The sequence below is a fragment of the Emydura macquarii genome, unplaced genomic scaffold, assembly GCF_026122565.2.
Source record: "Emydura macquarii macquarii isolate MOO-44397 ecotype Brisbane River unplaced genomic scaffold, CSIRO-AGI_Emac_v2 contig_1345, whole genome shotgun sequence".
Classification (NCBI taxonomy): domain Eukaryota; kingdom Metazoa; phylum Chordata; order Testudines; family Chelidae; genus Emydura; species Emydura macquarii.
Window position 1 is genome coordinate 112,377 of NW_027131482.1, and position 130,628 is coordinate 243,004.

The 130,628-nt window shown below is 63.9% G+C and overlaps 11 protein-coding genes and 3 long non-coding RNA genes across 18 annotated transcripts; 4 read left to right on the top strand and 10 right to left on the bottom strand.

Moving 5' to 3' along the window:
• Positions 1-20,009: 20,009 nt before the first annotated feature.
• Positions 20,010-20,975, bottom strand: LOC137154967 (uncharacterized). Its single transcript, XR_010920307.1, has 3 exons — positions 20,853-20,975; positions 20,207-20,253; positions 20,010-20,087 (listed from the first exon to the last, which is right to left on the bottom strand). It is a non-coding gene; the product is annotated as an uncharacterized lncRNA (long non-coding RNA).
• Positions 20,976-23,965: 2,990 nt separating this feature from the next.
• On the top strand, positions 23,966-28,944 carry LOC137154955 (TNF receptor-associated factor 1-like). Of its 2 annotated transcripts, none has more exons than XM_067550802.1 (7): positions 23,966-24,038; positions 25,041-25,285; positions 25,379-25,472; positions 25,889-26,134; positions 26,380-26,557; positions 27,198-27,346; positions 27,443-28,944. In XM_067550802.1, exons 2-7 carry the CDS (start codon positions 25,056-25,058, stop codon positions 27,659-27,661), a joined length of 1,116 nt encoding a protein of 371 aa, XP_067406903.1. In that variant the 5' UTR covers positions 23,966-24,038; positions 25,041-25,055; the 3' UTR covers positions 27,662-28,944. The 2 variants fall into 2 exon arrangements, with proteins under 2 accessions (XP_067406903.1, XP_067406904.1); XM_067550803.1 differs by having other exon boundaries at positions 25,379-25,448.
• Positions 28,945-29,123: 179 nt separating this feature from the next.
• Positions 29,124-36,659, bottom strand: DDAH2 (DDAH family member 2, ADMA-independent). Of its 2 annotated transcripts, none has more exons than XM_067550804.1 (7): positions 36,413-36,659; positions 32,532-33,711; positions 31,772-31,871; positions 31,368-31,441; positions 31,082-31,201; positions 30,625-30,768; positions 29,124-30,025 (listed from the first exon to the last, which is right to left on the bottom strand). In XM_067550804.1, exons 2-7 carry the CDS (start codon positions 32,829-32,831, stop codon positions 29,909-29,911), a joined length of 855 nt encoding a protein of 284 aa, XP_067406905.1. In that variant the 5' UTR covers positions 32,832-33,711; positions 36,413-36,659; the 3' UTR covers positions 29,124-29,908. The 2 variants fall into 2 exon arrangements, with proteins under 2 accessions (XP_067406905.1, XP_067406907.1); XM_067550806.1 differs by lacking the exon at positions 36,413-36,659 and adding an exon at positions 36,280-36,370.
• Positions 36,660-40,844: 4,185 nt separating this feature from the next.
• Positions 40,845-50,522, bottom strand: CLIC1 (chloride intracellular channel 1). The gene is made up of 6 exons (XM_067550816.1): positions 50,241-50,522; positions 43,712-43,821; positions 43,317-43,442; positions 42,857-42,963; positions 41,648-41,829; positions 40,845-41,053 (listed from the first exon to the last, which is right to left on the bottom strand). The coding sequence occupies exons 1-6, from the start codon at positions 50,277-50,279 to the stop codon at positions 40,892-40,894; spliced, it is 726 nt and encodes a 241-aa protein (XP_067406917.1). The 5' UTR covers positions 50,280-50,522; the 3' UTR covers positions 40,845-40,891.
• A 7,242-nt stretch (positions 50,523-57,764) lies between these two features.
• LOC137154958 (uncharacterized) lies at positions 57,765-61,135 on the top strand. The gene is made up of 3 exons (XR_010920305.1): positions 57,765-57,967; positions 58,143-58,268; positions 59,046-61,135. It is a non-coding gene; the product is annotated as an uncharacterized lncRNA (long non-coding RNA).
• Positions 61,136-61,295: 160 nt separating this feature from the next.
• On the bottom strand, positions 61,296-70,777 carry VWA7 (von Willebrand factor A domain containing 7). Its single transcript, XM_067550807.1, has 16 exons — positions 70,324-70,777; positions 69,737-70,018; positions 68,914-69,010; positions 68,297-68,419; positions 67,378-67,576; positions 66,612-66,781; positions 66,339-66,451; positions 66,116-66,232; positions 65,470-65,649; positions 65,159-65,336; positions 64,921-65,073; positions 64,720-64,812; positions 63,823-64,109; positions 63,432-63,568; positions 63,077-63,245; positions 61,296-61,888 (listed from the first exon to the last, which is right to left on the bottom strand). The coding sequence occupies exons 1-16, from the start codon at positions 70,555-70,557 to the stop codon at positions 61,508-61,510; spliced, it is 2,913 nt and encodes a 970-aa protein (XP_067406908.1). The 5' UTR covers positions 70,558-70,777; the 3' UTR covers positions 61,296-61,507.
• Positions 70,778-72,284: 1,507 nt separating this feature from the next.
• Positions 72,285-84,790, bottom strand: VARS1 (valyl-tRNA synthetase 1). Its single transcript, XM_067550808.1, has 31 exons — positions 84,722-84,790; positions 83,823-84,210; positions 83,338-83,481; positions 82,583-82,733; positions 81,988-82,151; positions 81,503-81,587; positions 80,760-80,860; positions 80,405-80,532; positions 80,040-80,204; positions 79,874-79,955; positions 79,484-79,603; positions 79,253-79,361; positions 79,020-79,108; positions 78,815-78,905; positions 78,354-78,478; positions 78,025-78,128; positions 77,178-77,336; positions 76,881-76,971; positions 76,477-76,582; positions 76,244-76,314; positions 75,953-76,078; positions 75,761-75,865; positions 75,380-75,448; positions 75,185-75,263; positions 74,385-74,512; positions 74,128-74,283; positions 73,666-73,869; positions 73,474-73,585; positions 73,215-73,390; positions 72,742-72,891; positions 72,285-72,501 (listed from the first exon to the last, which is right to left on the bottom strand). The coding sequence occupies exons 2-31, from the start codon at positions 84,180-84,182 to the stop codon at positions 72,433-72,435; spliced, it is 3,819 nt and encodes a 1,272-aa protein (XP_067406909.1). The 5' UTR covers positions 84,183-84,210; positions 84,722-84,790; the 3' UTR covers positions 72,285-72,432.
• A 1,075-nt stretch (positions 84,791-85,865) lies between these two features.
• On the bottom strand, positions 85,866-89,536 carry LOC137154969 (uncharacterized). 2 transcript variants are annotated; one of them, XM_067550817.1, is made up of 7 exons: positions 89,406-89,536; positions 88,382-88,569; positions 88,003-88,155; positions 87,534-87,854; positions 87,297-87,391; positions 86,995-87,196; positions 85,866-86,205 (listed from the first exon to the last, which is right to left on the bottom strand). In XM_067550817.1, exons 2-7 carry the CDS (start codon positions 88,557-88,559, stop codon positions 86,072-86,074), a joined length of 1,083 nt encoding a protein of 360 aa, XP_067406918.1. In that variant the 5' UTR covers positions 88,560-88,569; positions 89,406-89,536; the 3' UTR covers positions 85,866-86,071. The 2 variants fall into 2 exon arrangements, with proteins under 2 accessions (XP_067406918.1, XP_067406919.1); XM_067550818.1 differs by lacking the exon at positions 88,003-88,155.
• Positions 89,537-90,254: 718 nt separating this feature from the next.
• LSM2 (LSM2 homolog, U6 small nuclear RNA and mRNA degradation associated) lies at positions 90,255-92,805 on the bottom strand. Its single transcript, XM_067550819.1, has 5 exons — positions 92,649-92,805; positions 92,242-92,309; positions 91,970-92,000; positions 91,658-91,717; positions 90,255-91,390 (listed from the first exon to the last, which is right to left on the bottom strand). The coding sequence occupies exons 1-5, from the start codon at positions 92,649-92,651 to the stop codon at positions 91,265-91,267; spliced, it is 288 nt and encodes a 95-aa protein (XP_067406920.1). The 5' UTR covers positions 92,652-92,805; the 3' UTR covers positions 90,255-91,264.
• A 4,111-nt stretch (positions 92,806-96,916) lies between these two features.
• LOC137154971 (uncharacterized) lies at positions 96,917-98,192 on the bottom strand. The gene is made up of 3 exons (XR_010920308.1): positions 97,943-98,192; positions 97,359-97,418; positions 96,917-97,226 (listed from the first exon to the last, which is right to left on the bottom strand). It is a non-coding gene; the product is annotated as an uncharacterized lncRNA (long non-coding RNA).
• Positions 98,193-104,555: 6,363 nt separating this feature from the next.
• On the top strand, positions 104,556-109,856 carry LOC137154972 (neural proliferation differentiation and control protein 1-like). The gene is made up of 9 exons (XM_067550820.1): positions 104,556-104,655; positions 105,342-105,500; positions 105,605-105,718; positions 105,922-106,107; positions 106,234-106,300; positions 106,530-106,614; positions 106,744-106,820; positions 107,428-107,527; positions 107,823-109,856. Exons 1-9 carry the CDS (start codon positions 104,577-104,579, stop codon positions 107,889-107,891), a joined length of 936 nt encoding a protein of 311 aa, XP_067406921.1. The 5' UTR covers positions 104,556-104,576; the 3' UTR covers positions 107,892-109,856.
• Positions 109,857-112,312: 2,456 nt separating this feature from the next.
• On the top strand, positions 112,313-115,749 carry POU5F1 (POU class 5 homeobox 1). Its single transcript, XM_067550809.1, has 5 exons — positions 112,313-112,909; positions 114,183-114,294; positions 114,580-114,712; positions 115,140-115,299; positions 115,380-115,749. The coding sequence occupies exons 1-5, from the start codon at positions 112,313-112,315 to the stop codon at positions 115,650-115,652; spliced, it is 1,275 nt and encodes a 424-aa protein (XP_067406910.1). The 3' UTR covers positions 115,653-115,749.
• A 1,014-nt stretch (positions 115,750-116,763) lies between these two features.
• Positions 116,764-120,949, bottom strand: TCF19 (transcription factor 19). The gene is made up of 3 exons (XM_067550810.1): positions 120,311-120,949; positions 119,414-120,026; positions 116,764-119,055 (listed from the first exon to the last, which is right to left on the bottom strand). Exons 1-3 carry the CDS (start codon positions 120,582-120,584, stop codon positions 118,821-118,823), a joined length of 1,122 nt encoding a protein of 373 aa, XP_067406911.1. The 5' UTR covers positions 120,585-120,949; the 3' UTR covers positions 116,764-118,820.
• Positions 120,950-122,270: 1,321 nt separating this feature from the next.
• On the bottom strand, positions 122,271-128,291 carry CCHCR1 (coiled-coil alpha-helical rod protein 1). 2 transcript variants are annotated; one of them, XM_067550822.1, is made up of 17 exons: positions 128,258-128,291; positions 127,394-127,625; positions 126,715-127,267; positions 126,367-126,488; positions 126,164-126,281; positions 125,839-125,949; positions 125,569-125,712; positions 125,238-125,348; positions 125,029-125,135; positions 124,570-124,682; positions 124,080-124,158; positions 123,714-123,838; positions 123,421-123,609; positions 123,231-123,332; positions 122,969-123,120; positions 122,720-122,855; positions 122,271-122,436 (listed from the first exon to the last, which is right to left on the bottom strand). In XM_067550822.1, exons 1-17 carry the CDS (start codon positions 128,274-128,276, stop codon positions 122,348-122,350), a joined length of 2,502 nt encoding a protein of 833 aa, XP_067406923.1. In that variant the 5' UTR covers positions 128,277-128,291; the 3' UTR covers positions 122,271-122,347. The 2 variants fall into 2 exon arrangements, with proteins under 2 accessions (XP_067406923.1, XP_067406922.1); XM_067550821.1 differs by lacking the exon at positions 128,258-128,291 and adding an exon at positions 127,841-128,045.
• Between the last annotated feature and the right edge of the window lie 2,337 nt (positions 128,292-130,628).

A 130,628-nucleotide genomic window follows, 5' to 3' on the forward strand; every position in this document is an offset into this window, starting at 1 on the left:
GCCTTGCTCCCTGCAAGCGCCTGCCCCTCTGCGAGCTCTTTGTTAGCCGAGCTACCTAGCACGGGCCCTTTAACTGCTCGCACAGCCTGCACGCCCGCCCGTCACACTGCAGGACCTGCACTGCCAGCAGGGGAAGGGGGGCGGGACATGCAGGGGGTGTCTAGTCTGACCCCTGCTCACAGCAGGGCCGACCCCAGCTAAGCCAGCCCAGCCAGGCTGTGCCAAGGCAGTTAAAGGCTGCTATCAAATCCCCCCTCACTCTTCTCTTCTGCAGACTAAACCAGCCCAGTTCCCTCAGCCTTTCCTCATAAGTCTTGTGCTCCCATCCCCTCATCATTTTTGTTGCCCTCCACTGGACTCTCTCCAATTTGTCCACATCCTTCCTGTAGTGGGGGGCCCAAAACTGGACACAACACTCCAAATGCGGCCTCACCCATACACACACAGAACCCTGCCTTCAACGCTCCCATCCCTCTGTGCATTCTACGTGTAAGCCAGGTCTGAGTGTCTCAGTGACCCTCTCCCTGCTCAGCAGCTGAAAGGGGGGCACTTTATTGGCATGGGCTTTGTATCTGCACGAGTACAATTAAATATTTAGCATAACTTACCTAGGTGCTGAGCATGATGGGAAATGGTTGGCAGGGCTGGTTTTGGGCTACAAACCACTTTTGTGTTAACTGCTGGGGTAATGAAATGTGTCCTTCAGTTGTATGAACAGATGTCAGCAAAACTGTGCTTAGTCTGTTCTGATAGAATCTGCACCTAAACTAAACCGAGCTCCACAAGGGTGGCAGACAGATGTTTCAGCCTGGAAACACGGGGGGGGGGAAAGGTGGAGCAGTCTCCTATTGGGAGCACACTGGCCCTGGTAAAGGGCTGCCCCCAGGCATTGAGTGATTCTCTCTCCCCATTGTTAAAAGATAGAATTAATGACTCATCTTGGAGTCTTTTGTTTCTTGAAAGCAGGGACATTGCCTGTATGTCAGCAGAAGGTTTACCCAGGAGCTGAAATCACTAAGAGCTGAAGCAGTAGAGGATCTGGGAAACCTTGTCCGACAACTAAGAGAGCTGAGTGAGCACCAGGCTACCCTGGTGAGAGGCTGGCACCGACTGATGCCAGCCTGGGGCGGTCAGGGTCGGTGGAGAGGCTGGCACGGTCGGTGCCAGCTGGGTCAGCGATTGGCAGAGAGGTCGGCACAGTCGGTGCCAGCCCGGTGCAGTCAGCGGGAGCCAGGTGCGGTCGGAGCCAGCGGTGGGTGGGAAACAGGCGTGGTCACTGCCAGCGGTCGGGGACTCAGCGAGGCCCGAAGGCGGTAGGAGACAGCAGCAGAGGGGGCCTGGTCAAGCCCGTGTCGGACAGAAGTGGCATAGGGGGTGGAGCCACCCCCAAGAGGTGGACATTGCAACCGACACCAGTCAGTACAGGGGGAAGAAGGAAGGGAGAGGCGAAGGACGCCCCGTACTCTGGGAGAGGTTTGGTTCATTGAGTTCATGAACTCTGTTTGCACTGTTCCCCAAACCAGTGCGGTGTTATCTCTGTTTGCTATTAAAAGGTTTCTTTCTACACTCAGACTCTGTGCTTGCGAGAGGGGAAGTATTGCCCTTTGGGGGCACCCAGGGAATAGTGTGTGATTTCCCAGGTGACTGGGTGGGGGCTCGAGCCAGGTTGGTATGGTATCATTGAGAGGGACCCCTAGATATAGAACCCGGCCCTTGCTGCTGCTGACTTGGTCTGGCGGAAGGGTTACATACGTAAAAAGAAAGCACATACGGCCCACTGGAAAACATAATCCCAACTCTACATACAAAACGATGGGGTCTAAATTAGCTGTTTCCTCAAGATCTTTCTTGAGTGCTGTCACTGAGCAGATGGTTTTAGAGAACTAGCTACAATCAAAAACAAAACAAAACACCACACACTTTTACGAACCATGAGGCAAAGATAGATATTTTCTGTCTTGTAATTGCTCATCCACAAATCCAGGGCACACCCACCCCTTCTATAGTGCAAGTAATTCTGGTTGCCCCATCTCAAGAGTGATATTTTAGAACTGGAAAGGGTGCAGAGAAGGGCTACAAAAATGATCAGGCTTTAGAACAGCTTCCTTATGAGGAGAGATTAAAAACGACTGGGATTGTTCAGCTTGGAAAAGGGACAACTAAGGGGGATATGATGGAGGTCTAGAAAATCATGAATCATGGAGAAAAAGTATTATTTATCCCTTCACATAATACAAGAACCAGGGGTCACACCCTGACACTACAGGCAGCAGGTTAAAACAAAACATAAGGAACTACTTCACACAATGCAGTCAATCTGTGGAACTCCTTGCCAGGGGACGTTGTGAAGGCGTTGCCAGGGGACGTTGTGTCATCCAGAACAGCAAGTCTTGGGGTTAACATCCCTTTGAGATGCATGGGGCAGCTCCCCCCATTTCAGAGGATGGTCTCAGGCTCTCTGCAGACTCAGGCACACGGTTCTGCATTGCTTTTCACAGCTCCAATCTTTCCCTCCCAAGGACTCAAAACTTTAAACAAACACCAACACCCACTCACTCTGAGGTAATCACATGACTCCAGGAACAAGGGCCATAGTCAGGGCTGATGCTGCTTATGCCTCAATCCGGCCCTGATCAATCCCATTCCCAAACAGATTCACTCCTGATCTCTCGTTACTTGGAGAGATGCATGATTAGAACCACGGCAGGGCTGTAACTTTTTCTATACCAGGGCCCAGCCCTCAAGACCTGCCATTGAGCTGGGACCCCGCTCTCAATTAGGGCAGTACAAATGCAACTGTTTGACACCCGCTGACAACCCTCCTAGGCTGAGAACACTTGACCCGTAAGACCAGCCGTAGCGTCACACAGAGCTCACAACTACTTATGGAGACAGGAGCCCACAGCCAGGGAACCTCCTTCCAGCTGGGGGGCCCCTCTCCAGCTACTAGGCAGACACACTCGTGGGATCAAACTCAAACAGCCCCCAGACTTTGGGTCAGATGCCTAAATACCTTTGAGGATCCAGCTCTGGGAAATCAACAAACTCAGGAGCATCTGAGAACAGGGGAGCTACAAAGTGAACTGGTTTGTAACCGTCACTAGAGCATCCAGGCCTGAATCCCCAGCGGTCATTCAGAAGGGAAGCCACTCACCTGATTCACGTCGCTTTCTGTGATTCCTGACCCCTTCCTGTCTATCAGATACCCCAGCAGATGATCAGCAGCTTAATCCTCCCCAGTAGTCAAATAAACGGATTGTCATTTCCTGGGACAAATGGTGAGCTGGTCTGTGAGCTGAACCTGGGGAGAAAGAGCAGAAAGATCCTCTAAAGAACCAATGGTATAATAGAGAGACCCAAGACTTGGATTAGAGTTTGAGCAAGAGGAGAGTGCCTGGATGATACTTATCTGATCAGTAAGTGCTCAGGGAGAGTCTGTCCACAGGCCCCAGGCATGTTGCTGCAAAGGAAGTAACAGAAGGTTATTAAGCAAAGCTCAGACTTTAAAGCTAGAAGGGACCATCACGATCATCTAAGTCTGGCTTCCTGCACATTGCAGGCCACAGAACCTCCCCCACCCACTCCTGTAAGAGACTCATCTCCTGAGGAACAAGTCAAGTAACCCATGGGAAGGAGTTCTCTGTGGTGTGTCTGGATGGAACCAGGAACGAAAGGGGCGTTTCAAGGCATTGAGCAGGAAGTAATTTTATTCCCCAAATTACTAATCGTTCGGAGACGCTAGGACTGGTAGCTGCACCTCACCAGTGCTCTGATCGATGCTAACGCAGGAGAGTGACCCCAGCACTCCTCCCGATGGACTATTGTAGTCACATGGTCGGCCTTGCTGGAGCTCAGAGTGCGAACCAGAGCAGGCCTTGGCAGAACAGCAATACACCAGGTGTCAGCACCAAGTAAACACGTCCCTGCCCTGAGAGGCGGTGCAGACACGCACAGCTCTCATGTAACTACCTAAACACACCCCTAAGAGATGCTCCAGCTACACACTGACCCCGTGTGCAGATGAAGAGGGGCTGACAGGACAGTGAATGAGGAGGTTTTGTTCCAGGTGCCAGGGGAAGGCTGGTAACTGGCAATATCTAGGCCGGGTGTAATACACACCTCGCTTGTATCAATCTATAAAGCGGGAGATATAGAAAGATTTTCATTTGTTTTTAAATTGTTTTCCAGCGTTACTGAAGATGCTCTTAGCAGCTTGGCTGGATACAAGCATTAGCTGTTACCTGCAGTTTGTTGGACACCTTTGTGGGATGGTGGCATTTTTAGCACAGGGATGTGCAATTTAATACAGTGACACAGAGGGAGCAGACTGAGTTCTCATGTCCGTGTCTGCAGAGAGCCTACAACAATAGCGCTGAGATGGGAGCTCCCCATGTACCTCAGTGGGCTGGTGACACCAACACCCAGCACCCCAGGGCCCCCCCTACAGCCTCACCCTAGCCGGGGACAGTCTGCAGCCAACCAGAGGGTGGCTGAATCCAGTTTGTGCAATAATGGATTGGAGGAATAAACGAGAACGTGATTTAAGATACAAAGAACACCACCAACCTGAATCGCAGATCTGTGCCCTCTATAGGAATAACCAGATCACAGATCTGTGCCTCTGGATGAATAACCCGAGGAGCCGCTTTGGAAAGCCGGGGACAGGAGGCTGAGGAGGCTGGCAGATCCCAGTCCCAGCAAGCAGGCCCTGGGCGAGAAAATCCAGCACCAGCGACCTGCAGAAGACAGTAAAACTGACTCTGCAAAGCTCAGAGATGCGGAGCTGGACCCGCATCATCCTGTAAGGAGACAGTGGGCGAGTGTGAGCAGCCAGTAGCATGGTTGTGTGGTGCAGCCAGGGGAGGGAATGCGGCAGGGGCCAGGTCAGAAACATCAGACAACTAGGTGGGGGGAGTTTGGCAACGGCCATATTAAAGGAGACAACAGCCAGGAGGAAGAAGCAGCGAATACGCTTGCCAGGAAAGGAAAGAAATCCCACACTGTGAAGCCCTGCCCCCTCTCTCCTGCCCAACAAAGAAAGATAGGGCCAGAAAAGGGTGAAAAAATGGGTTCGTTTTCTTGGGGGGAGAATACATTTTTAAAATTACTTGGATTTTTACTAACGTAAGGTACCAGCTTGAAGGGCTGAAACCACAATCTCTTAAAACACTGCAGTCGATGTGCTGAATCCATCAGCCTCTGTCCAGGGCTTGGAGGACGGCGGCTTGTCTGCAGACAGCAGGGCCCGGGCAGTGCAGCCTGGCACCGGCCCAGCGCAGTGTGACAAACCAGGAGCGAAGGTCGATCATCTAGTAACCGAGCGAGGCTCCCCCGTTCCCAAGGCACTGAAACGCACCCCTGAGAACCTCAACACGTTAGGCCAGGTCACTGCTTGAACAAACGGCTCCGGTGCACGGCGCTGTGCGGCCCAGACTCCGCAGCGCGGCACCCGGAGCTTGCGCCGGTTCTGTCCAGCCCCGAGCACGCAGCTTGCTTTGGGAAGCAGCTGAAGAGCCGCTAGAAAAGCGGATTCAAATCACTCGTGTAAACCGCGGCTTTGCACCGGGGGATTTAAGGCACCTTGATTTCAATGCACCCCCCGCGCGCTGAGAACGGATCGTGGGGACGGCAGGGGGTGGCCACGGCAGCAGATTTGTTACAGGTCACGGTCGGATTCCCCCCGTATACACTGGTGTAACCGGACACACCAACAGTCACACTCACAATTACCTGCCGTCGGTCTCTGCCGCTGCCGCCCCCCATCCCGTGGCCTGGCCTCTCGTGCTCCCGCCTGCCCTGCTGTCTGCACCGCCCCGCCTCCGGCCGCGCTGCAGTGCTCGGCGCTGCACAGCCCATCACACGGCAGCAGACTACAAGCCCTGACCCGCGCGCCCCTGTCCCGCAGCACACGCCCGGCGTCCCCGCCCACAGCCAATCGCGGGTGATGGTCGCGCCGTTGACCAATCGTGAGGCTAGCCCAGGAACAAATGGGCGTGTCCCTGGCAAGCCGCTGATTGATTGGCTGAGAGGCGGGACCGGTGGACAGTGGGGGGAGGGGAGGCGGGCGCCCTCACCTGCACCGCAGCCTCTTGGCCGCAAGAGGGCGTCTGCTGAGCGCCGCCGTGTCACGCCTGGGGCTGGGGCTGGGGAGTGATCGGGGGCGGGGGACGTCTGGGTGCAGCTGCCTCTGGGGAGGAGCGCGGCTGCGGAGAAATCAGGGAACCCGCAGCCGGGGGCGCGGTCTGTGCTGCAGGGTTGTGGGTCTGTTCACACATCCTGGCCCTGTCACAATGACACCCCCCTCCTCCCCCCACACACACACAGGTGTCTCTGCAAGGAGGGTCCCATTAGCAGGGTGGAGATGGTTATTGGGGGGAGGGGGAAATCGCTCCCGTTTATTAACCCTTCTCCCCCCAGGTGCCAGGTGTTCTGCTTTACGCCAAAGTCCAGCACCCCCCAGCGGCTCGTTCCCCGCTGCCCCCACCCTGGACAGCGCCACTGTCTATGCCACAATTGTCTGACCCCAGCACATGCAACCCTCCCCATCTCACCCCATTTCTCCCCTCTGCCCCCCTGGTTCTAGGAATGAAGGTCCCTGGTGCCCAGGTAACGGGAAATCCATTCAAAAATGGCTGTGGTGAAACCTTATGGCAGGGAGTTCCGCGGGTGAACATCTTGTACCATTAAACAGCCCTGGAAACCCTCGTGCCTGAGCCGTGTCACCTCCATCCACGCAGCGCCCCTGGGGGGCCGGGCCCCGAACACCGAGGGCAATTCAGCTCCTCTTGGCGTCCTGCCCCAAACTTCTCGGGCTGCTGTCGCCCAGCTGCCCTGCCCGAAAGGTGGCCCCATCTCCTCGCCGGTCAAGGGATCCCTGTATAACCAGCCACCCTTGCCCCGCCCCAGAGGGAGTTGCATCTCAGCGCCGACGGAGGGACCATGGGGCAAGTTGACGCTGGCCCCGCTCCGGGGCAGGATTTGAACTCATGACCCCCAGCTCTCAGGCCAGCCTGGTAACAACACCTGTCATGAGGTGGGGAAAAGCTGAGCATGGGGGCGAAGCTAGGAGCTAATTGGGTGGTTAGGGTGGGAGAGCTGGGCACCAGGACTCCTGGGTTCTCTCCTGGCTTGGGGAGGGGAGGCGAGTGGTTAGAGCAGGGGGGTTGGGAGCCAGGACGCCTGGGTTCTCTCCCCAGCAGTGCAGGGGGGCAGGGGCTGGCACCCCAGAGCCGTGTTTTGTCACGTGGTTTCCTTCCCGGCTGTCGCTCCCCCTTTTCTGTAGCCCCTAAACGATGTCCCTCCCCAGAGGCGGACGCACCCCAAAGCTGGAGGGCACCACCCGGCTGCACCATGCGCCCCCTGTCCCGCCTCCGGCACTCGCCCTCCTGCTCTGAGCCCCCCCAGGAGCTGAGCAAACAGACCCGAGGGAGGCGCCCGGTTCCAGTGTGGACGCGAGCTGGAGGCAGAGCGGTGCACGGGAACGGCGCAGCCCTGCTCAGCGGGGCACACGTGGCCGCCAGCTGGTGAGTGTCTGTGTCCTGCCACGTGCGCATTGACCCCAAACCCGGCGAATTCCCGGGGGGGGAGTGAGGGACGTGTGCGCTGGGCATGAACAGAGCTGGCCGGAACTGCGCTGCCCAGAGAAAGGGGCGTGAAGCCCCCGACGGCCCCATCCTGACCCGAAGGGCGAAGAGACCCTGGCACCGTCCCTAGCCTGCGAATCAGCCACCCCAGAGCCCAGCCAGAGCCAGAGCCACGAGCCGCGTCCGGCCGGCACCAGCTGGTGAGTGACAAGGATCCCGGCCCCGACGCAGCAGGACGCTCGTCTTTGCTAAGTGTGACCCTGGCAGCGTCACCCCTGGGGGCTGAGGAACATAAGGAGCAAACCCGGCCAAAGGGCCAGGCCAGGGCTGGGCAGCCTGCAAAACAGGGCGTAACCCCAGCACCAGGGAGCCCATTCAGTCACCCTCAAAATCTGCCCCCTGCAGCTTCAGCTGTGTACACATTGTTGCCCTGCTGCCACTGGGAGAAGCAGAACATATCACTCGGGACTAGTACCCCTTGTGTTTACACATCGGTTTATTTAGCCTGCACCATGTAGGACCTACAATATTATTCTCAGAAGGGAGGGCTACGAGTTGCCATGGGCAGGATCCTCACTGCAGTGCCATCGAATGCCACTGTTGGGAGCTGAAAAAAAAATGGTTTGTTTACTGTTTATGATACATCATGTAGGACCTACAATATTGTTTGAGGTGAAGTGGAAGAGAGTGTGACCCGTTCTGCACCGTGAACACCCCCATCTTAATTCGAGTGGAGAAGAAGCGGGGGGTGGGGGAAGTACTGTATTCAGTCTGTTCCCCATTTTGTTTACACTTCACTCTGTTTACAATACATAATGTAGGACCTACATTACTGTTCTTGGCTTGTGCCTTATTCACATCAGCAAGAGTTGCCTCTGGAATATGCCCTCTCCCCCTCCTTGGTGTTGATTAAAGCAGCAGCAGATTTAAGTCCTGGCCCTCACGCCCTTTATTTACAGCTTGCATTGTTTACGATACATAATGTAGGACCTACCCCATAATTAGCAGGGGTAGGGAGGAGCTAAAGGATGGGGGGAGGTTTCCCTTCCCCCTATTGGTTGCCATTGGAAGCAGAGGAAAAGTTCATAGCAGGATGAGCCCCACTTAGGCTTGTTTACAACATATAATGTAGGACCTACAATATTGTCAATACAATATTGTCAGTGCCTTTGCTCCACCACGGCCACACGTGAAGCATTAAGTGGGGGGAGGGATGGGTCTCACGGCCTGAGTGTGAGAGGCTCGGGGGAAACAGGTGGGGCTGCTCGGGGCGCAGGCTGGCCAATTGGATCCCACCAGGGCCCTACGGAAAAGACCAGGCGTTACAGGTGCTGTAGGGCCTGGGGGCCAGCAACCCCCCCCCCCCACGAGCCAACTGATAGCAGGGGCGGGGGCCGGGACCAGCAGGGACCCTGCTCCTGGCAACTGGTGGTTCTGTCACCCTGCCTGTGGGAAACAATAATGTAGGTCCTACATTATGTATAGTAAACACTGGGGAGATGAAGAGGGGAGGGGGGCTGGGTGGGGAATTTCCTGCTGCTCCAGCGGAGGGAAAAGGGGGGCCCCAGGTCAGGGCGGAGGCAGCTCCTGGGCAGGGGGGGGGCCTGACTGCTGCCGGGGCCTGAAAGAGAAGAGGCGTCATGTGAGACCCATAGCAGAGCAATGGGGGGCTGGGCTGCAGGCAGTGGGGCGGGGACTGTGGGGGGGGGCTCTGCCCCGACGGTCAGTGCTGGCCAGGGGGGGCCCTGCTTCAGGGAAAGGGGGGGGGGGGGCTAGCGTAGAAGAAGCTGGTACCTGTGGGCCCAGGGGCTTCCGGTGCACATAGCAGACAGCCCCGACGCTGGCGCTGAGGAAGAGGAAGGTGAGGGCGCAGCGCCCGGCCAGCACCTTCAGCCCGGGCTGGGAGCCTGTGAGCAGAGAGAGGAGCTGACACCAGACATGCTCCTGGCGCGGAGATGCGGCCACCTCTGGGGCGGGGCAGCTGGTTATACGGGGATCCCTCGCCCGACCTGAACATGGGGCGCCACCGTTCTGTGCGGCTGGTACCGTGCTGCCCCACCCCAGAGGTGGCTGCACTGAGACAGGGCTGTGGGGCTGAATACGCACCTGGAGTGATGGGGCCATGGGGGCTGGGCGAGGGGCGCTCCAGGCAGTAGCTCCCAGTCCGGGGGGAGTCCCCAGGCAGGCGGCAGCTCCACAAACCCTCAAACCGGCTGGAGAATTTCTTGATCGTCACCTTGTCCCTCAGGACCCGAAGGGCTGCGTTGTCCGGGGGTGGTTCCCCATTGAGCAGCCAGGTGGCCCCCCGTGTTGTGGACACCGTGGGTCCCTGCGCCCCACAGGGGAGGCAGGACAGAGACACGGATGCTCCTGCTCGCGGTGGCTCATTGGGGGTCGCGTGGATGGACGCCCCAGTCTGGCAGCCTGCGATGCCGCCAAGAGAGAAATTTGGATCCGTTTACACGGCACCCGCCAGGCGGGTGTTTGGGAGAGAACCCAGGAGTTCTGGCTCCCAGCACTCCCCTCCCCCCTGCTTAACCACTAGACCCCACTCCCCTCCCAGAGAACGCAGGCGTCCCGGCCCAGAGCCCCCGGCCGGGCTGTTACCAGGTGTGATGGTCACCGAGATGTTGGGCCCAGCCTGGCTGGGGCTGGCACAGGAGAAGACGCCCGAGTCGCTCACGTCGGCGGGTCCCAGGTAGAGGACAGAGGTTCCCAGACCCGTGTGGAGCCACAGTCGCGTCTGGAATCGCTGCAGCGAGACGTGCCCGGCCCCGGCGGCCGTCGCTGTGTAGATGGTCGTTATCCCACCGCTGACACCAGCGCAGCGCGGGTAGCGCGGGAGCCACGTCCAGCTCAGCATTGGCCCCGGCAGGTTGCAGATGAGACGCAGGAGGTAGCCGGCTTCTGTTGTCACCTGGGAGCCTGCAAACCCCAGAGTCTGGTGGGTTCTGCCCAGAGAGGGGCCCCCGCGCCTGGCGCTGAGATGCGGCCACCTCTGGGGCGGGTTGGCTGGGCACCAGATGTTTGGGACAGGCAGTGATGGGGCAGTGCGAATGCAGCTGAAGCTGCAGGGGGAAGATTTTGAGGGCGTCCGAAAGGCTCCCCGGTGCTGGGAATTTTCCAGCACCCTGGGGGTCACGCCCTGTTTCGGAGGGGGGGGTGCACAAGGTGGGATCCTTAGTGGATGCACTGGGGAGAGCCTCTCCCGCTGCCCCATTGACTGCAGGCCGCCCAGCCCAGCCCCGGCCCCACGGCCAGGTTTGCTCCTTACCTTTCTGAGCCTCCAGGGGCGACGCTGCCAGGAGGGCGAGGGCCAGAGGCAGGAGGGGGGGGCGCATGGTGCAGCTGTGGAGGAGCCTCCTTCAGCCCCAGGGTGCGTCTGCCTTTGGGGAGGGCGTCCTTTGGAGGCTACATATAAGGGAGGCTACAGCCAGGAAGGAAACAACGTGACAGGACACGGCTCTTGGGCAAGAAACCCTGCCCCCCTCCACGCCACACACAGGGAAGAGACCCAAGGGGTCCTGACTTCCAGACACACACACCCCCCCCTCTCTATGCAGCCACCTCTGGGCTGGGGTGGCTGGCTACATGGGGATCCCTCGCCCAGCGCTGAGATGCGGCCACCTCTGGGTCTTTGCAGTGGGGACAGAGCCCAGCTGGACTTGTGAGGTTGGGGGGGACCCACACAAGGCATCCCAGAGGCTGACAAGCCGGGTGGGGGGGCAGGGGCTCTTTATACAGGGATTCCTGGCCTGGTGCTGAGATGCGGCCACCTCCGGGGTGGGGGGCAGCTGTTGATACAGGGACAACCCCCCAGGAGCTGGGACAAGGCCTGAGCCTCCTGCCACATTTGCTGCCGGCCTCCCAGGCCTAGCCCCACCCCTGTGAAAGGCCAGCCCCACGGCTGAGTTTGCGCTGTCCCGCCCTGAGCGCCCGAGTTTGCGCTGTCCTGCCTGAGCGCCCGTGGCCATCGCAGCCAGGAGGGCCAGAGACCAGAGCTGGGGGGGCCATGGTGGCGCTGGAGGTGGGGGGGGCGAGGGGCGTTTGGGTGCAGCTGCCTCTGGGGAGGGGCGTGGCTGCGGGCGGCTAAAGGGACGAGGAAGGTGGCTGCAGAGAAATCAGGGAACCTGCAGCGCGGGGCGTGTTTCAGCCTGTCGCCCCACATCTGTGGGGTGCGTCAGTGGGGGGGGGGCCCGCACTCCAGGGGGGGCCCTAGGGGTCTGTGCTGCAGGGTTGGGACTCTGTTCACACACCCTGGCCCTGTCACAATGACACACGCCCCCCGTCTCCCCCCACACACACACAGGTGTCTCTGCAGGGAGGGCCCCATTTTCCTGCAGGCCCGGGGGAGGAGTCCCTGTGTCTGGGGTGGGGGGGGGGAGTCGTGGGGAGGGTTTGGGGGGGAATCTCTCCAGTTTATTAAACCTTCTCCCCCCAAGTCCCAGGCGCCCCGCTTTACGCCGAAGTCCAGCACCCGCCAGTGGCTCGTTCCCCGCCGCTCCCCCAGGACAGCCCCACTGTCTATCCCACGATTGTCTGACCCCCAGCGCGTGCGTCCCCGCCCAGCTCACCCCACATCTCCCCTCCACCCCCCTGGTTCTGGGAACAAAGGCCCCTGGCCCCCAGGTAGCAGGAAATCTGTCGGAAAGCAGCCACAGCGAAACCTTGTGGCAGGGAGTTCCGCTGGTGAACGTCTTGTGCCATTAAACTGCCCTGAAAACCCTTGTGCCTGAGCCGTGTCACCTCTGTCCACGCAGCGCCCCTGGGGGGCTGGGCCCTGAATGAGGGGGGTTGATTCCAGGCAGCGATGCGGCTCCCCTTGGCTTCCTGCCCTGAACTTCTTGGGCTGCTGTTGCCCAGCCGCCGTGCCCCAGAGGTGGCTGCATCTCCGCACTGGGTGAGGGATCCCTGTATAACCAGCCCCCCCAGGCCCTGGGCCGCGCCTCAGAGGCCGTTGCATCTGGGTGCCAACGGAGGGACCATGGGTGAGTTGACGCTGGCCCTGCTCTGGGTCAGGGGCAGAATTTGAACCCACGACCCCCCAGCTCTCAGCCCAGCCTGGTAACAACACCCACAACAAGGTGCGGAAAAGCTGAGCACGGGAGTGAAGCTAGGAGCTAATTGGGTGGTTGTGCGGTGGGGGAGGAGCTGGGCACCAGGACGCCTGGGTTCTCTCCCGACTTGGGGAGGGGAGGCCAATAGTTAGAGCGGGGGTGGCTGGGAGCCAGGACGCCTGGGTTCTCTGGAAGCAGGGTGGGGTCTAGTGGTTAGAGCGGGGGGGGCTGGGAGCCAGGACGCCTGGGTTCTCTCCCCGGCGGTGCAGGGTGTAGGACAGTACAGAGTGACAAGCTGGATAATGCTCAGGCCTGAGTCACGGGGGCATGGCTCGGGCACAGCCTGTGTCTGGTAATTGGGGTGAATTCTAGTAAGTTTGTTGTTTCTCGGCTCCGCCCTTCCTGGCCTGGGGCCAGGCTGAGTCTGTCACCAGCCTGTGCGTGGCCTCGGGGGAAGAAAACATGATCTGCCTTCCCGCATGAAAATGTGCAGTGTGTGATGTGTGCGTGTGCAGTCTGCAGGTGTTAGGGAGCTGCGCCTGCGCTGGGCATGGTGACCCGCACACAGCGCACGGGCGGGAGCCAGGATTCGGCGTGTGGCTGCTCACACTCATTGTGCAGGGGGCGCGGGACCCGGCCGAGGGGCTGTGGGAGCTGCTGGCAGTGCACACAGCTGCACCTGGTGTGGGGAAAAGGGGGTAAAGGTTGTAAAGTCCCCCCCCCCCCCCACGGCTCCCTCATGGCATCGAGCAGCCAATAAAGGGCCCGTCTCCCCATCCGCCCCGGCACAGCCTGTTTGTTATTTCTAACACGGGGGGCAGGGGCTGGCGCCCCAGAGCCGTGTCCTGTCCCGTGGTTTCCTTCCTGGCTGTCGCTGCCCCTTTTCTGTAGCCCTAAACGCCGCCCCTCCCCAGAGGCAGACGCACCCCGAGGCCGGAGGAGAACCCCCCGCCCGACTGCACCATGCGTCCCCCTGTCCTGCCTCCGGCCCTCGTCCTCCTGCTGTGAGCCCCCACAGAGCTGTGCAAACAGACCCGAGGGAGGCGCCGGGTTCCAGTGTGGACACGAGCTGGAGGCAGAGCGGTGCACGGGAACGGCGCGGCCCTGCTCAGCGGGGCACACGCGGCCGCCAGCTGGTGAGTGTCTGTGTCCTGCCACGTGCACATTGACCCCAAACCCGGCGAATTCCCAGGGGGGAGCGAGGGACGTGTGCGCCGGGCGTGAACAGAGCCGGCCGGAACTGCCCTGCCCGCAGAAAGGGGCGCGAAGCCCCCGACGGCCCCGTCCTGCCTCCGAAGGGCGAAGAGACCCTGGAACCGGCCCTAGCGTGTGAATCAGCCACCCCAGAGCCCAGCCGGGCCAGCCCGGCACAGCCAGAGCCAGAGACACGTCCGACCAGCACCAGCTGGTGCGTGACAAGGATCCCGGCCCCGAGGCAGCAGGACGCGGCCAGGCCCAGGGACGGACCCGGGCCCAGCGGCGAGTGTCGCAGACGGGGGGAGACGCGGCCCCGGCGGGTCTCGCGCTGCAATCGGCGTCTTGGAGCGTCGGCTCCGCGAGCGGCACCGGCCCGGCTCCCTCCCGCCTCCCGCCCAGCCGGGGTCACCGCGCGCCCGGCACCAGCAACGCAGCCACGGGCTGGTCCTGGTATCACAGCAACTGGCAGAACTTCTCGGGTGTGACTGTGTGTGTGTGTGTGTGTGTGTGTGTGTGTGACGGTTTGTGCTATTCTCACATGCACAACACACACGGTGTGGCCTGGTCCTGCTCGTCTTTGCTAAGTGTGACCCTGGCAGCGTCGCCCCTGGGGGCTGAGGAACGTAAGGAGCAAACCTGGCCATGGGGCCGGGCCTGGCTTGGGCGTCCTGCAGCCAATGGGGCAGCAGGGGGGGCTCTCCCCGATGCAGTCACTAAGGATCCCACCTCGTGTTTCCCCCCCCCCCCGAAACAGGGCGTGACCCCAGGGTGCCGGCACATTCCCAGCGCCGGGGAGCCCGTTCAGACGCCCTCAAAATCACCCCCTGCAGCTTCAGCTGCGTTCGCGCTGCCCCGTCACTTCCTGTCCCAAATGTCTGTTCAGCTGGTACCCACCCACCGCGCCCCCAGAGGTGGCTGCATCTCAGCGCCGGGCGCGGGGGCCCCTCTCCTGGGTAGGACCCACCAGACTCTGAGGTTTGCAGGCTCCCAGGTGACAAGAGAAGCCGGTTCCATCGTGGGTCTCCCCTGCAACCTGCAGGGGCCAAGGCTGAGCTGGACGTGGCTCCCGCGCTACCCGGGCTGCGCTGGTGTTAGCGGTGGGATAACGACCATCTACACAGCGACGGCTGCCGGGGCCGGGCATGTCTCGCTGCAGCGATTCCAGACGCGGCTGCTGCTCCGCATGGGGCCGAGAACCTCCGTCCTCGAACTGCGACCTGCCCACGTGAGCGACTCGGGCGTCTTCTCCTGTGCCAGCCCCAGCCAGGCCGGACCCAACATCCCGGTGACCATCACACCCGGTAACAGCCCTGACGGGGGCTCTGGGCCGGGATGCCTGGGTTCTCTGGGAGGGGAGTGGGGTCTAGTGGCTAGAGCTGGGGTGCTGGCCTGGGACCCAGGACACCTGGGTTCTCTCTCCTGTGTGTGGGGGGGGAAGGGGCTGTTGCACAAGAGACGTGTCTTGTCATGTGGTTTCCTTCCTGGCTGCAGCTTCCCCTTTTCTGTAGCCTCCAAATGACACCGCTCCCCAGAGGTAGACGCATCCTGAGATTGGAGGGGGCCCCCCCCAGCTGCACCATGCACCCCCCCCTCCTGCCCCTGGCCCTTGCCCTCTTGGCAGCGTCACCCCAGGGGGCTCAGGAAGGTAAGGAGCAAACCTGGCCGTGGGGCCGGGCCTGGGCTGGGCGGCCTGCAGACAATGGGGCAGGAGGGGGGGGGGCTTTCCCCAGTGCAGTCACTAAGGATCCCACCTTGTACACCCTCTCCCCCCTGAAACAGGGCGTGACCCCCAGGGTGCTGGCAAATTGCCAGTCCAGGGAGCCCGTTCGGTCGCCCACAAAATCACCCCCTGCGGCTTCAGCTGCGTTCGCACTGCCCTGTCACTTCCTGTCCCAAACATCTGTTCTGCTGGTACCCAGCTGCCGCGCCCCAGAGGTGGCTGCATCTCAGGACAGGTGAGGGATTCCTGTATAACCAGCCACCCCAGAGGTGGCCGCATCTCAGCGCCAGGCGCGGGGGCCCCTCTCTGGGCAGGACCCACCAGACTCTGGGGTTTGCAGGCTCCCAGGTGATGACTGAAGCCGGTTCCCTCGTGCTTCTCATCTGCCCCCTGCCGGGGTCGAGGTTGATCTGGACGTGGCTCCCGCGCTACCCGCGCTGCGCTGGTGTCAGCGGTGGGATAACGACCATCTACATGGAGCTGGCCACCAGGGCCGGGCAGGTCTCGCTGGATCGATTCCAGACGCGGCTGCGGCTCCTCACGCCACCGAGAACCCGACCCTCCGTCCTGGAACTGCGACCTGCCCACGTGAGCGACTCGGGCGTCTTCTCCTGTGACAACCGCACCCAGGCCGGGCCCAACATCTCGGTGACCATCACATCCAGTAAGAGCCCGGACAGGGGGGGGCTGTGTGCCGAGACACCTGGGTTCTCTGGGCGGGGAGTGGGGTCTAGTGGTTAAGCAGGGGGGAGGGGGAGGGCTGGGAGCCAGGACTCCTGGGTTCTCTCCCAGCCCTGGGAGCAGAGTGCGAAACACCCGTCAGGAGGGTGCCATGTAAACGGATCCAAATCTCGCTCTTGGTGTCGTCACAGGCTGTCAGACTGGGGCGTCCATCCACGCGAACCCTGATGAACCGCTGTGGGTGGGAGCGTCCGTGTCCCTCTCCTGCCTCCCCTGTGGGGCGCAGGGACCCACGGCGTCCACAGAAGGGGGGGCCACCTGGCTGCTCAATGGGGAACCACCCCCGGACACCGCAGCCCTTCGGTTCCTGAGGGACAAGGTGACGATCGAGAATTTCTCCAGCCGGTTCGAGGGTTTGTGGAGCTGCCGCCTGCCTGGGGCTTCCCCCCGGATCGGGAGCTACTGCCTGGAGCGCGAGCCGGGGGTGCCGGGGACCCAGGAGAGCCCCTCGCCCGGGACCCAGGAGAGCCCCTCGCCCAGCCCCCATGGCCCCATCGCTCCAGGTATGTATTCAGCCCCACGGCCCTGTCTCTCTACTGCAGCCACCTCTGGGGTGGGGCAGCATGGTACCAGCCGCACAGAACGGCGGTGAGGGATCCCCGTATAACCAGCCGCCCCGCCCCAGAGGTGGCCGCATCTCCGTGCCGGGAGCGTGTCTGGTGTCAGCTCCTCTCTCTGCTCACAGGCTCCCGGCCCGGGCTGAAGGTGCTGGCCGGGCGCTGCGCCCTCACCTTCCTCTTCCTCAGCGCCAGCATCGGGGCCGTCTGCTACGTGCACCGAAAGCCCCTGGGCCCGCAGGTACCAGCTTCTGTTTTGCTAGCCGCTCCCCCCTCGTTTGGCCCCCCCACTCCTCAAGGTGGGGCCCCCCCAGGCCAGCAGACAGCCAGGGGAGAGCCCCTCCCCCGCTGCTCCTGCCCCGCTGCCTGCAGCCCAGCCCCCCCCAGCCCGCCTTGCTCTGCCGTGGGTCTCACATGACGCCTCTTTTCCTCCCCCCATTTCTTGTCTTTCAGGCCCCAGCAGGAGTCAGGCCGGCCCCTGCCCAGAAGCTGCCTCCGCCCTGACCTGGGGTCCCTCTTTTCCCTCCGCTGGAGCAGCAGGAAATTCCCCACCCAGCCCCCCTCTGCTTTTCACCTCCCTAGTGTTACATAATGTAGGACTTACAATATTGTTCCCCACAGGCAGGATGACAGAACCACCAGTTGCCACGAGCAGGGTCCCCGCTGGTCCCGGTCCCCACCCCTGGGGACGGTGCAGCTGATTGGTACAACCCGGATCCACTGTGTTTACAGTTTGGTTTGTTTGCAATACATAATGTAGGCCCTACATTATTTTTCTCAGGAGGCAGAATAGGAGAGGGACCAGTTCCCGTGGACCGTGTCCCCACTAGAGCCCCCCCACATTCTGCTGTGGGGTGACACAATCAATCCAAAACTAGCCCCTTGGGTTTATGCTTTGATTTGTTTACAATACAAAATGTAGGACCTACAATATTTTACTCGGGGGGGGGGGGGGGAATGGTTAGTAATGGAAAAGCCCCAACCTGCTGCCATTTGGAGAAGCAGAACATATCATTCGGGACTAGTACCCCTTGTGTTTACAGTTCGGTTTCTTTAGCCTGCACCGTGTAGGACCTACAATATTATTCTCAGAAGGGAGGGCTACAGGATCGTAAGGGTGCGCAAGAATATTGTAACGCGGATTCAGCTTAGCATGAGACGGCAAGACCCTAAAACTCGTAACAGGCTCATAAGTACTAACGGGCCCTTTCTGGGCCAGGCTTGGAAATACCCTTTAAGGGTTAAGAGGAACGACCTCCCCGGGGCTGGAGGGCCCGGCTGGTTTCAGCGGCAGACGTCTGACCACAAGGTGCGCCTCGGCGGCCGACTTCTGCTAAACACCGCCCCACGCAGCCAGGTCTAGACCAGCTGTGGGGCAGCTTCTGCTACCCGCGCTAAGCACATACAGCGGTTCCAGGGCGGCTTCTGCTCTGGGGTATGCGCGGCAGCTCGTTGGGATGGTCCTTCGCCAGCTCCCAGCACATTCACCGTCACCGAGTGTTAAGGCCCAGTCGCTCAGGGGATCGGATACGCGTCCTGCACTGCTGGGTGAAGCGTGTTGAGAGGAAACGAGCGTGTATCCGAGCCCCGGGAGCTCCCCTGCCTGAGACTCTCCGGGATCCGCTGAGGCGCTAGCGGACGCCTCGGGTGGGCCGGTTCCCTGGTTGCAACTCGCTTCATCGGACGACGTCTGGGTCTCCTCGCCCGCGTGCTGGGAAGCGCTTTCCTCCCGGCGTGAAAGGTTTGGGGTGTGGGCAGAGCCGCAATCCCTTCAGAGCCAGCCCCGACTCCTGGCACGGCTGGGCAGACGGGCCCCGGGCGGGCCGTGTCGCTGGCACTGTCTGGGCGTTCTTTGGCGCTTTTGCAAATACCGGCGAGCCCCCAGGCAAGCCGGGGGTCAGTGTGCTAGTGGCACCTACCACAGCTCGGGCAGTGGTGGCTCAGCGTCGCTGCAAATCCCTATAACTTCTACACTCCAATAAACTGCTCGTGGGAATATCTCCTTGTTCGACCGTTCCTCTCTATCCCTGAGGTCTAAAAAGAAGAACCCTCCGCCGCGGCGGAACACAAGGCTCCTCACCGCACTGCCATCCTGTGCCGCTGCTTGGACCCGCAAGAAAAAACTGGTCTGCTTACTGTCTATTTTGTTTATGATACATCACCGCAAACAATATTGTAGGTCCTACATGAAGTGGAAGAGAGGGTGACCCATTCTGCACCGTGAACACCCCCCATCTTAATTCGATTAGAGAAAAGCAGGGGGAAGTACTGTATTCACAGTCTGTTCCCTGTTTTGTTTACACTTCAGTCTGTTTACAACACATAATGTAGGACCTACATTATTGTTCTTGGCTTGTGCCTTATTCCCAGCAGCAAGGGCTTCAACTGGAATATGCTCCCTCCCCCCCCCTTTGTGTTGATTAAAGTAACTGCCACAGATTTAATTCCTGACCATCACCCCCTTTATTTACACCTTGCTTTGTTTACGATACATAATGTAGGACCTACCCCATGATTCTCAGGGGCAGGGAGGGGTGGGAGGATTGGGGGGGGGTTCCCCTTTCCCTGTCGGTTGCCATTGGAAGCAGAGGAAACATTCATAGAGGGATGAGCCCCACGTAGGCTTGTTTACAACATATAATGTAGGACCTACACTATTGTCAATGCCTTTGCTCCCTCACGGCCACAAACGGAGTATTAAGTGTGGGGGAGTGACGGGTCTCACTGATCCCTCACGGCCTGAGGCTGGAAGTCTCTGGGGGGGGCTGATGGCACCCCCCTGCCGGCACTCGCTAGCCCGGTCTACCGGGGCCAGGGGCCAGCTGGGCATAGAGAGTGGGGGGCTCGGTTTCCCCGCTGCCCGCGGCCCCCCCGGGCTCCTGGAAGCGCAGGGTGGAGTATTGGATCCCGTCGGGGCCCTATGGACAGAGCAGGCGTTAGTGGCGCTGGAGGGCCTGGGGGCCAGCGACCCCCCCAGCCAGCCGAAGGCAGAGCCCCCCAGCCAGCATGTGGGGCACAGCGCCCCCTGCAGAACAGCACCCTCCTGCCCCTCCAGCACAGTGCCCCCCCAGCACAACGCCCCCTACTGCCCCCCAGCACAGCGCCCCCCCAGCACAACGCCCCCTGCCCCCCCAGCACAGCACCTCTGCACTTACCTCGCCCGCGGGCTGGGGGTCGGGGACCGGGGGGCTCCGCTCGGCTCCTGCCGGCTCTGGGGGGCCGGGCCGCGCTGCTGGGAGAGGAGAGAGGCGAGGGCGGGTTACAGGCACCGATGTTTGGGCCGGATGGGAGCCAGCACCCCCCAGAGGGGATGGGGACCCCCCAGCCCCACACCCCAGCCCCACAACTCACCGACTCGCTCCTGCTCGCCTTTGGCCGTTGGCACCAGGTGGGTCTCGCTGGGGAGGGACGGGGACAAGGAGAGAATTTCCAGAGGGCAGAGACATGGGGGGGGGTCAGCCCCATAGGGAATAACCCCCCCATGGCGGCCAGCCTGTATCACCCCCTGTAGAATAGACCCAGTGATCCTATAGCCTAGCCCCCCTATATCCTCAACGACCCTATAGACCATCTCCCCCGTATCCTCTCTGGGAGCTGCCCCTATGGAATAACTCCTGTGTCCCCCACCATGCATCTGTCCCCCATAGACTAGCACATCCCGGCCTATAGCCCCTCCCTAGAGATGAGCCCTATAGCCCGACTGCCCCAGAGCATCCCCCTGCCCCCTAGACGCTCATCCCCTGCTCTGGGCCTTTCCCCTCCAGAACATCACCCGTTCCACACCTGCCCCATAGAACTAGTTCACCCTATAGCCTCGTGAGCCCCTGTGGAATTACACCCCCCCCATCTTGTTCGCACCCCCGTCAGAGAATCTCCCCCATAGCTACCCCCCCCCTTCTACCACCACCCCCCATAGATTGACTCTGCCCACACCCCCTGTCCTTGGGATTGTACAAACCCTCCCCCAACCACCCCCCACCCCACTGCCGCCCCCTACCTGACGTTCCTGGAGCACCGCCGCCGCCAGCAGACGAAGGCAAGGGTGCCCGTCAGGATCAGGACCAGAGCGACACCCACACAGCCCCAGAGCACAGGCAGGAGGGGGTCGGTCCTGGGGTCCGGGGTGCCTGAATCAGGCGACAGAATTGGGGCTGGGATCACTCACCGGATACGGAGATGCGGCCACCTCTGGGGTGGGGCGGCTGGGTAACAGCCGTGGGGAACGCCTTCACACTGCGCCAGCGCCCGTTAATCCCATGTTTAGCCCACTGTTGGCTGATTGCCTTTAACCCCAGGGGTGCTGGTGTCAGGGGGAAATATGGCGGGTGGGGGCTGGGCTGGGGGGAGCGACACACCTGACTGGGTGGGGCTGGGCGAGGGGCGCTCCAGGCAGTAGCTCCCGTTCCGGGGAAGATCCCCAGGCAGGCGGCAGCTCCACCAACCCTCGAACCGGCTGGAGAAATTCTCGATCGTCACCTTGTCCCTCAGGACCCGAAGGACTGTGGTGTACGGGGGTGGTTCCCCATTGAACAGCCAGGTGGCCCCCCGTGCTGGGGACGCCGTGGGTCCCTGCGCCCCACAGGGGAGGCAGGAGAGGGACACAGATGCTCCCACCCGCGGTGGCTTGTCGGAGGTCACGTGGATGGACACCCCGCTCTGGCAGCCTGCGACGACACCGAGGGAGAGAGATTTGGATCTGTTTATCCAGCCCCGCCCCCCCGCGCTAACCATTAGACCCCAACCCACTTCTAGCAAACCCAGGAGTCCTGGCTGCCAGCCACCCCTGCTCTAACCACTAGACCTCCCCCACTTCCAGAGAACCCAGAAATCCTGGCTGCCAGACCCCCCAGCACTCTCCTGCTCTAACAATTAGACCCCACTCCCCTCCCAGAGAACCCAGGCATCCTGGCCTGAAGTCCCCCCATCCGGGCTGTTACCGGGCTTGATGGTCACCGAGACGTTGGGCCCCGCCTGGCTGGGGCTGGCACAGGAGAAGACGCCCGAGTCGCTCACGTTGGCGGGTCGCAGTTCCAGGACAGAGGTTCCTTGATCCTTGCGGAGCCGCAGCCGCGTCTGGAATCGCTGCAGCGGGATGTGTTCGGCCCCGGCGGCCGTCGCTGTGTAGATGGTCGTTATCCCACCGCTGACACCAGCGCAGCGCGGGTAGCGCGGAAGCCACGTCCAGCTCAGCGCCGGCCCCGGCAGGTTGCAGGAGAGATTCACAGGGGAACCAGCTTCTGTTGTCACCAGGTAGCCTGCAAATCCCAGAGTCTGGTGGGGCCTGCCCAGGAGAGGAGCCCCCACGCCCGGCACTGAGATGCAGCCACCTCTGGGGCGCGGGGGGGTGGTCACCAGCTGAACAGATGTTTGGGACAGGAAGTGACGGGGCAGCGCGAATGCAGCTGAAGTCACCGGGGGAGATTTTTGAAGGCATCCGAACCAGCTCCTCAAATTTGCTGGCACCCTTGGGGTCACGCCCTGTTTCAGGGTGGGGGGAGACACGAGGTGGGATCCTTAGTTACTGCACTGGGGAGAGTATCCCTGCCCTGCCCCGCTGCCCCATTGGTTGCAGGCCGCCCAGGCCCGGCCCCATGGCCAGGTTTGCTCCTTACCTTCCTTAGACCCCAGGGACGACGCTGCCAGGACAGCGAGGGCCAGAGGCAGGAGGGGGGGGCGCATGGTGCAGCTGGTGGGGGCCCCTCCAGCCTCAGGGTGCATCTGCCTCTGGGGAGGGCGTTGTTTGGAGGCTACAGAAAAGGGGAAGCTACAGCCTGGAAGGAAACAACGTGACAGGACACGGCTATTGGGCAACAGCCGCTGACCCCCTCCACACACAGGGGAGAGACCCAAGGGGTCCTGACTTCCAGACACACAAACACCCCCACCCTCCGCTCTCTGCGGCCACTTCTGGGGTGGGGCGGCTGGTTATACAGGGATCCCTCGCCCAGCGCTGAGATGCGGCCACCTCTGGGTCTTTGCAGTGGGGACGGAGCCCAGCTGGACTCATGAAGTTGGGGCGGGGGGTCCACCAAAGGCTTCGTAGAGGCCGACAGGCCCCGGGGGGGAGGGGGAGGGATACAGGCTCTTTATACAGGGATCCCTTGCCTGGTGCTGAGATGCAGCCACCTCTGGGGTGGGGGCGGCTGTTGACAGAGGGACAGCCCTCTCCCTTCCCCCCGGAGCTGGGACAAGGCCTGAGCCTCCTGCCCCATTTGCTGCCGGCCTCCAAGTCCCGCCCCTATGAGAGGCCCGCCCCACGGCTGGGTTTGCACCGTCCCGCCCTGAGCACCCGTGGCCATCGCAGCCAGGAGGGCCAGAGACCAGAGCTGGGGGGCCATGGTGGCGCTGGGGGGATGGGGCGAGGGGCGTCTGGGTGCAGCTGCCTCTGGGGAGGGGCGCGGCTGCGGGAGGCTAATGGACGAGGAAGGCGGCTGCCGAGAAATCAGGGAACCCGCGGCGCGGGGTGTGTCAGCGGGGGGGGGGGTTCACCCCAGGGTGGCCCTGGGGGTCTGTGCTGGAGGGGTGGGGCTCTGTTCACAACCCCCCACGGACACAACACACCTGGGACACACACACACACAGAGGCAGCAGACACACACACACACACAGAGCCAGCAGGGACACACACACACACACACACAGTCAGCAGGGACACACACACACAGAGTCAGCAGGGACACACACACACACACACACACACAGTCAGCAGTGACACACACACACAGAGCCAGCAGGGACACACACACACACACACACACACACAGAGCCAGCAGGGATACACACACACACACACAGTCAGCAGGGACACATACACACACACACACACCGGTGGCTCTGCAGGGACGGCCCCATTTCCCGGCTGGCTCCGGGGGGTGTCCCCGTGTCTGGGGGGGGCGGGTGGGGGATTCCCGTGTCCCGGGGGGGTGGCCCCGTGTCTGGGGGGGGGCTTTTTTTTCCTGCCGTGACGTCACTGGAGATTCCCCGCGGGGGGAACTTTCCGCGGCGGGGCTGTACGTCACGGGGGGCGGGGCTACCGATAGCCTCGCTCCGCCCCCCCGGGACTCCTCCGGCCCCGCCCCGGTGTGGGGGCTGGGAGGGTGACAGCTGGGCCGGCGCGGGGCGTGGAGACAGACGGACGCGGCCGGGAAGCGGCACCAGACAGACGGACGGGCTGGATCGGGCGGTGAGCGACCCCCGGGCCGGGCCGGGTGCTATGTGGGGCAGGAGGCTAGGGAGGGGGCTGTATGGGGGGATGGGTGTTATGTGGGGCTGGAGCGCTGGTTGTTAGTGGGAAGGATGGGGGGTCATGGGGGGCTGGTGGGGGGGAGGAGGATGGGGGTTATGTGGGGCTGGCGGGGGGGAGGATGAGGAGATATGGGGGGTTATGTGGGGCTGGCGGGCGGGAGGGGAGGGGGATGCGGGGTTATGTGGGGCTGGCGCGGGGTGAAGGATGAAGGGTCATGAGGGTTTATGTGGGGCTGGGGAGGGGGAGGATGGGGGGTTATGTGGGGCTGGCGGGGGGAGGGGAGGGGAGAAGAAGGGGGGTTATGTGGGGCTGGCGCGGAGAGGAGGATGAGGGGTTATGGGGGGTTATGTGGGGCTGGCGGGTGGGGGAAGATGGGGGGGTCATGTGGGGCTGGGGAGGGGGAGGATGGGGGGTTATGGGGGATCGGGAAGGGCCCAGCCCCTCCCTTGGGGGGGCGGGGGGGGTGTCCGGGCCGCTCTCCCCGGGGATCCCCCGGGGCTGTCCGGGAACCTCGGGCCTGGGAAGTCCCGGGCGGCCCGTGATCGATCCGAGCCGGGCGGGGATTTATGAATGGGCTGGATTAGAAGCGTCCAGGCCCCGAGCCACCTCCCAGCCAATCAGAGCGCGGAGGCGGGACTGTGCCATCGCCACTCAGCCAATCAAGTGACGTGTACGAGGCCCTTGCATCTGAGCCAATCAGAGCCTGGGGAACGGAAAAACCTACTGCTTCTAGCCAGTGGGGGCTGAGGGAATGGCATAGACCCCTCCCATCCTGCCTCTCAGCCAATCAGGGAAAGTGATCCCCCCTCAGCCAATCAGCACTCAGGGAGTGGGCTAGATCCCTGCCTCCCAGCCAATCAGCTCTGAACAGGGGCGGGCAGGAGACCCAGCTCCCAGCCAATCAGCCACATATAACCCCTCCCCCTTTGTCCCCCGCAGGCATCCCCCGGTGAGATGAGTTTAATAATCGTCAGCCCCTGGGGCAGCACCAAGCCCATCCTGGCCCCCAGCCCCCCCCCGCAGGGGGAGGGGGAGGGGTACCCAGGGGGTCACCCCTTGGGGGGGCCCAGCCCCCACGAGGGGGCAGCCCTGTGCGACTGGGACCCGTTGCAGCCCGCGGAGGATGGGCACGGACCGGACTGTGGGTACCACCGCTGCACGGAGTGCGAGCCCGGCACTGGCAGGTAGGGGGCGCCGGGGAGCCGGGCTGATGGGGGGCAGTGGAGGGGCCACAGCTGACACCCCCCCGCTCACCTTCTCTCTCCTGGGCTTCGCAGGGCCGGGGGGCCGGGCTGTCCTCAGTGCTTCGGAGACCAGGGCAAGCGGCGCCTCAACGACCTGGATGGGGTACGTGGATTTGGGGGGGACGGGGTGAGTCCAAAGTCATCCCCCCAGCCGGGCTCAGAGGTGGGGGGCACGGGGCCTCCCATCTGGCCCCAGGGCGGGGGACCGGCTGGGTCCGGGGGGTAAGGGAGAGGGCATGGGGCCTTTCCCCTTTAGGGGGCGCCCTTTCCCCGCTGTGGGGCTTTCCCGCGCCGGCAAGTCCAGGGGTGGGCAGAAGGACATGGGGGGGGGGCTAGCAGTAGGGCAAAAAGGTAGCTCCCCCCTTGACATCAAAGCCCCATCCTCACGGGAGGTGGAGGGAGACGTGGGGACTAGTATTCTGGGGGGGTGCGGCGCTGCAGGGCGGGGGGGATCCCAGCAGGGGGCGCTCTCACCTGGCACTCGGGCCCCGAACCCCCTGCGGGGGCCCGCCTTGCTCAGCTCCGGTGCCTGGCTCCCCACAGGTGCAGCGTGGGAAGGCGGAGGACCCCGAGGCCCTGGGGCCCCCCTCCCAGCAGCGCCTCCTGCTGGAGGCGGCGCGGGGGGCGCGGGAGGCCCGGGGCCGGCTGGACCAGGTGGAGGCCCAGCAGCAGACCCTGCAGAACATCGTGGCCGTGCTGAGCCGGGAGCTGGGCCGGCGCGAGCTGGGCGTGGGCTCGGCCGACGTGCTGGGGGAAGCCATGGCCCGCATCCTGTACCTGGAGGAGAAGGTCAGTGCCTGCCCCCCCAGCTCACTGTTGACCTCTCCCCTCCGGCCCCCCCCGATCCTGGTTGACCCAAGACCCCCTAAACCTTGACCCACCATTGACTCGTGCCCCCTTTGCCCCATGACCGTAGCCCCCTTGTCCTGTCACTTCCCTTCTGATCTGTGGCACCGGGCCGGCGAGGGGCACGGCCCCCCTGCCCTCACCCCAGACCTCAGCACCCGGCCCATTCTCCCTCTGCTCCGCACCAGGTGGCCCAGCAGGACTCACTCCTGGCCCTCAAGGACGTGATGATCAGTAGCCTGGGGGCCCGGATCCAGGCCCTGGAGCAGACCTCGTACGACGGCCGCTTCCTCTGGCGGGTCCCGGACGTGGGGCGCAGAATGCAGCAAGCCCTGAGCGGACAGACGCCTGCCATCCACTCCCCCTGTGAGTGCCGTGCGAAATCCCCCCACTACCACCACATGCCCATGGCAGAGAGTTCCGCAGCCTAACACCCCGTGGGGGTCTGGGCCAGGCAGCAAATCCCTCGCAATGCACCTCACCAGACAGCCAACCCCCATCCCTGGAATATCCTCAGCATGATTGCTTGCAGTGGGGAGTTCCAGAGGTTAACAGAGGGCAGAATAGAGCATAAATCCCCCATAATGCACCTCACTGGGCATTACCACACACCCCCCAGAACACTTTGGGCCTGGTGAAGTCTAGTGGCAGGTAGTCCTTCAGGTTAAGACTGTTCCAAGTCATTAGCTCTGCAGCAGGGAACCAGGCACCAGTGGTGGGAAGTAATAAATCACCCATGATGCACCAGTCTGCCTGGAATAGCTCTAGGCACACCATCATCCTGGGGCCTGGAGTCCTGCAGGTTAACAGCATTCCCAGCTCAACGCACGTAGTGGAGCGTGGGGGAGGGAAGGAGAAATTCCCGCACAACGCACCTCACCAGGCTGTCATCCCCAGTTCAGTACTTTGGCGTGGTAATATCATGGGGCGGGGAGTTCCCAAGGCACACGTTTGTAGGTGGGAGAGGCAGGTAGCAGCCATTTCTCTCTCTCTCTCTCTCCATCAGCCTTTTACACCAGCCGCTACGGCTACAGACTCTGCCTCAAGCTTTACTTCAACGGGGACGGCACCGGGGCCGGGACCCACATCTCCCTCTTCCTGGTGGTGATGAGGGGGGAATACGATTTCCAACTCAAGTGGCCATTCCGGCACAAGGTGAGAAGGGGACGGGACTCGGGGGCCGCCGGCGCCCAGTTGTCCCCAGGCCGGGGACCGGCTCAACCCGTTTAATCCTTGCGCTCTGCCCCCCAGGTCACCTTCACGCTCCTCGATCAGATCGGTGAGCGTCACGTCTCGGCCTCGTTCCGCCCGCCCGATTCCTCCTCGTCCTTCCAGCGGCCCGTGAGCGAGACCAACGTGGCCAGCGGCCTCCCCGAATTCTTCCCCCTGCGCCAGCTGCAGGCCCCAGAAGCCACCTACATCCACGAGGACACCTTAGCCCTCCAGGCCCTGATAGACATGGGCGCCTAGGCCAGGGCTGGGGCCTCACTCCGGCCTAGAGACATAGCCAGCATCTTGGGCGCCAGTGTTGGCGTCTTTCAAGATGGCCGCCCACACCGCCCCTCCTTCGCTCAAGATGGCCGCCCAACTGCCTCTCTCCTGGCAAGCCTTCACCTAAGATGGCCACCTTCCAAGCCTTTGCCCAAGATGGCCACCCACCCCACCTCTCCTTTGCCCAAGATGGCTGCCCACCCCACCTTTACCCTGGCAAGCCTTCACTCAAGATGGCCACCCACACCCTTCCTCCTTCACCCAAGATGGCTGCCCACACTATCTCTCCCCCCGGCAAGCTTTCATCCAAGATGGCTGCCTGCCAAGCCTTCACTCAAGATGGCCGCCCCCACCCTGCTTCCCCCAAGATGTTGGCCATGAAAAATGGCACCTTCCCGCTCACCGGCGGGGAGGAGGTTTTCAAGAGAGGAAGACGACCTGGACGCCTCTCCCAAGATGGCCACTGTCTCAGGCTGAGTCCACAAGGGCAGCCCTGGACAACGGGGTGGGAGCCTGCCTGGCAGCCATCTTGGAGAGACCAAGGCAGAGGGAGACCCTTCAGTCTCTTCCAAGATGGCTTCCACAAAGTGACTCCTCCCACCCCCGACTCAAAGATGGCCACCATCGGGGGTCTCCCCCTCACGCCACGGCCTCTTCCAAGATGGCCGACCACAAAGGCCAGAGGGGGATTGTGGTGGTAGCCATCTTGGAAGCCATTTTGACACCGCTGCTGGAGACTCTCTGTCCCATGGCCACCATCTGGCAGTCCCCCTGACCCACAGAGGGTCAACGGGGAGAGGGAGGGGGAGACCCTACCACAAAGCCCCAGCCGGGGGTCGTTTGTTGACCGGCTCTTATTTTTGTAGGGCCTACAAAAAGTCCCAATGACCCTGACACGCCCAGCAGCTTGGGGCTTGGTGGGAGGCCCGTTATCCTGTGGGGACAGGGCATGAAAGGGCCAGAGAAGGGGAGTTTGGGCCGAAATCGGCCACACATGACTGGAATATTTAAGAACAGGAACATTTTTTTAACGCCATTAAAATCTATTTATTGGGTGCCGTGGAACCGATTTATCACTCGCCGCGGCTGCCATTGCGGGGGCGGGGGCACAGAGAATTTAAAGGGCAGTCTGAAGTTTTCCCTCTAGGGGGTGCTGACCGCAGGGCGGAGGGACTGGCTGGCTCGGGGGGGCCCCCCCCAATTGAGAAATGACTCAGAAGGGGCCATATTGGTTCAGTTCTTTATTGTGTCAACAAGGCTCTGAGAGGCAGTGAGAAGCTAAAGAAACATCCCCTCCCTGGGTCAAGACCCGGGCTCCAGCCTGGGGGAGAGGGGGGGCTCCTGCCCCACATCACAGGGGGCTTCTAGGAGCCCCCCACAACTACTCTAACACACACACACACACACAGCACCCCCAACGTGGGGGGGCATCACCCTCATGTAGCTAAAGGCCTGGGATCCCCATGGGCCCATCTATCCCACCGCTCCCACCATGCACCAGCTCAACGGGCCCGAAATGGCTACAGCTTAACAGGAGGAGGGGGTCGTGCTATCAGGGTGTGGCAATGGGGAGCGGATTGTGTTTGGGGGGGAGGACAGGGTTACCCCCAAAACACCAGCACCATAGATTAGTGGATGAGTGACATGGGGGCAGCAGTAGGGCTGGAGGCCTAACCACAGTGAAAGGTCCCCCCTAATTCAGGAACCTCAGGGGTCCCTGGTGCAGTGGTGTTAATTTTGGGGTCCCCCATAGCATAGGAGACTAGGGTCCCCCGGACCCCACCAGCATGGCCTGATAAATCAGGGTCCCCGCCCCCTCTCCTAGCAGGACATAGCTGGGCTCCTCCCTGAAAAGGACCAGAGTGCCCCAACAATTTGGGGGGCCCCATCCAATGGGACTTGCATGCCCTCCCGCTAAGGGGACACCCAGCCCCCACTCTCTCCTGCTCCCACGAAGGCAGGACCCCCTTATTCTCAGGGGATGCGACAGCCGACGTGGGACAGTCCAAATATCTCCCCTGCCCCTCAGCTGGGTTGAGATGGGGGGCAGTCGGGGGACCCCTTTCCAGCGGGGGGCAACGGGATAGGTGAGATGGAGGGAAAGGGCGATTGTCAGGGGCAGTGAGTTGATGGGGCCCCTTGAGGTTTGGGGGTGCAGGGCGGGGAAGCCGTGGGGCACGCAGGGCGGAGGGGGGGCTGCCCCACGGCGCCGGGGGGCTGGAGGCACTAGCGGTCGAGTTTCTTGTTGATGAGGAGGGAGCAGGAGCTGAGGCCACCCCCCAGCTTGGCCACCTCGCTGCAGGCCGCCGGGATCAGGGCGAGGTCGGGCAGCTTCTGGAAAGGCTGCGGGGAGACAGATGGACGCAGGGACAGACAGACGGGTCAGCGCGGGAGGGGGAGGGCGCAAGGCATTGTGGGTAAGGAGGAGCCATTTCTATCCCTCCCCCCCCCGCCACTCTGTTTTGCATCGACAGCGGTGCCCCCAAAAAGCCACATCACCCTCCCTGCTCCTAGCCCCGCCCCTATGCCCCGCCCCCCTACTCCAAGCTCCACCCCGATTCCATGACCTGCCCCAAGCTCCGCCCCCAAATCACCATGCCCTGTCCCTGCCCCCAGTCACCTCAAGTTTTGAACCCACAGCCCTGCCCCACTGGTGCCAGGCCCCACCCAATAAAATCTCTCTCAAAGCTCCACCCCCCTCCCAGCCCACAGCTGCAAACTGCACCCCCCAACCCCACCCAAAACCCTGTCCCGGCTCTCGCTAAAGGCCTAAGCCCTGTCCCCATCTGACCCACAGTCATAAGCCCCGCCTAGGGACCCCAAACCCCGCCCCTTCCAAGCCCCTCTGAGCCTTAAGCCCTGCCCCGGGACCTTCTATGCAACCACGCCTTTAACCCTGCCCCCAGAGGCCCGATAGATCCGCCCCTACCCCACCCCCTCACCTGCTGGCTGTTGGGGAACTCCTCCGGGCTGCGGTGCAGCAGGGCGCTGCCCTTGGGCCCCAGCCGCACGTAGACGCAGTTCCCGGCGGGGTCATCCGGCACCGTCAGCGTGTCGTAGTGGTGATCGGTCAGCTGCTCCATGGTCTGCCGGGGGGGGTAGAGGGGGTAAGAGCAGGGCCTGGTGGCACCCCTCCTCCACGCAGTCCTTGGATCAAAGCCCGGGCCCACCCAGCCTGGTATCCCACCGCTGCCACCACTGCTCAGCCCCCCTGCGCCCACCCAGCCTGGTATCCCACCGCTCCCACCACAGCTCAGCCCCCTTGGGCCCACCCAACCCAGTATCCCACCGCTCCCACCACAGCTCAGCCTCCTTGGGCCCACCCAGCCCAGTATCACACCGCTGCCACCACACCTCAGCCCCCCTGGGTCCACCCAGCCCGGCGTCAGGCCCCGTTACCCTCATGGCTTTCTTGGCAGCCTCGCTGCTCCCGATGGCGACTGTGTCCGGCCCGGCCATGCTACAGAAACTCTTCAGGTGGGAGGCGCCCGACACAGGGATGGTGGACACGGAGAAATCCTGATCCCCGGGGAAGGGTGAGAGAAAAGAAACAGGCTCGGATGCCAGCTCCGCCAGGGCCCCTCCATCCAGACCCACCGCCCCGCCCTGGGAAAAGGGAGGGTCGGGGGCTGGGAGCCCGGACTCCTGGGTTCCCCTCCCGGCTCCTGCCAAACTTCCAGCTCACCCTAAAAGCGTCCGCCACCATCTCCGCCCCTCTGTGATTGGTCCATTTGGAGAGGCCCACGAAGAACTCTCGGCCTGCAAGGAACCGGGAAAGGGCGGGACAAGACCGGTTAACCCTTCACACGCCACGGCCCACTTAGTGCCCGCTGCTCCGCCTCGCTCAGCTGCACCCCAGCTGGGGCTGACCCCTCTGATGCCCCATTCACTCCCCCAACACCACCAGCACCCCTCGGCCCAAAACCCAGCCTCCGGGTCCAGCTGGGAACTGATCAATGCCCTTAGAGTGAAGGCGGGAGGGGCTGGGGGCCATGGGGGATGGGGGTCAGGGGTCCTGCCCTGGGAAAGGAGAGAGGACTAGGGGGTTATGGGACCCTTGCTGGCTCCGGGGTGGCTGGGGGGACTCACCCGTGAAGAGCACATCGCTGCCGTCCAAGGTGGCCCCGTCATCCGTCGCCTCCACCACCCGAATCTTCAGCTCCTCCAGGACCTTCTTGATGCTGCTGATCTGGATCAGGGAGGGGGCCCCCCCAGCCCAACAACAGTGATTACCTCATTTCAGGGGAGCCCCCGATTCCCCGTCCCACTGGCCTGTCTCTTAGCAACCCCAGGAGGCTAACTACCAGGCAGGCTTCAGCGGCCTACACCCAACCTACAGAAGAGATTGTGGGGGGTCTGGAAATGGCTGCCAGCACCCCCTCGCCAGCGCCCCCCAGTTCACATCCTTGCCCTCCCCAGCCAACCCGGCTTCTCTGACCCCATCCAACGGCCCCCAGCCTTGGCTCCTGGCACTGCTACTACGAGGCAGGCTTCAGCGGCCTACACCCAACCTCCAGAAGAGATTGTGGGGAGTCCGGAAATGGCTCCTCTCCGGTGACCCCCCAGTTGACACCCTCGCCAGACCCAATGACGCATGTCCTTTATTGCCCCCAGGGGGCCCAATCACGCTATGTTTTAGGAGCAGCCCTCAAATTCGGGGCAGCTGGGTTAGTGGAGATTGCCTCGCTCGACCGATTCCTGCTGGGAGAGGCCAGGGTTGGATTAGCCGGGAGCTCCCCCCACAGCCAGGATAGAACCCAGGTGTCCTGGCTCCTAGACCCCCTACCCTAGCCCACAATAGCCCACTCCCCTCCCAGACCCAAGGGCAGAACCCAGGCATCCTGGTCACCTCTCCCCGCCGCGCCTGCTCCCAGGGCCGGGCGATCAGCGCCGTGTCACCCTGGATCACAGCGACGTCCTCCACCAGCACCGAGCGTGGCAGCGCCTCGTCGGCCGGCAACTCGATCACCTGCAGGCCCAGCTTCTGCCGCAGGATCCCGGTGTAGACCCCGTACTGCCGGTGCGCCTTGGCCAGGTCGACCGGCTCCGGCTGGCCCTCCCCGTCCCCAGCCGGGCGGGCACCCAGCGAGTCAGGGACGCAGCGCACGATGGCATGGGTGTATTTCCCAAAGGAGGAGTGGCCGGCCATGGTGGAGGGCTGGCAATCACTAGCCTAGGCGCTACCCCACTCAGGCCAATTTCCAGATCGCTTCCGTGCCCCACAAGCACCAATGAGCCGACTGAGATCACCGCCGGCCCCAGATCCGGGGTCAGTCGCTTCCCCCTCTTCCTTGGCACGGAGACGGATTTCTTCCCGCTGCCAAGTCCGGGGCCAGTTCCTCCTTCACCCCACGGCCGGCCTGGCAGCGGCTCCGTCGAACCGATCAATCCAGTCTTCCTTCGACCCAGTCACCGGATCACCAGGCCCCCCAGGAGCAGATCAGCCGATTCTCCCCCCCGGCGCCCGCTCGCCGATCAATTTCCCCTTGGCGCGTCTCCTCCCAACCGCCCATCCATTTCCACGCGGCCGGCAGCCGATCGATCTGTCGGGAGCATCAACGACCCGATCGCCCCTCCAATCCCGGGCTGCGCCGCTCGACCGGCCGATTTCTCCCCGGCTCCCACGTCTCAGATCAACGAGAAACGGCAGCAAGTTGAACCATTTCTTCCTAAACCCCGTGAATTTCTGCCGGGGCCCTGGTGCCACGCCGGCCTATCAACTCCCGTTCAGCACTGATTCGACGTTTCCCCCCAAGGTAAATTCTGCCTCCCCTACTGCAAATCCTCTGCTCAAATCCCCAGCTTTGAGCTCTGGTGGCGGGGAGCCAGGAGTCCTGGGTTCGGTCACAAGTTCTCTGCTCAGGCAACCTTCATCCCAGATCCCTGACCCCGCGGGGACACTCTTCCTCCTCGCTCGCTCCAGAAGGTGTAAAAAATCCCAGTACGTCCCAAATATTTATTGCGTCCACATGCAGAGAGACAGTAAGTCCGCCGGCTGATCTGATTTGGATTTCAAAGCGGCCAGGACCCTTGAAGAGAAAGAGAGAGACAGATGTGGGGTGAGGCTCTGTTTTACAGGCTCCATCCGTCCCCTCAAAAACACCGGGGGCCCCCCAGAACCTGACCACTCAAACGTCAGCCTGAATTCGACCAGGAGTCCCACGCATCTGTTTCTTGAACTCGATACCTGCCCCAGTGAATGTCACCCCAAAGATCCACCCCTGCGAAAGTCAGCCTGAGGTCTGTCCCCCACAAAAAAACCCCCCAAATCTGCTGCCTTAATGTTCACTCCAAATTCTATCCCTCAGCTGGCACCCCCAAATCAGTCCCCCTTAGATTCAGAAATACAGCCAGCCGTGCCCCAAACATCTGCTCTCAGGGGCTCGGAGTTCGGGCCCTCATTAATGGGACCCCCCAAAATACATCCCCCCACAAATGTCCATGATAAAAACCCAAACCTACAAACCAATCCGCCTGCATTCGGTGCACCACAGCCATCTGCCCCCGAGCTCACCCCAAATTCAGGCCCATACTAACAGGAGCCCCCCCAAACTCGGCCCTGTGCCTCAAATCCTTATCTTCCACCAGTGCCCCCCGAATTCTATCCCCCGCCCTGCGCAACCCTTGCCCCCAACACCATTCGCTGGAGAGCTTTGAGCCCAGCTCCGAGATCTCAGTAAATCCTGGGTCCTTTCCCCGGCTCTGGGCAGGGAGTGGGGGCTAGTGGTTAGAGCAGGGGGTGCTGGGAGCCAGGACGCCTGGGTTCTAATGTGGATTGCAATCTGGGGGTGGGGGGGGGCAGGGACTGTCTTTTGGGGCATATCTGTGCAGCGCCCAGAGTGACGGGGAGGGGGCCCTGCTCTCAGGTGAAGGGGGGCCAGTGGGACCGATCTTGCGAGAGGGCCTGGGGGGCACCTGGCAAGGCAGGGGCCCCCCCAATATCTGGGGGGTCTGAGAAGTGATGGAAGCCCCCCCCAGTCTCGGTCGGGGCTCTTAGATGCTACTGTGATACCGGCATCACTCAATCATCATTACCCAGGCCACTAATTCACCCTCACTTACAGCCTGGGAAATCGGAGGGGGGGACCTGTCGCCCACCATCTCCCCAGCTTTCAGGGTGCACCCCAAGGAGCCCCCCGGGACCCGCAGCTGGGGGAGTTGGGGGGGGCTGGGCGGAGGACGGAGCCGGGGCCAGGATTCGCTAAGTGCGAAAAAATGCAACAGCTGCTTCCTTTTAACTGTGTGTGAGGGGGTGGGCGGGGGACACACAGACACACCCTGAGAGAGACACACACACAACCTGAGAGATACACACACACAAACAAACACACACCCCCTGAGAGAGAGAGACAGAAGAGCACACACCCGAGAGACACCGCCCCCCGAGACAGACACACACAAACACACACAATTGTAAGAGACACACACATGCACACAGACACACCCCTGAGAGAGAGAGAGAGACACAGAAACCAACACACACCCCGAGAGACACACAACCTGAAAGATACACACAAACGCACACCCGAGACACATACACAACCTGAGACAATCTTAGACAGACACACCCCACACACACACTGCACAGCTCCACAACCCCGGCGAGAGACCTGCAAGTTGAGACAGCCATACAGACACACCCCAGCGAGCCGCACACAACCCTACCACTCAGAAGACACCCACAAACAGAACCCAGAAGAGAGAGACACACACACACACAACTCCGCTCGCCCCAGGAGATTCACACAGAACCCCACACACGCCCAAGGAACACACCCCATCACAATCACTGCCCCCCAGCCCTCACCCACACACACAGCAGGACCTGTCCCCTCCACCGGGGACACACACACACAATCTGTTTCCACCCAGCTGGAACCTGAAACCCCCTAAACTTCCAGGGCGCGGCCCGGAAAGACAGACGGACACGGACAGACGCTCCTGACCCAGGACCCCCCCGGCAGAGGAAGGGGGGGGGGATAAAGCCCGAGACACCGACCCGCTCCCACATTTTTGCAGCTGGGGAACCAAGGGGCCTTGTGGGGGGAAGGGGGGAGCTCCGGGGAGGGGACTCCCCCCCCCAGATTGTCCGAGCCGAGCTCAAGCCTTGTTATTCCTCCGCCTGGCCGCGCCCCCCCCCGCAGGGACCCCCCCAGGGAGGAGAGGCCAAAGCAACCGGGACGGTCCCACAGGACCAGACACCAGCAACCGGGGCTTCTCCGCTCCTCGGGCTCCGACCCACTCCGGGACCCAGGAGTCCGGGCTCAGCCCCTCCCCCGCTCCGACCCGACCCAGGAGTCCGGGCTCAGCCCCTCCCTTGCTCCGACCTACCCAAGGACCCAGGAGTCCGGGCTCAGCCCCTCCCCCGCTCCGACCCACCCAGGACCCAGGAGTCCGGGCTCAGCCCCTCCCCGCTCCGACCCACCCAGGACCCAGGAGTCCGGGCTCAGCCCCTCCCCGCTCCGACCCACCCAGGACCCAGGAGTCCGGGCTCAGCCCCTCCCCCGCTCCGACCCACCCAGGACCCAGGAGTCCGGGCTCAGCCCCTCACCCGCTCCGACCCGACCCAGGACTCCGGGCTCCCAGCTCCTACTCACCCCATCCTCCTCCGAGAGCCGAGGAGAGAACCCAGGAGTCCGGGGCCCGCACCACACCCTACTCCCCCCCCGGCCACATCCTCCCTATAGCTCATCCCATCCCCCATCACTCCGCCCCCCCGCTCGCTCTTACCTCCCTGCCCAGTGGCCGGGCGCAGTGGGGGGGGGGGCTGGGTTTGGGGGCCCCTCACTCCTCTGCGGGGGGCTCTCCCACCGGGGGGCACCGCCCCCGGCCCACAATCCCCCGCAGCTGTAGTGCCAAGGCAGGGGGGCGGTTTCCTCCCAGCGACCCCCCCGGATCACGGCTGCGCAAAGCGGGGGGGGCCCGGGGCGCGTCAGCCTCGCCCAGCTCGGTCCCAGCGCAGCCCAGGCGCATTGTCTGGCCCGGGGGGCGGGGGCTAGACAGGCCCCGCCCCCAGGGCCTGAAAAGGGGCGCCCGGGGGCGGGGCCTCTCTAGAGCCGGGGGTGCGTGTGACTGGTGCCCAGCTGGGAGGCAGGATCGGGCCCCGCTGGGTCAGGATCTGGACAACTGCCTAGGAGCTGGGGGTCCCTGCCCCAGGGCTTCCCCTGGCCGGCTGCCGCCCACAGGCAGGGGTGGTAGGGGGCCGCCCTTCCCAGTACGGCCCAGTCCCCCGCCCAGCTGGGCAGCAATTGGTCCACTCAGGAATTAGTTATTCCCAGGTGGGTACAGCTGGCCCGGCTCCAGCGTTCCCAGTACAACCCAAATCCTGGCTCCGGCTCTCCCAGTCCTGGGTCTCCGCCCTTGTCTCATCTAGCTGGAAATCTGATCGGGGGGGCCTGTCCCTGGCCCCCCGGCAACAAACTGAAGGTTTCCCCTAGCCAAAATCTTGTGTCCCTCCCACGGGCCCCTCGGGGCCAGAGCCCAGCGCCCAGGGCAGGTGGGAGCTCGTCGGGACACGAGACTGGGGCATTAACACTTGAACCTACTGATGGCGACTGAAGAGGGCGGGGCTTTTAATGAAGGGGTCAGCGCAGTTGGCGGGGGCTGTGGGGCGGTGGGAGAAGCTTGGGAAGGGGTGTGTGTGTGTGTGTGTCTGAGCTTGTTTGCCTCAAGGCCTGCGTTGTGTGTTTGTGCTCATTTGGCTCTCCTGCAGTCTGAATCTCATGTGGAGGGGGTGTGTCTGTGTGTCCCGGCTGGCTGGGATTGTGCATCCGTCCATCTGTCTGTCTGAGGCTTGTTTTGTCTCCCTCTCGCAGGCGCCACCTGTGTTGGGGCTGCCGGTGTGATAGTGTGTGTGTGTGTGTGTGTGTGTGTGTGTGTGTGTGTGTAGGGGGGGGACGTGGCAATGTCTGTTCCCAGCCCAGGGCCTGTGTGTTTTTGTGTGTCCCTGATTCCTGTGTAAGGGGGTGTGGGGAGGAGTTGCCGTGTGTTCCCTCTCTCCCACACACACACACACACACAATCCGCTGGTTGTGCCCCCCGCCTTGGGGGGCTGGGGCGACTCCAGCAAGGGATTATTACCCGGCCCTCGGGGCCCTGGTTAGACGGCTCACGTGGGCTGGTGTTGCACGGGGGGGGGGGGGGGCGAGTGTGAGACACGGAGCCTGTGATCCCCGGGTCCCTGGTGCGAGGCAAGTTGTGGGTCCAGTCACCACCCCCCACCGGCAGGGGGCAGACACACACACACACACACACAAACACACCCCTAAGCACCAGGCCTCAGCACAGGGTGTGTGGGCGGGGCTAGGGGGGCAGATGGGCGTCACATCAGCATGGGGGGGGCTGGATCACACCCCCGTCTAATCCCCTCCTGGGGGGGTTTCTCCAGCCCCGCCTTGGGCCCCCCCCCACCTCCACCAGTGCCCCTCACTCCCGACCCGCAGCCCGGCCCTGGGCCCCCCACCACTAGTTCAGTGGGTGTCACACCCTGGCACCCGTGGGCCCCCCCCCATAAGGGAGCCAGTTTTTTTCTCCCCTGCCACCTGTATGGGCACAGGGCCATGGGAGGACGTTGCGGGGGGGGGGGGGGTGGAGGGGCTTCCTGAACACAGCGCCCCATAGCGCCGTCCCATGCACAGCGTGGCGGGCTTGCCTGGGCCAGCTGGGGGCTGTGGGTTGGAAGTGAGGGGCCCAGGCAGAGCTGGGGGCGGGGCAGGATGTTTGGGGGGGGGGGTCGTTCCTCTTTGGGGCCGGGGGTTCCCCTGGGAGGGAATCCCCACGGCCCCCGCTGTCCCATAGAGTGATAAGTAGATGAGCAGCCCCTGCCCCCCCCCCCGGCTTCCTTCCGGCCCCCCCCCATGGAAATAGCTCAGCTCTGACTCAGCTTCCTCGGCTAATTGCCCAGGGATCCCGTGACCAGCAGGAGGGAGAAGGAAAAATAATTAGCCAGACACAGCTCCGCGGCCGCCCCTCACTGCTGACCCGCAGCCCCAGGCTCCCCCCAGCTCCAGGCTCCCCCCCCCAGCTCCACCGCTGCTCCTCACTCCCGACCCGCAGGCCCCCCCCCCAATTACAGCATAATCAAGCGGGCCAGGGCCAGGGCGAACCTCTCCCTGCCCGCTTGACGAGCACGTGTCATGTCCCCCGTAGCGCACGCTTTCCACGGGGGGTTAACTAGCGGAACGACCTGCCTCAGGAGCAAACCCGGCCCCATGGGAAAATGCAGCCTGGGGCTGAGCCCAGGCTGGCGGCAGGGCCCCGGGGAACAAACTGACCGAACGGCTGCGGGGCTGGCAGGGAAACGCCCGACCCGACCCCCCAGCCAGCAGCTGAAGCCAGCCCAGCAGGTCCACACGGCGCAGGGAGTGGAATGAACCCAGGGCCCGTTTACCAGGGCGGCTTCTCCGTCACTGACCCGAGGGGGCCGTTCCGCTAAGAGCTGCGCTAGGAATGATTCCAGGGTAGGCCCGGGCCGGCCGGAGCCGTGGTTCCCCCCCTTTTCGGCTGGAGGGCCCCAGGTATCATTTTTACAGCCCTGAAGGGCCCCCCAGGCTCCGCCAGTAGCTCCCCGGCCCAGCGCCGCAGCCGGACGGGAGGGGTTCAGCGAGCAAGCTGCCTCCTCGCCGATCTCCCGTCCCCCCGGCTGCAGCAGGGAAACCCCCCATGTCCCGGGGCCCCGCGCGCTCCCCCTGGGTAGCGGCTCCCCACTGCAGCCAGCGGGAGGGCAGCTGGGGGCCGCTTTTGGCCCCCAGGCCGGGAATCACGGGGCCAGATGGTCTCCATCAGCCTTTAAGCCGAGGCTGGCCCTGCCCCGCCCAGGGCTGGAAGTTAAATTACGGCCTTAATTGGCGGCAGCCGGGCTTTGATTAGCGACACGGGACCGGAGGAGGGGGCGAGCCAGTTCCCCCCGCCCCAGCCTTCCCGCAGCTCGGACCGCGAGGCATTCGGCGCAGGGAGGTGAGCCAAGCCAGACAGACGGCGGCCGCGGTGGACAGACGGAGCCATGACCCCGGCCCTGGGCTGGGCTCTGCTGGGCGGGCTGCTGGCCCTGCCGGCCGGTGAGTGGGACGCGGGGCCGGGCCCCGGGATCGAGTGTGGGCGACGGGAGACCCTCGATGTCATGAGCGGGTTGGGCCTCCGCTCACGGTGTCAGCGGGGGGGCTGCGGGGCGGGTGGCCACTCTCCCCCATTGCAGCCACCCGCCACAGACCCGGACGCCTGGGTTCACGCCTTCCCTCCTTGCCCCCTAGGGGAGCCCTTGCGCTGCTACACCTGCCTGTTCCCCACCATCGCGCCCGTCGACTGCCTGAAATTCGTCACCCCCTGCACCCCGACCCAGCGCTGCCTCACCACGGTCGCCATGGGCCACAGAGGTCAGTCCGTCCGTCCAGCCGTCCAGCACCCCCTGCAGACCGGGGCCGAGAGACCCCTCCCCCAGCTCTTGCTGCAGGTGCCGGTGGAACTCCCTGCTGCAGGATTTCAGCAGCGGACGGGTGGGGAGAGCCAGGCTGCCGGGCAGATGGGCTCAGGGGGCTCAGCTGGGATAGTGGGGGGGCTGTGGGGGCCGCACTCATTCCCCGTCTCACTCTCCCCCCGCAGGTGGCCTGGCGCTGGTGATCCATGAGAAGAGCTGTGGGGAGGCCAGGCTCTGCGGGGCCCGGGGGACGCGTCGGATGCTGGGGGCCAATTTCACCTACACCACGGCCTGCTGCACCAGTGACCTCTGCAACGGGGGGGCCTGCCCGGCTGGGGGGGCCCTGGGGATTGCCCTGCCCCTGGCCCTAGCCCTGCCCTGGCTGCTCTGAGACCCCCAGATCCACCCCCCACCGGCTCTCAGACCTTCCCTGTGGCCCCCCCCAGCCCTAGGACGCCCCCAGCTCCCCCTTCCCCCTCTGTGCCCCCAAGACCCTCCCCCAGGAATTGTGCTTGAGCAATAAAGAGTTAAAAGCTGCCCCCTGGGGTGAACGATGCCAGCCGATCTGCCCCCCCCCCCCGGACGCCTGGGTCCCATCCCTCTCCCTGCCCCCCCCCCCCCCCCCCCCCCGGACTCTCATGGCCTCACCAAGGGGAGTTTTAAATGTTTATTTCATTAGTCCAACTTTTCATTGCAGATCCCCCCTCCCGGAACGAGTACGCGCCCCCCCCCAAATTAGACGCCCCCCCCCCTTCCCCCGGCTTTCCAGCCCCCCTGCAGGGGCGGGGCCCCACTGGCTACTTGAGGGCCTTGGCCACCTGCTGGTAGGCCAGCTCGATCTCCTCGGCGTCGGGGCAGGTGCTGGCAAACTCCTCGCGGGCGTAGGCGTTGCGCAGGTACCGCTGGACGCCCTGCAGCGCCTCCGGGATGGTGAAGCCCCGGTACTTCTTACACACCACCTGGGGGGAGCCGGGGGGGGGGTGACTGCCGGACCCACAGCTACAGCCAGCCACGGAGATCCACGGAGCTACCGCCTGACCCACGGCCCATTCGCTAGACCCATGGCCCCATAGCTAGACCCATGGCCCCACGGCCTGACCCACAGATACAGAGATTGAGAAAAGATCGACAGGGCCCCAGCCAGACCCACGTCTCGCTGTCACCAGCCGCTTGGGGAGTCGGAGCCGAGAGCCCCCCAAGCACAGCCGGGAGAGAGAAGAGAACAAAGCCCCCCCCAGCCAGGGGGGGGGTCGGTGCAGACGGACACAGAGCGCGAGAGATGGAAGAACAGACACAGCAAAACCGGGAGAGAGAGAGAGAGAGAGAGACTGTCGGGGCCGCCCTACCTGCCTGGGGACAGCCCCCCCCACCACTAGCCCCGCCCCACTCCCCGGTGCCCCCCACTAGCCCTGCCCCATTCCCTGGTGCCTCCTGTTGGCCCCACCCCTCCCTGCAACCAGGTGTCCACCACTTGCCCCGCCCCACTCCCCGACTGGCCACACCCCCTGCTGGCCCTGCCCCCACTCCCCGGCTGGCCCGCCCCCAGCCCGCACCTGGACGATGTGCAGCTTGGGCAGCAGGTTGCAGTCGGCCAGCGTCAGCTCGTCCCCGTCCAGGAACTTGCGGCGCGAGTGACCCTCATCCTCGGCGCTCGTCTCGTCCACCTCGTCCGGCAGCGGCGCCGTCAGGTAATTGTCCAGCACCGTCAGCGCCTTCAGCAGCCCCTTCTCCAGGCCTGGGGGCGGGGCGGGGCGAGAGGGGTGTCCAATGAGAGTCATGTGCAGGGGGGGAGGCAGCCAATCAGGAGAGAGGGTGAAGGAGGTGGGTCAGAGAGAGGCGACCAATGGGAGCAGAGCAGAGATGCAGGGCAGCCAATCAGAAGGGAAGCTCATGGGGACGGCACAGACGGACAGGCAGCCAATGGGAATCCGGGGCGTGGCAGGCAGCCAATCATGGGTCATGGGGGCAGCCAATGGGAACCCAGCAGGCGACGCAGCCGGGGGGGCAGGAAAACAGTTCTCAAACCCCACCAGGGGTCAGCCCCAGGAGGTGGGGCCGGCTGCTCTCGGGATCAGGGACAGAGAGGCGACCAATCAGAAATCAAGGGAATCTGGGGTGGGGTGGGGTCAGCCAATGAGGATCAAGGCGGGATTGGAGCCAGCCAGTCGGAGGCAACGCTAATCCCAGGAAGGGCAGAGAGGCAGCCAATGGGAAGCGAGTGTGGACGGGGGCGGGCACAGGGTAAGGGAGTCAACCAATGCAAATCAAAGCAAGAGCGGGCGAGCCGATGGCTGGGAAAGGCAGCCAATGAGAACGGAGGGGAGATGGGAGCGACCAATGAGAGAAGAGAGAGGCCTCGAGCAGCGGAGCAAGCCAGTTAGAATGAGGAGGGACACAAGGGGCAGCCAATGAGAGGACAGAGCAGCAAAGAGATGGAACCAATCAGAACCAAGGGGGGAGGGGCTTGCAAAGGGACGTGACCAATCAGAACAGAGAGGGGACAGATGCCACCAAAAGAGGGAGCCAATGAGCAGCTGGAAGTCACGTGGGGCAGCCAATGAGACCGAGGAGCCTGGGGGGGGTGAGAGACAGACAGCGGGGCCGACCAATGATGAGGGGCAGCCAAGAGAACGAGCCAATGAGAACGAAAGAGAGGGAAAGACGTGGCAGAGAGACAGTCAATAGGAATTGGCGGGAGAGGGGGGGATTCTCTTTCCCCCATCCCCCACCCCAGGGATTTCCCCCCACCGCCCCCCACTCACTGGGGTCCTGCGCTGGGTTCGAGTTCTTGACGTAGGCGGAGAACTTGGCGAAGATGTCGAGTCCGGCCGTGTTGGACTCGGGGTTCCGGGCAGCTAACTTGGGGTACCTGGGGGGGTGGGGCAGTGAGAGATGCAGGCAGGCGGGGGTCCCCCCTTATTATCCACCCCCAGAAATCCCCCTCCTCATATACACCCCCCCAGACCCCTCACACCTCCCCTCCAGCACCTGCCCCCACACCCCTCCCTAGTGACCCCCACACCCAGGATAGCTGGCACCCTGCCCCCAAAAGAAATACACCCTGCCCCCATTCCAAGGAACCAGTGGGCGGAGCTACCCCGGGTGGGGGGATAATTCCTTCCCCGGGGGCCTGTGGAACTCCCTGCCACATGATGGGCCAATGGACCCATCTGGCTCAGTTGCTTCCCTCCCCTCCCGCCACACACGCTCCATGGCACGTACTTGGGGGGGCACAGGACCTCCTCCAGGAACTCCTCGATCTTGTTGGTGTCAGTGCGAACCTCGGTCCCGTACATCAGGAAGGGGAGCTGCCCACCCGGGCACAGCTTCTGAACCGTCTCAGTCCTCCTGCAAGTAGAGACGGGGGGCTGTGGGTCGGGAGTGCGGGGCACCGGCGGAGCTGTGGGAGAGCCCGGGGCCGGGCTGGCAGGGGGCTGTGGGTCAGGAGTGTGGGGCACCAACAGAGCTGGGGGGAGGGGGAGCCCAGGGCCGGGCTAGCAGGGAGCCGTGGGTCGGGAGTGAGGGGCACCGGGGGAGCTCGGGGAGGGGGAGCCCAGGACCTGGCTAGCAGGGGGCTGTGGGTCGGGAGTGTGGGGCACTGGCCATGTCTCACCCACCTTTTGGTGTCCACCGTGGTGACGTTGAAGGTGACCCCTTTGAGCCAAAGCACCATGAAGAGTCGCTGGGAGAAGGGGCAGTTCCCGATCTTGGCCCCGTCACTGCCGGCCTGGGACAGAGAACAGAGGGGGCTCAGTGACCACCCACAGCCCTCGCCCCAGGGCCCCCCACAACTCCCCCAGGCCGGGGAAAGGGGCAGGATCCTCCCGCTGCTCTAAACCACGGAATGTCTGCCTCCCACCCGGCGAGACGTGGGACTCCCGCTCTCCCCAGGGGGTCAGGGCCCCCCCATCTAGTAGAGGCTGCAATGCCGGCTGCCACCACTAGGGATCACCAGCATCATACAGCTCCCATGAAGCTTTGCATGGTAGACGCTGCAATACCAACAGTGACCACCCGATGGCGCCACCTGCTATACAGCCACCATAGGGGGTGTGGCTGCAATACCACCTGCCACCACCTGACGGCGCCCCCTGCTGTACAGCCAGGCTGCAATCCCAGCCATGACCACCCGATGGCGCTCACAGCCTGCACTAGAGGGGCCCTGCAGGGGGCTCCCCTTATGCAGCGCCCCATAGCCCCTCTCAGCCCCCCCATGGCGGTGGGCACTGGAAAGGCTGTAGGGCAGGGACGGGATCTCTACGGATGGGGGGGTCAGGCACACCCCACTGAGCGGCAGTGGGAGGAGGCAGGTGGGAGTGGGAGATTCGGGGCAAGAGGGGCACAGATCTCTGGCCGTGGGGGAGGGCGTTGGCTGGGGGGGGCAGGCGGCACCGCAAGGGTTAACGCAGCATGTGGGGTGCCCCCCAGCGCAGGGGTCACGGGGCAGCCCGCGGCCCCGGGAACAGGATCTCAGCTCCCCAGCCAGATCCTGCTGCCGGTTGCCAACACCCACCAGGCCCACAGCCGGTCGCCATGGAGATGACCGCCCACCCCGCTCCTCCTGGCAACCGCAACTACCCCCACGAATGGCGGCTGCAAGGCCCCGGCCCTCTCCGCTGGGTGACACCGGCAGCCGGATGCTGTGGGAACAAGTCACACACACACACCCGCGCACTAGGGGACAGGCGTAACAGGTTGCCATGGAGAAACAACAAGCCCCGCCCAGCGATGGGCACAGCCACAGGCGGTTGTTACAAAAACAGGACCCGCCCCTCCCGGCGACAACCATGAGAGCCGACAAACAGGCAGGGCTCAGGGGGAACCCGGACGCCTGGGTTCTCTCCCCAACTCTGGGAGGGGAGTGGGGTCTAGTGGTTAGAATGGGGGAGGTGGGCTGGGAGCCAGGATGCCTGGGTTCTAGTTTTTGGGCAACGACCTTTCTCTGGGTGAGGGATGAGACATGGGACCCGCCCCTTCTAGGGGCCCCGGCTCCAACCCAGCCCCAGGGTGTGGGCCCGGGGCCGGTATCTGACTCAGGCTGGGTTTATGGGTTTAACCTTGAGCCAGGGAGGCGGGAGGCAGCCTGGCCGAAGGGGCCGGGCGGATGTTTTAGGACTGACTCATGGCCAGCAAAGCCCCAGAAGAGGAATCGGGATACTGGCAAGGGAGTGTGTGTGTCATATACCCTATACTGCAAAGAGCTGCAGCGATTCTCCCTTTGAATATTCCCTCTGCTCTCCCCCGGGGGCCCAGCACCCAATATTCACTCTTGCCCGGGCCTCAGACAATCACAACCTTGTGCTAACGTCCCGCACCCCCTCCCCATCCCGGGGCCAGCGTCCCGCACCTCGGACCCCTACACTGCCTGACACGGGTACAAAACCAAATACAGTACAATCAAAGACAGGGCCCAGCCCTTTAAAACCAGCCCCGTTCCCCTCGCGGGTCCCTAACCCAGACAGGGAGAGAAATTCCAGCCCCCCTTTTCCTGGTGCGATGCCCCCCAGGAGGCTCTTTTAGTCACCTGCCTTCCCCCAGCTTGGAGCAAATGGTTCCTTCCTCTAACTTCAGGGCCCCCCTGCCTCAGGGGGGGCGTCATGGGGCAGGGCAGAGGCTCTGGATGGGGCGCGCCGCGATCGGGGCCCGCCCCTGGGCGGCCCCATCCTGAAGACTTTCCTGTCTACCCAGACGCACCCTACAGAGGGCACGATCCCCATTCGACAGATGGGGAAACTGAGGCACAAAGCTGTCAAGTGATTTTCCCAGGGTCCCCCTGCCCCAGGGTCGGGGATGGAACCCAGGAGTCCTGGCTCCCAGCCCACCCCCCTCCCGCCCCCGAGTCCTGTTCTGCTGTAACTAGAGTTCAAGTAACTTTGCAGGCAGGTTTTGGTGCCGGGTGCCGCGCCCCAGGAGTGGGCGAGCCCGGCCCGGGGACACCAGCCGTCAGCCCGGTTTGGGTTCGAAACAGAAAGAAAAATCTGGTCCTGGAACCCGCCCCAGGGGAAAACGACAGGAGCCAACGCAGGGGTGTAGCTAGGAATGAAACCCAGCCGCGGGAAGGAGGGAGGCACTGCTGAGGATGGGACCCAGGCGTCCTGGCTCCCTGCCCCACCCCCCAGCTCCAACTCACAGACCCCACTCCCCTCCCCCGAGCCGGAGAGAGAACCCAGGAGTCCTGGCTCCCAGCCCCCCCAGCTCCAACCCCATCCTGCAGCTGGGGACAGAACCCAGGAGTCCTAGGTCACTCCAACCACTGCACCCCGCTCCCCTCCCAGACCTAGAAATCGAACCCAGGAGTCCTGGCTCCCAGCCCCCCCAGCTGTACCCCACTAGACCCCACTCCCCTTCCCCGAGCCGGGGAGGGAACCCAGGCATCCTGTTGCGTTCCCCTGTCCCCGCCGCACCCAGATCCAGAATTGCAGGCCACCCCGGCCTGTAATGTTACAAACCTGCCACCACACCCTGTGAGACACACCCACAGACGCACCCCCACAGCCGAGGGCAGGGCCCAAAGCGAGCTGGGCGGGGGGGGGGGGGTAAAATACACAAAGCACCGAGAAGTACAGAAATCCCCCCCCCCCCCCAGCTAGAAATGGACGGAGCTGTGGGGGGGCTGGGGAGGGTGAGCGCGGGAAAGACGGGGGAGTGGACGCGAGAGACAGAAAGGCGGAGGGATGATGACAGGGACAGAAAGAAAGCAGTGTCGGAGAATGGCCGTGGGGACTGTGCTGGGGCACACAGAGGTCTGACAGTTTGGACGAAGATCTTTCAGGGGTGAGATTCTGGGGGGGGGGGGGGGCTTGGAGAACTCAATTTGGGGGGATCCCTCCCAGAGAGGGGAGGGAGGGAAAAGAGGAGGGGGAACAGGCCCCGGAGGACAGACGGACAGACCGTTTCACCGTGCCCATTTCCCACCGCAGCCTGGAGCAGGCCAGAGAGAGCCCGGACAACAACACGCCCTGAGAAAGAGGGAAGGAAAGAAAGAGAAAAGGGTCCAAGCCCGGGCTGTGTAAACAGCAGCCACCCCAGTTTGGCCAAGGGAAACTTCACTCCCCTTTCGCAGTTTGTCTACACTGAATTTTCCCCAAAATCCAACTTTCCAGACGGCCGTCAAAACCCGTCTCCCGCAATCAGCTTTTTTTTTTTCCCCCTCCAAACCGGTTTAAAAACGTTCACACCCGTCTTCGGGGACTCCGGTTTCAGAGCGGCTGACTTCAGTTTAGCGTCGAGCGGGTCCACGCTTCGAAGGGGCAGGGCCGCCGTGAGAGTGCTTGCGTGGCCGCGTTCGGGTGGCGGGGGAGAGCGTCTCCCACCGACACCGCGCCGTCCGCACGCGCATGTCTGCCAGCATAAAGTACGCCGCTCGGGGGTGTGTGTGTGTGTGTGTGTGGGGGGGGGGGGGGGGGGGCACACCCCTAAGTGATGAAAGTTTTGCTGACGTAAGCGCTACAGTAGACAAGGCCTCAATCTGGTTTCTAATCAATACAGGCCCTGTTTACATGGGGAAGTTACTTCAGTTCTTGAACCTATTTATGTCCCCTGCACCGAGACTTGATTGCGGTTCCCCGTAACCTTCCGCGGGAGAGGTTTTGGTCCATTAGCCGGGTCTGCACGGCAGGCGTTCGCGTTTGTCGCACTCGGGATAATGAAGCTGCAGCGAGATGCTCCGTGGGACAAATGAACTCGCAAGCGGCCCAGAGGGACCGGATTAGCCCCCGATGAGTTGTGCTGGTTCAGCCTGAAACCTCAAACCAGATGCCCAGACGGCCTTCCCGTCCCGCAAGGGGGACATTTCAACTTTGCAAAACTCCTCCGCCCCTTGCAATTTTGCGCCCTGGAATTGGAAACATTTGTTGAAATCGACTGGTTCACATGGGGATTTTTGGTTCCAAGAAAGCGGGTGTTTTCCGGGCAATTAAAAAAGTTTCCTGATCCTTTCCCCGGGTGTGGGCCACCCTCTCAAGGTTAGCCCCACGCGTGGGTGAGGATTTAGACAGTTGGCGAACATTTTTCAACCTCTCTTTATTGAAAACGTTGGCAAAATGAGGTCAGTCTGGACAAATCGCCTGCCTCAAAAACAACACCCGGAAAAAGTTATCCCAAAGTTTTGGTGCCACGTTTTGGAAACAAAAATATTCCGGTTTTCCGATTCTTACCCGGCTTCTCGGTTTGGGAATTGAAGCTAATCAGACCGAAAGCAGCTTAAAAACAAAAAAAGGTTGAAAAGGGGAACATCTGGATCAATTCAAACCAACCAAAACATTGGGGTTTTGAGTCACAGCTCACTGAGATTGCAACTTTCCCAGACACTTTTCCACCGTTCCCAGATAGCTGGGGGACGGGAAAGCCGGCTTCCTTCAACCCGCCTCGGCTGTGTGCGTGGAGATTTCAAATCGCTCAGAAGCACGTCAGATCGGTTTGTATCAGATGGATGTGGGACCCCCTGCAGACCAGGCCTGTACTTGTGATACCCCGAGAACTGAGATCCAGCACGTGTGTAGGGGTGAAAGCTGAAGCGAGGCACATTCAGACGGGAAATAAGGTGCAGGTTTTTCACAGGGAGGGGAACTAACCCTTGAGATGGGGCGGGGGGGGGGGGGGGATTCTCCATCTCTGGCGCTTTTTAATTCAAGACGGGTTCTTTATCTCAAAAGATCGGCCGAGTTCCTTCCCTCCAGGAAGCGCTAGGCCCCGGGTTAGACCAGATAAGCACAATGGTCCTTTTGATCTTGAAATCTTGCACATTTCCCCGGCTCTCTCTGCCTCTCCCGGGGCTTGGAATTAAATTCAAAAGTCCAAGGCAGGGTGAACGCCGATGGCCGGGGCATAAGGAAGCGAGATCGAAGGGGCAGCTCAGGCCTGGTGAAACTGGATCGCTTGAACTGTGTGTGTAGACCAGGCCCGCGGGAGACAAAGGAACACACTCTTGGAGGGAACAAAGCGACACAGAGAGGAGGTTGTGGAGATTTGCATCAGTTGCTAAGTTTAGCTTCGGTCCCTCTGACTCTCCCCGCCAGGCCGGGCCGGGGCGTGAAGTTCAGCCCGTTGGAAAGGGCTTTCGCCCGCTTTGCAGGCGTCATCCGTGCAGAGATTTGGGGGGGCGGCAGGTTTTTCAGTCCCGGGCTGGTTCGGAAAAGGTCGGGGGGGGAGACTCGCTGGGGGGCGGGGAGTCAGACAAAGCTCCCTTGGGGTGGAACGCGAGGTCGCCGGAACGGTTCAGTTTCCTTTTGGCACCGAAGGAGAGGAAACGGGGAGGCCGCAGAGTCAGTTGCCAACTGAAAACAAACCCGCCCCCCCCCGCCGCCCCCCCCCAAATGCCCTTCGAAGGCTCCTCAGCAAACAAATAAACCTCCTCTGAACGGGGCCGCCCCGGCTGCCATCTCCACACACAGCCCCCCACAATTTCACACAGCTGGGCTGGGGGGGGATTTTTTAATGGATGGTTGTTCTGCTGGCCCAGCCCGGGTCTCACTGGGGGGCTACGGTCGGGTCTGGCTGCCCCAGGGGTGCTGGGCTGGCCTCGCTGGGCCTGGCCCGGCTGGCACATGCAGGGGTCACGTCCCTTCCAAGGCCCTGCCCCAAAAGGCGCTTTTGGCTCAGCGGATGTGAGGCTCCGACGGCTCAGGGGGGCGGAAAGGCGGGACCCGGCCGGCTTCTGAAAGAGGGGCCCAGAGGGGGAGGGGGGAAGAGGGTGAAGGAGAGAAAAGAGGAAAGAAAAAGAAGGGGGGGAAGAAACTCTCTTTCTCCATCGCCCCTGCCCTGCTCCCTCCCGCAAGGGGGGGTACAAAGGGGCTGGGGGGGAAGGATCAGAGCGGGGGGGGGGGGTGTCTGTCTGTCTGTCTGTCTGTCTGTCTCCCCCTTTCCAGACTTTCACCATCATCACTTCCCACCGCAAGCGAAGGCGCCGGGAGGAGCAGGGGTCTCTTGCCCCCAGCCCATACCCCCTCCCCCGGAAGGGCGCCGCAGGTTCGCACGGGGTTCAATGCAGAGTGACTCCGGAGTTTAGCGTGTCCCCCAAATTCCGCCTTTGTGCCCCTCCCCACCCCCTACCCGCCGGGACGTGTGAGCGGGTTCTCCATGCAAGTGGCGGGGGGGGTTCAAGGTCCTTTGCCCCCCAGCTGCGGGGGGGGGGGGCGCCCCACTTACCTTGACGAACAACTCGACCTGGGGCTGCTCCTCCGCCATGGCCCCAGCTTGGCTCCCGGGGGGGCTAGAAAGAGACAAATCCCCCCCCGGTCCGCGGCGTTTCGAGGCTCCCCCAAGGGGCGGGTAACGGGGGGGCGGGGAAAGGGGGGGAATGGCCCCACTCCGGAGTCTCGCCGCGGCTAACTCGGAGCAACAGCAGCCGATCCGGAGCGGCTGGGTCGGGCTCCGGGTCCGACTCCGATTCCTCCCCCGCCAGGCAGCCCCGAGCCCTGCCCCACCCAGGAAGAGACGGAGTGAGTCAGCGGCGGGGGGGGCGGGAGCCGAGCTGGGGCGGGGCGGGTCACACCGGCACTGCCCCTCCGCCCTGCCCCACGGCCTCGCCCCCCACCTGCCCCCTTCCCTCGCCTCGATTCCCGCCCCTGCCCCGCCTTCCCCCTTCGCCCCCCTCTGTCCCCCTCTTCTGCCTCCTGCGCCCCTTTCCCGGCCGGTCTCATGTTTCATCACTTCCCCGGCAGCGCCCCGTTATCGGGGCCACCGGGAGACTCCGCGTGCTTCGGGGCAGCCACCGACAGCGCTGCCGCGGCCCAGGACTCCTGGGTTCCCTCCCCAGCTCCAGGAGGGCAGTGGGGTCTAGTGGTGGTGGTGGTGGTGTGGGGGGGGGGGGGCTGAGCCAGGACGCCTGGGTTCTTTCCCTAGCACCCGGAGGGGAGGGAGGTCTAGTGGTTAGAGCTGGGAGCCAGGACTCCTGGGTTCTCTCCCCAGCGCCGGGAGGACAGTGGGGTCTAGTGGTTAGAGCAGGGGGGAGGCTGAGCCAGGACGCCTGGGTTCTCTCCCCAGCTCCAGGAGAGCAGTGGGGTCTAGTGGTTAGAGCTGGGAGCCAGGACTCCTGGGTTCTCTCCCCAGCGCCGGGAGGGGAGTGTGGGCCTGTGGGTTGGGGCACAGAGAACGACGCCCATGTGGCTGTGGCAGGGCGGGGACACGAACCGACACAATAAACCTCTGTCTGCAGCGCTGAATGGGGAGAGTCTGGCCAGGGCCGGGCGTCACCCGGTCATTTCTGCGGCTCGCACACAGCCGGGGGGAGGGAAAATGGGGAGGGGGGCAGGGAAAGTCACCCCACACTGATAACTGAAAATGACCCCACAGAGCTGGGGCAAGGGTGGGGGGGGGTTTCAGGGCTGGCCCCACGGGCCCAGGGAGGTGCGAGGGGGCTGCGGGTCGGGAGTGAGGGGCACTCGCGGCCCCTCTCCCCAGCTCCGGGATTTCCCGTCAGAACCTGAGCTGATCACAACGACCCCCCCCCCCCCCGTCCATGGGGCCCCCCCTCGGCTCATCTCCAGGCTCGGCCCAGCCCCACGGACCCAGAGCCCGTCTCCGGCCTGCTTTCCTTCCCCCACCGCCTGCCTCGGTCTCCATCCCCCCCCCATCTATTCCTCCACCCACCCCCTATCCCCCTCTACCCCTCCCCCATCCCCCCACCCGTCTATCCATCTTCCCCCCCCCCCCGAGCTGCTCAGGCCCCCACCCTCGCCAGCTGCCGGCTCTGTCAATATTGACCTTGGCAGGGGCCCTGGACCCGTGGCTGGGATCTGGGGTGGCCCAGCCAGGCCCCTGCCCGGGGGGGGGGGCTCGTTTATCTCCCCCCCACACACACCCCAGCACGTGCTAAGGAGCGAGGGGCTGCTGTTACTCCCGCCCGGGTCACCCATTAACCCGCAAGGCCCCCCCACCTTACATTCGCTGTGTCCCAGCCCTGAGCGCTCAGGGCACAGCCCTGTATAAACAGCCATCACGCCGCACCCCAGAGGGGCCGCATCTCTGTGCCCGGCTGGGGCCCTGTATAAACAGCCGCCGCCCCCCAGCCCAGAGGGGCCGCATCTCGGGGTCAGTGACGGGCTTTGGCCCCTCTTCCTCGGCCACCCTGGGATCCTCTGTTCCGGGGGCTGCTCTAACACTGGGGGCCGTGTGGATGGCTGCAGTTCACAGGCCGGCCACGAGAGGGCAGCACATAACCAATTACAGCCATTAGCAACCCAGCTGTGCCGGTGCCCCCCCCTCCTGCCCCACAGACCCTGCCAGCCCCGTCCTGGGTCCCCCCCCACCAGCTGTGCCGGTGCCCCCCACTCCTGACCCGCAGCCCAGGGGCGATGAACAGACGGGCCCCGTTTCCTGTCTGTCTGTTTGTCTCCAGTGCACGGGGCTGGTGTCCGGGGAGCAGCTGTCGGCTCCGGGCCTGGGGCCCGTCTGTTCATCCCCCCCCGGGCATGGGGGGGGGGGGAACCAACGTGGGCCCAGCCAGGACAGCAGCTGCCACTCACCGCCTCTGGGATTCCGAGCCCCAGGAAAGGGGGGGAAAGTGACACAGAAAATCAGTGAAAAGGCAGCAGCAGGGCTGGGCTGGAGGGGGGGCCTGCGGGTCGGGAGTGGGGGGCACCAGCAGAGCTGGGGGGCAGGGAGGGGCTAGTGGGGGGCTGCGGGTCGGGAGTGGGGGGCACCGGCAGAGCTGGGGGGGCAGGGCTGGGCTGGAGGGGGGGGCTGCGGGGCTTTGCCCGGGTAACGTAGGGACCCCGCCCCGTCCTTTCCCACCCCGGGGCCAGTTGCCATCAGTGTGCTGCAGTCCCGCCACTGGCCACAGGGTGTCACTCTTCTGCCACTCAACCCCCCCTCCCACCCGGGCTCTAACCACTAGACCCCGCTGCTCCCCCCCCCCCACTTGCCCATTTCCGAGTGTCTCCCCCTGGCTCTGGGGGGGGGGGGCTTCTCTGGCTGTGGTCAGACAGAGGGTCATGCCGCCCTGGGGGGGTGATGGGTGGTGGGAGGAGGGGACGTGTGTAGGATTGGGGGGGGGAACCAGGAGGCATCTCTAGGTTGTGGGGGGATGGGCCAAAGTCCCCTCTCTGTGGGGGGTTACGGATCGCTCCCTGGTTTGGGTTGAGCCCACCTTTACAGTAGACCCTACCATAACAAGCACTACTGTAAGCCCCAACAAACCAGCCAAACCGCAACATTCCCAGGAGACCCTACCATAACACACCAGCCAAACCACAACGCTCCCCAGAGACCCTACCATAACACACCAGCCGAACCACGACACTCCCCGGAGACCCTACCATAACACACCAGCCAAACCGCAATGCTCCCGGGAGACCCTACCATAACAAACCTGTATGCCCCCACTTTTGGTATGGGAGACCCTATAATAACAAAGGCCAGCCACACTCAGTTTCCCCCCAGACACACTCCAATAACGAACTGGAGAGCAGGCGGGGGGAGGAAGGGAGGGCATTTGAATGGGGGATGTTTTGTGTGGGTCTCTTTTCCCCTCCCACCCAGAATTGGGGCGAGGGGGGGGGTCTGTCCCCAGGGGGGGGGGAGTGTTAGCCAGAGCCGCTAATCAGCTGGCCTGGAGGATTAAGTGGGCCAGGCCTGGCAGGTCACGTGGCCAGCTCCCAGCTGGGATCCCCCGGCTCAGCCGCTCCGGCTCCGACATCGGCTAGCGACGGACGGACGGACAGAGCCAGCCCCACGGAGCCAGGGACAGAACCCAGGAGTCCTGGCTCCCAGCCCCCTCCTGCTCTAACCACTAGCCCCCACTCCCCTCCCAGCGCTGGGAAGAGAACCCAGGCGTCCGGGCTACCAGCCCCCTCCTGCTCTAACCACTAGCCCCCACTCCCCTCCCAGTGCCGGGGAGAGAACCCAGAAGTCCAGGTCCCCAGCCCTGCTCTGACCCATGAGCTCCCTGGTTGCCCCCCCGCCCTTCCCTGCCCCAGAGGATCCTTCCCTGGGGCTGGCCCCACGGCTGCCCCGGCCCTTCCTCCGCAGCCTCCGGACACTCTTTGAGATCCTGGACGAGCAGCGGCACGGCGCCGTCCACGTGTCGGAGATCGAGAGCAGCTGGGGTCGGGGGGGCCCAGGCCTGAGCCCCCTGGGGGGGCCGCAGGGTGAGCATCTGCCCCCGGGGGTGTTGCCGGCCCTCCAGCAAGTGGCTGGGCCCAGCGGGGGGTATCTGAGCTTCCCCCGCCTGGTGGCTGGGCTGAGAATCGCGCTGCTCCGGGACCAGGCGACCGAGGGGCCCGGGGCGGAGCCCTCTGAGACCGGACACAACTCGGCGCAGGAGAGAAAGAGTGCCGGCCGGACGCGTGAGTGATGGGGGCAGGGCTGGGGGCCAGGACGCCTGGGTTCTCTCCCTGGTCTGGGGAGGGGAGTGGGGTCTAGTGGTTAGAGCAGAGGGGAATGGGAGCCAGGATGCCTGGGTTCTCTGTGATGTGGGGGGGGCATGGGAGGGCAGTTGTGGGGTGCTGGAGAGGGAGATGGGGGGCTGGGAAGCTAGGAGGCCATGGGGCTAGACACGCCCCCGGTCGGGTGTCCCAGGCGGGGGGGCTCAGCCAGGCAGCATACGGCCACGGACTTAGCAGAGCTGATCCTGTCTTCCCGGCCATGGAGAGCCTCAATCCTCTTAGAGCCGGGCACGTGCCAGCCCCATGGCGGGCCAGAGCCCTGGGGAGCCAGCCCCCCAGCAGGGAGGGGGTGGCATTGATTTCGGGTGGGAGACCGGCCAGCTACCGCCCCCCCCCCATCTACCCAAGCTCACCTGTGTGCGGCTCCGGGTGTTTCTCCCCCCTAGGCTGGCCCAGGGCCGGGCCGGGACCTGTTAGATTTAACTGGCTGTAAACTGCAGATTAAGGCGTCTAATCCACCCACCGGCCGGCCCCGCGCCAGCCCCATCTGCTCGCCGGCCACACTTCGCGTCCCTCCGAGTCGTCCGCCCTTCGGCCCAGGAAATCCCCTCCCCAGAGCATATACAGCCACATCTCTGCACCAGGAGAGAGACCCTGTATAACCAGCCGTCCCGCCCCAGAGGTGGCTGCATCTCCGCACCAGGAGAGAGAGACTCTGTGTAACCAGCTGCACCGCCCCAGAGGTGGCCGCATCTCTGCACCAGGAGACAGACCCTGTATAACCAGCCCCGCCGCCCCGCCCCAGAAGTGGCTGCATCTCGGCGCCCGGCAAGGGGGCTCCCTCAGTGGCTGTGTTTGCTCCAGCCCGCGGGCCGGCGTCGGCCTGCAGGAAATGTGCCAGACGAAGGTGACAGGCAGGAGACAGACCCGAATCCATCAGATTCACAGAGTGAGACTCAACTTGGCCAGCGCAGGGCCGGGCTAGCAGGGGCTGTGGGTCGGGAGTGAGGGGCCCCGGAGGAGCCGGGGGGGAGGGGTCTGACGTGGGATGCCCGGGGCCGGTTAACGCCATCGATCCGGATCGTGCCCGTGTCTCCAGCAGGACATTGCGTCCCGTCTGCTCAGGCCGGGCTGGGGAATCAATGAGGGCCTGGAATTAATTAATTAGTGCCTTTAATTACAGCAGCCCCCGGAGGGGACAGGCCTCGCGACTCCCCGGCCCCTGCTCCGGCTCACCCCCCCCCCCCCTTTCTCCTGCAGGCGAGGGGGAGCAGAGGGGCGTGACCCGATCCCGCAGCATCAACAGCGACTTGGGCCAGGCCGGGCGGCCCCGGAGCCTCCGAGCCCAGGAGCCGCGACGCCACACGATCAGCCACGGCATCGACTACCAGGCGGTGAGTTCCCCCCCCCCCCCCCCCCCCCCCCGGTGCCCCCCACTCCCGACCCACAGCCCCTGGACTACTGCTGGGAGGTCCTGCTGTCTGGGCAGGAGGGGGGCAGGGGCCGTTCCCCTCTAGGGGGCGCCGGCTCCCATCCGGCCCCAGGGCAGGGAGGGGCTGGCTCGGGGGGGGGTCCCGTCCCCTCAAGGCTGGGGGGTGTTTTCTCTCCGGCCCCGTCTCTGGCCCGCCCGGGCGGAAGCCGGGGCTCTGGGGCCTTTGTCCGGCTGGGCCGGGAAACGCCGCGTCAGCGCCCGGCGGATTAACGGGGACAATGGCAGATTCTCCCCCCCCCCCAGCCCAGAGCTGCCCCCCCAGCTGGGCTCCCCAGGCAGGGCCGGGCCGGGCCCCTCAGTCGGCGCCAGGCTGGGCCAGGGAGAGCAGTAGGCCGGGGAAAGGGTGTGAAGGGGGGGCGCGGAAGGGGGAGGACAGAGGCGGATCTGCCCCCCCGGGGTCCCCCGTGGCCCCCCCGCCGCACCATGCGGCGCTGCCCCCTGCTGTCGCTGCTCCTGCCCCCCGGTGCCGTGCAGAGGGGCTACACCATCCTCATCCTGCCGCTGGACACCGGGCTGGGCAGCTGGGAGGCCGAGAACTTCTTCCTGTGGGTGAGTGAGTGAGGGCCCCGCCCGCGGGAACCCAGGCATCCGGGCCGCCCCGCTCCGCTCTAACCACTGCACCCCACTGCCCTCCCAGAGCTGGGGAGAGAACCCAGGCGTCCGGGCTGCCCCGCTCTAACCACTGCACCCCACTGCCCTCCCAGAGCTGGGGAGAGAACCCAGGCGTCCGGGCTGCCCCGCTCTAACCACTGCACCCCACTGCCCTCCCATAGCGGGGGAGGGAACCCAGGAGTCCTGGCTACCCGCCCCCTGCTCTAACCACTAGCCTCCCCCCGGCGGGGGAGGGAACCCAGGCGTCCGGCTCCCGGCCTGACCCCCCCCCCGTGTCCCCGCAGCTGCAGCGGCGCCGGGCGGCCGAGCGCGAGCGGGACGCGCTGCTGCAGGGTCTGGAACTGGCCGAGCGGCTGCGGGGCTGGTACCGGCGCCACCTGCTGGAGGCGCAGCACCGGCAGCAGCAGGAGGGGGCGGAGCCGGTAAGTACCAACGCCCCCAAACGGGGGGGGGGCGATGGGTCAGTCCATTGTCTGGGGTGGGCGTGGATGGAGCCATAGTTATGGGAGAGGCGTGTTGGATTGGTCCATTGTTACAATGGGGGGGGGGTTGTTAGGTCCGGGCAATGGATCACTCCATTCTCAGATCGGTCCATTGTCTTCATGGGGAGTGGGGATGGCTTAATCCACTGTTATCTTGGGGACATGGATCAAACCATTGTTATTGGAACGGGGGATGGATTGATTGGTTACTATTAGGTGTGGGGCTAGATTGGTCCATTGTTATCATGGGGGTGGGTGGAAGGATCAGTTCACTGGTATTATGGGGGGAATGGATTGGTCTGTTGTTATCAATAGGATGTAATGGAGCAGTCCATTGTTATTATGGGGAGAGCAGAGCTCAATCCATTGTGTAAAGTGTGGTGGGAGTGGTTTAGTCCATTATTAATAATGGGGGGATGGATCAATCCATTATTATCATTTGGTGTGAGAGGAGAGAGAAGAGATTATTTCATTATTGCTGGACAAAGGAGTGGTTTGTTCTGGTGTCGTGGGTGGGCTGGGTCGAGGGGGGGCGGGGGAGATGTGGATCAATCCATTGTTATTATGTGGAGGGGGATTGGACCAGTCCATTGTTACTGTTGGATGGAGGGTATCGGCTTATTCCATAACTATTTAGTATGGATGGCTCATTCCATTGTTTAGTGCTGGAGGGAATGGCTCATTCTATTTCTAGTGTTGGGGGGGGGAGAGAAATGGATCATTCCATTGCTCCCAGGACAGGGGAGGAGGGCATGGCCCACTGCACTATGGTCGGATGTTGCATGGGTTGGGGACCTGGGACTGTCCCTTCCTTGCTGGCATTTTCCCCGTTGAGTCTTCCTTCTCCGCACCCACCAGGATTATTTCCCAGATTCCAGCTCCGATCAGAGCTGCCTCCTGCTGGCCAGGATCCAGGAGGTGAATCTGGGTCTGCGAAACCTGCTGAGCACCAGCCCTGGACAGGTCAGTGCAGCCCGGGCAGAGATGGGGACGGGGTGTCCTGGGCTGAGCTAGTGGGGAGGGGCCATGGGTCGGGATGGAGGGGCAGTGGGAGAGCTGGGGGAGGGGGAATGGGTAACTGTGCACGCCCTTGGATGGTACAAAAAGGGCCTGATCTGTCCTTTCCTCCCTCCTCCAGGCCGACGCGCCCCCCTGCTTCCCCTCCGGCCGCTCTGGGGCCCCCCTTTTCCAAGCGGGGAGGAAGCAGGAATTCCACCAGCAAACGGTGAATGTGCTGAAGGAGCAGAACCACCTGCTCATCAAGGTACGGCTGGGCTCCTGCGCCGCCCGACTCAGAAAAAATGGCAACAGAGACAGGTTCAAGATGGCCGACTCTCTAGGCGTCTCTGCCCCGCCTCCCCAGTGGCTTGGCTGGTTCAGAAGGAGGGCAACAAGATGGTCGCCTGATCAGTCTCTTGTAGAGTGGGAGCGGGCGAAAGGCTAGATTCAAGATGGCCGCCTGCATCGAGCTCGGCCCTGACGCCTGGTGGCCATGGTTGGGTCTGAGGGCCGGGCTCAAGACGGCGGCCTAAGATGACTTCCTTGGCCTCTTGCGGCATCGGGGGAGCAACGCGGCCCCCTGAGACATCTGCGCTGGCTCCCAGGGGTGAGGTTGGGCAACAAATGGCCACTGGAGACCTCTTGGCGGCCGTGTAGCATCATGTGTGGGCTCAAGACGGCCGCTTCAAGGGTCTTCATGACCAGTTCGTCCGAAGGCGAGGCAGGAGGCAGCGCCACACAATGGCCACCAAAATGGTCTTCCTTGAACTACTGGGCTGAGGTCCAAGATGGCCGCCTGAGATGTGAGGGCTGCTAACTGGGAGCAAGGCCGCGGGACAGGCCACACAACAACATGGCTGCCTGAGAGGCCTAGGGCTAGGGCATGGTGGGCTCAAGGTGGCTGGGAGGTTAGGGGAGAGACAGTGCCACCGGCTGCCCACCCAAGGAGTCCGCGCGCCCCACTTCCATCCGGGGCGGTGCTGGGGGGCGGGGACAGACCAATATGGCCACCTGAGGGTGATTGCTGCTCTCTCCGTGGCAGGAGGTGTCGGAGAAGAGCGACCGCATCGCCCAGCTGGAGCAGGAGAGGGCAGCCCTGTGCAAGCAGCTCCAGGAGAGCCGGGGCTACCGGCTGCCCAGCCACAAGGAGTCCACCTTCATCTGACGCATGAGGTCACTTCCTCCCGCAGACCTACCTGACGAGGTCACTTCCTCCCACAGACCTACCTGAAGAGGTCACTTTCTCCTGTAGACCAGTCGGACCCAGGTCACTTCCTTTTGAGTGAAAAGGCATAATTTTCTTCTAGGTGCCATGACATCACTTCCTGTTGTTCGCCAAAGGCCAGTGAGGTCACTTCTTTCTGCCCCACCCCCAGTGAACAACAAAGTCATTTCCTTCCAGGCCCTAACAGGAAACTCACTCGCTTCTTTCTTCTGCCCTATTATGTCATTTCCTCCTTCCTCTCAGAAGGCCCATTATGTCATTCTCCCGATGATATCACATCTTCAGACTCTGCTGACATCACTTCCTCTTCAGAGCCTTTAGGTGTCACTTCCTCTCCCTCCTCCTCATTGCAACTTCTGATGATGTCACTGACTTCTTCACTTCCTGTCCTTGCTTTCTTCACTTCCCCCAACCTCTGCCCCACTCCCCATTTTGACAGGCTTGTTTCCCAGACTGGGGGAGGGAAGCAAGAGCAAAGGATTGTGGGTAACAAAAGGGCTAACAACTGACTGTCCAAAGAGGTTTTCAATGGGGAATACCCACAGTGCTTTGCACCACTGCCAGAGTGACCCTTGGCTAGAGTGCTATGGGGACCCCACCCCACGCCGCATCCCCACAACTTCCCCTTCATCTCCCCCCCACACACACATCCCTTACTTTTACTTGAGTGTATTTCCAGGATTATCTCCCTCACCCCTCTGTGGTGTGTGGCACATTGTAGATGTCCAAGTGCCCTCTAGTGGCTGAACTCAGAACTGCACAAACGTGTGTCATTAGCCCTATAGTGCTAAAAGTTAATGGGGATTCTCCTTCCATCACCTACCTTTACCCACAGCATCCCTTTGACAAGATGGGGTGTGACCTTAAACCTCAGTGTGAGTGCCAACCCTCCGCCCCCGGGGACCATGGATTGGGGGGGGGGCCTCCTTCAAGGTATTTCATCTAACAGCTGTAAATAAATTGACTGCAATTAATACGATAAACTTGGTTGAAAGGAGAGGACAGAATTCAGATTCACCTCTTCACTCACCGTCCCGTTCCCTCCCTCCCCCCCCCCCCCGAGCCAACCACTGTCCCCTAGAGGGGAAAGGCCCCATAACCCAGTGTCACAAACCTGACGAAAAAGCCACCTCTTCTGCTGCTTTCTCCATTTTCTTTATTAACTCCAGGATAATTTAGAAAAGTAGAATTATCTTTAACAAATAATACTAATAATTAGCAAGTAAACACGACGCCAATTAAAATCATGCTCCAGCAATGCCAGAATCACCGGAAATAAAAATAATTCACAGAAGGGAAATAATTTGCCAAAATACGCGGCTCAGCCACAACTCTTCCAAACGCTGGGAGGAAAAACTTAAAAAGCATTTGGGGATGATCACTGCATTTGGTATCATCTAAAGGCAGACTAGAGACCAGATCTCCATCATGCCAGGCACTGCAGAGACCCCCCCCAGCCCCCAACCAAGATCACGCCCCCCCCCCCCGGCACCAGGTATTGCACACACCCTCCAGACTGAGACCAGGGGGTCCCAGTTGCGCTAGGTCTGTAAAAAGCCATAGGAAGTGACAATTTTGCCCTTGAAGTGCTCACAAACAGACAGACCAAGGGGGTGTCATGGGAAACTGAGGCACAGACAGGGGAAAGGGACTCGCCCAGCAGAGGCAGGAATAGAACCCAGGCGTCCTGACTGGCAGCCCTGTCTGTTACGACAAGCCCTTCTATTCTGTGCGGCCTAGGAGACCGTCCATCAGCTGGGCAGCCAGGCGGTTCCGAGTTCTAGTGCTGCCACCGGGACTGAGAGGCCCCCGACCTCCAGGAGTCCTCGCCATGCCTCACACGGTGCGTTGGTGCCGGGAAATGGAGCCAGGGGGGCATAACGTTAGTGCCCCCAAAGCTGGAGAAAATACATAATTTTTTTGCTTTACATTGTTAGTATTTTTTGGTGTCGACTCAGAAAAGCATCTCAAAGAGCCCTGGTCCCTGGTTCCCCACCCAGCGGTGTCGCTGTATGATCCCTGAATCCCCCGCCCCTCACACGCGCCCACACACACACACACAAACTGCAGTATATTGACTGGTCCCTTTTCTCCCAGCAGCCCCCTACCCCACCCCCCCAGTTTCAGAAGAGCTGATCTAGGTGCTTTACTGGTAGTCCCCCACTAGGGGGCGTCCTATAGCAAGTGCATCCCAGCCAGGCTGCAGTACCACCTGTCTCCACCAGGGAGCGCCATGCAACACCGTAGGGCCCCTCCCCACTAGGGGGCGCCCTGTAGCATCAGCGTCCCAGCCCTGGGGGGACATAAATGGCCACCGGAACGGCCAATGCCGCCATCCACCAGCAGGGGGCGACAGCCAGGCCTCCCGCAACACCAGCAGGGGGCGCCGCCACCGGGCACCAAAACTCCTCCCCCAGCTGGTTGGTCACCAGAAGCTCCGCTTCCCGGGTGCAGCAGTCCGAGGAGTAGGTGACCGCGACAGCCATCCCGTCGGCCCGGTGGGGCAGGGCCACGCTTCCGGCCAGCACCGACCGGATGCCGGCCCCGTCCCAGATCCGCAGCCCGGCTGTCCAGCGGCGCTCGCGGCAGGGGGACCCGGCTGGGCCGCAGGTGCCAGCTGCCCAGGTGACGTTGCAGGGCGGAGCTGTGCGAGTCGGTGTCTGCGGGCAGCAAAGGGCAGGGTGGCAGCGAGAACAGGGAGGGTGGGGAGCACCGGGACAGGACCCCGGAGGCTAGGGGCGCGCACGGAGATTTTTTAACACACAGCTAGGGCGATTCAATGCTAACAACTCACACAATTTGGGGGTATTTCATTTCCTCCGGTTTTTCCCTTAACGATTCACAAAGCTGGCTGGGAGTGCAATGTCCCTCATTTTTTGGGGGGATCTCACATGATCTCTTCGCCTTTCGTTCCCTGCGCTCTACAGAAACAATGCCCACAGTGGCTGGGCTGTTAATCGCCCTGGTTTTATATTAAAACATCACAACGTGGGGTGGGTTTTTTGGGCCATTTCGTTTCCACAGCTTTTCTGTTGACTGGCGCCAAAGTTGAATGGCCTTTAACTGACCTAGGGACAACTCACAACGTTGGTTAATATTTCACGTCCCTGGTATTCTATTAACGCCTCTTTGGCATTTCATTTCCTTCGTTTTACAGTGAAAACTCACAAAGTTTTTTAAACATTTTGTTTCCTTAGTTTTCTACAGGCAAATCACAAAGTTTATGGCATTTCGTTTCCCTGATTTGAAACGAATTCTTCCAAATTTGGGGAGGGGGAGAATTTAAATGTCCCTGGTTTTCTCATAATGCTGCACCAGGTTTGGGGGTATTTCATTTCCCTAATTTTGTAACAACAATTCACAAAGTCCCTAATTTGAAACCAATGATTCACCAACGAATTTGACCTGCAATTTCCCCCGTTTTTGCTTCACGACTCAGATGTTTCCAGGTATTTCAATCCTGCATTCCAAATTCTTTTCTTTCATTATTTTCCAATATTTACTTATTGCAATAATAATATTTATTGCATTATTTTATAATGATGATTCCCAGGGTGCCTTGGGAACGAATTGCCCCAGTTTCTACTCACAAAGCTCCGGCACCGGCGGCGTTCCCTGGTTTTTTTCAGTGCCTCACAAAGCTTTTTGGCATTTCTCTGGGAATTTTTCTAAAAGACCCACAACATTTGGGCCGTTTCCAGCCCTGGGTTTAATTTCAGCAACTCATGAGGTTTTGCTGGCGGCTATTTCATTTCCCTAGTTTTTGGTTTACCAGCGAAGGGCCCCTGCAGAGCCACCTCCTCGGTGCCATCTGCTGGCCGCAGCCGCCCCCACGCCCCTGGACTCACCAGAGGCCGAGGCATCACCAAGAGCTGGAGGAAAGCGAAGTTGGCGCCTCCCGCTGGGGACAGGGGGTCGGCGCGGAGGGTGACCGTCACAGCCGAAGCGGGGCTGGCGACGTCGGGCACCTGCAGCGAAATGACGCCCGTCGCCGTCTGGTTCCTGCCCAGCCACAGCCTGCGCCAGAGGAAAGGCAGCGTTGGGGGCGGTGGGGTGGATGGGGACGGGCGAGGGATGGAGGGAGGCGAAGAGGGACAGACGGATGCCAAGAGCTGGGGGAAGGAGGGACGGGCAGACAGACAGACAGAGGAGCGTGGACAGATAGAGCCCCGGCAGCCCCCCTGCCCACCCCCGGCGCGTTACCGTGGGCTGGAGGTGCTGACTGGGTAGCCGGGGTCGCTGCTCACGGCCAGCCCCAGCTCCTGGGGCGCTCCGGGGTTCCAGACCCGCCAGGCCACGGTGCCCATCTGCCCCGGGTACAGGGGCCCGCTGCTGCTCAGCTGGGGGGGGAGACAGTGGGGGGGAACTGTGGAGAGCTGGCTCTGGGGTGCGGGAATGCCACATGACACCCCCAGTGCAGACCCAGACCCCTCCCTGCAGGACAGCCCCCCCAAAGTCCCCCAGCCCCCACCCGTTGCACCGCCCCCCCAAAGCCCTCTGGCCCCCTCCCTGTGGCACGGCCCCCCCAAAGCCCTCCGGCCCCCTCCCTGCAGCACGGCGTCCTCCAGAGCCGCCCTGGATTGGCAGGACCCACCTGCAGCAGGAATCCCACGGCCGTGCTGACTTGGGGGGCTGGTCTCTGCAGGTGCCGGCCCTGGCTGTCGGACCCTCGCAGGATCAAAGCAAAGGCCCCCTGGGGCAGGGTGGGGGGCAGATCTGCCACGTACGTCCCCGTCCCATTGGCCCCTTCTCGAAGCAGCAGCTCCCCCCCCAGTCGCCGGCCCGTGACGGGGTCGGCCAGCTCCACCGCCTCCATGCGGAGCGAGTCCCCGCCCGGCCGGGTCAGCCCGGTCACGGTCAGGACCAGCGACATCGGCAGCCCTGTCGGGTCAGAACCAGAACCAAGTCCAGGCCCCCATCGAGACAATCGCCTACCTTGGCTCAGATGCGGCCACTTCTGGGGTGGGGCAGCTGGGGAACAGCCACATATAACGTTGCCCGGGGATGGCTCGCCCGGCACTGAAATGCAGCCACCTCTGGGGCAGGGTGACTGGAGAACAACCATGTATAACGCTGCCAGGGATGGCTCACCCAGCGCTGCGATGCAGCCACCTCTGGGGCAGGGTGACTGGAGAACAACCATGTATAACGCTGCCAGGGATGGCTCACCCAGCGCTGCGATGCAGCCACCTCTGGGGCAGGGTGACTGGAGAACAACCATGTATAACGCTGCCAGGGATGGCTCACCCAGCGCTGCGATGCAGCCACCTCTGGGGCAGGGTGACTGGAGAACAACCATGTATAACGCTGCCAGGGATGGCTCACCCAGCGCTGCGATGCAGCCACCTCTGGGGTGAGGTAACTGGAGAACAGCCACACAGCAGCTTGGGAGAGGAAGTGAAGAGAGATGCCCGCAGCTGAGTGAACCGAGGCTGGAATCTGGCCAGACACAGGGGTTCACACTGCAAAGGGAGCGCGCCCCTGCACATACCTCTGACGGGGCGACTCTCCAGTTTGAAGAGTCCCGGGTGGGGTCCCTCAGCCGGGACAGCGAAGTAGTAGAAGAAATCCAGAGAGCTATTACCTGGGAATGGGGGGGGCACCCGTCAGAGGAGACGCCCCCCTGAGCCAGCCCTAGAGGGGACCGGCCCCCCTGTGCCCTGTTCCCGCCCTGGTTTAACCCTTTCCTCACCTCGCACGTGCACCGAATAGTTGCCCGGCGCCTGCACCTCCAGGGTCCAGCGGCCGACGGGCGGATGGGCTGGGAGCTGGATCCGGTGGAAAGAACCGAGTCGCTGGCCCATGCCCAGGGGGCCGCTGGGGGTGTCCGAGGTCTGTGAGGTCCCTGTGGGGAGAAGGGGCAGATGGGCCGGGGCCAGGACGCACAGATCCCCCCCTCGGTTGGGTGGGGGTGTCCCCCCCCCACTCACCGGTGGGGTCCCGGAGCCGGAAGGCGGTGACGGCCCCCTGGACGGTTACGACGGCCGCATCCACCTGGCTGTCGATCCAGAAGCGGTGGGTCTCCCAGGCGCCCCTCTTCAGCCGCCCCCTCCGGGCCAGCCCCCTGGGACCCACGCTGCCCCCCTTCTGGTACTGGAACAGGGTCACCTGGAAACATGCCACCCCCCGAAATGCAGCAGGGTCAGAACCGTCCCGGGCACCTGGGTCCTCTTCCCCAGACCCCTTCAAGAGGCGAGGGTCCTGTGGTGCCGTCCCGGACGCCTGGGTCCCCTCTCCCTACCGTGGAAGCTGTGGTCTCCCCGATGACACCCGCCACCTGCCGGATGTTGGCGTTGTCGGTGAAGATGATCTGGCCTCCGGAGACGCGGGCCAGGTCTACGTAGAGGTCGAAGCGATCGGGGGCCAGCACCTCCCGCCTCACCCGCGTCCTGGAGGGGTCCTCTGTGATCAGGAAAGTCACCTGGTGGAGAAAAGCAAGGATGTTCAATGCCCCAGGGAGCTGTGAGACAGCTGCTTCGTTATTGTAGGGCCTACTCACAGTGCTGGCATGGTTTTCATTTGTTATTAAATCTTTATTAGGGTGGTTTGTTATTGTAGGGCCTACTCAAAACGCTGGCATTGTTTTGGTTTGCTATTTCATCTTTAGTAGGGCAGTTCGTTATTGTAGGGCCTACTGAAGTCCCTGGTGTTGTTTTGGTTTATTATTTAACCTTTGCTAGAGTGGTTTATGTTATGGCAGGGCCTACCAAAAGTGCTCTTGTTGTTTTGATTTATTTCCCTCTGTTTGGGTGGGTGGTTATTGTAGGGCCTACTGGAAGTCCCGATGTTGTCGTTTTGGCCAATCATTTCTCTTTGCTCTGCTGGTTGGTTACGGTAGCAGCTCTCGGGCCTCGCTGTGTTTTGGTAGGGTCTCCTAGCCTGCCCACCTTGCACCTGCGCTCCTGGATCAGGGCCTCCACGCTGGCCCGGAGGTGGGCGTCCTTCGCCGAGGCGTCTGTGAAGACGAAGATCTCGGACATGGGGGGCGAGTGCAGCAGGGCTAGCTGTGAGGGGGGGGTAGAGAGAGTTGTCAGGGGAGGCTGGGGGGAGGAGATCCGGAGGCCGAGAAGTGGGGGGAGGCTGCGGGGGGCCGGGGGCCGGCTCCGGTACCTGCAGCGCGGACAGACACATCTCGGGTTCGTCCCCCCCAGCCAGGGGGCTGATGGAATCCAGGAGCTTCAGGAACTCGTCAGCGTCGCTCGTCTTGTGCGCGGGCCCAAAGCCTGGAGGGGGGAAACCGAGGCACGGGAGTGGGGGCGTCAAAGAGTGATCGCCCCGGATCCTGCTTTGCCCCACCCCCTCCCCGAATCCCCCGGCCCCGTCTGCCCCCAGACCCCCCAACTCGCCCTCCCAGTTCCCAAAGCCATTGGATCTGGGGGTCACCGGGGTCGTGGAAGGGCACGAGCAGGTAGCAGTCGGGTTCCTCGGGGCCGCCCAGCCGGCGGCTGACGATCTCCCGGGCCTGGAGCCGGGCGGCGCTGATCTCCTCGCCCATGCTGCCCGTGGTGTCCAGCACAATGCTGAGCCCCGCGCCGGCGCTGAGGTCCAGCAGCCTGTGGGGGTTGTGGGGGGGAGAAGGACAGACAGTCATGAGCGGGAACCACGGCGCGACCCTCGGGGGCGGCCCCGGGCAGGGGTTAATGTTGCCCCATGATCCGGGGCCCGAGTGGGACGTGTGCAGGGCGACGTGGTGCGGGGACGGGGCCGACTGACGTGGGTGATGTGACCCTGTGATATGGGGATGGGGCTGACTGTGACATGCAGGGTGATATAACCCCGCGATCCAGGGCCGGGGCTGACTGTGACACACGCAGGGTGACTTGATCCGGGGACACGTCCGACTGTGACGCGCGGGGTGACATAACCCTGCGATCTGGGGCCGACTGTGACGCATGGAGTGACATGACCCTGTGATCTGGGGCCAACTGTAACGCACGCTGGGTGACGTGATCCGGGGCCGGCTGATGTGCATGGGGTGACATGACCCCGTGATCAAGGGACGTGTCTGACGGTGCCGCAATCGGGGGCTGGGGCAGAGTGTGCCATGCGCGGGTGACGCCATCCCGGGGCCGACTGACGCGGGCGGGTGACGTGATCCCCGGGACCGACTGACGCGGGCGGGTGACGTGATCCCCGGGACCGAATTCACCTCATGAATCGCTTGTCATGGGCCAGGTCCCGCCGCAGCTCGCGCAGGAAAACCAGGGAGGCCTCGCGGGCCAGGGCGGCAGCGGGGCCGTGCAGATAGTGGTGGGGCGAGAAGATGGGGGATGAGCTGTCCTTGTTGATCCCCCCTTGCGGCTCCTGCAAGCGGCTGCTGTCCAAGGGCCCCCCGTGGCTGCATTTCCCTGCCGGGGGGGGACAGGGGAGAAGGGGCCAAATTACCCTCCCTGGCCCCCTAAATCTCACCAGCTTTGGCCCCAACACCCCTGGTCTCCCCAAACCTCCCCCCATTTAAAAAATAATCACCCCCAAATCACCCCACCTAAACCTTGGGGTCACCCTTTCTGATGCACCCCAATATCCACCCCAACCCTGCTCCCCTCTCAAAGGTCCCCCAGAAATTATCAGGGTCACCTCTGCCCTCCCCATCTTTCGTCAGCTGCCTCTCCCCCCACGTCATCCATCTCATTATCATCACTCGACAGTACCCCAGAAATTATTGGGGTCACCTACTTTGCCCCCCAGTCCTTGGTCGCGAGTCGCCTGCTACCAAAATCAGTGGCATCACAGTCAATTATTGGGGTCTGGCCCTCTGTCCCCCAAACCTAGCCAGGAACCCTGTCCCCCTATCTACAAGCTTCCTACCCCCCAGACATCAGTGACACCCCTTAAAATCTTGGGGGGCCCTCCAAGAAGCCTTGGCACTCACCACTCATGCACCCCAAGACCCTGAGGGGCTCACAGCACCGCCCTTTATCCCCCCCAAATCTGGTGGCACCCACAAATTGCTGGGGTGCGTTCAATCCAGACCCTGAAGGCGTGGGAAATTGGGGGCCTTACAGGTGGGTTGGAAAAGGGGGACGTGATGGCACAGCACCCCCAAATCCGGCCCGGCGGAGCCTTACCGGGCGGTTTCTCTGGCTCGGTGCCGAAGTAGCCGCTGGTCAGCAGCCCCTGCTCCCCCACCGCCGCCGGGATGTTCCCCTCGCATGTCCAGCCGGTGCAGGTGCTGCACGTCCGGACGTCGGCTGTGGGAGAGACGGGGGGGGGGAGCACGCAGGGGAGGGGGTCCGAAGGCATGTTCAGGACGCCTGGGTTCTATCCCCAGGACCATCCCCCTCCCCTCCAGCGACCTGGGAGACGTCACCGCTCTGTGCCTCGGTTTCCCCAGGAGAAAATAGACGAAACCAGCTCCGTTAAGACAAAGCGTTTTGGGGGGGAGGTGGGCGCCCCCCCGATCTCTAGTGGCTGCCGGCCCAGAAAGAAATCTCGGGGGGGGGGAGCTAGGCGTGACCCCTCCCCAGTTCACCAGGCCCCCCGGGAACCCTCCCCCCCAGACCACGGGACGGGGTTAGGGGACACCCCCCCCGAAACCGCCCCCCACGTTTCTTCTTCGCGACCCTGCCGGGCCCAGCCGTCAGCCGGGCCCCACTGAACGCTTGGGGGGCTCCGGACACAGGGGTCCCGCCCAACGCAGCAGGGGGAGCCGAGGGCCCCAGGCCCGGGGGGGGGTCGCTGGTACCTCCTGCGGTGTGGCCGAGCTCCCGGCCGGGCTGCAGCAGGTCCGGGTGGACGTGGCGGTGTCCCAGTTCCACCCAGTTACTGTGGCTGTAGAAATCCTGCCGGGGGGGGGCGGACAGCGGAGGAGGAAGGAGGGAGGGAGGGAAAGGGACCGTCAGAAGCCAGCCCCACGGGTCAGCCCCACGGGCCCCACCCCAGGCCAGGGGCGCCGGCTGCCCTCCCGGTGCGGGGACGGGCGGACGGAGCTACGGACAGAGGGAGGGGACGGGGCGGAGAGGGAGGGACAGACGGAGGGGGACAGAGAGGGATGGGCGGACAGCCAAAGGACGGACAGAGGGACGGACAGACAGGGTCCGGGGTGGACAGAGGGCACGGACGGACGGAGAGATGAGGGCAGGGATGGATGGATGGACGGCACGGACGGATGGACAGACAGACGGACGGACGGACGACAGACGGACGGAGAGAGAGAGGGATGGATGGATGGGGCACGGACGGATAGACGGACGGCGGGCAGGACAGACAGACGGACGGACGGACAGACCGGACGGACGGAGAGGACAGGGATGGATGGATGGACAGCACGGACGGATAGACGGACGGCGGGCAGGACAGACAGACGGACGGACGGACGGACAGACCGGACGGACGGAGAGATGAGGGCAGGGATGGATGGATGGACGGCACGGACGGATAGACGGACGGCGGGCAGAGCTGGACGGACGGAGGGACGGACGGGGGAGGGACGGACGGACGGACAGACAGACAGACAGACTGACGGACGGACGGGGGCAGGGACGGACAGACCGGACGGACGGACGGACCTGCAGGCTGTGCAGCACTTGGCCCAGGCAGCGGCGGGCGGGCCGGTACTGCTCGGCGCCCAGGGCCTGCAGCAGGTCGCGCCGGGCGCTCAGGAGCCGGTTCCCGGCCGGGCGCAGCCGCTCGGCGTCGAAGTGCAGCTGCGGGTCGCTCCGGGCCGGCGCCGCGAAGTCCAGGGCGGCGTTAGCGACCGTCACCTCGGCCAGCGCCGCCCGGAACCGCCGCGCGGGGGCGCCCGGCCCGTAGTAGGCGGCGAAGAGCTGGTCCGCCAGCAGCGGCCGGCCCTGGGGGGAGCGGCGTGAGAGCGGGGGGCGGGTGGTTCGGGGGGGCGGGGGCCGCGGGGGGGCGCGGGGACCGGCTGGTTCAAGGGGGCAGGGGACCGGCTAGCTCGTGGAGGGTGGGGGGCTGGCTCCGGGGGGCCCGGCTGGCTGGGGGGAGGGGGCGGGGACCGGGTGGCTTCGGTGGGGCCCGGCTGGTTCAAGGGGGCAGGGGGCCCGGCTGGCTCGTGGAAGGTGGGGGGCGGGCAGTGGGGCCCGGCTGGCTGGGGGTGGGGTGGGGGGGGCGGGCGGTGGGTCTCCCCCCGGCTCACCTCGAGCTCCTCCCAGGCCGGGCCCCGCTCCCGCTCCCGGCCCCGGGGGGGCGGCAGGCCCCGCAGCAGCTCCAGGGCGGCGGCGAGCAGCGCCTCCTCCGTCAGGTCCTGGTGGGTGAACGAGCCCCAGGCCGCCGCCATGGCCCGGGACCAGAAGTTGGGGAAAAAGCCGAGGGCGCCGGGGGGCGCCAGGAGCAGCAGGGGCAGGGCCCAGAGCGGGCCCCACCGCGCCATGGGGCTGCGGGCAGCGAAGGGGGAAGAGGGTCAGGCGCCGGCCCGGGGAAAGCGCCCTCCCCCCCCCAGCACCTGCCTCATAGCGCTGGAGCGGGGCCAGCCCCCCCGTCTTATCTCGGCGGAGCAGGGACAGAGCGAGGCAGGGACGGTCCCGGACGCCTGGGTCCTCGTTTATCTCCCACGCAGCTGCCCAGGCAACGCCCTCAAACACACACACACACACACACACACACACCGCCCGACCCACAGGTGGGGGTCCCGGCCCCGGCTGTGTGCCTAGCCGGGCAGGAAGCCCCCAAATCCCGCCCCCAGCACAACCCTAGAGACACTAACACAACCCACCACACACACGGAGCCGAGCACCTCCTAGAGATACACAACACCACACACACAACACAGCATACCTAGCCACACACAACACCCACCCCCCCAGACACACAACACACCACACCTAGACCCACACCACACCACAGCATCCGCACACACGTCTTAGAGACTCACAACGTCGCACACACCCCAACAGCTGCACCACACACAATCCCCTGGAGACATGAAGGTAACGCAGCACAACACACACACACACACACACACACAACCTTCCCGCTACACTCCCTGGCCTTGACAACAACCCCCACGCACCCACACCTATGGCCACAACACAGCCCCCCCCCCCCCCGCCACAATCCCAGCCGGCAGGGACACGGACACACACACACACACACACACACACACAGCCCGACACACAACACACCCGACACCCGCAGAAATCCCTAGAGACTAACACAAACACCCCCACGCCCCCGGACGCCTGGGTTCCCTTTCTTCCTCCCTCAAGCTGCTCCCCCCAAATCCCAAGACCCCCCAACAACACTTCACCCACGTGAGGGGTGCCTGGCCAGGCCTGGCCTGCCCCCCCGCTCAGCCAGGGGAGCCACCCCAGAGCAGATCCCCGGCCCCCCCCAACCCCGCCGGGCTCCCCGCACCTGGCTGGCTCCGTCCTTCTCCGTCCGTCCTCTGCCGCATCTGACTCCTGCCCCCCCCCCCGCCGTGCAGCTCCCGGAACCGGCTCCAGCCACAGCCCAATCTGAGGGGGGTGGGGGGGACGACCTGGGCTCCGCCCCTCCCTGCCAGGGGGCGGGGGCTCCCTGGCTGGGGAAATCCCACCGGGGGAAACTGAGGTACAGAGCCAGGGACAGAATGCAGGAGTCCCAGCCCCCCAGCCCTAGGCCACTAGCCCCCTCGCCCTGCCCCAGACAGCTGGGTCCCCCTAGCGGCGAGAGCCCTGTGTTACCTGCCCGGATGCCTGGGTCCCACGCCCTCCCCCCACCCGCACTGCTGCTCAGCGGGTCCCGGGTCCAGAGCTGAGTCACCCCTAGGCCCTGGCAGAGGCGGGAAAGGGGGCTCCAGAGGGTGCCCAAAATGCAGCTGGCCCAGCCCCACAGTTGGGGGTCAGGGGTCCAGGTGGGGTCTTGCCTCCCTCACTCCTGGCTCCCCCATTTAACCCCCCTCCATTACAGCCCCTGCCCCCTTCCGCCCCCCGCCCAACACCCCAGCTCCACTCCCCCGCCCAGCTCCCAATGCCTCCTTGGCAGTCCATCAAGCCACCCCCCGCTGGCTGATCAGTGCCCCACACTGGTGGGCCCCCAGGGTGCATCCACCCCTCCTCTCCCCGCCCCGCCCCGCCCCAACAACTCCCCCAGGAAGCTGCAGGCAGTTTCTAAGTCAGCAAAATATTTTAATGTCTTCAAAGAAAATAGACTCCGGGGGGGGGGGGGGGGGGGGGGGGGAATCAGCAAGCGGACAGGGGTTGAGCCAGCTGTGGGGCAGCCCCCCAATGGGGCGGAGAATGGGGGGCAGCCCCAGGGTCCGTCCATCTCAGATCATTCTCCGGAAGGTCTCCATGGCCTCAGCCACCTTCTGCAACTCCGCCCGGCTCTGCTGCAGCTGCAGGGATAGGCGGGCCAGCAGTGAGGGGTGGGGACAGGGCAGCCCCTACCCAGCCCCACACCGAGCCCCTCCACCCACACACCATGGCCCCAGCACCACCCATGGCAGGCTCCCAGAAACACAGCACCCCCTAGCGCCCCAAGAAGGGATTACCCTTCCTGACCCCGGCAGGCCCTGGGGCCTGAAGCATGAGGGTGGGAGGCCCAGGCCGGGCTCCCCAGGGGCGCAGGCGGGTACCTTGGCAGCGTCGGCTTCCTGGACCTTGGGGGGCACCTTGGCGCTGTAGTCGGGGGTTTCCATCCGCTCCTGCAGCCGCTCGATCTGCTTCTGCAGCTCGGCCTGCTTCCCAGCCAGCTTGGAGACCTCCTTCTCCGCGTCGATCAGACCCTGGGGGGGAGGCACAGCGCCCCACGGTCAGCCAGCCGGCCGCCTGGGTCCCGCTCGCTGGTGCCGGTCCCCTAGGGGTGAGCCCCGTTCCTGCGCGGCCATCCCGGACGCTGGGGTCCCGCTCCCTGGCCCTGTCCTCAAGGGGCGAACCCCATCCCTGTACGGCCACGCTGGACTCCTGGGTCCAGCTCAATGGCTCCCGTCCCCTAGGGGTGAGCCCTGTCCCGGACACCTGGGTCCCATTCCCGGCTCCAGCCCCCCTAGAGGTAAGAGCTCTGTGCCGCTGTCCCGGACGCCTGGGTCCCGCCCCCAGCTCCTCTGACCTTCAGCAGCAGGTGGACAGTGCACTTCTCGGAGGCGACGGCCACGGCGCAGCCAGCGGGGGGCGCCTCGCCCGGGCCCAGCACCCGCACCTGCCCGCTGGAGGAGAGGGTGCGGATGTAGGCAGAGCAGCTGCTGGCCGCGCCGGCCGTGCCGGGGTCCAGACACTGCAGGAAACCTGGACGGGGGGAGGGGGTGAGAAGTCAGGGGGTGCCGGGGGGGAGGGGAGAATCTGCCCCCCCCCCCCCGGCTGACACCTACAGTCGGCTCTGGTCCGGGTGAGGCTGTAGTCGGCGCGCAGGGAGCGCACGGCCCGGACGATGCCCAGTGCGAACTCCACGGTGCCCTCCAGCCCCGCGTCCCGCCAGCAGAACTAGAGCGGAGAGGACAGGGTTAACAGCGCGCCCCTCATTCCCCTCCCGCCCCCCCCTCCCCGCCCCACGGCCCGGTTACCTGCTCGGTGCTGGGGTAGGGGCTGACGCAGATGCTGGGGGGGCCGCGGGGGTCGCGGCGGGGCAGGCGCTGGAACAGCTCCTCGCTGACAAAGGGCATGAAGGGGGAGAGGAGACGCAGGCCGGCCTCCAGGCAGGTGTAGAGGGTGCAGCGGGCGGCTGCCACCCCGGCCTCCCCCCCGGCGAACACCGGCTTCAGGCACTCCTGGGGGGTGGGGGCAGGTCAGAGCTGGTGCCCCCCCGGAAGGGAAAAAATCCCCACGTCCCACCCCCAGCCAGCCAGGCCCCCGCCCTGGGGCTGGACAAAAACTGGCGTCCCTGGGCGGGACGGGCCCCAGGCCCCATTCCCAGCCCTCCGACCCAGCCGCTCCCTTGCACTGGGGCTGGTGCCCCTAGAAGGGGAAAGGCCCCATGTCCTGCCCCCCACCCTGGGGCTGGCACCCCCCAGAGGGGACCCCCTCACCAGGTAGACGTCGCAGAGCTCGTAGAGCCAGAAGTTGTAGATGGCCGTGGTGACGGCCGGGAAGTCGTAGGCCCGGAAGCCGGTGTCGCTCAGCTCCACGGCCAGGCTGAGCCGGCTCAGGATCCAGCGGTCCATCAGGCTCTCGGCGCCGCTGGGCTGCAGCTGGGGGGGAAGAGACACCGGTGAATGGGGAGGATGGTGCAAGGGGGCGCTCTGCGCTGGGGGTCCGGGCACGCTGGGGGGCAGGTCCCGCTTACCTCGGGTCCCGGCGGGGGCTGGAAGCCGTCCCCCAGGCCACGGAGGGCGAACTTGGTGGCATTCCAGAGCTTGTTGCAGAAGTGCCGGTAGCCCAGGATGCGGTTCACGTCCAGGTTAATGTCGCGGCCTGGCGGGAGAGGCCAACGGCGGGGGGAGGCAAAGCGAGAATGTGGGTGATGTTTTGATGAGGCCGACGTGTGCCTCAGTTTCCCTGAGGGCTCAGCCCAGCCTGGGAAGAATTAAGGGGGGGGGGGGGGGGGGGCACCGGGGGGTGCACAGATCTCCAGGGTGGCGTGAATGAGTTGTTAAAGGGCTGGCTGAAACCGACCCATGGCAACCCACCGGCCATCTGCAGGGGGCAGAGCCAGGCCCCGAGCTGGGGAAGGCAGGGGGACGGCCAGGGTCAGAGCAGCGCTTTGGAGAGTCGCCGGCGCCCAATGCCAGAGCCTGGCACCACGTGGGAATTTTTTGCTGTGTCTTTATGGCAACCTGGGCGTGCCTCAGTTTCCCTCTGCGCTGGGGACAGCTGCCCGGTGGGTGCCAAAGGGTCCGTCTGGCCCAGGGGGGTGCATCTCTCGCTGGCAGGGGGCAAACCTGACCCAGATCAACCGAGGGGCCGGAGAGACGGGGAGAAACCCCCCGAGGCCTGGAATCTGGACCCCAAACGACAGGAGACCGGGGGAGATGGGCACCAGAACTCGAGGGCCGGGCTCGGAGTGGTGGGGCTGTCCCGGCCCAGCGAAGGGGTTGCTGCCTGGCCCCCCGGCAAGGGGTGTCTAGGGGTAAGCTGGGCACTCACCCTGCGAGGTGTACGCGCAGAGGGCGAAGCGCAGGGCGTCCGTGCCACATTCCGGGATCCCGTCAGGATAATCACTTTTCTGGGTGTGGGGGGGGAGAGGGGATCAACTCCCAGCCAATCCCGTGATCCCCCCTTCCCTGCCCGGCCCCCCCAAGCTCAACCCCACAGGTCCCCACTTCCCCCCAAGCCCCTCACCTGGCCCTGCTTGGCTCGCTCCACCTCCGCCGGCTCCAGGTTACTCTCCAAGAGCTGCGCATGCAAACCCTGCAGGGCGAGAACGGACACAGCTCGGGACGGCGATGACGGGGGAGAGGGGCCCAGGCTGCCTGAGGCTGCTGAAAGCCTGAGCCTGGCACCCAGAGCGTCGCCACCACCGCCACTGCCCCAGGAATCGCCTCGGGGCCATTCACTCTGAACCCTACTGAGGGCAGGTCCCGGCCAATCCCCCCAAGTTCACGCTGGGAGCCCCCTGCCAATCCGGGCGGTGGCTGGGCTACGTTGAAGGGGGCTGGGTAACATCTGGGAGGCTGAGGGGGGCACCCAGATGTGTCCCCCCCCCACGCCCGTAGCGCTCACCTCCAGCGTGATCCCGCTGATCACGTCCAGGGGGTCGATGACGTTGCCCAGGGATTTGCTCATTTTCCGGCCGTGGGCGTCTCGGACAATGGCGTGAAGGTAAACCTGAAAGACAGGCACGTGGGGTGGGGTCAGGGGGGGGGCGCTGTGTCGGGGGGTGGGGTACATGGGGGGCACGGCGCCCGCTCTCACCTCGCGGAAGGGCAGCTTGCCCGTCAGTTTGAGGCCCAGCATCACCATCCGCGCCACCCAGAAGAAGAGGATGTCGTGGCCGGTCTCCAGCAGGGTCCCAGGGTAGAAAACCTGCAGGTCTTCGCTCTGCCGGGACAGATGGACGGAGCGTGACGGGACGGAGCCGGACGCCTGGGTCCCGTTCCCCAGCCCGCTCCTGGCCAGCCTTCACTGCCCCCCACCCCACCAGGGCCAGGGGCCTGTGCCGCCAACCCGGATGCCTGGGTCCCGTCCCCCGCGTCTCAGACTCACTGGGTGGGGCCAGCCGAAGATGGAGAAGGGGAAGAGGCCAGAGGAGAACCAGGTGTCCAGGACGTCGTCGTCTGGGGAGGAGACGGACACGGAGAGAGACAGACGGACGGCCGTTAGCACCGGAGCCAGCGACCCACTCCAGGCAGTGCCGCAGGGCGCAGGCAGGGGGCGCTGTTATACGAGCAGCTGCCCCTCACTCCCGACCCACAGCCCCCAGCCCCCCCCAGCCGTACCTTGCCGCAGCGAGATCTTGTCCGGGGTCACCCCAAAGGCCTTGGCTGCTTTGTCCTTGGCCTCCCCTTGGCTCCGCCCACTCACCCAGTATCTGCCATCCGTGTCCTGGGAGGAGGGACCCGAGACATCAGCCCCACGGGCCCAATCGCCCAAGCATCCCGCCCTCCCCAGCATCCTGTCCCACCCTCCCCCCAGAGCTCTATCCGGCCTACTCTCCCCCGTTACAACATCCTGCTGCAGTGAGTTCCACAGGGTAACATGCATCCAAGCCAAATTCCCTTGCAACGATTCATTTCCTCCTGCCAGCCCCACTTCTGCCCTGCCCTGATAGCTTTGGGGTGGGCTCTGACATGGATTCACTCCCTCCCCCCAAGCTATTTCCTGGGGTCTCTGCCCTCCTCACCTCTCCCGGGGGCACCGAGGGGTCATCGACGGTGACGAAGTAGGCCGGGACACGGTGGCCCCACCACAGCTGCCGGGAGATGCACCAGTCCCTGGGGGGGAAGGGAGGAAGAGCGTGTTACCCAGGATAATGCCGGCTGGTGGCGGGGCAGGGAAGTGCGGCCACCACGGTGGCACCACGGCCAGTGGAGGGAGGTGGAGCGGCGCGTTAAAGTGAGGGATAAAAGCCCTACTACTGCCGCTGCCAGGGAGGGAGCGCTCCCGACCGGGGATGTGGCGGGGGGGAGGGGAGGCTCACCTGATGTTGTCCATCCACTGGAACCAGGTCTTGCAGTGGGAGGGGGGCAGGATGCGCAGGTCCCCGCGCCGCACGGCGTCGGCCGCCCCCCGGGCCAGGCCCTCGCAGCGCACGTACCACTGTGGCTTCAGCAGCGGCTCCACCACGTCCTTCGAGCGGCTGTGGGGGGGGGGGGGGGGGCGGGAGGGGTAGGGAAGAAAAATAGTCCCTGCCACTTGGAGGGTGTCCTTCCGCCTGCCCCATCACTCCCCCTCACGGGGCAGCTTCCCGCTTGTCCCACCCATATCCCTACGCCACACTGAAAACTCCCTCAGATATCCTTCCATCCCGCGTGACCCCTTCACATATATCCCTCCGCCACTGGGCCCCCCCCCCCCGAGTGCACCCTCCCTGCGCCCATGACCTGCACCTCCTTCCTGCCCACGCCCCGGTATCCTTCCACCGCCCTCCAATATCCCTCCGCCCGTTGAGCTCTCCCTCCGCCCCCCTCCTTCCCACCCACACCCCGGTATCTCTCCGCCCCATCGAGTTCCCCCTCCCAGATATCCCTCCGCCACTGAAATCCACCCTCACCTCCCCCCTCAGATACCCATCCCTCCTGATGCACAGGTATCCCTCTGCCCCCAAGAATCCCTCCACCCCCAGGTGGCTCTCACCCCCTCCATCCCCCACCGTGCACAAATAGATCTCTACACAGTCAGCCCACCCTACGCGTGTCCTTCCACCCCTCAAAATAGTCCTCCCCTTCACACATGTCCCTCCCGCTGGCAAATCACTCCCCACCCTTCGCAGATATTCTCACGCCGCCCAGGATATCCCTCCGCCTTATCAAAGAGTCCCCCCTCACCTGCACACCGGCACCACCATGGGGTGGTCCTTGACTTCCTTGAACAGCCCCTTCCGCTTCAGGGCCTCCGTCACGGCCCCCCGGGCCTCGAACCGCTTCATGCCCTGCATGGAAACGGGGGAGGAAGGGAGGGTCAGACACCTCTGGGCCCTCTGCCAGCCCGGTATCCCACCGCTGCCACCATGGATCAGACCCCTGGTATTCCCTGCCCTAGATCAGGCCTATGAGCCCCCTGCATTGATGTCCCGCTGCCGACACCACCAGTCAAGACACTAGAGCCCATCCAGCTTGGTAACGCCCCCTCTTTCCCCCCCCCGAGCCGCCCATACCAGGAAGGGGGGAGGCACGTTGACAAGGCAGCCGCTGTCATCGATGATGGTGACAGAGTCCAGGCCGTGGCGCTGCCCCACTTCGTAGTCGTTGTGGTCGTGGGCCGGGGTGATCTTCACCGCGCCTGGGGTGGGGGGGCAGAGACCCCTCAATTCGCTGCAGTCCAGGGGCCCCTCCCGCTTTACCCCCCAACCCCGTCCCCGTCCAGCCTCAGCCTCAGCCCACTCCCTGGTCTTTGACCTCCCCACAGACCCTCCCACCACCCTGGGACCCACCCACCAGCCCCATATTCACTCCAATCCCCATGGCTGCTCCCATGACTCTCAGCCCCATCCCAAATCACCCTTGTCCCCCACTTTCACTTGCTTGGCTGGGGGGCTCTTGGGGATCCAGGCCCCGCCCCCACTCACTAGGCCACACCCCCATTGGCTAGTCTTCTCCAGGCCCCGCCCCCACGCACCGGTCCCGAAGCCCATGTCCACGAAGTCGTCGCAGATGATGGGCATGTGGAGTCCGGTGAACGGGTGCAGGACGCGCTTCCCATGGAGATGCTGGGCGGGGGGAGAAAGATGAGGAGGGGGGAGTCACATGGGGGACCCCAAGCCAGCCCCCCCACACCCTCGGGGGTCACCTGGCCCCCCTCTCTCCCGCTCTGGGGCAGGTACCTGGTAGCGGGGGTCGCGGGGATGCACCGCCACGGCCGTGTCCCCCAGCATGGTCTCCACCCGGGTCGTCGCCACGACAATTTCCTCGTCTGTGGGGAGTTGGGGGGAGAGAGAGTAAGACCCCCACCTTGCCCCAGCCCCCCCGAGCCAGCCAGTCCCCACCCCAGGCCCAGATCAGAACCAGCACCCCCTGGAGAGGCCGGGCTCCATATCCCGTCCCCCCCCAGCCCTACCTGAACCCAGGACCTTGTAGGCGAAGGACACCAGCACCCCAAATTCAACCTTCTCCTGGTACCCGGGGACGGGCAGGAGGGTCCGGCCGGGCAGCTCCTTCTTATCCACCTGGGGAGGGAAAGCCAAGATGTCACCCGTCCACCGCAGGTACCTGCGGCCGGATCCCCACCCCCTGCCCCCCAGCCCGGATCAGAGCCAGGGTCCCAACTCCCCTGGGCTCCCTGCCCTACCTCGATGTCGGAGATGGCCGAGTGCAAGGTGCAGGACCAGTTGACCAGGCGTTTGCTGCGGTAGATCACCCCCTCCTCGTGCAGTCGGACGAAGGCTTCCTGGACGGCGTAGGAGAGTTTCTGTGGGGTGGGAGGAGAGGTGAAACTCCTGCCGGAGAGGGGCGGGGGAAACCGGCCCATCCCTGTGTCATAGGCCCCGCACAGCTTGCCTCGAGGGAGATCCTCCGCCCTGCTGAGCCAGTTCCACGCTGCCCCGCTAGGGGAAGGAGATCACGGGGCAGAACCGGGGAAGCTGGGGGCAGCCCCGTGGATGTCCTGACCCAGCCCTGGGGCCGGCGCCCCCCACAGGGGGGGCAGGTCCGTCCTCCCCCGGCGGAAAGCCAGACTCACCGGGTCCATCGTGAAGCAGGCCCTATCCCAGTCCATGGAGGAACCGAGCTTCTTCAGCTGGTGGTAAATCCGGTCGCCCTTCCTGCGGGCAAAGGGGGGGCAGAGGAGTCAGGGGTGCTGGGGGCTGCCGTGCCGTGGGGCAGGGCCTGACCCCCCCGTGACTCACTCGTTCTTCCATTTCCAGACCTCCTGGACGAAGGCCTCCCGGCCCAGGTCGTGCCGCGTCTGCCCTCGCTCCTTCCATAGCTTCTTCTCCACCACCACCTGCGTGGCGATGCCGGCGTGGTCACAGCCGGGGTTCCACAGCGTCGTCTCGCCCCGCATCCGGTGCCTGCCGGGACCCACCGCGGGCGTCAGCGGTGCCGGTGGGGGGGGGGGCGGGACTGTGGGTCGGGAGTGGGGGGCGCAGGTCAGGTCAGGAGTGGGGGGCGCCGCCGGAGCTGGGGGGAGCTGGGGGACGCTAGGTTGGCAGTGGGGGGCACCGGCAGATCTGGGGGGAGCCCGGGGTCAGGGGTCACGGCGGCATCTCACCAGCGGGTCAGGGCGTCCTGGATGGCGTTGGTGAGCGCGTGGCCCAGGTGCAGCGAGCCGGTAACGTTGGGCGGGGGGATGCACATCATGAAGAGTCCTTTGGGGTTCGGGTCTGACACCCGCTGCCGCTGGGGGGTGGGGAGCGAGTCAGGAGAACCCCCTGCTGCGTGTCAGGTCCCCCGCACAGCCCCCTGGAGGGCGAGTCCCTGCCAGCTCCCCTCCCCCCCTGCTGGCTGCACTTGGAACTACCCCACCATGAGTCTTATCCCCCATACTGCTCCCACCCAGAAGGGATTCCCAGCACCTCGGGGTCCCCCCCGATTCCAGCCCCACGGTCAGATCCCGCCCCACTCACCCCGTACTCAGGTTTGAAAAAGCCCTGGCTTTCCCACCACGGGTACCAGGCCGCCTCCACATACTGCGGGCTGTAAGCGTCAGGCATGGCGCCGGCCACGTCTGCGGGGGAAAGACAGAGCCCTGAGCATGGACCCCCACCCCCATGTCCTGACCCCCCCAGAACAGCAGCGATTGGGGACCGGCCACTCCCACCCCCCCGCCCTTTAACCAATCGGGCATTGGTCAGTCGGGCCGTCTGTCCAGCCCCTGAACCAACCCCCTATCTGTCCCCTGCCCCAGACCCCCACCCCACATGTAACTTCCGACTCATGGGCCAGCTACCCCTCCCCAGCCAATCACCCGAAAACCGCTGCCCCAGGTCAGCCAGCCTTAGCCAATCCCCAGCCACCATAGCCAAGCCGCAGTCAACAAGCAGTAGCCAATCAGGCGGCAGTAGCCGTCTGCTGCAGCCAATCAGCAGTAACCAGCCACCTGCACATGCCCGCCAGCTGTTAACAAAGAGCCAGTCGCTGTCGCTTCTCCCAGCACCCAACCAGATCCCAGCTTCTACCCAGCCAGCCAATCCACAACCAGCATGGAGCCATGCCCCCGTGACACCAATGGGGGCGGAGCAGAGCAGAGCTCCACCCCCATCACTGGTTCCGCCCCTCCATAGCCACCTTCCTGGGCCCTGCAGACCTGCCCCAACTTTCCCATTGCTGTGGAGGGCCCTGGGGGTCTAATGCCCACCAGCCCCGGTACCTTTCTTCTCCCCCGGGCGCGTGGGGGCGTTGTAGGTCAGAACCCCGGGGTCCTTCTTCTCCTTCTTCTCGGCCTTTACCTTTTTCTAGCCCCCGTGGGGAAAGGAGAAAAGCAGAAAGAAATGCGGCATGATGTGGCCCAGGGACAGTGGGGGGCACTCTCCCCCCAGTCACTGCTGGGCCCAGCATGCTCATTGCAGACCCCCTTGTACATCTCTCCCAAAGGCCATGGCGGGAACCCGGCATCCTGGCCAGACCCCGATCCCCCGTCCCAAACGCTTACGTGGCGTTCTGCGTGGCAGTCCCCCAGCCGCGCCGCCCTGCCCCAGAGCTGGCTGCATCTCAGCATCAGGCGAGCCGTCCCCACACAGCATTCTGCGTGGCCGTCCCGCCCCAGAGCTGGCTGCATCTCAGCATCAGGCGAGCCGTCCCCACGCGGCATTCTGCGTGGCTGTCCCGCCCCAGAGCTGGCTGCATTTCTCTCACCTCCCCTTGCTGTTGCTGGCTTTTCTCCTTCTTCTGCTGGAATTTCTCCAGCTTTTCTTTTTTCTTCGCCTCTTTCTTCAGCTGGGAGGCACTTTTGGGCAGGGCCTCACCAGGGCCAGGGAGTGACCCAGCTGCTGGCCCCATCTCTGCAGGCGCCGCAGGCTCTTAGGAAAATAATCAGGCCGGAGGGGAACCATGAGCCCAGCTAGCCCGGTGTCCCATGATTGCCACCATGAACCTGACCTATGGGGCAATCCAGCCATGTACCCCCCACTCTCACCCCTCCCCCCCAGCCATCCAGATCAGACCAGTGGAACAGCCATGCACCTAGCCTGGTATCCCCGCACTCTCCTTGACCACCCCTCAAATCAGATCAATGGGCTTATCCAGGCTGGTATCCCCCCCAGATCACACCCATAGGCCCATCCACTCTGGTATCCCACTCCTGCCACCATGAAACTGAGCCACGGGTCACTCTAGCCCAGCATCCTCTCAGTGACATCCAGTGGCAGGCAGTTCCGCAGGCTACTGTGGAGTATTGCAGGCGGAAGAAGGGTGGACGGGGTGCTCTGGGCAGATGCTGGGGATCACTTACCCTGGGTCCCCGGTCTGGCAGCCTCACCCCTGGGCGCCCGCTCGCACAGCTTCACTGGCCCCAGCACGGCCTGGAACTGGGGCTGGTTGACACAGGTCAGGAACCAGCGGATGACATTGGGGTAGGGGGCCCGGCTGGGGGAGTCCAGCACCTGGGGAAAGACCATGACAGATTGGGAGTAGGTGGAGAGAAACCATTATCGGTATGGGGGGCAATGGAGATACCATTACTGGAATAGGGGGAATAAGGAGATACCAATAGTAGCCCAGGGTGGAGAATAAGAGACAATCCTTATCAGAAGGGGGGGCACAGGGGAGATACCATTATTGGAGTGGGGAGAATATCAGGCAGTACCATTATTAAAGTTCAGAAGGGGGAAGACAATATCAGACCATACCATCATTACAATGGGAGGAAAAGAAGATACCATTATGGATATTGGAGGAGAGAGACAATATCAGGGGACACAATTATTGGAAATAAAGGTCAGGGTGGCGGGGGGAACAAGACGTGTTTCCAACCAGAACTGAACATCTGGCCCCACGCACAGATGGTGCCGCATCCCTCCCAGCCCCCTGACCTCTAGGAGGTCTTAAGGGACGCCCCACCCAATCCCTGCTCCCCAGTGTGTGGGGGTATCTTGCCCTCTCTGTCCCCCCCAACCGCCCCACCCCTCTCCCTCCCACCCAGCAGCTGGGAGAGTGGGTCGGAGAGGGGAGGGGCCCACAGGAGAGATGGGGAGCTCAGGCACCCACGTATTTGTAGGGCAGCAGCAGGGCACAGGCCACGGTCACGTCCGCCAGCGTCACGGCCTCCTCCACCAGGTACGTGCGCAGCTTCAGGTGCCCGTCCAGCACCCCCAGCACCCGGCGCAGCTCGGCCCCCGCTCGCTCCACCACCTGGGCAGGAAGAGACAGACGCGCAGGTAACGCAACACAGATGGGACCCAGGAGTCCGGGCTCCCAGACCGCCTCCCCCGGCTCTAATCTTATACATCCCTTGCCTCCAACAGATGGGGAGAGAACCCAGAAGTCCCGACTCCCAGGCCCCCTTGCCTGCTCTAACCACTAGACACCACTCCCTTCCCCCCAAGAACCGAGTCCTAGCACCCAGCCCCCTACTCTAACCACTAGTCCCCACCATTCCCCCCCCCCCCAAGAACCCAGGTGTCCTGGCTCCCACCCCCGCCTGCTCTAACCACTAGCCCCCACTCCCCCGCAGAGAACCCAGGCGTCCTGACCTGCTTGTCCTGCTTCGCCAGGCCCAGGGCGGAGAAGGTGGCGGCGCAGGCGGCGGGGGCGATCTCCCCTTCGGCATAGCTGACCCACTGCCGCACCCGGGCGGCCCCCGCCAGCCCCTGGCCCCTCAGCCGCTCCGGGGCCAGGAGATGAGCGACGGCGGCCGGGCCCCAGACCCAGGCCCCCGGCCGGCTCTCCAAGGCCGGCAGCTTGGCCGGGGGGCAGGCGGCGGGGGTCTGCGGCGGGGCCCCCGGCTGGGGCAGCTCCACCACCTCGGGCGGCGTCCGGGCATAGCGGGCGGCGATGAGGACCCGCTGGTTGTGGAAGTTGTCCGGGTGCGGGGCGAGGTACAGGGTCGGCATGGCGCGGCCGAGCGCTCCGGAGACAGACCTGGGGACGGACGGACGGACGGACAGACGGGGCAGGTGAGACACGGGGGGGGCTGGGTCAGTGGGGCGGGGCGGGGGACGGCTCAGATCCGGGCTTGGCTGATGCAACCTGACAGCAAGGACGTGTCTCCCCCCCGCACCCCACATGGGGGGAGAACTGGGGGGGGGCGAAGGGAGCTGTCTTGTGGGGGGGACAATCCAGGCAGCCCCCCACCCCCCAATGGTCCCAGGCACCCCACGGACCCCAGGCGGCTCGGGGGGGGGGGGAGGAGCAGGTGGGGGGATTAACCGGGGATGGGGGAGCCCCAGTGGGGGGGTTGGGGCGTGGCGGGGGGTGCAGCTGGGGTCGTTCGGGGGGGGCTGTGGGGCGGGGGGTGGTTATGGGGCAGGGGTGGGGTGGCTATGGAGAGAGGTTATGGGGGGGGAGGAGGAGCGGGGGTGGCTATAGGGCAGCGGGGGGGCTGGGAGGGGTGGTTGGGGGGCGGGAGGCACCGGCACCAGCCCCCCGGTACCTGCGCTCCCGGCCCCACGTGTCTCCGTCTGAGTCTGTCCGGCCCGCAGCAGGACCCGCCCTCCGGGCTGCCCGCGGCGCCGCCTGATTCCCGCGGACACCGCCCCCCACGTGTGCCCCGCCCCCGGCCGCCTCCCCCAGCCCAATCCGACCGAGACGCCCGCCCCCCCGTGCCCCGCTGGATGGACGTAGGAGGAGGGGCTAGTGGCTATTTGTGAGCAGGCACCTGCAGAGGCAGCCCCAGGCGGGGACCTCGGCCAGCTGTGAGGAGGGGGTCTTATCGAGAGCCATAGAGCGGACATGGGGCGGGTGGAGAGAGCGGCCGATCCAGGCTCCCAGCAGCGAGAAAGGGTCATGGAGAGGGAAGCCGCTAGGGAGCGACCCCTGGTGCTCGGCGTGTGTCACTGCCACTCAGAGGAGAGCGGAGATCCAGCACACCCTAGGGAACTGGGGGGGAGGGATTACTACTGAAACCTTAGGGGGTATCCAGGGCCCCCACATGGGGGGTGAAGGGTACACTTTACCGGGGCCCGGAGGCCCTAGGGGGCCTGGCCCAGGCTGCAACCCCCATGGGTGTGTGTGTGGGAGGGGGGCCACGTTACACGTTTGTACTGGACATGAAAATATGCTCGGGCCCTAGGGGCACCTGAAGGGGGGGGGAATTATTCAGGCTGGGATTGGCCCGGATGCCTGGGTTCACACACACCCCACCCTTGGTTGCAAGGGGGTATAAATCCCATGAAAATGTCCCCCCCCCCACTGCTCGGAGGGGGGAGGCTGGGTTGCAAGTCCCCCCCTCCCCCTGGCTGGTTTGGTTACTCTACCTGTTTCCTCCCCTAGCCCGGCTTCCGCCTTCGTGGAGATGTAGCACGAAGGACCCTGTGCGCGGGGAGGATTGTGCGTGGGGGGGCACTCACTCCCCCTCCAGAGCTGTCACCTCGGGGCTTTCACATCATTGCTTCCGGCTCCTCTTGGGAGCAGGAAATTTCACTCAGCCAGGAAAAGAACCCAGGAGTCCTGGCTCCCAGCCCCCCCTGCTCTAACCCACTTGACACCCCCCCCCCAACCCTTCCCCTTCCAGAGCCAGGGATAGAACCCAGGAGTCCTGAGCCCCTCCCACAGATAAAGAGCCAGAGACTCAGAGGTGTTGAAAAAGCTTCTGTATGGAATCTGGTGATGAGAAAACAAGATCGGAGGGAACCGGAGCCCCAGGACAAGGACCCCCCGGTCACAGCTCTCCGGGGCCGCCCTTGCTGGGAGAATGGGGGTGTCGGGCTGTGGTGTGGCCCCCTGGTGGCGGGACATGGCCCCTCAGGCTGCAGGGCGCCCCCTGGTGGCGGGACAGGGCCCTTCATGCTGCAGGGCGCCCCCTGGTGGCCCCCTGCTGGCGGGACGGGGCCCTCAGGCAGCCCAGCTTGTTGCGCAGCGAGTTCTTGATGACAGAGGCATTGCTGGGCTGGAACTGGGACTGACCCACGGCATAGGCTGCACGGGGAGAGAGCAGGGGGTGAGTGGCAGTAGGATTCTTCCCCCCCACCATGGAATACCCTTATGATGGACCAGTCCATGTAACCTCTCCCACCTTTTAGTCTGGATGGACCAATGCATTGTAACCTTTCCCCCCTCCAGTCTGGATGGACCAGTCCATATTAACCTCCCTCCCCCACCAAGATGGATGGATCAATCCATTGTACCCTGCCCTAACATCAGCTTGGATGGACCTGTCCATTTTAATCTCCCTCCCCCGCTGCTGGTTGGATCAGTCCACTATGCCCCCCCCACACCCAGGCTGGATGGACCAGTCTATTCTACCCTGGTAGTCTGTCAGGCTGTACCATCATCACCCCCCTACCCTCAGTGCCCACAGATTGTACCATCATCTCACACACCTTCACCCCCGCCCAGTGCCCATGGGCCAAACCATCATCACACCTACCTCCCTCCCTCAGTATTCATGGGCTGTACCATTGTTACCCCCTCAGTGCCTACTGGCTGACTGCCCCCCGGGGGCCGTACCATTGAGTGACCCTGATCCCTGGGCCATATCATCATTGCCCCGCCTGGTCCATACCACTGCCTGGCCCTGCCCCCCAGGCCATAGCATCACCTGACATCCCTCCCACCTGTGCCATACCAATATCACATCCCTCCCTGGGCCATACCATTGACCGACACCCCCGCCCCGGCCATATCATCATTGCCCCGCCCGGTCCATACCACTGTCTGACCCCGCCCCCCCAGGCCATACCACCATCGCCCGTCCCCCGGACTGACCCACGATGGCGCTGACGATGGGGGGGCTGAGGCGGCGCAGCCCGTTCTCCCCGGACAGGTTGCTCCGTGCCTGCTCCTGGCGGGAGAAGAAGATGTCGAGCAGGAGCCGGGCCAGGGCCGTCTGGCTGCGGGCGCCGGAGCAGGCCAGGGCCAGCTGGGCGGGGTAGAGGAACACGCCCCCCCCGGGCACCAGCTCCTGCATCTGGGGGAGCAGGGAGGAGAGGGGGGAGGAGACACACTCCGTTATAACAGGGAACCCTCCCCTCCCTCCCGACTGGCCCCTTCCCTGCCCCCCAGCTCACCCCATGTTTGCGAGGCAGCGTGGGGTCCTCGTACAGTCCGGGCTCTGGCCGCGCGGACCCGCCGTCCGCCTCGCCGGGCAGCTCCATGTCGCCCCCTGCAGGAGAGGGAGACACGAATGACCACTTGCCACCACATGCCTCCCAGAGGACCCAGGTGTCCGGGCTCCCAGCCACCACCCCCATTCTGACCCGCTGGACCCCACTTCACTCCCAGAGGACCCAGGCATCCGGGCTCACCAAGTCTCCGAGCCAGCACAGTGTTCTGAGCCTCCAACTTGGCGTATTGGTTCCTCAGCGCCTCCAGCTCCTGCCGCATCCTCTCGCACTCAGGCCTGGGGCAGGGCTTGGTTGGCCCCGCCCGGACGCCTGGGTCCGCAGGGCCAGGGGAGGGGGGAACACCACAACCAGAGCTGTCCACGCGGGGGCTGTCAGGGCAGGAGGAATGCCAGGTTTCTGAGGACGAGGTGCTCTGCGGGGTCGCCCAGCCCTCGTCTTCCTCCCCGGACACCTGGGTCCTTTCCGGGTCGAGCACCGAGGTGCTGACGTCATTGGCACCTCCTGAAACGAGACAGGAAAGATTCAGCGACTGAGACTTGTCGACCTCTTGGGAAATGGGACCCAGGCATCCAGCAGGGCGCTCGCCCCCCCGAGAGGTTGGAGTCAGGAGAATGGGACCCAGGCGTCCGGGACAAGGAGCAGCACCCACCTCTGTTCTGCTTCCTTCTCCCGGGGGGCCCTGCGTCCCGTCTCCACGTCGCCAGCCGGCGGTGGGGGGGGCCCTGCAGCGTCCCATCCCCCCAGCTGCCCCTGGGATGCCCCCCAGCCCTGACCTGGATCCGCTTCAACTCCTGCCTGTCCCCTGCAGAGACAGAGAGAGAGAATGGAGGAGTGGGGGGCAGACATGGAGGGATGGACAGAGGGACCGGTGGGCAGATGGAATGCATGGGGGGATGGATGTAGAGAGGTACAGAGAGACGGACAGACGGATTGGGGGGCTGGATGAAGGCATGGATGGACAGACAGGTGTGTGGGGGCACGGCTGGCCGGCGGTGGGGTGGGGTGAGGCCGCTCGCTCGCTCACTCACCGCTGAGGGCCATGATGCGGGCGCGGGACAGACCTCGGAAGAGGGGGCAGCGCGCGGCCACCTCCTGGCCCGGCCGGTAGCGGGCAGGGTCCCGGCGCGGCTCGCTCACCGCCGCCAGCTCGATGATGCTGGAGAAGCCTTCGTCCAGCCAGTCCACCAGGGCCAGGAGCGCCGGCATGGAGAGCGCCCTGGGGAGAGACCGGGTGACCCCACGCCACCCCCCTACCCCAGCACCCCCCTGCCCCGCTCCCTGCAGCACAGGCCCCCTAGCGCCGCCCTGGGGCAACGGGGCCAGCCCTGCTCACCGGGGGACAGCGCCCCCTACGTACCCAGAGCCCTTGCCCCCTGCAGTCCAGCTACGGGGTCCGTTGCATTAATGTTAAATCTTGGGGTGGGAGGGCCCCCCGTAGGCCATAGGCCCCCCTTTCTGCAGTGGGAAGGTACCTGGGTTTCTCCCGTTGCCTGCAAATTCTGCTGCTACCTCCTCTGCCTGCAGCCAGCTGCAAAGGCCGCTGGGAAGGGGGGGCAGAAAGGGGTGGGGTCCCCTCTTTTCTAATCCCCCCCCAGCAGTGGCACCAGCTGCAATCAGACCCCAGGGCTCTGCAAATGGTCTGCAAACGAGGAATGCAGGAGGGGTATGGAGGGGGGTGTCCCTATGGTTGTGTGGGGGGAGGAAGCTGCTGCATGGGGGGGGGGGGGAATTGTGGGGGGAAGGGACCAGCCCTGTCGGTGCAAAGCGCTTGCCGGATGTTTGCAGAGTGTTTGCGGGGGGGGGGGGGGGTGTTAACCCCTGGGTGCCCAAGCTGCAGGCCGGGAACCCGGGATGGGGATTCCAGGCGTGTTTATGGGTCTGCAGGGGGGGGGAATTCTGGGGTGAGCAGGGATGGAACCCAGGAGTCCTGGCTCCAAGCCTTCTCCCGCCCCCTAGACCTCACTCCTCTTCCAGGACTTGGGAGAGAACCCAGGAGTCCTGGCTCCCAGCCCCACCCACTATACCCCACTGCTCTGCATGAGGCAGACTCACCTGCCTCCCCATTGGCTAGGACAGCCTCCCCGCCCCTCTCACGCCAACCAATAGGCAGCCTGCTGTAAGAGGAGACGACCAATCTGCAACCTCCAGGGGTGGAATCTAAAGCTGCTTAAAGGGGATTCTTCTCCACAGGGGCGGGGCTTCAGGGGCCACTATGACATCACACCGGAGCTCAGAGCCTAGCCAATGAAGTCACAGCTACTCTTCAAGAGGGCAGGGCCTGATTACATCACCAGTGGGCGGAGCTTAAGTGGAGCATCTCAAGGCATTCCGGGGAAAGAGGTGGCCTTAACTGATGACATCATATTTTTAAAGGGGTGCAACTTGGAGTCTGACTATGATGTAATATTTCTTAAAGGCAAAGATCCCTTTGGATGGTTCATCTGAAAAGGGGCGGAGTTTAGTGATGTAAAACGAAGGGGGTGGGGCTTCCCTCATGACACCCTCTTGCAAAGGGGCGGAGCCGACTGTAATTGTGACGTTTAGAGGAGGCTATCTTGAGAAAGGGGCAGAGCCTGATGACAACATTTATAGTGACAAGACCCCCCCCCAGGCAATGACACAAGGTGAAAGGGGTGGAGCTATCCAGGCAGTGATGTCATAGCAAGTGTTTGATGATGCAACATTATTTAAAGGGACAGATTCCCTTCTGTGTGCAAGAGAAAACACGGCTTCTCATCTAGCACCTGCTTGCCCCTGCCCCACCCCTCCCTGCTAGGGGACCTGCACCCACCAGCTGCATCCAGGGTGCAGATGGAGAGAAGATTAGGCCAGAGCAGGGCTGAGAACCCAGGACTCCTGGGTTCTCAGCCCTGCTCTGGACCCTAGATTCCATGTGTGAGCCTCACGCAGTCACCTCATTCTGTGCCTCAGTTTCCCCTCTGTAGAACATGGATCATCCTAACTTTCCTTCTGTCCATTTACATTGGGAGTTCTCTATTTGCATCATCCCCTTAGGGAGTAACAGATGAACCCAGGCATCCGGGGCCCCTACGTGGGGGCTCAGCTTCTGCTCCGGGGGATGGGGGGAGGAGTAGGGGAAAAACAAAAAATGGACTCCAGCATCCAGGGGCCTGGCTAGCAGCTCCGTATCTATAATGGGGGGAAGGGGCAGAGATGAACCTAGGTGTCTGGGACAAAAGAGAACTGTAGACCCTACCATAAACAACAACAAAGGCTTGTAACCAGGCTCCAAACATTTATTGCCCTGGAGTCTTTGACCCACAAATCAAACATACAAAAAAACACGTAAAAAAACCTTTCATCCCCTCGGCCCAAACCCTAAAACAATCCCAGTCCCCCCCAAACAAGATTGCCCCCCTCCAGGAGAAATGGCTCCCCGGAGCCACCCTGGGGAGTGGAAATTCAAACACCCCAGGATTTTGCCAGCTGGGGAGCAAATGGGGTTAACAGCACCCCAGGATTGGAGTCCCTGCCCCCCCCAGAGATGGGGGGGGGACTAAACACCCTTTGAAACTAGGGAGAAATTAGGGTTTAAAAATAAAAAGGAGGCTTAAATTGCCATAGCCCTGGAGGTGGGGGGCTGGGGCATTTCAGACAAGAAACAAACGAACCCCCCGAGATTTTGCTGGGGGGAGGGAACGGGGGGACAACCCATTTCGCAACCACCCGGCTTTTCATCCAACCAGGTGGCCAGGGTCCTAGATCTGGGGATTGGGTGGGGGTGGCGTTGAACCCAGGCGTCCAGGCGCCTGGGAAGACCACAGCCCCCATCCAATCCTCGTCAGCAGAAGCTGAGCCCCTCCCGCGCAGGAACCCACATGCCTGGGTCCCGCCCCCCCTCAGCTCTGGAGCAGAAGCTTGAGATGAACCCAGGCATCCGGGAGCACCCCTCACTGCTTCTGCTGCAGCGCCTCCTTGCGGGCCGCGTCCTGCAGCAGCTGGGTGTCGACCTCGTCGGCCGGGAGCTGCACGTAGCGCACCACCGAGCCCCGGATGAAGCAGTTCTTGACGGACAGCTGGGGAGAAAGACAGACCGGGGTGAAGGGAGCCCCCATCTGGCTGGGGGCTTCAGGCCCCGCCTCCATCGTGCCCGTGTCTCTGCCCCCCGTCTGCGTCTCTGCCCCCTGCTGGCTGTGGGGGATGGGGGGCAGGAATCAGACCAACCCTGTGAGATTCCCCTCCCCCCAGACAACCCCAGTCCCACCGCTCCCCACTGAGTCCCCTCCCACGCACCCCGCCAGCAGGTCCCTCTCCCGCCCCACGAGTGGGGCTGGCCCCCTTACCATGTGGGGGTACTTCTCCGGATCCGTCACACTGATGTCGGTCAGCTTGATGTTCAAGTACTGGCGGGAGGGACGGACAGAGGGACGGTTAACACCCAGACGGGGGGGGGGGGGGGGGGGGGGGGGTTCTTCATTCCTCTGCCAAGAAAGCAGGGGGGCCAGGAACTGGATAGGCTCTGATCTGGCCCCAGGGCAAGGGGATTGGTTGACTTAGGGCTGGGGGAGCGGAGGGGGGCGGGAGGGGCTTTCCACCCTAGGGGCAGCAGCTGGCTGGGGGGACCCCCGCCCTGAAAAAACCCAGGTGTTACCTACCTGATCCACAGAATGGAGGGTCCCACAGATACTGCAACAGAGAAGGGAGGGGGTTAATACAGGGCAGCGGGGTCTAGTGGTTAGAGCAGGGGGGCTGGGAGCCAGGACTCCTGGGTTCTCTCCCTGGCTCTGGGAGGGGGGGCTGGTGGTTAGCGTGGGCGGGGGAGCCAGGATACCTGAGTTCTCTCCCCGGCTCGGGGGGGGGAGGGGCAGCAGGGGGGCCGGTCAGCCCGGGAGGGGGGAGCTGGGGGTGGGGGGACCCCCGTTCTCACCTCAGGTCGTTCTTCAGCTCCACCACCACGTCCTTCCCCACCAGGGACTTGAAGAAGGAGTAGAAAAGCTGCGGGGGAAAGGGGGGGGGCGGTGAGACCCCGACGGGGGGAGACACGTCGCAGCCCCCCCGCGGCGGGGACACCCCGTCATCACCAGCGGGCCCCCCCCCAGCGGCTCTCCGCCCCCCCCGCTCGGCATGTGACACCCCCCGCACCCCCAGACGGGGGGGGCTCCCCGTCCCTCTCCCCCCGACCCCCGCAGGGGGGGGGCTCCCCGTGGTCCCCCCAGGCGGCTGCTCCCCGGCCCAGGCCGACCTCCAGCGCTGGGGGAGACACGTGACCCGCGGATCGGTGCCCCCCCCATACAGGACCCCCCCCCCGGGGCGGCACTGACGTCACGCACTCACCATGCCGCCGGCCGAGGCGCGAGCCGCGTGGGGGGGAGGGGCCCGGAGCCGAGGCGCGTTCGCGGGGAAGCGGCAAGAAAAACTCCGGTCGCGGGAGGCGGGGCCTCTCCGGCGGCACGTGACACGCGGCGGGGCCGGCAGCGGCCAAACCCGGAAGTGAAGAGGGGAGAGGGGGAGGCGGCTCTTAAAGGGGCCGCGGCCTAGTACTCAAGCTCTTAAAGGGGCCGCTGCCCCCCGGCTCAGGCTGGCTCTAAAAGGGGGTCACGGCCCATTTCCCCCGCAGCCCCGCCCCCAGCTGTCCCTGCGGCTCCCCCAGCCCGCGCCCGGGGCCGCTCCCTCCACGACCCTCTCTGCTCGGGCCCCCAAGGGCCAGCCCCCCTTCCCCCGCCCAGAGACGCCGTGACCCCCAACATGGCCGCCGTGACCCCCAATGCCACAGCCTCTCACCCCCACATGGTACTCGGTGGGCGTGACCCCCAAAGCCGGGGAGAGAACCCAGGAGTCCTGGCTCCCAGCTCCTCACCCCGCTCTAACCACTAGACCCCCCCTCCCCTGCTAGAGCTGGGGAGAGAACCCAGGAGTCCTGGCTCCCAGCCCCTCACCCGGCTCTAACTACTAGACCCCCCTCCCCTCCCCTAGCCAGGGAGAGAACCCAGGAGTCCTGGCTCCCAGCCCCTCACCCGGCTCTAACTACTAGACCCCCCTCCCCTCCCCTAGCCAGGGAGAGAACCCAGGAGTCCTGGCTCCCAGCCCCCCAGCTGGGGAAAAGGGGATGCAGGAGACAGACCAAAGGGGTAGGAAGGAGGGACAGAAGGCGAGGGGGGGAAGGGGAGAGGATGAGGATGAGGATGAAGGCCGGGGAGGAGGGCTGGAGAAGGAGGGAACGAGAAAGTGAGATGCAGAGGAAAGAAAAGCGGGGGATGAGAGAGTGAAGGACAGAGAGGAGAGGGATGGACGGACACTAAGGAAAAGGAGGGTCCCTTTTATCTCGTAACTCCCCTGGGTTTCCAAAAGCTTCCTCCACACTCCCGTTCCCGTAGGGCCCCCACCCCCATCCCAGCTTGCAAACCAGGCGGGGTGCGGAGTAACAGCAGGCGCACGGAAATCCCCCCGGGGAACTCATTCACGCGTCAGTCTAGCAGCCGAAGGCCTGACCCGATCCAGCGGCCGAGAGAAAGTCAGCCTGGCGATACGGCATGAATTGTTAACGGGCAGAGTGGTTAAGCATGGGAGCCATTTCCCGAAGGTCGGGTCTGGTTTAGCCCTTTCCCTGCTCATTCGAAGGGCCGGTGATAAAGTTTTGTTCCCCAGGTGGATCCTTCTGGACGGGATCAAGCCATCCCTTCACCTTCTCTTTACTAAGCTGCATAGATGGAGCTCCTTGGGTCTATCACTATCAGGCGGGTTTTCGAACCCTTTGATCATTCTCATGGATCTTCTCTGACCCTTCTTCAACTGATCAACATCCTCCTTAATTTATGGGCACTGGAGCCAGGCACAGGATCCCAGCAGCGGTCATACCAGGGCCGAATTATAATTAGCATGATCATTCTTATCTTCATTAGCACAGCACCAGAAGCTGCAGCCACAGACCAGGCATGCTTAATGCTAGGCGCTGCACGGGTCCCAGTGCCAACGCGCTCTTCCTCAGCCTTCTTCTCTGCTGCAGGTAACAAGGAAAGCTCATTTAAGGGCAGCAGGGGAAGCGTAAGTGCAAATCGACCAAGTTTTTTGCATTGGAATTTCCTTGGCTTTGTATTTTTATGGCGTGTTCACGGGGGTGAAATGAACCAGGTGAAAATATACACGTGAGCTCATCTCCTCAGCCTTTCTCCACGGCCACACTCTCCTCCTCCTGTTTTCAATGGCTCACACCTCGCACGGTTCCTGCGCTCGTATAAACAATTTTAATGAGGAAAGCCAGGCTGATCAAGAGCCGGATGGGAAGGTGGGGAAAAATTCCGGCATCGCCTTAAATGGCTTGAGCAATATCGCTCCTGGGAAAGATGACGCCAGACGCCCACACCTGTGCCAGTCAAGACCGGATCTACCAGTCCTGGCGGTGATTGTGAAACCTCCACTTTTCTGTGTCCCCTATTCAACTCAGATGCTTGTCAAACAGTTAGGAGAAAAGTGCTCTTTTCTAAAACCTATAACCACAAGATAGGTGAAGGGAAGGCTGAATGCTGCTGCAATTTCTAAGGTTTTAAAAAAAATCCAATAATAAGAAAATCTTTCTAAAACTGAGTATGTTTTATACCCCAATGCTTGACTAATAGTTAAGAGAAAAATACTCATTGCTGAAACCTTCGTTGACTAAAAAACAGGTGAAGGGACGACTGAACGTTATTGCTATTTTTCAGGTTAAAAAATAAATCCAGTATTCAGAAAAGCTGTCACAAAATTAATATGCATTATACTCAAACGCTTGGGTGACAGTTAGGAGAAAAATGCTTATTTCTAAAAAGTTCTCTAACTAACCCAGTGGTTTTCAACCTTTTTTCATTTGCGGACCCCTAAAAAATTTCAGATGGAGGTGCAACCCCCTTTGGAAATTTTAAACCTAGTCGGCGGACCCTGCCAGCAGTCCGTGGACCACAGATTGAAAACAACTGTGCTACGGTAAACACAACCTTTCGCAGACCCCTTAGACATAGTCTGTGGACCTGCCCAGTGGTCCGCAGACCGCAAGTTGAAAACCACTGAACTGAACAATGGGTGAAAAGAAGAATGAGTGTGGTTGCTATTTCTAAGATTTAAAAAGTCCAATATTAAGAAAAGCTAAAAAAAAAATAATACTCAAATGTCTGGCTAACAGCTAGGAGAAAAATGTTTTTTTCTAAAATGTTTGGCTCTTTCTAGTATAAAAAACAGGTGACAGGGACAGTGATTTTTTTTCTTATTACAATTTTTATGGTTCAATTAAAAAAGCCTGTTAAAAATGAATGCTTCTTCTCACATGCTTTGGTTAAACCATGCTGTGATGAATGGCTTCTAATGGGCTAATGATTTGATGGGAAGGGGAAGCTGGAAATCGCGGTGGCGTGTGTTGCAGGGAATGGTGGAGTGGGGAGAAAGAGAGAGACTCACCAACCCTCTCACACAGGTTTAAAGCTCCTGTAAGCACCGGGTGGCAAAGCTGTCAGGGTTTGGGGCTCTCGGTCACGTATTAGCAGCTCCACGCTGCAAACATTTCGCAGCACGACCGTGGTCTCCCTTTCATGACAACCCAACGTCCGGGAGGCTGAGCCATCGGAAAGCAACCAGGCAGCCTAGCGAAAAGAATGGTGGACTGAGATGCCGAAAACTTGCACGCTCCTCTGGGCTCCGTGCCTCAGTTTCCCCCCAGAGGAGAATGACGTTTCCCTCCTGGATGACCCTGGCGGCCTGGCCACAGGATTGTCTCAGTCTCAGCTGCCTGAGGCTAACTAGGAAACCCCAACTAGCAAAAAGCACCAGGATCGATTTTCTAAGGGGCCCTCTAACGACATAACTCACATGGACCCTCCAGCCATTACGCTGGGGGACGAGAGACACCCCCCGGTCTCCCTGCCCCGGCCCCGTCACCCAGCTATTCTGCCCCCTTCACAAGCACTGAGTCCAGGGGCTTCAGACAAAGAATTTCAGTGGGGACAACTGAATAACCTTGGCCAGGCCCTGCAATTAACAAACTCACAGTAGCGGTTAGGTAACAGGGCAGGTGCCCAGGATTGAAAAGGAATGCCCGGATTGGTGGGAAAAATGGACCAATCAGCAAGGCTCGTTTAGAGCCAATCAGAGTGAGGAATCCTGACCAATCAGGAACAACGGGGTTTTCCCGCCTAGCCGAAGAGTCAGTTCCCAACCAGGTCCTCCTGGTGGCAATATAAGAAGGGCCAGGAGAGGGCTGTACTGCGGAGATAATCCCTGGGTGGTCTGCTGGCGAGGTGACCTCAGCAGCTGAGAGCTGATGACTGTGGTTGAATCACTGAGGCTGGGGAATCACCAAGCGTCTGCTCCCAGGGCCATTGGATTCTGGAACGACCTATCAGCACCTAGCGCAGGGGTCGGCCACCAGCGGCCCGCGCGCCAGACGTGGCCTGTGCTCCATGCTCACCGCCGACGCCGGCACAGGGGCTCCAGACCCACTGCCAACACTGGGAGCGTTAAGGTGGCTGACCCCTGACCCAACCCTCGGAGCAGCAGGGACGAAGCAGGTCGCTGAGAACAGAGCCGGCTCCATCCTGGCGACGTCCTCCTCAAAGCACCAAGCGGGAGCTGCTGAGCGCTAAGAGCTGCGTTGGGTTAAAGCAACGTGCACCTGGGCGGGTTGCCAACTCTCCGTACATTTATGGACAGTCAGTAAAAAAATAGTGTACATTTTAACACTGTCTGTAAATCAGTAAATAAATGGCTGGAAACTGGGTAGAAATAAAACACTGTATTTTTACGTGGATTGTCGTCATTCAGTCACTTCTTGTATCATAAAACCACACCGACCATGACTTCGTCAGTGTTCTGTCTTCTGTTGTTCCACACGCCCAAAGAACCCGACTGATCAATTAACTGCGGCTGAAACAATCGCGTCCTTCCAAATTCCTGTGTGCCGGTAACAAAGAAAAATCAACTTCAGAGCTTCACGTCGGTAAAGACTAAAATGCCAGGCTGGCAGCCCTGCAGGCTGACGAAGACCCTGTGCGCTGACTAAGCCTGAACATAAAAATCACTCACCGTACGGCCGTTACCAGCAGATGGCTCCAGGCCGGCCCGATGGACTCTGCGTGTAGACACCTTGGGAAAAATGGCCACATATTGACACCGCACGCTCTCGGGATTCTGGGGCTCATTTTCCATTTTGCTTTAACATTGGCACGTCGACCTTTGCGTATTTGTTAATAAGCCAAAGCCAGTCGGAGATTCGTGGACTGGAATGGGATTTGCACGCTTTCCTTTTACACTGATTCTTGCTGCGGGGTTTGGGCTTAAAATGAAGAAATTAAACGGGGACACTGGAATAACCTCGGCCAGGCCAGCAATTAATAAATCAACAGCAGCTATTAGGAAACCCCGCCACGCAGGTGTCATGCCATAGTCCCAACCTCAGTCATCTTCTGGGAGTTCAGAGTGGATGGGGAGAGAACCCAGGAGTCCTGGCTCCCAGCCCCCCTGCTCTAACCCCTAGACCCCACTCTGCTCCCAGAGCTGGGGAGAGAACCCAGGAGTCCTGGCTCCCAGCCCCCGTGCTCTAACCGCTAGACCCCACTCCACTCCCAGAGCTGGGGAGAGAACCCAGGAGTCCTGACTCCCAGCCTCACCTGCTCTAACCACTAGACACCATTCCTCTCCAGCTCGCCAGTCCCCTCCTCTGTTTTCCAGGGTGGAGTCCAAGTATTCGGTCAAAACCACGCAAGGGACGTGCCAGTGCCCCGTCACCTGACCCTGCTGCAGCAATTTCTGCTTTGAGGGTTGGTCCCAATGTCCCTCAGCAGGACAGCCGCTTCCTCTGGTGTCGGCTCCAGCCACCTCCAACTGTCATCCGAATCGCGGCTGCCTTGGTGCTGCCCGCTGTCCAGTCACTGCCCCAGTCCAGCTCTCCTTTCCTGCCCTACAAAGCCCAGGGTCACCCGAGGAAATTAACAGGCAGCCATTTTGACACAGACCCGAGGAAGTCCGCATGCACACAGCGCGCAGCCAACATGTGGAACTCACCGCCAGGGGATGCCAGGGTGTACAAAAGGATCCCGGTGTACACAAAAGAACTGTTTACATTGCTGGAGAACAGATCCGTTGATCAGCCAAGATGATCTGGGCTGCAACCCCAAACCTCTGACTGCCAGCAGATAGAGACGGGTTATGCCATAACCGCCATCTTGCTCACACTCCCCTTGAAGTGCTGATACTCGCCCCTGGCCCCTATCAGATGCAGGACACCGAGCAAGGCGAAGCATGGTTGGGCCCTGTCAGGTGGCTCGTATATTCCTAGGGCATCTGGGACCCCTACCCAATTCTCTGTCATGTCCAGTGAAACCCAGGCTCCCTTATCCGACCCCTCTGGCCTGTGCTTGTGCTGAGGGTGAGCCCCACACCCCAGGTGTATTTCATGTCATCCCTTTGGCCTGTCCTCTCCCAAAAAGGGGAGCAGGGTTTTATAGTCCCCCTAGTGCCAATCTGAGCTGGATTTCAACCAAAGTGCCCCCAAATGCTCTCACAAGCTATATGCAAATGAGGCCTGGCCCAGCCAGCAGCTTCCCTCCTTCACCAGCAGGTGGCGGCAGCGAGCTCTGGGCACAGCCTCCTGGAGGGCCCTACGTGTCCTCGGTCATACAGCCCAAGGGACCCTGTGCCCCGGTTTCAGTCAGACCCACTGACTCCTACCAGGAGGGTCTGAGGGGGTGGAGACACCGTCCGAGGATCAGGGCCCCCTAGAGGCTGGCTCCCATATGGGAAGACTTGGGGGACGGAGACGCCCCCAGAAAGCAGGCCCCGCCCAGATCCTAGCTCATGCCAGGGGGGGCAGGGAGAGAGAGTCAGACACCCCCCCCCAGAGAGGCCAGGCTCCCCCCAAATCCCAGATCACATGCGAGGGGCAGGGATGGGGAGTCAGACCCCCCCCAGATGGGCAGGCCCCCCCAGATCACATTGCACACACAGGGAGCATGAAGAGGGCCTCCAATCCCCCCAAGACTGGCAGGCCCCACCCAGCTCCCATAAAGGGGGCAGGGAGGCAGGCTCAAATCTGCTGCACCCCCCAATTCCATCTCCCCCAAATTTCCCCCCCCCCCAGCTTGCCCACTGGAAAGAATCACTCCCCTCCCCCCGCCCTACCCCCAGCTCCCCGGGTGAGGGGCGTGTGCCGGGATCAACGGGCAGGCTCCCAACTTTTCCAACTGCTCGGGGGCGGTTGTGAAAGCTCAGCGCGGCTTCTCCCCACCCCGTGACTTCACCCCAATGTGATCGGGCCGGTCCAGGCAGTGGAGGGCGGGGAGGCGGGTATATAAACTCGGGGTCCGATGCCAAGGAGGGGGAGGCAGCAGGGCGACGCCGGAGCCTGGTAAGGATCTCTGGCGGAGGTGGAGGAATGCAGGGGGGGCAAGGCCATGGGGCCAGGGGGCAAGACCATATTTAATCCGGCTCGGTGTAAACATCTCCTGCCGAGGAGCAATGGATGGGGTGCACCGGCTGGGGCGGGGGCTCTCCCCTGGGAAGCAGGGACTTTGACAAAGATGGGGGGGTCCCGGAGGATAATATGCAGCTCACAGCACGCCCCTATAGCCAAAGGCGCCGGTGCCACCGTGGCTGTATCAACGGGAAATGTCGCGTTGGAGGAGAGGGGGGGGTTTCCCCTCTGGAGCTGGTCCTGGTGTGACCGTGGCAGGGCTCCTGGGAAGTGAATCCAGAGCGACCCCCGCCATGGTCAGCGGAGTCGGGGCTGGGCCCTGATCTCCACGCGCCCGGCGTGACCCCGCTGCCACGGGCTTTCTTCTCGCGGCGCCAGGTCCGAGTGGCTGGGCTGGCCCGTCCAGGCCGGCGGGTGTCTGGCTGGGCGGCGGCGGGCAGGTTAGCAGCGGGCGCAGTTCCAGGTCAGGTTCCCATCTGGGGTGAGGGGGCGGCCGGGCAGGGCGGGTTAATGATGCTCGCCAACGCCAGGCCAGCGGGAGGATTTGCCGGGGAGGGGGAAACGGCGCGGCCGGAGCTGGAAACACCGAGCCAACAGCCTTCCTCCGCGCGCTGGGGGGCCTCCCCGGACCGCCCTCGGCCGGGTCACGTTGGGCGCCAGGGCTGGGAGCTGGGATTTTCCGGCCTGGAGGATCTGGACAGCGAAGCGCGGGAGGGACATGACGGGCGGGGGGGAGATCGAGGTGTGAACCTGTTGGGTCAGGATCCCCGGGGCCTGTGTGGACACTCCAGCCCGGCGTGGGACTGACGACATGGGAGTGGGGGAGGATCTGGCCCGGCGATGCTGACAGCCGGCCCCGGTGTTGTCCCCCCTCTAGACGCAGGTGAGCCCGGGCCGCCGCCGCCATGTGCGAGCAGTGCAAGTGCTTCTGTCTCGTGGTGCGCTGGCTGTGGTACATCCTCAAACGGCTGTGCAAGTGCAAGAGAGGTAACGGGGCAGCGAGCGAGCGGGGCGCCCGTGGGGGAGGGGGAGGAATCTAGGGGGCAGGATGGACAGCGGCGTATGGGGCAGACACACAGAGCTGGATCCTGGGGGGAGGACGGATGGATGGGGAGATATTCCTTCTCAGCCCTAAGCGTTCCCGTCTGCGGAGAAGGAGGAATACTGGGAGCCAGGACTCCTGGGTTCCATCCCCAGCTCTGGGAGGGGAGTGGGGTCTAGTGGTTAAGCCGGGGGGGTGCTGGGAGCTCCAGGTTTCCATCCCTGGTTTTGGACTGGTCACTTTTCTTCTCCACGCCTCAGTTTCCCTTTGAAAAGCCTCATTATGATACTTCGCTAGCTCTGAGGGCGGATGACTGAGCTACTCCTGACTGCACTCAGGGCAGCGGGGTGGCTCCAGACTGACGCCCGCTCAGGATCCGGCTCCGCGCAGGCCAGGAACTGCAGCGTTTCCACTGAAACCGGCTGAACCAGCTGCAGACTGGCTGGCTCGCGGAGGCTGATGGCTCTGCTTAGCAGGCGATTGGCCAATCCGTTGGTTTGCCCAAGTCAGGAGGGGACTTAAGCAAGCCGGGCCCAGCAATTCCACCCTGCCCACTCCCAGTCATGGGAGAGGTAAACTGAGGCACAAGGGCAGCTGCAGCTGAGACAGGAGATGCCAATATCCAGCCCCCCCCACTCTAACCACTAGATACCACTCCCCTCCCTGAACTGGGGAGAGAACCCAGGAGTCCTGGATCCTCCCCCGCTCTAACCGCTAGACCCCACCCGCTTACCCCCAGCTCTGTGGGTTTGGCAGTTGAAGACGTGCCCGTCTGTATTCTTGTTGCAGAATCCCGCAGAATCGCCGATGAGGCAACCTCCTTACTGGGTGACAGGCAGAACTCAGGGTCCTGAAGGGACCCCCATCTCCCAGCTCTTCCTTCTGCCGAAGACCCCGCCCCACATCCCCTACTTTGAAAGTGGCTCTGGCCTGGACGCTCCTGTTTGATGGGAGACATGGATGCAGGGTCGGAACCACCTGTGGAAGGAAAGAAAGAACCTGGGGGGCCACACCCCCTTTTAAATCCATCTTTACTACTTCACCCGAGTGCATTTTTCTCTTGGTTTTAATTTTTGTTATAATCGGCGGGGATTGGTGGTTTTTTTAGGCTAGAAATCAGAGCTAGCTGGATGAACCCACAGACAACTGGGGATCACGGGAGAAGATAATGCCCCAGCCTGCAAAGAAGTCAGAGATTTTAGTCTATTACCAAATGAAAATGACGTTTCAACTCCAATGCTGGGATAACAGTTCAGAGGAAACTCATCTGTGTTAAAATTCAAAAGCGTCTCATTCCTTCTAGGAAGGCAGGAGCTTTCCTGATATTTCCCTACCAATGAAAAGTTCTGTAGCAGAGCTCAGCGTGATTATTATCGATACAAAGAAAAGGAGAATGAAAAACATGAGTTATTCCAGGCATTCTATACTATTGATATTTTAAAAATCCAATCATTTATTGTTCTCTGGCACTTGGATAATATTCTGGAGGAAATGATCCCAGTTTCTGTTGGGAAGAAACTAATTAATATCATGCTATTTCTAAAGGTACAAAGACGAGAAGAATCAAAAACTAGCTATTATACCCAAATGTTCAGTTAGATGCTAGGAGGAAAAATGCTCTTTTCCTAAATTTCTGGCTTCTTCAAGCAAACCTAATGGTGGCAGGGAGGAGGAGTAGAGCTGCTATTTTAGTGACTAAATAAAAAAATCCAATAACAAGAAAATCTGTACCCAAAAATCGTGCTTCTTATATTCAAACGGTCCCTATCAATTAACAGCAAACACCCGGCCTTACAAATCCACAAACTCACTGTTTCTTCCCCAGGGGATCAGCGCAATCTTTGCTGCTATTTCAACAGTCCGGCACCGACCCCATAACAAGACAATATTTTAAAAAATCAACCCACGTTATACTCAAACGCCTGGAGAACAGGTTGGAGAAAAAGGCTCCATGTTAGTTAGACACCGCCCCCCCACTTCACCCCCAAATCTTGCTGCCCCGTCAGGGCCACGGCGTTAACTCTGCACCTATTTCTAGGGGTAAACATGAGAAGAAAAGTGCGTTAAAAAGTTCATTGCTGTTATACTCAAATGCTTAGCAAACGCTTAGGAGGAAAACATCCTTGGTTAAAAACTGAAAGCTGGTTCTTCATTGGGGCGCTCCTCTGACTTTGCTGCCGTTTCTGCGGGGAGAAAGAAGCCGAGAAAACTTTTCAAATACCTTCCCCAAAGGGCTTCATCCAGCAAAAGAGGGCCATCTCTCTGGCCAAGGCCGTGCTCCATTGCACCGCGCGGGGTCACCATCGAGGCCCATCGTGCGACGCTCGGACGGGAAGATTTGCAGCCTGAGGAAGTCATTTTGCCTGTTGACGCAAGGCAGACGGGTGTAGAAATAAATCAGAGCTTGAGCTAACGGCGTCACCGGCCTGTGTTTGTATCTGCGCTGGGGAGAGAACCCAGGAGTCCTGGATCCCAGCCCCCCCGCTCTAACCACTAGACCCAACAGCCCCAGGAGATGCCAGGGCCGCCCTCTCACAGGTGGGGCACCCACAGCTCCCGGCCGGCTCCCGTGGCAACGGGCGCGTGGGGAATGACTCCTGCCCGAGGGGGAGACATGGCACCAGAGTCACCCCGCCCCATGGCGAAGGCACTGGGGGGGGGAGGGGGCGGTGCCAGGCCACCACGCTGCGGCTGCCTCTGGGGTGGGGGGGCCCATCCAGCCCCGTGTCTCCTGGCCCCCCCATGGTCCCGGCCAGGCCACGGAAGCCCAGCCCCGAGGACAGAACGCCCCCCCCCGGAGGGGGAGGGGGCACTGGGCAGGGCTCAGATCCGGGCAAGCCCCTCTCCAGGTGCCCGACCGGTGGGTCTCCCTCACATGCCTCCCACCCCCCCCGACTCCCCACTGCTCCCCCAGAGTCTCCCCCTCCCTCCCTCTGCCCCCCCAACCCCCCCACTCTGTCATCCATCGCTTCCCGGCTCCCCTCCCTCCAGATATAAGGGGGGGGAATTCCCCCCCCAGCGCCATCCCGTCACCATGGCGACCCACTGCTGCCTCAACCTCATCCCAGGCCCGTCAGCGCAGGGAGCTGGTTGCCATGGTGACAGCTGGGGGGGGGGCTGGGAGCCAGGACTCCTGGGTTCTATCCCCACCCCGGGGAGGGGTGTGGGGGCCAGTGGTTAGAGCGGTGGGGGGGGGGGGGGCGGGAGCCAGGATGCCTGGGTTCTAGTTTCCGGGGTGAGGGGGGGAATGAAAAGCCCTTTGCTGCATGTGTCACAGCAGGCAGCTGAGTCTCCATGGAGACAGACACATGGATATCAGCTGGGGGGCATGTCACAGTCCCCCCCCCAGGCTGGGGGTCAACCCCTCCGCGGCCGAGGGCATCACCCCACAGTCCACCCCACGGGGTCCCAGAGCCAGACCCAGGGCAAAGAGACCTGGAGCTGCCGCCCCTGCACTTCGATGCAGCTGAGTCTGGGGAGGGGCAGCCGGGCAACTGCCACATAGAACAGCGTCAAATGGGGTTATACGGGGACCCCTCTCCCGGGCACTGCGATGCGGCCACCTCTGGGGCGGGGTGGGTGGGCAACAGCCACATCCAAGGTCCCCGCTGTGGGGTTTGGGACAGGAAGTGAAGGCGACTCGTGGCTTGGTCTTTCCCCCCCTCCCCCGCGCCTGTCTTCAGCCCTGCTTCATTCATAAACACAGCCAGCCCCGCCCCCCCGCTCCGCCGCGGCCCCCCCAGACGGGGAGGGCGGATTCGGAGGCGGGGACCTTCCCCCCCCTAGAGCGATGCGGACCCTGCGCTGGCTGGCGGCCCTGGCTGCCCTGCTGGGGATGGGGCTGGCCCCGGGGGCCGGGGGAGAGGCAGGTGAGGGGGAGCGGTGCGGGGTGTGGGGAGGAGAGCAGGAGGGGCTGGGAGCCGGGACTCCTGGGTTCCTTCCTTCCCCAGATCTGGGAGGCTGCGGGTCGGGAGTGAGGGGCACCGGCAGAGCTGGGGGTAGGTGAGGGCTGGGCTCGCTGTAGGGGGTGAGGGCTGGGAGAAGAGGGGGCTGTGGGTCGGGAGCGGGGGGCCCTGGCAGACCTGGGGGGGTGAGGGCTGGGCTAGCTGGGGGGTGAGGGCTGGGATTACAGGGGGCTGTGGGTTGGGAGTGAGGGGCACCGGCAGAGCTGCGGGTGGGTGAGGGCTGGGCTAGCTGGGGGGTGAGGGCTGGGATTACAGGGGGCTGTGGGTTGGGAGTGGGGGGCCCCAGCAGAACTGGGGGGAGCCCCGGGCCGGGAGAACAGGGGCAAATTTCCGTCTCTGTTACTACTGAATCCGAGATTTTCGCTTCTGATCTTTTGATCCAGCGAGTCCGTGGGATTATGATTCTAAGAAGCAGGGCCAGATGTCAGAACATCTGGGCAGGGGGTGGGGGTCTAGTGGTCAGAGCGGTGGGGGGAGGGGCTGGGAGCCAGGACGCCTGGGTTCTCTCCCCAGCTCTGGGAGGGGTGTGGGGCCTAGCGGTTACAGCGCAGGGGGGCTGGGACCCCAGTGACACCGATTCTGTCCCTCAGGCCCGTCTCCGACCTGTCCGGCGCGGATCCGGCTGAACTGCCTCCTCCGCCGGCGTCAGGGCTGCGGCCCCGGGGGCACCCGGACCTGTGGCCCCTGCCTGGGCCCCTACCGCGAGGACCCCAGGGGGGACTGCGTCCTCAAGAAACCGCCCAGGCGTGGTAAGAGGCCCCGGCAGGGCTGGGGGGAGCCCAGGGCGAGGCGGGCAGGGGCTGTGGGTCGGGAGTGAGGGGCCCCGGCCCATCTCCCCGCGTTTCTCTTGCAGACGAAGGGGCCGAGCTCCAGGCAGGACCCAGCGACCTGGCCGGCCTCATCCGCACCCTGCTGGCCAGGAACCAGAAGGGATCCGCGACCCCCAGGACCGAGACCCCCCAGCACGGTAGAGACTGCAGGGGGCAGGGTGGAGGGCCAGCAGGGGGTGCTGTGAGGTGCTGTGGGGAGGGGCCAGCAGGGGGCGCTATGGTGAAAGGGGGAGGGGCCAGTAGGGGGCGCTGTGGGGAGCGATTGGGGGTCCAACAGGGGACGCAGTGGGGCGAGGGTGGGGGTCCAGCAGGGGGCGCTCTAACACCTTTCTCTTTGCAGCGGTCTCTGTGGGGTTTGACCCCCAGGTCCCTTCTGTGACCCAGACGCCGCCAGCCCCCCCCACAACCCCCCCGCCCTCCGCCCGCGCCCGGACGCCTGGGTCCGACCCCCCCCGCCCGGCTGGGCCCGCAGAGGAAGATCTGAACTCGGGGCCACCACCCCGGCTCAGTGAGGCTGCCTCTCTGCGTAAGTCGGGGGGAGGGGTCGGGAGTGGGGGGGGGAAGCAGGGGGAGGGGAGGTGGCAGCTGAGGGGGGGGCAGTCGGTTAAATTTTCCTCAGTGCTCAAAGGGTTAATGTCCCCCCCTCCCCCAGTGCTGGTGCTGGTGTGCTCCGTGACCGGGGTCTCAGGGCTACTCGTGGCTGCCCTCTGCTGGTACAGGTAGGAACTGCGCCCCCAGCCCCACTGGTGCCCCTCACTCCGACCCACAGCCCCCTGCTTGACCAGACCAGCCCCCCCCCCCATCTCCCCCTCACTCCCGACCCGCAGTCCCCCGCTCGCCCAGCCTTCCACCCCCCTCTGCCCTGGTGCCCCTCACTCCTGACCCGCAGCCCCCCGCTCGCCCAGCCCAGGACTGCCCCCCACTCTGACCCGGCGCTCGTGCCCCCAGGTTGCAGCGGGAGGTGCGTCTGGCCCAGAAGATGGCCTACACGGCGTATCGAGGGACCCATTATCGGTACCACCAGCCCGGAATGGTGAGACCCCCACGCTCACCCCAGGGAGCCGGGGACCGGGGCGGGGAATGGGACCCAGGCGTCCGGGGCGGCAGTTGTTCCCTGCCCATGACCATCTCCCTGTCTGTCTGTCTGTCTGTCTGCCCCCAGTACATGGACACCCGCCTGGCCCAGGCCTGCCAGATCCACCAGTACCAACACCAGAAGAAGATCCTGACCAATGAGGAGTGAGTTCCCGGCACCTCTGGTTCACCCCATAGGCTCTGGCTGGGGACGGGGCGGGCCTGAGGGGGAGACCCACGCGTGTGCCCGGTCCCACATACAACATGCGTGTCCTGCCCGTGAGGGAGCCCCCCATTCCCTTCCCCCACCCCTTGGGCACCCCTGAGTCTGCCCCCACCTGCACCCCAAACTGCTGACTCCCCATTCCCCATGCCCTAAATTGGCCCCTGAAACCAACCCCACAGAACCCCAAGTCCCCCCAAATTTCTCCCAAACCACTCCTCCCCCACACCCACCTGAGTCACCCCCAAATGCCGCCCCCCTCTCTGTCCCCTCCAGCCTTCCCCCCACAATCCAGCCCGGAAACTCTTCTCCCTGAGCCCCCCTCCAACATCCCCCCAGTTTGGAGGTCCCTTGGGTCTCCGATAGCCGGTTTCCTGCCCGGATGCCTGGGTCCCTTGGGGGGGTCCTGCCACCGAGGTGAATCTGCGCCCCTCGCTCCATAGCCACCTCAGCTCCTGGATTCTTGCCCCGATGCCCCCGGGCTGGACCCCGGCCGCGGCCCAGGTCCTGCCTCTTGGGGTTCCTTACCTTGTGTCTGGTTCCATCCAGGTCCCCCCGGAGCTCCCCGAAGCCCGTCCAGCAGCTGTCGACGGAGTCGGAGAACGAGACCGGGGACTACACGGTGTACGAGTGCCCCGGCCTGGCACCGGTAGGGGGCGCTGGGCTGCGGGGGGCGGGGCGGGGCGCTGGGGCTGTGGGGAACAGGGTGCGGGGCTACGGGGAATGAGCTGGGGGCGGCAGGGAGCACTGGGGGGGGCGGGGTGATGGGTTACAGGGGACGAGGGTGTGGTGGGGGCCACTGGGGGGCTGGGGGCTGGGCTTCGGGGGGCAGGGGCGTGGCAGGGAGCACTGGGGGGCGGGGGCGCTGCGCTCTTCCCTTCGCACGGTGCCCTCACTAATCTATTCCTTTGTCTCTTCCCCCGCCGGCTCCCCGTGGATCCCAGAGCGGGGAGATGGAAATCCACAACCCGCTCTTCAACACGGCCCCCGCCCGGCAGCGCTGCCTCCCCTAGGCCTGCCCCCCTCCACCCCAACACTCACCTCTCCCGCCCCATGGAGTAGCACGGCGCCCCCTGGGGTGGGTGGCATCTCCCTCGGGGGGGGGGGGAGGTGAAAGGTCATCATGCTGGTTGGGGGGAGCAGAAATTCTCTGTCCCCCCAACCCCCTGACTCCCCTACTCTTCCTGCCAACCCATCTGCCCAGGGTGCGGTTCCTTTCAGGGGGTGGGGGCTGTGCTATGGGGCTGGTCCATACAGGGGGAAATTGCCTGGGGAGAGCTACATAAGGTAGGAACCATAGGAGGGGTCTTAGTGGGCTCAGGAGTTGGGGGGACCAGATCTCGGGTGACACCAAGATAAAATTGACCAGGGGGCCCTGTATAGGAGAATAGTGACTGGGAATAAATAGTGGGGGGGAGGGGGGAGTTCTATAGGGCTGACAGTGAGGGGGCTGGTGGGTACCATGCAATCAGGCCTTGAGGGGACTGTTATTGAGGTGACACCAGGGACAGCTGACTGCAGGGTGGCCTATACAGGGGGTATATTGACCAGGGGAACTAAACAGGGTAGAAACCATGAGGTTGAGTCCTGCTGGGAGCAGGGCCACTCTGAGGGGGACAGGTATTGAAGGGACACCCCAGGGCAATATTGACTAGGGGGCCAATATAGGGGGATATGGACCAGGAACTGCCCCCCAGACACTTTCCTTCCCCCTGAGACCAAGAGGGCAGAGATTTGGGAGGGAGAGAGAATGATCAGGTCCCCTCCCCACACACATACATGACCCATGAATGTCTGGGTTCTCCCCCCCCCCCACATACCTGTAGTGACGTGTCAGCCTTGCTCCGGTCCTGTGCTCATGTTCATGCATGTTCTGGACTCTGTCCACCCCCGACAGGCAGTCATGGGCCATCCTATATCCGCTGGCGTGTGCTGGCTCACAGGTCACGCGTGTACTGGAGCCGGGCCACGCGTGAGCCTCAAGTCAGTTCGTGTCGGCCTGTGGCCTGACGAGGCCCGTGATGTCCTATGTCATCATACGTGTGCTGGATCCTGGCCAGGCATGACGCGTGCTCACGTCCAGGCTGCCGCGTGCCCCTGGCGTGCAGCTGCCTGGCCACATGGGGATTACACGCGTGTCACAGCCGTGCTCAACCAGGTGGTGGCTAGCTCGTCTGTCAGGGACCCCCCCCCACGCCGGGGCCGCTCTAGGAAAACATGGGGCAAGGATCATCCCCCTGCAGGGTGCGCTGATACACGCACAGGCGGCTTTAACAGGTTCCCATGGGAGACGCCGGAGACCCCTCTGCTCCCCAACTGCCCCCCTCCCGCACAGGCTGCTGTGTCCCCCCCCCCCCCAGCTTTTCCACCCTACATCTGAGTTATTCAAACCTCCAACTTGAAATAAAAGTGAAAAGCAAAAGAGACGCGTTTGTGAGTCTGGGACACGGGACGTTCCTGCTATGGGGCGCCAGCCCCAAGGAGGGACTGACTGGCTGGGAGGGGTGGGGGGGGAGGGACGTGAGCCCTTTCCCCTCTAGGGGGCGCTGGCCCTGATCCAGTCCCACGGCAGGGACTAGCTGGCTCAGGGGGGCAGGAAATGGGGCACGGACGCTTTCCCCTGTAGAGGGCACCGGCCTGGATCGGGGCGAGGGGGGAGGGCAGGTGTCTGGGCCAGGCTGTATTGAGGGGGCGGTGTTGCAGTCCCTGCTCTGGGGGATACACGGCCATGGGGCTGCCTCCTGCCCTGCCAGCTCCACGCCCCGGGGCAGTGTCAGGAAGGCCCCATTTCCCTGGGCCGCATGACAAAGGGCTGGGCGATGGGGCAGTTGACTGGGGCAGGATGGGAGACACGGGGGGGGGCCTCAGCACCCCATTCCCAGCACCCTCTGCCGGTCATGTGACCCTGAGGTTTCGGGGGGGGGCCGCCCCCAACCACCGAGGTCTCCTGGGGAATCTCGTCCCCCAAAAGATCCATCCCCCCTGAGTCCCAGCCAGGGTTCTCCTGCTAGACCCCCAGACCCCCCAGCCCCCCTCAATCTGACAGAGACACCCCCACCCCCAGACCCAGAATTAAGGCCACTTCCCCAGGAAGCGTCACCCCCAAATCTGGGGCCCTTGCACCCCAAAGTCTCATCGAACGCTGCAGACGGCCCCCGCCAGCTGACCTGGCCCCTGCTGAAATCTGACCCCTAGTTCTCACTGACCCCTAGAGCTGCCCCCCCCCCCCAATTCTCTACCTCAATCCACAAACTCTCGGCCCGGGTGTAACAGCCCATCCGCCGAGCACAATGAGCCGCTCCCAGCTCAGCCCGGCCGGGCCATTGATACCTGAATAGCTGTTGACTGTGTCCCTGCCCCAGCCCAGCCCCCCAGCGGCCTGCTGACTGCCTCCCCCAGCCCGGGGAGAGGAACCCAGGAGTCCTGGCGCCCAGCTCTGCCACCTTGCTCTAACCACTAGCCATCACAGCCAGGGAGGGAACCCAGGAGTCCTGGCTCCCAGCCCCCCCACCTCTAACCACTAGCCCTCAGCACTCCCCTCTCAGAGCCGGGGAGAGAACCCAGGAGTCCGGGCTCCCAGCCCCGCCCCCGCCCTGCCTGGCTCTCACACCCATCGGGGCCTGCAGAGCGATCAAAACCCAACCGAAACCGAGGGGAGATAAAGTCAGCCCCCCCCCCCGCCCTCCCCCAGAGGTGTCAGCCCCTCCCCCGCCCCTTCAGAGGTGTCACAACCCCCCCCCCCCCGCCCAATATCAAAGCTATTCTCTTGCTAAGCGCCCGGCTCTCACATCAATGGGGCAGCCAAGGTCTTGATGGCTCCCCCGGGGGGCTGGCTTCCTGGCCGCCTCGGCTCCCTGCCCCCCATGGCCTGGCCGCACAGAGCCCCCCCCCCACACACACACACAGGGGCTGCCCTGCCCCCAGCACCCCCCCCCCCAGCAGCAGGCCCGAGAGCCCTTGGCCGTGAACCCCCCTCCAGGGCGGGGGGTGGGGGGAATGGGCTAGGACGCCGGGGTTCTCTCGGCTGTGGGGGGTGGGGGTTGGGGTGAGGGGGGGCAGGAGCCAGGACTCCTGGGTTCAGCCATTGATTTTCTGATTCTCAGCTGCCTTTGAAGGTGAAATCACTGATTCCCGCCCCCCCCCCCCCGCTCTAACCACTACACCCCACGGCCCGCCCAGGGCCGGGGAGAGAACCCAGGAGTCCTGGCCCCCAATCCCCGCGTTGTGATCACCACCAGCCCCCCCCCATCCCCACCCAGAGAACCCAGGAGTCCTGCCCCCCTCCCTTCTCAGCGCCCCACGGCAGCGCCGGGGGCGATGGTCTGAGCTAAGTGGGACCCATTGAGCGGGCGATGGGGCACTTAGCGGGGGCGGGGGCGGGGGGGGCTTCCCGGGGCCCGACCTTGGCAGAGCCCCTGGCTTTGATCGGGGTGGGAGGGGCCGGCTCCTGGGAGCTGATTCACGGGCGGGGGAGGGGGCGGCCAGTGCCGGGGTGGGGCCCGGCCAGGGAGGGGTTAACGGGGCAGGGGGGGAGGGGGGGCAGTGGCGGAGCGGCTGGGCCAGAGGCAGGAGCTGCGGTGGGCTGGGGTCTCCAGCCAGCTTCCCCCGGACGCCTGGGTCCCCAGGAACCGAGCTGCGTCCGACAGCCCGGCTTCCACCAGCGGCGCTTTCCCCGGACGCCTGGGTTACCCCCGACTTCGCCTTGGCAAGGAGGTGGGGGCTGGATCCGCCCGGACGCCTGGGTTCTCCCCCGCGTCCCGGACTTAACCTTGGCCAGGGGAGGAGAGGAGGCAGCAGCCACGTTCCCCCGGACGCCTGGGTCCCTCGCCTGCTGTTTCACCCCGGACTCCCGGGTCCCTGACCGACTTAGCTTCACCCCGGACTCCTGGGTCCCTCGCCTGCTGTGTTACACCCCGGACGCCTGGGTCCCTCGCCTGCTGTTTCACCCCGGACGCCTGGGTCCCTCGCCTGCTGTTTCACCCCGGACTCCTGGGTCCCTGACCGACTTAGCTTCACCCCGGACGCCTGGGTCCCTGACCTGCTGTTTCACCCTGGACGCCTGGGTCCCTGACTGGCTGAGTTTCACCCCGGACGCTTGGGTCCCTCACCTGCTGTTTCACCCCGGATTCCTGGGTCCCACGCCTGCTGTGTTACACCCCGGACGCCTGGGTCCCTGACCGACTTAGCTTCACCCCGGACGCCTGGGTCCCTCGCCTGCTGTGTGACACACTGGACTCCTGGGTCCCTCGCTGGCTGAACTTCACCCCGGACTCCTGGGTCCCTCGCCTGCTGTGTGACACACTGGACTCCTGGGTCCCTGGCCGGCTGAGCTTCACCCCGGACTCCTGGGTCCCCCCGTCCCCTCGGCCCGGTGCCCACAGACCAAGCAGCGCCCTCGAGGTGGCCGTCTCGCCGCGTCCCCCGCCCCGTCACCATGGCTGGGCATGTGGGCCAGGAACTGGGGCGCCCGTACCCCTTGGCGGGGCAGGGCCTGCACCTCGACACCGTCCCACCCGGTCCGGCCAATGGGGCACCCCATGAGGGGCCCGCCGCCTTCCTGCCTGAGGCCTACAGCGGGATGGCCCCCGGGCCAGGCTACGGCTACCGGCTGGACTACGGGCCGCAGGGGGGGCTCCTGGAGACGCCGCCGGGGGACCCCGCCGGGACCCAGACCCTGCTTCGTGCCTGGTGCCCCTTCCCGATGGGCGGGGAGGGCTGGGCTCCCCCCTACGGCGCCCCCCAGCCCGTCGCGGCCTACGAAGGCCTGAAGCCTGATGTCAAGCCGGAGCGGGAGTGCGGCCAACCGGGCCCCTTCTACGGGCACCCGCCCCAGGCCTGGGGGGGCTGTTTCCTGCCCCAGGCCGTGGCCCGGCCTCCGGCCACCCTGCCCCCACCACCCCCCAGCCCCGCCGGCGAGGGGGGTGAGGGCAGCGGGGCCAGCAGCCCCCAGAGCGAGGGCAGCGGGGGCAGCCCCATGGCGCCGGCAGCCCCCGGCGAGGCCAAGGCGGATGAGGCGGAGAGTGGGGATGAGGTATGGACGGGCAGTGGGGGGCCAGATCCCGGGGGTGGATCTCCCAAGATCCCAGTGGGTCCCTGGAGATCTGGAGGAGATCCTGGGAGATCTCTGCTGGATCCACCAGCCCACCTGTGCAGGGAGAGGGAGATGCCCTGGGCTCCCAGCAGATCCTGCAAGACACTGACCAGATCCTGCGGGATCTGCTGCTGCCAGGCGCCCCTGGGCGCTGGAGAGATCCCAGCAGATCCCACCGGAGCTGAGCTGGGTAAGAGCTGCACAGCAGCTCCCAGCACCAGGGGTTGGGATGGGAAGGGAAGTCCTGGCTCCCAGCCACCCTCTCCCCTAACCACTAGGTCCCACTCCCCTCCCAGAGCCAGGGAGAGAACCCAGGAGTCCTGGCTCCCAGCCCCCACCCCCACCTCCAGGCTGGGCCCTGTGTCCGGCTGCCCCAAAGACAGATACTTTCCTGGCCTCTAATTGCGTCTCCTCCCTGATTTACGATGGCCCTGAATTCCCCCCTGACGGGCCTGGCCGGGCCCCACTACACAGCCCAAGGGGCCTGGGAGCCCGGACGCCTGGGTTCTCTCCTCGGCTCTGGGAGGAAAGGGGGGGGGTCTAGTGGTTAGAGCGGAGCGGGGGGGAGGGGGCCGGGCCCAACGTCCCTCCGCGTCCCCAGGGGTGGCCGGTGTGGCTGGCGGCTGCTCCCCAGAGGTGGCTGCATGGCCGCACACAGGGCGCGGCCGTCACACAGGTGCGGGTGGGCGGCATTCCTGAGCGATGGGGCCATTGCCCGGCTGATGGGAACCGATCGGCTCGTCCGCCAGCGGGGCCCCAGCTGTCTGAGACGGGGGCGGGGGGGAGCCCGGACGCCTGGGTTCTCCCCCCGGCTCTGGGAGGGAGTGGGGTCTAGTGATTAGAGATGGGGGGGGGGGGAGCTGGGAGCCCGGACTCCTGGGTTCTCCCCCGGCTCTGGCAGGACTCTGATGGTCGGGGCGGGGGGGCTCTGGGCGTGCCAGGAATCCCTGGGCAATGGTTCGATCCCCGAGCGGGCTCGGCTCGTCCCCCTGCCCCGGCCGGCTCAGGCGTCGGGCGGCCGGATTCCTGCGCGACGATCGGCCGGAGCCCTGGCTCCAGGCTGGACACTCCCGCAGCCCCAGCCCTGCCGTGCAGCCCCACCGCGGGGAGGGGCGTGGGGTCTAGTGGTTAGAGCGGGGGGGGCGGGGAGCCAGGACGCCTGGGTCGCCCCCCCGCCCTTCCCACTGACGGGGTCCCCCTCCCCCCCCCGCAGGAGCCCCCCAGCACGGAGGAGATGGAGCAGTTCGCCAAGGAGCTGAAGCACAAGCGGATCACGCTGGGGTTCACGCAGGCCGACGTGGGGCTGGCGCTGGGCGTCCTGTACGGTGCGTGTCGGGGGGCCCCGGACGCCAGGGTCCATTCCTGGATCGGGGAGGGGGACGCGGGAGCTTTTTCTCCAGGGGCGGGGTCCTGAGGGCCCCCCCGGACGCCAGGGTTCCTTGCGAGGCGGGGGGGGGGTCCCATGTCCAAGGGGGGGTGTGTGGGAGCGGCCCGGACGCCGGGGTCCCTCCAGAGGGCAGCGGGGGGCGGGGCTGTCCCGGACGCCGGGGTCCGTTCTGCGGGGGGGTCTCTCCCCCCGGCCGCACTGACGCCCCCCCCCCCGCCCCCAGGGAAGATGTTCAGCCAGACAACCATCTGCCGCTTCGAGGCGCTGCAGCTCAGCTTCAAGAACATGTGCAAGCTGCGCCCGCTGCTGCAGCGCTGGCTGGACGAGGCGGACAGCAACGCCAGCCTGCAGGAGGTGTGCGGGGGGGGGGCGCCGGGGGGGCGGGGTTCAGGAGACTTGGCCTGGGGGAAGGGAGGCCCCGAGGGGGCTGGGCCTGGGGGGTGATGTCACTGGGGGGGGGGACTGGGCCCAGGGGGGGCCTGGCAGGTCTGGGGGGGCATTGGCCAGCTGTGTGGGGGGCTGGGCCCAGGGGACGAGGGACTGTAGGGGGGTGACAAGGGCCTGCTGTGCCCTGGGGGGGGCGGTGCTGGTGTGGGGGGGCTGCTGTGAGCTGGGGGGGCGATACAGGTGCAGGGGGGTCGCAGTGACTTGGGGAGGCCATGGGGAGGCAGGGGGGCTGCTGTGACCTGGGGGGTTAACCCAGGTGCTGGGGGCCGGGGTGTTGGCAGGGGGGGCTGCAGGGGGCCGGGCGCCCCCACTGACCCCCGGCCCCGCCCCGCAGAGGTGCACGCTGGAGAGCGCGCTGCTGCAGGCGCGGAAGCGGAAGCGGACCAGCATCGAGACGGCGGCGCGGGGCTCGCTGGAGAGCTACTTCCTGCGCTGCCCCAAGCCCAGCCTGCAGGAGATCGCCCACATCGCCCACGACCTGCGCCTCGACAAGGACGTGAGTGCGGGGGGGGGGCAGGAGGGGGCACGGGGGCCGTCCGTCCGTCCGTCCGCGCTGACGTCCGTTCCCCCCCCCAGGTGGTCCGCGTCTGGTTCTGCAACCGCCGGCAGAAGGGGAAGCGCAGCGGGGGCTGCTCCGCCCGTGACGACTGCGAGGGGGGGCCCCTGCCCTTCGCCTCCCCCGGCCAGCTGCCGGGGCCCCCCCTGGGGCACCACCCTGTGCCCCCCCAGGGCTACAACGCCGCCGCCTTCGCCGCCCTCTACGTGCCCCAGTTCCACCACGGGGGGGAGCCCTTCGACCCCACCCCCCCAGGCACCCCCCTCATGGGCCACCCCATGCACTCCACCTGAGCCGGAGGGGGCATGTGGGGGGGGGCAGACCGGGGGCCCAGACACTGGCAGGCCTGGGGTGGGGAGGATTTTAACTGGAAACTCCCCCGCCCATAATTTTACAGCAAAGGATTGTGGGTAAATTGTCCAGGAGGGGGCTAATTCTGCAACACCCCCCCCATTTTAATTTTAGGGCAAGGGATTGTGGGTAATATTGTATTGAGAGGCAAATTTGCCCCCCTCGCCTGCACGATCTCAATGCACGAACCTGGACCCAAGGTGGCCAGGGGTGTGTGTGTGGGAGAACGGTTCTAGATCATCCTAGTCTAGAATGAGCAAGGGTTCTGGAGCCAGAGCGCCATCTTGGATCTGGGGCTCTGACCCACAAACACCTCCACCAGCGTGACTCTAGAAGCAGGATGCCCCCGCAGTGCTCTAGACCCTCCCCCCAGCACGGCCATCTGGGGCCTAGAATGGGCGATCCGGAGCCGATGGGGATGGCTAACAGAGTCCCGCCGGTTCCACATTCTTGGGGGTGTGGGACAGGGGCCTAGAACCGCGTGGACTCCTGAAGGTCGGCTCTGTGGGGTGGGTGGTTTCTAGCCCAAGCCTCATTGCTCTAGAATCAGGCCGCCCACTTCAAGATCTCACACACACGTACCTCAAACGTAGCTCTTCCGTGACCGAGATCTAGAATAGCTGCCGTGGCTCTAGAGCCCACTCACCCACTGCTGAGGCCTCCTGTGGAGGGGCTAGAACCTGGGGGGGTCCAAACCCTGCCTCCCCTTCAGGGACATCAGGTTGCCAGGGTGAGGGGGGGGATGATCCAAAGCCAGATCAGCCCACTGCTGAATCTAGCACCAGGACCACAAGTCTAGAACCTTGCTCCCTGCACCGAAGACCTCCTGCTACTGAACCGTAGTGACTCCAGAACCAAGACAGGTCACGTCTAGAACCACAGCGACTCCAGAACGAGGCTGGGAGGAGCCTTGAAGCGCCATGACTCCAGAACCGTGCAACCCCCTCCAGGACCATCCTTTCGCAGCCGCCTGCTGAAGAACGGCCCCCCAGGGACCCCACAGCCCCCGTCCACCACCCCAGGAACCTCAGGGGGGGTTCTAGATCAGCCACGTTCCTCTAGACGTCATAGCTCTTTTTTAGGGAATGCTGTAAATAGCGCGAGGCTCTTTTTTCTCCAGCAGGAGGCGAGAGCGTCCTGGCCCCTCACCCTGCCTCCGGCTGTGCCCCGACCCCCCCAATCTTTTCTCTCCCTCTTTCTTTTTTTGCTGCTGAATCGGATGTGGGCAAAGTGATTCGGGTTTTTTTCAAAGCTGCTTTCACCGGGCGGGAGTGAGAATCCCCGGCCGGGCCGGGCCAGGAAGCTGCTCCGCGCTCGCGTCCGCCTCTCGGGGCCTTATTAAACGACTCGTTACCCAAACAACTCCGCGGCGTCTGGATCTGGCTTTGTAACGGGAGATCAACGCTGGCGGGAGAGAGCGCGCCTGCCTACGCTGCCCCCCTGCCCTGCTCCACGGCACCCTCGGCTGTCCGGCCCCCCAGCGCAGCCCTCCCAGCCAGGAACAGGGGCCGCCTGTTGTTTCCCAGGCAGTGTGACTGTACCTGCCCCGCTCACAGCCGCACCCTGCTGTGCACACCGAGAGCCCCTGGTCCTGGGTTAGCGCTTCACCCCTCACGCCGCGGGTGTTGCAGGAACAACTGAAGCTCAGCTCTCGGAGGAAGCAAGAGGCAGAACCCAGGAGTCCTGGCTCCCAACCCTCCCCCCCCCCCCACTCTAACCACTAGACCCCATGTCCCTGCAGGACAGATTTCCTGGCAGCTGCTGTGGCCAGCAGGGAACGGGACCCCTATCCCCCACAACACAGCCCCCCAGCTTCTCCTGCCCCTGGGGTGGAGGGGTCAGCTCCAGGCCTGCAGTACCAGCCTCACACCAGCAGGCGGGCAGTGGCCGAGAAGGGCCAGGCACAGGCAGGGCGCACTGGGCCAGGGACGCCAACCCCACGCTCTGGTGCAGCAAATTGGCAGTGGGGGGGAGGGTTGGTTTTGCGGCGCACGTTGGACTCCAGTGGGCACAAGTGGAGTGGAAGGGCAGAGGAAAAACCAACAGGATCGGCTAGAAATCAATTTTTCTCTTTTTTTTTGTTGGTGCCGGAGCGAAAGAAGGAAAAAAATAACCAAGGGGAGAGGTGGAGCCGGGTCGCCTCCCGTGTGGGGGGAGCCATTCACCAGCGTCGTGGGAGGTAATGGTTTGCATGGGGAAATTGCGGGGCATGGAGAAGTGGCTGCTACGGAAATAAGGTGGAAAGACTGGCAGAGGATTCAATCGTGGGGGGGAGGGTCTTGGATGCCCTCCTGGAGTCCTCGTGAGCGTGGAAACGGCCGGGTCGTCTCCTCGTGCGAGGCTGCACGTCTGTCACACTTCCTCATGCAGGCCACTTTCTCACTGCCCTGACAGTTGTGTTTGGAGGGGGGTGGGGGGTGTCAGCGCACGACTGTCGAATGCTCTGAGACACCGGGTCAATGTTCGGCCCGACTGGGCCTCGTGAGGCTGCGGGCGTCCTTCTGAGAGTGAAATTCCAGCACGGGCACAGTCAGCGCAAGGCACAGGCGCTGGCGTTCCATTGGCTCTCACCGGCCGTGCACGTTTTCACAAGCTGCGGCTCACGCAGTGGGGGCTGGATTGTGGAGCTGGTGACCCGTAGAGGGGAAAGGCCCCGTGTCCCAGTCCCTGCGAGGGGGTCAGAAATCCCAGCCCAGGGGTACGTGCTCAGCTTCCTGTGGTGCACAATTGTCTTTGCAGAAGTCGCGAACCGGGCATCTCCCGTTTCCAGCGTCAGCCACGTGCCAGGCTTACGTTTCTTGCTTCACGCCCCTCGGCTGTTTTCACCCCGTCCCCACTCGCACACGCTCGCAGGGTGTCATCAGTCACGGTGCAGGAGTGTGTGTTTTCACCCACCATTGCCTGTGCGTGCACAATCGCCAGGCACAATTTCACCAGCCACTGCCCATCTCCCATGGTTTCACCAGTCCGTGCCAGAGTGTCACGGTGTCACCAGTCACTGCCCGTGCATGCACAACGGCCTGGCACGGTTTCACCAGTCACTGCCCATCTCACAGTCTCCAGACTCCTGGCCCTGGCCGCCCCAGGAGCCGCATTCCCCCGTCCCGCGACTACGTGCGGCAGCCCCCGCAGCGGAAGTCGGCCTCCTGGACGGCGCTGTAGCTGCAGCCCACGCAGGCCACGTGGAACCAGGCGTCGCAGCCGTCACACTGCACCCACTGCACCGTCTCGTCCTGGGGCAGGCGGCAGCGCGGGGCCGCGCAGGGCTCCGCCACCAGCAGCGTCTGCGAGAACACCTGGCAGGTGTCGCGCAGCGGGTGCTTCCGTGGCCGCCCCCGCCGCTTCCTGCAATGGGAGGGGAGAGGTGAGTGATGCCGGGGGGGGGGGGGGGGGGGGGGGGGGACGACGACGAAGACCTTCCAACCAATCACTGCCCCGATACTAAACCCGATGGCTCCCCCTTCATCCATGTGGGCCTCCAAGGGGCCGCGATGTGCCGGGTGTGGAAGCCACACGCTTTACGGTGAGTTTTGGGCCTTTCATGCACCCACTCTGGGGCAGAGCGCCGCAGGCAGTGCTGAGTATAACACAGGGCGGCCGATGACTGAGAGTAGCAAGGCAAACTCTGGCCCTCTCAGGGGACATGCAGGGGCTACGCTCCCGCCCCCTCGACGGAGCATGCTGGAAAACCGATTCTACTCACCCGGTTGGTGTGATCTGGAGTTTCAGTCCCGGTTCCGGCTGCGGCCGGCCGCTCCCCGTCCCCTCCGGTGCCCTCTGCTGGCTAAGCCGCAGCGGGCTTTGGCAGGTGTAGCCGTCCGGCTCCTCGTCCAGCCGGGTCACCTCATCCTCTAGCTCGGGGAGGAGTGTGTGGGCCGACTTCCGACGGCTTTTGGAGGCCCCGGGCCGGGCGGGCGGCTCCGACCTCTGACCCCGGCTGAGGGCGAAAGTCAGCGGCTGCAGTTTGAGCTTGCTGATGCTGCCAATGGAGCTGAGGACCAGGGTGGCTTTGGGGCGGGAAGGGCGGGAGAGCCCCGCGGGCCGGGCCAGCGGCCGGATGCGATGGTTGCCCCCGGCCAGCACGGGTTTGAAGCCACAGGGGAGCGGCCAGGGGGCCTTGGGGGCCGTGATGGCGGCGAAATCCTGAGGCCGCACCTGCACCTTCTGGAAGAGGAAGCAGAACTCCGAATCGCCCGGCGGGGGCGCCAGGGCGCAGCCCTCAGGCACAGGGTCTGGGTGGCCAAAGGTGACCAGGTCCCCATCGCTCAGCTCCAGGCGCCGGCCCCGGGGCACCCGCACCGCGTTGACATAGGTGCCTGGGGAAGATGGGAAGGAGAAAGCGGGGTGAAGGGAGTGACAGACGGACAAAGGGGCGTGCACAGGAGGACCCAGACAGTGCGGGAGGCCCGGTCATGACCGTGACATCTTACGCTTTGGGATCTTTTCGCTCACCACGGACATGCAGACACCTCTGGGGTGGGGCACATATAACGGCCAACCAGGGTCACTGCACGGGGAGGACTGGCCTGGGGCTGAAATGCAGCCCCCCCCGCTGAGCCCCCGCCCCGCTCCCTGCAGCCTGGAGACCCCCAGCGCTCACCGTGGGTGCTGCAGTCCACCAGACAGACCCGCCACTCCCCGGCGGCACTGTGAGGGTCCCTCTCGGCATGCAGCTCGGCGTGGACGCGGGACACCAGCCCCGGGTGGCGCTCCGACACCAGGGGGACGTCGCAGACTTCGGCCCGGCGTCCCAGCCGGTAGGTGCAGCGCGGCCCGGGCGGCCGGAAGGTGTGCAGGTCCCGGTTCGGGTCATCCCCGGGACAGGCCGGTCCCATCCGCAGCAGCTGGAAGCAGGGCAGGGCCTCGGACTGCATGGCCGGCACCCCCGCCCCAGCATCGGGGAGGGGGGGCTGGGAGCCAGGACGCCTGGGTTCTATTCTCCTCCGAGCAGTTTACTGGCTGAGGCCGGGGCAACTCATGGCAGGAGTGGCTGGAAATTTACCCAGCGCCTGCTGCGGACTCTAGACCCGCCCCAGCCTGTCCTGTCGTGTGTGTGTGTCTGGGGGGGGGTGTCTGTGATTAATTCCCTCCCTCGTTATCTAGCTGAGTGCACAACAACTCACTGCATCCTCCCCCGGCTGTGCTCCGCAGGGGGTCTGGGGACCCTGCTCTGGATCCCCCTCCCCCTGCTCTAGACCCTCCACCCTCGTGCCCCCCAGGGGCTCTGGAACCCCGTCCTGCCGGCAGGACTCCAGAAACCCCCTGCCCCCACCTGCCTCTAGCGCTGCCCCGTGGATCTAGAACCTCTCACGAACCCGCCCCGCCCCCTCCCGAGTGGGGAAGCGGCTCCGGAACATCGCGGTTCTAGACAGCAGCTCCAGCGCCCCCCGCCCCTCCTGCTCCAGGCTGTGACTCTAGAACCCCCGTCTCCTAGCAACGCAGCGCTAGAGCCCGGCCCATGGGGTCCTCGGCCCCCAGAATCCCGGGCCCGTCCCCTTGGCAACGCAGTTCGAGAACCCCCGTCTCCCTGGTAACGGGATCTCTGGTGACGTAGCTCCGGAACCCCGATCTCCTTGGCAACGGGACACCCCCACTTGTCTCGGGCCCCCGGCGCTGAGCCTCCGGCGCTGCGGCCGCTGCCCTGGCTGGGCTGGGGCTGGGCTCCGTGCGGCGCGCGCTGCCTGGGTAGCCGCCCGCTGATTGGCCGATTCGGGCGAGGTGGGCGTGGCCGCTGTCCCCCATTGGCCCTGACCAGGGCGGCCGCTCCCTGATTGGCCGGGACCCCGGGGTCACATGGGGAGCGGGCCAAAGAGTGGCTCCTGATTGGCCCAGTCTGACAGGAGAGAGGCGGGGCCACGCGGGGCGGGCTTCTCATTGGCTCGCCCCTGACGGGGCGGGGTTCCAGGAGCGCGAGAGCCTGAGCGGGGCGCATGCGCAGTGGGGCAGGTGGCCAGGTGGGGGGGCCGGGAGACGGATAGAGCGGGGCCCAGATGTGGGAGGGGCCTCAGAAGGACGAGAGCCTGGGAGGGGGAGGGTCCCAGGTGTGGGAGGGACCCTGGGGAGGTGTAGGGAGGGGGAGGGGCGGAGGGCCAGGGTGCTGGGGGGGTTATAGGAAATCGGGGGTTATAGGAAATAGGCTCAGGCGTCTCCCCCATGCCACCACTGCCCTGCGGGCTAACCTGGGGGGGTCCACCCCTGCTTTCCTCATCATGAGACCAGAAGGGCGCTCCTTCCCCCCACCCCGTCCTGTGACATGGGGGGGCCCTGGACAGCCTGGATGGGGTTAGGGGGTGTCCCGCTGGCGGGGCGGGGGGGCAGGTGGAGAGATGATCATTAAGAAAAAAGGGGAATTAACATCATCTGTGTGTGTGGGGGGGGGGGAAGACACTGCACAATGCACAAGCTCCCCTCCCCCACTTGCTGCAATCAAGGAGAACGGGCGCCCGGACTCCTGGGTTCTCTCCCCGGTTCTAGGAGGGCAGTGGGGGCTAGGGTTAGAGCAGGGGGTGCCTGGACTCCTGGGTTCTGCGGGAGACTCGGCCCCATGAAATGATCTCACGTTTAATCCAAACCATCTTTATTCCATGTCCAAACGTTATGAAAATCAGCCACCAACCCGGCCCCCCGCGGTGCCGCCTTACTCGCCGGCCGGCGTCTCCTCGTCCTCGTCCCCCAGGATGGCCGAGCTCAGGCTCTGCAGGTCGTCCAGCATGGCGGCCAGGCTCTCTGCGGGGACAGGGAAACCAGCATGGGGGGACCCAGGCTGGGGGTAGATCCCAGCAGGGGAACTCGGGGTGGGCCCTAGGCCAGCAAAGGGATGCCGGGGGAGTCAGGGGAGCTACAGTCCAGGCGGGGGGGGGGGGGGGGCACAAACCCGGCCGGGGGGATCTTGGAAGAACATCTGGGGTAGCCCAGGTTGGGGGGTTCTGGTAGGGTGAGTTCCAGGGGGGGTGCATAGATCACACTGGGGGGGCAGGATCCCAACAGGGGTCTGGCGGCAGGACCGTACCTTTGGAGGGAGGCCGGGCTCTGCCTTTCCCCGGCGGTGGCTGCTGGCCTGGCCCTGCCAGCTCCCCTTGGTCCCGCCGAGCCACCAGCCGGTTCTGCTTGTACTGGGCCAGGAGCCCCTCCTGCCGCAGCGTGGCCTGGGGGGAGGAAGGAGGCGGGGATCAGGGAGACGGGCGCGTGGGGCCAACGGGGGAGCCCCGGGCGGGTCGGGACTGAGGGGCACCGGCAGGGACAGGCGGGCAGCACCTACCATCAGCAGGTTCTTGTCTCTCTCCAGCGCCTGGAGCCGCGCGCTCAGCCGGGCCGTCTCCTCCCGCTTGGCTTCCTCCTGCAGCCGGGCCAGCTCCTGGCTCCTGGCTCTGTCCCGGCCTGCCTGCCGTTCGGCCTGACGCAGGGCAACCACTGTGGGGAGAGGGCAAGTGAGGGGCCCTGGCGGGGCTGTGGGGGAGCCTGGAGCCACCGGGCGGGCGGGAGGGAGGGAGGGGTGCCGGCGGGGCGGGGGTGTCTCTTACCGGCCTTCGTGTGCTCCCTTCGGGCCTCGTTCAGCTTCTGCTCCAGCCCCGCGAGATCCCGCCGCAGCCGCGTCTCCACCTCCGCCACCTTCTCCTGTAGGGCTGGGGGGCGGGGGGCAGTTAGCTGACGGGTGGGGGAAAGTGCCCCCCGCTGCCCCCTGCCCCCCACCCGCCTCTCCCCGCCCCGCACCTCTCTCATACTCGTTCTGCAGGCCGGCCAGCTCCTGGCGCAGCCCCTCGGCTGCCTCCCGGCTCTCCCGCAGCTCCCGCTGCGCCCCCTCCAGCTGCCCCTGCTGCTGGTGCCGCTGCCGCTCCGCCTCCTCCTGCTGCTCCAGCGCCTCCCGCAGGCTCCGCGTGGCCTCCCGCAGCTCCCGCTCGGCTGCAGCCAGAGGGGAGAGGGGTTTGGCATCAGCCAGCCGGGACCAGGGGCCTCTCCCCTGCCGTTCCAGTTGGCGGGGGACCCCCTCAGCCCGGCCCACGTACCTTCCTCCCGGGCTTCGGCCACCTGCTGCTCCAGGATCTGGGCCCCCTTCTTCAGCTCGGCCGCCAGGAGGTCCCGCTCCTGGTGCAGCAGGGCCAGCTCGGCCCGCAGAGCCTCGGGCGACAGGCTGGGGGGGAAGAGGAGAGTGAGGGAGTCAGTCGGCCCCCACACGAATCCTGCTCCCAGCCCTCTGCTCTAACCCCTGGACCCCACTCCCCTCCAAGAGCCAGGGATGGAACCCAGGAGTTCTGGCTCCCAGCCCCCCCGCTCTAACCACTAGACCCCACTCCCTAGTGGCACCCCTATAAACCCTGTGCCATCGGCTAGTGCCTGACCCTGGAGGGGGCATGGGGCTGGAGAGGACTCACCCGTCATTCTCTGAGCCCGCGGCCTTGGGCTGCTCATCTCTCTGCAGTCGAGCCAGGGCCACTTTACGAGACACCAGCCCTGCAACCCCACAGATGTAGTTACGGCCCCGAGATGCAGCTAGCTCTGGGGAGGGGCAGCTGGGGAACAGCCACACAGCACCATCACCCAGGGACGGCTCGCCCAGCACCGAGATGCAGCTACGTCTGGGGCAGGGCGACTGGGCAACAGCCACACAGCACCACCGCTCAAAAATTCGGGACAGGAAGTGAAGCAGGCTCATGTATCCTGCTGAGATCCAGAGAAGATCTGATCCGGGACACCAGGACGGATGGGCCTGGGGATCTGTTCTGGAGCAGGCAGGATACTGGGGTAGATGGGCTCGTGGGTCTGTTCTGGGGCAGATGGGACTCCGGGCTGGATGGGGCAGGCGGGATACCAGGGTAGATGGGCCCATCGGTCGGTTTCACTGCTCCAGTTTGGCCCTCTCACCTTGGATGGTGTCGACTCTCTTGGTGGCGAAGGTGACTCGGTTTCCCAGCCCCGCCAAGCGTGATGCGGCCGCCTTCAGCTCCGCCTCCTGCCCCCCAACCTGCTGGTGGAGCCTGGCGATAGGACGAGATGGGGGGTCAGAGGGCGCAACCTCCACACTCTGACCAATCACACACCTTGCGTCCCTCCCGCCAGGGCTGCGACCTCAGGGTCGTGACCTCAGTCACGCTAACCCCAGGGCTGATGGGATGCCAATCCACTGCAGCAAAGGATTCTGGGTAGTGGGGGCATGATGGGAGCTGCGGGCTATAAGGTCACGCTAAGGGGCGGCAAGCTCAGACCTGCCCACGGAGCCAGGGATCCTGGATGGGGCCGGATCGGAGCCGGCGCCCTAGAGGGCAAAGGCCTCTACTCCCCAGGGGTCCTCCCGTTTGTCGCTGGGGCACCCCCAAGCGGTACCTGCTGACGAGCTCCACAAGCTGCCGCAGGGCACCCTCAGCCACTTCCGCCCGGCCCTGGAGACGCTGCCCAGAGCCCTCCCGGTGAGACAGCTCGGCCCGGAGCGTCTGCGAGGGAGGAGAGCGTCAGGCCCAGCCGGTGCTCTGCCCTGGGGCTGGATCGGGGCCGGCGCCCCCTGGAGGGGAAAGGCCCTGGGGGCAGGACCTCACCTTATTGCTCACTCGTTCCAGGTCGGCCTCAGCCGCCTTATCCTGCAGGCTGCGGAGCAGCAGCGCCACCTTCTGGTCCCTCGACTCCACTTCACCCTGCAACTCTGCCACCTAGAGAGAGAGAACCCAGGAGTCCTGGCACCCAGCCCTCCCCCGCGCTAACCCTCCAGACCCCACTCACCGCCCCCAGAGCTGGGGAGAGAACCCAGGAGTCCTGCCACCCAGCCCTCCCCTGCGCTAACCCTCCAGACCTCACTCACCACCCCCAGAGCTGGGGAGAGAACCCAGGAGTCCTGGCTCCTGCCCCCTCTCCCCTCTGGCAGATCCTCACCTTCCTCCGGAGCACGTCGGTGGCGCCCGCGTGGCCCAGCTCCTGGGACCTGAGCTGCACCATGAGGGCGAAGACCTTCTCCCGCCAGCGGCTCAGCAGCGACTGGCTCTTCTGGGCCGGCTCGGGCTGCAGGGGGTCTCGGGGCTGGAGATTGGGGGAGATTCGGGGGGGGTCAGATCAACTCCGGGCTACAGTGCAGCCCCTGCAGCAAAGCGCCCCCATGTGCTACCCCAGGGAACTGCGCCCCCAGTGGTCACAGGGGGCCGTTACCTTCCTGGTCAGCTCCAGCTCCTGCAGGGCCAGGATGTCGCTGAGCGAGGCCAGTCTGAGCTGCAGCAGCTCCACCGTCGTCCGCAGGGCGTCACGCTCCCCTTCCAGGCGCTGAGGGCAAGGGGAAGGGGTGAGCGCCCCCTGCTGGGGGGAATCAGACCTGCTCCCCCCATGTGTGTGTCAATGACCCCCCACTCCCTGTGTGTGTCAGCACCCCCTGCTGGGGGGGGATCAGACCTGCCCCGGGGGGGGTCCTGCCCCCCGCAGGATGCAATGGGAACTGCACTGGGCGTAGCTCGTCCCTCCAAAACCCCTCCCTCCTCACCTGCACCTGGCCCAGCAGCTGCTGCTTCTCGGGTCCCAGCCCGTTCCCCTGCTCCCCCACGTAGGTCCGCAGCTGCTGCAGCAGGGCCTGCTGGGAGGCCAGCTCCGCCTGGGCCGCGCTGCGGGGGGAAGAAAGCAGGGGCTTGGCATGGGGACAGGGAGGCCTCCCGCCTCCAGGGGGCGCCGTCCTGCACCCGTTCCTACCTGAGCTGCTCCCGGAGGCTCTGGTGCTCCTGGCCCCTCGCCTCCAGCTCCTGCTCGAGCTTCAGGGCCCGCTGCCGCAGGGAGCCGACCTCAGCCCCATGGGCCTGGCAGAGACGGGAGAGCTGGGGGGAGAGACAGGACTGGGGTGGGAACAGAACCCAGGAGTCCTGGCTCCCAGAACCCACTGCTCCAACCACTAGGCACTACTCCCCTCCCAGGGCCTGGGATAGAACCCAGGAGTCCTGGCTCCCAGCCCCCCCACCCTCCTGCTCTAACCACTAGACCCCACTGCCTGCCCAGAACCAGGGACAGGACCCAGGAGTCCTGGCACCCAGCCCCCCTACTCACCTCGGCCTGGTGTTCGCCCAGCACCTGCTGCAGATGCTCTGTCGCCCTCTGGGTCTGGGCCTCCCCTTCCTGCCGTGCTGCCTGCAGCTCCCCCTGCGCCGCCACCAGCGCCTGCCGGTGCCGCTCAGATGCCACCTCTAGCTCCGCCCTCAGGGCGTCGGCTTCTGCTTGGCCACTCCTCCTCTGCTCCTCTAGCTCCGCCTCCAGGGCCTTACTTTCTGCTTGGCCACGCCTCCTCAGCTCCTCCAACTCTGCCTTCAGGGCATTGGCGTCTGCCTGGCCACGCCTCTTCTGCTCTTCTAGCTCCGCCCTCAGGGCCTCACCCTCAACCCGGCTCCTCCCCCTCAGCTGCTCCAGCTCCCCCTGCAGGCAGGCCACGGTGCTCTCCCTGGCAGCTGCCTTGGCCTCCTGCTGGCGGGTGGCGACTCGGAGCCCAGCTAGCTCCGCTTCCAGCCGCTGGATCTCATGCAGCTGGTGGGAAATGAGCTCGGCCTGCTGGGATATGGCCAGGGCGTGACGGGCAGCCGGGGGCTCCGCGTCCCTGTCCAGGGACCTGCAGGGGAGGGAGAGATGGACATGGGCCTTTGCCCTCCAGGAGGTGCCGGCTCCCATCCAGCCCCAGCGTAGGGACCTGGCAGGCTTGGGGGGCGGAGGGGGACGGGGACCCGGGGCCTTTTACCTGGTCCTGGCTCCCGGCTCCTCGCTCTCTGCTCCCGCCCGCCCCCTGGGTGCCCTGGCGCCCCCGGCGGTCCATCTCTGCAGCTCATCTCGGAGGCGCTGGTTCTCCTCTCTCAGCTCTGGGGGCTCCCAACAGGAGGGCGGCCCTGCCCTCCAGGGCACCGCTCCGGAAGCGGCCAGAGGAGGCGCCGACCGGCTCTGGAAATGCGAGGGCGGGATCAGCCCCCTCGGACCTACGGGAGAAATGACACGGCCTGGGACCCAGGCGTCCGGAGCGGCTCCGCACGTGGCTCAGCCCTAGGCCGCTGGAGACGGGGACCGGGACCCAGGCGTCCGGGACAGCAGGGCAGGGAGCTCACCCCTGCGGGGCTGGAGAGCGGGATGGGGACTGGGACCCAGGCGTCCGGGCCTGGGCTGGGCTGGGGGGACTCAGAGCGGCGGCTGTTACCGGGGGGCCGGGGGGCTCCGAAGGCGGCCGGCGGGTCCAGCTGATCCCTGGGCTCGTCCCTCTTGTCCATGGTCCCGGGGGGGGGGGCGACTCCTCCAGCCTGCAGGGAGCAGATCGGATCGTCTCTGCCCCGCCCACGGCCCAGCAGGGGGGATGGACCAGAGACCCTACAATAACACCCGAGCCGCGCACGCGCGGTATCCCCCTTGAACTCCCCGCTGGGCCCCGGCCCCCTCCCAGTCCCCTTCCCTCGTTACCCTCCCGCTCCCCCCACCCACAACACGCTCCGCCTGCTGTCCCCCCCCTCCCCGCGCGGGGCAGGCTGGGAGTCCGGTTCCCCCCGCGCGGGGCAGGCTGGGAGTCCGGTTCCCCCCGCGCGGGGCAGGCTGGGAGTCTGGTCCCCTCCGCGCTCCCCACCTGTCCGCTCCCGGCTCATCAGCCTCCAGCTCCCCGCCCCCGGCCATGTTCTCGGGAAACCTCGCGAGACCAACAAACAACCGCCGCCGCCCTTGGCCGGCGGGAACCCGAACCGGCCAATCAGCGGGGAGCGGCCCGCGCGAGGCCCACCCCCTTCGCTGAAGTCACCAATCAGCACCGACAGGGAGGAGTCAGCGGTGAAGCGGGAGGGAGACAGTCCATGAAGGAGCAACGACCAATCAGCGCTGAGAACGGATCAAGAGCCTCCACCCTCAGGCATTGCTGACCAATCAGGGATGCAGGAGGCGGGATTAGGGCGGAGAGACACGCCCCATGTATAGCTGACCAATATGAGCTCAGTAAGGGCAGGGCTCACAGGTAGGAGACACGCCCATCACCCCAGAAGACCAATCAGAGAGCAGTAGGTAAAGGAGGGGCGGGGCCTGGAGCCAGGCCACCTGAGTTCTCTGGAAGTGGGGTGGGGACTAGTGGTTAGAGCAGGGTGGCTGGGAGCCAGGACGCCTGGGTTCTCTGGAAGTGGGGGGGTCAAATCCATGGGATCCGGCTGGAAGGTCAAATCTCAGGGGCTCTGAGCCCTGGGAGAGCGAAAAGGGGACGCTCTGGGTTCTCTGGAAGTGGGGGGGTCCTGGTTCATGCCCCTGGGTTCTCTGGAAGTGGGGGGGCTGGGACGCTGGGAGCCAGGCAGCCTGCCCTGGATTCACTGATGGGCCTGCATCTGGCAGGTGCGGCCGCAGCGGGTGTAAAGGGGACGACTCCCGTGCCCCTCCATGCCCCGTGCGGGGCGCAGGCTCATTCAGCGTTGCCAACGCTCCGTAAATTTACAGACAGTCGTAAAAAAAACAATTTTATCACTGTCGGTAAATCCGTAAATAAATGGAAATGTCGGTAAAATTGGGTGAAATAAAACATTGTATTTTGACAGTGGTTGTCGCTCAGAATCGTTTCTTGGATCATAAAACTGCAGGGTCCAGGGCTGCATCAATTCCCTGTTTTCTGTTCTTGCACCACCCAACGAACCCGCTCGATCAATTAACTGCAGCTAAAACAACTGCGTCATTCCAAATTCCTGTGTCCGAGCATCGCGAGCGAGCGCACCCGTTGGTGCCGTTATCGTATTGTCTGTGGCGTTGTCAGTGATGTCAGTAAAACGTTCACTGGGTCAGTAAAAACATCAGCTGCACAGCTTCATGTCAGCAAAAACTGAAATGCCAGGATGGCAGCCCGGCCGGCGGGTGGCGCATCTCGCCCACGGAGGCCAGGCCGGCTCCCGCGCTGTGCCAAGGCCTCTCAGCGCTGCCCCTCCCCGCCCGGCCAGGCTCAGACCATGGCCTGTTCTCCGGTGTCTCGTGGGCAGGAAGCCCTCAGCTCCAGCGCCGCGGGGCCAAACCCGAGTTAGCTAGCGCCTCTCCACAGCTGCAGCCAGCACCCCTGGCCTGGGCCTGGCCCTGCTCACAGCCACCCCCAGTGCCGCTTCTCCCCGCCCCGTCACCTGGGCCGTGTGCCCCCCCACTGGCTCCCCTCTCCATGCGTCCAGCGTGAGCCGCTTGCCTTCACTCGAGCTGCTGTCTCTCATTCACCGTCGCCGCTCGGCTCTGCTCAGCCCGTGATCCCAGCCTCCGTCCATCGCTCCAGGGTGATGTTCCCAGACCCTTTGTGCGTCTTATGCTTGGGAAGAGCTCCCCAAACCCATCCCTCCCCTTCCCACCCTCTCCTGCAAAGCCGCCCTGCGCAGAGACGCCAGCACAATCCTGACAACAGCCGGGCCACTCAGCAGCTCAGACCACAGCCGGTCGCGCTGGCCAGGGTCATCTGATTGGTTCCTTTTGCCCTGCGCTGGTCTGGCTGTCTCCAGCTGGTGTCCCTTGTCTTCGAGTGCGAGCTGTGTGGGGTCGTCATGGAGAATCACCCACAACTCGTTGCAGGAGCAGCACGTCTGTGGTGCAGAATCAGAACGACTGTTCGTCTCCCTTCTCATCTGCTACGCCAGCCCAAGTTCTTTGATTTTCTCGTGCGTTGCTGCGTGTCCTGGGTGTAGCCCTTCTCCCCCATCCCCCGTGTGATTTTCTCCTTGATGTCTACATTTCTTTGGCTGGATTGGAGCTGTGCCCCTGCAAACTCTTCTCCCCACAGACGAATAAAATCCACCACCTCCTGCATACTGCGGGCTGGGGTATGGCTGGGGTGTTGAGTCGCCGTGATCAGCTGGACTGGCGAGCTCTCCACGCTGATCAAATGGGAAATGGGAATTCAACATTTCCCGGGCCTTTAACAGGGGCGGGGCTGTTTCCCATGTCCCTGGCTGCTGTGCAGCGGAGTCCAAAATGATCTACGGAGCGGTCACAGCAGAGCA

What these genes read in the sequence shown, in the direction of transcription:
- LOC137154955 (XM_067550802.1), top strand. Translation starts at nt 25,056, where the DNA reads ATGAGTTTAATAATCGTCAGCCCCTGGGGCAGCACCAAGCCCATCCTG. An exon ending in TCCTGTACCTGGAGGAGAAG is followed by an intron (nt 26,135 to 26,379) that starts GTCAGTGCCTGC and finishes GCTCCGCACCAG; the next exon opens with GTGGCCCAGCAGGACTCACT. An exon ending in GCCTGCCATCCACTCCCCCT is followed by an intron (nt 26,558 to 27,197) that starts GTGAGTGCCGTG and finishes TCTCTCCATCAG; the next exon opens with CCTTTTACACCAGCCGCTAC.
- DDAH2 (XM_067550804.1), bottom strand. Translation starts at nt 32,831, where the DNA reads ATGGCCGGCCACTCCTCCTTTGGGAAATACACCCATGCCATCGTGCGC. An exon ending in AGCAGGCGCGGCGGGGAGAG is followed by an intron (nt 31,872 to 32,531) that starts GTGACCAGGATG and finishes TCCCTGATCCAG; the next exon opens with ATCAGCAGCATCAAGAAGGT. An exon ending in CAGCGATGTGCTCTTCACGG is followed by an intron (nt 31,442 to 31,771) that starts GTGAGTCCCCCC and finishes GGTTCCTTGCAG; the next exon opens with GCCGAGAGTTCTTCGTGGGC.
- CLIC1 (XM_067550816.1), bottom strand. Translation starts at nt 50,279, where the DNA reads ATGGCGGAGGAGCAGCCCCAGGTCGAGTTGTTCGTCAAG. An exon ending in AGGTCGAGTTGTTCGTCAAG is followed by an intron (nt 43,822 to 50,240) that starts GTAAGTGGGGCG and finishes TCTCTGTCCCAG; the next exon opens with GCCGGCAGTGACGGGGCCAA. An exon ending in ACCACGGTGGACACCAAAAG is followed by an intron (nt 43,443 to 43,711) that starts GTGGGTGAGACA and finishes CTCTACTTGCAG; the next exon opens with GAGGACTGAGACGGTTCAGA.
- VWA7 (XM_067550807.1), bottom strand. Translation starts at nt 70,557, where the DNA reads ATGGCGCGGTGGGGCCCGCTCTGGGCCCTGCCCCTGCTGCTCCTGGCG. An exon ending in TCCAGGAGCGCAGGTGCAAG is followed by an intron (nt 65,650 to 66,115) that starts GTGGGCAGGCTA and finishes TTTCTCCACCAG; the next exon opens with GTGACTTTCCTGATCACAGA. An exon ending in CCGGCTCCGGGACCCCACCG is followed by an intron (nt 65,074 to 65,158) that starts GTGAGTGGGGGG and finishes TTCTCCCCACAG; the next exon opens with GGACCTCACAGACCTCGGAC.
- VARS1 (XM_067550808.1), bottom strand. Translation starts at nt 84,182, where the DNA reads ATGCCGACCCTGTACCTCGCCCCGCACCCGGACAACTTCCACAACCAG. An exon ending in TGGCGAAGCAGGACAAGCAG is followed by an intron (nt 83,482 to 83,822) that starts GTCAGGACGCCT and finishes CTTCCTGCCCAG; the next exon opens with GTGGTGGAGCGAGCGGGGGC. An exon ending in AGCGAGCCAAGCAGGGCCAG is followed by an intron (nt 75,264 to 75,379) that starts GTGAGGGGCTTG and finishes CCCCACACCCAG; the next exon opens with AAAAGTGATTATCCTGACGG.
- LOC137154969 (XM_067550817.1), bottom strand. Translation starts at nt 88,559, where the DNA reads ATGCCGGCGCTCCTGGCCCTGGTGGACTGGCTGGACGAAGGCTTCTCC. An exon ending in GAGAAGGAAGCAGAACAGAG is followed by an intron (nt 87,855 to 88,002) that starts GTGGGTGCTGCT and finishes GTCTCGTTTCAG; the next exon opens with GAGGTGCCAATGACGTCAGC. An exon ending in CGCTGCCTCGCAAACATGGG is followed by an intron (nt 87,197 to 87,296) that starts GTGAGCTGGGGG and finishes CTGCTCCCCCAG; the next exon opens with ATGCAGGAGCTGGTGCCCGG.
- LSM2 (XM_067550819.1), bottom strand. An exon ending in CCCTCCATTCTGTGGATCAG is followed by an intron (nt 91,718 to 91,969) that starts GTAGGTAACACC and finishes CCCTCCCGCCAG; the next exon opens with TACTTGAACATCAAGCTGAC. An exon ending in CGGAGAAGTACCCCCACATG is followed by an intron (nt 91,391 to 91,657) that starts GTAAGGGGGCCA and finishes CTTTCTCCCCAG; the next exon opens with CTGTCCGTCAAGAACTGCTT.
- LOC137154972 (XM_067550820.1), top strand. Translation starts at nt 104,577, where the DNA reads ATGCGGACCCTGCGCTGGCTGGCGGCCCTGGCTGCCCTGCTGGGGATG. An exon ending in GCTGCCCTCTGCTGGTACAG is followed by an intron (nt 106,301 to 106,529) that starts GTAGGAACTGCG and finishes TCGTGCCCCCAG; the next exon opens with GTTGCAGCGGGAGGTGCGTC. An exon ending in GGTACCACCAGCCCGGAATG is followed by an intron (nt 106,615 to 106,743) that starts GTGAGACCCCCA and finishes GTCTGCCCCCAG; the next exon opens with TACATGGACACCCGCCTGGC.
- POU5F1 (XM_067550809.1), top strand. Translation starts at nt 112,313, where the DNA reads ATGGCTGGGCATGTGGGCCAGGAACTGGGGCGCCCGTACCCCTTGGCG. An exon ending in AGGCGGAGAGTGGGGATGAG is followed by an intron (nt 112,910 to 114,182) that starts GTATGGACGGGC and finishes CCCCCCCCGCAG; the next exon opens with GAGCCCCCCAGCACGGAGGA. An exon ending in ACCTGCGCCTCGACAAGGAC is followed by an intron (nt 115,300 to 115,379) that starts GTGAGTGCGGGG and finishes TCCCCCCCCCAG; the next exon opens with GTGGTCCGCGTCTGGTTCTG.
- TCF19 (XM_067550810.1), bottom strand. Translation starts at nt 120,584, where the DNA reads ATGCAGTCCGAGGCCCTGCCCTGCTTCCAGCTGCTGCGGATGGGACCG. An exon ending in GGTGGACTGCAGCACCCACG is followed by an intron (nt 120,027 to 120,310) that starts GTGAGCGCTGGG and finishes CATCTTCCCCAG; the next exon opens with GCACCTATGTCAACGCGGTG. An exon ending in CTCCAGATCACACCAACCGG is followed by an intron (nt 119,056 to 119,413) that starts GTGAGTAGAATC and finishes CTCCCATTGCAG; the next exon opens with GAAGCGGCGGGGGCGGCCAC.
- CCHCR1 (XM_067550821.1), bottom strand. Translation starts at nt 127,910, where the DNA reads ATGGACAAGAGGGACGAGCCCAGGGATCAGCTGGACCCGCCGGCCGCC. An exon ending in CGGAGCCCCCCGGCCCCCCG is followed by an intron (nt 127,626 to 127,840) that starts GTAACAGCCGCC and finishes TTTCTCCCGTAG; the next exon opens with GTCCGAGGGGGCTGATCCCG. An exon ending in GAGCCGGGAGCCAGGACCAG is followed by an intron (nt 127,268 to 127,393) that starts GTAAAAGGCCCC and finishes CCTCCCCTGCAG; the next exon opens with GTCCCTGGACAGGGACGCGG.